Here is a 144,179-nt window from a genome sequence, read left to right on the forward strand (position 1 = left end):
ATGTTTGAATTAAGAAAATATAAAATACAATGGAACTGGATATTATTTTGCCCTTCCAATTTTTAAAAAATCTAAATATTAGTTTTAGGTTCTAAAAAGAAGTTGTTTTCCTTTTTCTTTGGAACTTCTACTTACTTACTTAAGGTTAAGTAAATCTGGGGTGGACCTGGGCCTCAACCAACATGCCTCCCGAGCCAGCTTGGTCACTAGCTATCTCCAGTTTCGCACGCCAAGTTGGTTGAGGTCCTCTCCCACCTGCGTGCGCCACCTGAGTCGCGGTCTTCCTCTACTGCGCCGTCCCTCGGAATTGGATTCGAAGACCTTCTGGGCTGGAGCGTTCCATCGCTCTACATGACCTAGAAATCTAAGCCGTTGGACTTTAATTCTATTAACTAGGTCAGTGCAGCTGTACAGCCCATACAGTTCCTCGTTATATCTTCTCCTCCATTCTCCATCTATGCATACGGGCCCAAAAATCACAAAAAGAATTTTTCTCTCGAAGCATCCTAAGACCGTCTCATCTTTCTTTGAAAGGACCAGGCCTCAGTGCCATAAATGAGAACCGGGATAATGAGTGTCTTATAGATGGTGATTTTAGAAGCTCAAGAGAGGACTTTACTACTCAATTGCCTTCTAAGTCCAAAGAAGCAGCGATTTGCAAGAGTTATTATTCGTTCGTTTTAAGCGCTGGTGTCGTTGTCTGTGTCCATAGCGGTCCTTAACTACCTCAATGTTATAGCTGTCCATGGTGATGCTTTGTCCAAGACGTTCGTTGTTCAATGTTCTTTTTTGATGAGAGCATATACTTCGTCTTGCCCTCATTGACCACTAAGCCAAGAAGATGGGTTTCCGTTGCAATGCTCAAAAACGCTCCACTGACATCACGCTTTGATGTGCCAATTATATCAATATCATCAACCAAGGGTTTAGCTGCTGTGGCCGTGTTAAATCTAGCAGTTTAGAAGCGGCATCTCTGATGGCTGTAATTCAATGTTGCTACTGGCTTTCAATGCTTAATTCAGGCAGCAAAGGACTCCTTAAGAGATTATTAGAGACTCGATCGGAAAAGGACATGGGAGTCTCTTGCGATTGTAGCCGTCTAACGTAGAATCTTCTCACAGTACTTCCTTGTTTTGGATGCGATCGGGATATCCGTAGCCGTACCTTGGCTACAACGAGGTAGTGGTCCGAGTCAATGTTGCCCCCTCCGATTGTTCGGATATCCTGTATACTGGAGAAGTGTCGTGCGTCGATCGCAATGTGGTCAATCTGGTTGACGGTTGATTGATCAGAAGATTTAAATGTCCCCTTGTGGATATAGAGATCTGTGAACTGCGTACTTGCTAGCAAGTTGCTACCAGAACGTCTTGCCCCGCAGCGAAATCGATCAGCCTGAATCCGTTGGTGGAGGTGGTGTCGTGCAGGCTGTATCTCCCGATAATGCCACCAAAGATGTCTTCTCTTCCTAGTTTGGCATTAAAATCTCCTAAGATAATTTTAATATCATAGCCAGGGCACTGCTCATAAGTCTTGTCCAAGAGCTCGATGAATATGTCTTTGGTGTCTTTATCTTTCTCCTCTGTTTTGGTATGCGCGCATATTAGGCTTATGTCAGCGAATTTAGTCTTGATGCGGATTTGTGTGATGCACTCGCTCACACTGTTGAAACTCAAGACTTTTTGCTTGAGTCTAGTTCCAACAACAAATCCACGCCCAAATAGACGATGTCTTTGTTCTCGGTAGCAGTCGCCGTAGTATACATCGCAGTCTTTTAGTTTGCGTTTGCCCGGTCCATACCATCGGACTACTTAGATGGCGGTAATATCTGCCTTGCAGGAGTTTAGGGCTTCCGCTAATTGGTCGGCTACATGGGGTCGAACTTTTATTGATTAATATTATATTTCTTTGATTAGTCGCTCTGCCTCAAATTTAGATCACACAAGTCCAAATTCTATTTATTGAAAAGCTTACAATACATTATTATTCCTTAGGTAATTGAGAAACAGCTCCCTACCAGAATGAACTCAATCAAAAAGTTTATGCAGAAATATTAAAAATATTTATGTATAATTGCGGAAATTAACAGCTTATATCACGCACTGTAATTTGATGTTCACTGCATTATATGTACACGTTTTAAGTTTTATATCTATAAAGGGTATTATTTTAATATGTATGGTTTTCAATGAGGTAATATTTTTTCAAAGTTAATCTTTTTGACAGCTGTTACTTGATTCATGCTCAGTTTGGTTTCCCATTTCAAGATCGTTCGAATTAACACTGCTGGACTATTTTTGGCAAGGTTAAATTAAAACCCTTGTCTTAAACCTGGTAAACCTGAGACGATTGATGCTTTGGAAAAGAATATTCGGCGCGTTACTGCGTACGTACAGTTCTAATTTGGGTAAGGTTACTTTCTGCTTAATCTCACTACCTGATCCGATTTTCGACTACTGAGCTTTCCTGTGAGCGTGTATTCAAAGACTTTCCCGGCCGGATCATTGGTTTCCATGCACTCTACGTGACATAGCCGTATCAGTCGTTGGACTTTTATCCTTCTGGCTAAGTCTACGTGCGTCGATGTACAATTCATCCACTCACCTTCTTTGAATACGGGACCGTTGATTACGAGAAGAACTTTTCTCTCAAAACGGCCCAAGGTGATTTCATCCTCTTTTGTCATAGTCCATGCTTCTGGTTTTGTTTTCTGGATCCTAGGTAGACAAACTTAAACTTTTTTACTACCTCAAAGTTACGTCTGTCGATGGTGACGGTTAGACCAAGACGCGGTATTGTAGGCACTTTCTTGATGACAGCATGTACTTTGTGTCTCATTAACCGCTAAACCCATTTTTTCCTACTCTGTATCAATATTTACAAAAGATCCATTCACATCACGCAGAGTTCTTGCGGGTATGTCAATGTCATCAGCAGTGACAGTAATTGGACAGACTGTAGAAAGATTGGGCCTTTAGTGTTAACGTTGCACTATTATTTCAAGAACGATGTTAAAGATATGGCTGGACAGTGCACCACCTTGTCTAAAGCCTTTTTTGATATCGAAATATTCGGTCAAGTTGTTTTAAACATTTATGGAGCAGCGTGAATGGCTCTATTCAGTTTGTCCCTGTAGATGCTGTCATATGCGGGCTTGAAATCGATGAAGGTATGGTGGGTGTCGATTTGATATTCTTCGTTTTTTTTCCACGATCCGTCGTAATGTGAATATTTGATAGACAGTGAACATGCCTGGTATAAAAACATCTTGATAAGGACCTATAATGTTGTAGACGATGGGTGTTAAACGTAGACGTATTACGGCAGAGTAGATTTTTAAGCTATGTTAAGGAGAATGATTCCTCTATGCCTTCACATGCCTTCACTAAACTATTTTCACCTGCTTTGAAGAACTCGGCATTCAAGTGATTTACTCCAGCCGAAAATTGGGCCTTCCGGCTAGAATTTTTTCAAACCAGCCGCGGCGACACGCGGCCACTCGCCCGAAATCATTTTTAAAACAAACCCTTATCTTTACAATAGAGCCAAATCGATCATAGAATTGATTATAAGCGTTTTATTTCTTCTTGAAAACAAAACGTCTACAAAAACACCCTTTAGAAACAAAGCTATGACTATTAAAAAATGTTGTTATTTTTTTATCGTCGTAAAGATTTTTTAATTTTTGATTTCTCTTTTAAGGTTCTTTATCTTGTTACACAATTAATTTTATTGTACAAACAAATGCAATTGCAATGCAATTGTTTATAATTTCCCCTCCGAATTATTTAACCTTTAGAAAGTTTCGATACGCTCTAAATTGATTCTGGAATTCTAGCTTACAATACATTACATTGTTTGAAATGTGTTATAATGTCACTGTTTCTCTCTAATAGGACCTCACATCCGTATACCCTAAATCACAATATTTTGTACGCTTAATTCCATTTCAAAAAACTAAAAGTATGACAATAAGCCCCTTAAATGTTAACCCTTTCAATTTGAAGTACCTTTAGTTTAATATAAAAAATCACTGTGTAAAATGTAAAACAAATTTAAATCATCAATATTCGTTCAGCACTATGTACGTATGCACATTTTACTTTACTTAACATATCGTATGTTTATGTGGTTTTCAAAAATTATTGCGCACCTCCAACATTAATTTTTGTATTTTAATTTCTTTCTATTTATTTTAAGGTTCAATTTTGGAAGAATTTAATCCCAAATCAACACAATTTAAAAATGTTTATATACAAAAATCTTAAGTACCTAAAGATGGATACTGATGAGCTCAAATACACTACAAAATGAATTAAAATAAAAGATTACAAAGGTATTAAGAATTATTGATGCACAATAATTGTAAAAAACAAAAACAAATTTTGAAACCAACAAATTTTAAATAAAAAACATTTTTGAAAATGTTGTTATGTTTTTATTCGCGTATTCGACATCATCAGCAGTAAGTAAAATCAGAAATGGAAATTAAAATGTTCAATTATTTTGGACATTAAACTTTTTTATTAGCATTCAATTGTTTTAAAAAAAAAATTATTTATTTTTATCTTTACCGAAAGTTAACAATATTAAAAAAAAATTAGTTTAGTGTCAATGATTTTATATATATATTAAAGATATTCAAGTCAAACATTAAATGTTAAGTAGAATTTTCTATTTTTTTAAATTTTTAAGTGTTCTAAAAATTATAACAATTTTTAAAACGATATTATTCGTTACATAAATTATTCTAGAGTAATAATTATTTTTTGTTCGTGGAATTTTATAGGCGAAAAATATTTTCAGAATATTTTGGTCTTGATTCTGCTGGTTCTAAATATATGGCCGACGAAAAAATGGTATCCTGAACGAACAATAGCAATTCAAAAAAAGGTGAAATTGTTGGTTTTGGTTTTGGAAAACAATCCAACTACAGTTTTTTTATAAATCAAAAAAACTGAAACAAAAATATTTGTCACATCGAAAATTTTACGAAAACAAAATTATTTCTTCTCCAAAATAACTTTGTGCAATAAAAAATATCATTTTTAACATCTGTTCAAATTTTGATAAAAATCGAATTGACAGTTTTTTTTATAAAAAATAAAAACCTAAATAAAAAAAAATAATAAAAGTTGGTAAAAGTTGATTTTCGTCTCAAATATCTTTTCAATATTTAGAAATATTGACTTTAATTTATTTTCATTTCACAATAAATACTGTTTTCGACATTTAGTAACTTTTGTATAGATCCAACAGTCAGTTTTTTCATAAAAAAAAATCTACAAAAAATACTAGGTACACAAAATTGGTAAAAATTGATGAATAATAGAAAACACTGAATTCAGATTTATTTCATTCATCCAACTTGTGTTTGTTAGAGATTCAAATTTTAAGAAATGATATTAAAATTAATGAACATTGCTTTTCGACTAAAAAATTCGTTTTAATCATATGCAAAATATTGTTGGAATTTTTTTTTTAAATATTTCAACTGAAACCTTTTTTAATGAAACATGAAAACCTACAGACCTTTTAAGCAAGACAAATCGACACGCGATGGGAAGTTATCCGTGTGTGTCGCATTCCAGCCTCTTTTATTATTATTAAATAATTACTACCTTTTTATAGCATTTTGTTTACGTTAAGAGTTAAAGCAAAATGTCTGTATTCATTAATATTATAATTTTTCCTCACATAAATTAATAATTGCAAAATATCATTTCTGTAGACACTTAACCTAAATTAAAGACACTTAGAAGACTTCGATAATAACTCAAATTAACAGACATTTTTCACCCATTTTATGCAATAAAAAAGGTCTACTTCACATGAAAATTTATTTCAAGCCACAAAAACATATCAAATAAAATAAACTCATCAGGTTTCAAATAAGGTTCTGCATTTATTATGGGAATTAAAAATAATCTTTTTTAACTGCTTTTCTTGTAAAATTAAATTAAATATTATATCTTCGATTATATGAACAGACCAGACGACGAAGAAGCATTAAAATTATTTATATTTGGGTTGGTTTTCCAACAGTATTAATGAAGCTTAAAGTTCCCTCCTTCATTGGATAGATAATAATAATATTTCTGTTAAATAATTGCTCTTACAACTTATTCCAAGAATTTGTATCCAAAATTGAACGATTTAATTCAATATTTCGTTTGAAATTAATCTTGTTTATGGTCAAAACTTGACCACACAAAACCACAAAAAAGACATAACCGTTTTTGGTCGTAAAAGCTATATTTATTCATTAGGGTGAATTTATAATAAATATGTAATGAAAATAAAAATAAAGTGCACGAACTTGCTCCTGTATTTAAAGGCTCTGTTTACAACAAAAAACTTATATTTTACAATTTAAAAATCTACCAATAAAATAAATTAATCTTCCTTTTAATTAATCGAAAAAACCTTCACTTTAAAAGGTAAGTAAAACTTGGAAAAAGGTTGACTGAAGAAGAAAACTCATTACCTAATAAACATGAATCTAGAAATAAAAAAGGCGAGAGACTCATCAAGTGGCTATTAGAAATGAATTTTAAATTTGGGAACTCATTCTTCAAAAAGAAAAATAACAGAATATGGACTTGGATCTCAACGAATGAAAAGAATTAAAAACGAAATAGACACCATTCTCACAAACAAAATTGAAACTATCTTCGACATAATTAATAATACAGCGATCACCATGAAAGCATAGTACAAATGGATATTAAGGCTAACTATAAAACATTAAGAAAAAGTTGACAAACTTATGTTATCCTTACAAAATTTGCTGTGAAAAAATAATAATCCATAATGAAAATACAAAGACAAAGATCAATAGGCTTTCGAGCTTTCAAAATGCATATGACAATATAGAAAATATTATAAAGACTACAGCTAAAATTTCAATAATGAACGCTGACTTTCAAAGAAAAAATATTCGACGAAACCAAAGCTTTAATTTTTAGAAAGAGATAGATAAGAACAAAACCACAACTACTTAACCAAGAAAAAATAAAGCTAAGCGAACTCAAGAAAACTATAAGTTATAAAAAACGAAAGATATTCGTGAATTTAATGAAAACATTATAAAGGACAAAATCAGACAAACAAAACCAATTAAAGAAGGAAAACATATCTAAATAATGAACAAAAATGTTTTACAAGTATGAAGGACCAAAACACAGCTGTTATAAAAAATTACAAATATCACAGAAAAAGATACAACAGACAACATAGATTCAAGACCAACACACAACCCTATGTTCAGCAAAGAAACTATCAAAAATAACACACACGATATGAAGAAAGACAAATGCACCAAAAATTACGGAATATCATCGGAAATGTTAATAACATATATGGAAAAGAAATTCCTTTTCCAACATTACAAAATAGTGCAAACAAAACAAATGGAAAAAAAACAGGCTGGGATGCGACCCACACTGTTAACTTCCCATCCCGTCTGTCGATTAGTCTTGCTTAAAAGTTTGTCTATATGCACTCGTATCAATGTTTACCAAATTTATGTACTTCTTTTTGTAAATTTTATTTTTTATGAAAAAACGGACTGTTGGATTTTTATATAAAAATTACTTAATATCGAAAACAATATTTTCTGTGAAATAAAGTTTGAAGCCTATAATTTTAATTTTTGAAAAGCTATTTGAGTCGAAAATCAATTTTTACCAACTTTTGTTAAATTTATTTAGGTTTTTAATTTTTTGTACAAAAACATTTATTCGATTTTTTTTAAAATTTTACTGAATGTTAACAAGAATATTTTTTTGAGAGATAAAAGTAGTTCAAAGCCAATATCTACAATTTTTGAAAAGATATTTGAGTCGGAAATCAATTTTTACCAACTTCTATACATTTTTTTGTAAAAAAACTGTCAATTCGATGTTTCTCAAAATTTGTCCTAATGTTGAAAACAATATTTCTTATAAGTAAAATTTAGTAAGAAGCTTTTATCTCAAATTTTTGAAAAGATATTTGAGATGAAAATCATTTTTTTACCAACTTTTGTTAATTTTTTTCGGTTTTTAATTTTTTGTAAAAAAACTGTCGATTCGATTTTTCTCAACATTTTTCAGAATGTTGAAAACAATATTTCTTATAAGATAAAATAAAATTGAAGTCTAAATTGCAAGTTTTTGAAAGGATATTTGAATCGATATTCAATTTTTACCAACTTTGAGTAATGTTTTTTTTAGATTTTTATTTTTTATAAAAAAAAACTGTCAATTCGATTTTTCTTTAAATTTTATCAGATGTCAAAAACATTATTTTTCGTTGAACAAAATTGTTTTGGAGATGAAATCATATTTTAGTCGTAAAATTTTAGGGGTGCTACATTTTTTTTTAGTTTTTATTTATTTTTTATAAAAAAAATCTTTGAATGGATTTTTTTCAAAAAATATACTTCATTGATATCACGTTACAATATATAATATAAAATTTAATTCACGTCTCTAGAGTTTTTGGTTCGTAAGATATTTAGGGTTAACCCAAATTTTTATCTTTTTTTCAAACTGCTATGGTAAAAAAAACCACCCACGTAATTGTCTTGACAGCCCTTTCTGCATCAATTTATTTAAAATCGATATCTCTTCTGGTTCTTGAGCTATGGACAACAAAAAAACGTCGCCGCGAACGTACGGACGTACGAACGTATGAACGTACGTACAATACACACGCACAGACATCTTTCTAAAAATCTTTTATTTCGACTCTAGGGACCTTGAAACGTCGAGAAATGTCAAAATTTTCAATTTGGTAAATCAGACCCATTTCAATAACTTCCTATGGGAAGTTAACAATAAGGCACATGAAGTAAAAAAAAGAAAATACAACAAGTTACTAACCCATGCAATAAAATGTCTGAATATGATTCATGCTAGTTCGATCAAACTGGGACGTAGCGGTACGTCCCAGTCGATTGAAAAATGGTCATTTGACTGTTGACAACGTTGAACTAGAAATGATATGGTTCTCCTTGAAAACTCAAAACATAAGGCCAAATATAGTAGAAACGATTAAAAATATATACAAAAAGTGGCTGGGATGCGACCCTTACTGATAACTTCCCCTCCCGTCTGTCGATTTGTCTGGCTTTAAAGTTTGCAGGTTTTCGTGTTGGGTCAAAAAATTTGTCATTTGATTTATTCTTAAAAAAGTTAAAATTACCAACAATATTTTTCATATAAAGAAATAGTTTAGTTTGAAAATCTAGTTTTGTTAACTTTTTTAGTCGAACAAAATTTGTACCGATCTTACGAGTAGTAGCATTTCTTAAATTTTTACAAATTGGATGAATGAAATTAATTTGAAGGATATCAAGAACCGATCATCAATTTTTAACAAATTTGCGTACTATATCTTTTGGATTTTATTTTTCGTATGAATATACGGACTGTTAGATTCTTATAAAAACAAAACTACTGAATATCAAAAACAATATCTTATATCTATCTATGAAATAAAACAAGACAATATTTTTAATTTTTGAAAAGCTTTATGATTCGAAAGTAAATTTTTACCAGTCTTAGTATAGTTTTTTTTAGGTTTTTATTTATTGTAAAAAACTGTCCATTAGATGTTCTCAAAGTGTTACTATATGTTGACAACAACATTTTTTAAATGATAAAAGTAAATTAAAGCCAATATCTCAAAGTTTTGAAAAGATATTTGAGTCAAAAATCAATTTTCACCAACTTTTGTTAAATTTTGTTTAGGTTTTAAGTTTTTTGTAAGAAAACTTTTAATACTATTTTTTCAAATTTTGACTGAATGTTGACAACAATATTTTAAAAGATATAAAAATAAATTATAGCCAATATTTCAAGGTTACGAAAAGATATTCGAGTCCAAAATCAATTTTTACCAACTTGTATTAGTTCTTGTCGGTTTGTACTTTTTGTAAAAAAAACTGTTAATTAGATTTTTCTCAAAATTTGTCGGAATATTGAAAATAATATTTCTTATAAGTAAAAATTAGTTTGAAACCCTAATCTTAAAATTTTTGGAAAGATATTTGAGTCGAAAATCTGTTTTTACCAACTTTTGTTAGTTTTTTTTTTCAAGTATTTTATTTTTTGTAAAAAAACACTGTCAATAACATTTTCCTCAACATTTTCCTAAATAGCGTTTTTGGTTCGTAAGGTATTTAGGGTTAACCAAAATGTTCACCTTTTTTTTGAACTGCTATTGTAAAAAAACCACCAACGTAATTGTCTTGAGCGCTTTCTGCATCTTTCTGCCTTATTATTTATTTAACAAAATTTATTTGAAGTCGATGCCTCGACGTTGCGGAAGTACGGACGTACGAACTTACGTATATACGCACGCACAGACATCTTTCTAAAAATCTTCTATTTCGACTCTAGGGACCTTGAAACGCCGAGAAATGTCATAATTTTCAATTTGAAAAATCGTACCCATTACAATAATATCTTCTGGGAACTTAAACATTTAAAATAAAAAGATAAAAAATATTTGTATAATAGTTTATCGTGGATATAAGTTTTTAACAGTATATACATAATAACGTTGGTGATTATATGTAAAGAGAAGTTCTTCACTTAGAAAACCTAAATTTTTAATGAAATATTCCATTAAATTATAAGAGACACAATTTTTAATTGTGTTTTCTATTCTCTTCTAACATAATAACGTAAAGATTTTACTCAAAGTCTAATAAACATTAAGGTGCAACATTTTACTGAAGTCAATATTATCTCAAGGAATATACATTTTACGCTCTCTCGGGCACTTAAAATATCAAAAACCCCATGAGATAATTTACTTTATAACTTCATCTTTATGGTTATTCGTATATATCGAAACCACTTATGCGTAAGCTTTTAAACCTCAACTTTCAATAAATCTGCTTAGGACATAGACACCATATAGAAAGTTATAACCCACAAATTTCGGTCAGTGGTCAGTTATAACCTAAAGATTCTAAACACACTATTCACTACACACAATTAATGACATATAAATAAAATATAGGTAATAATTGACTTAAGAGGATATTACTTTAAGTGCACTTTCTATGATCAAGTTTTGAAGATACCGATACTATGGATGGAGAATGATTTATGGACTTTATGAAGTCCATATTATTGTTCAAAATTCGATCGACTGTAAAATTATATATTTTAAAGTAATTTAAAAATATTTTCCACTTTTTTAAATGAGTATACACGTTTTGGAAAATGTAAAAGGTTAGAAGATGAGAACAATAACCAGGTTAGGAATAAATAAAAGTTAGAATGAAAAGATAGTAATCGTCTCGAATACCATAAAGATTAATTGAAAAATATCAAAGCTGCTGTAATGTTAAGAATCAATTGAAAATCCTCCAAGAGTAATTCTTGTCATAAAATGTGTTAAATCAAAATAGCCTTTCGGATTTGGCAGACAAAACTGTAGATCCCTTCATCCGCGAAATTACTTACAAACAGGAGTGGTTGACAGTTGTAATCCCTGGTTCTCTACGAGCTATTTGTCACCTCATTTATTCTTTAATATGGTAAAAATCGTCTAGACATTTTTTGAAAGAAGTTCGTACGTCCTTTCTTTGAGGATACCATTTTTCAAACAATAAAAAGTAATTCTAAAAGGATTGAATATAAAAACACATTCAGAAATCTTCGTTGATTATAGCAATTGTATATCTAAGCGCAACTTTTCAAAATTTGTAAGGTTTCCTTCTAATTTCTCTGAAAATGCGGCATTTTCAAAAGAAGTAAACAGTGTCCTCTCTTTCGGTAAGGTTATACAAATTACACAATAGCAGTGGATCAGACAAGTGTGGAATGTAATTTGAATCGTAGTCTGCACATAATAGAAATCACATGGACATTGATGGAGATCTGAAAATAGTTGTTCTCTGCAAGGTTATGATTTAATCTAATGTAAGTTGTTCTGAACAAGAAATTAGACTCTTCAACAATATATTCAGCTCTACATTTGTCGTCAACCTTTGAAATGACTAACAAGATGTTTTAGCGGCTTATAAATCCTCGAAAATTAATTTGTTAGTCCTCAGCAAGATCGTAACACACTCGGTACCAACTATTTTGATCTTGTATCGCTTTTATGGCCACTCTCTCCAAGACCCGTGAATCACACATTTTAAAAAAGTTTCCTGCATGATAACGTAGTTTGGCGTATTTTGCAGCAAATGAAATATTCTTTTTATAAAGTGCGTCAGGAATTTTTCAACCGAAATGTACATCCCCTCCCCATACCTGCGATCCATATAAAAGAATGCTTCTTAGCTACTGCTTCAAAGACTTTAAACTTGGCTACTATACGCTATACATGGAGCATTGTTTTCATGTCATATTCATAGCAGTTTACGCCCTAACTTATTTCTTCTGCAAGTGTTTTTGTTACAGTAATGCCAAGATATTAGTGCCCGTGGAGTGACAACGGACTGCCTAATTAAATAATTAATGCCAAGGTATTTGTAGTCACAAACATTAATTATTAATACCCTTAACATGTTTAAAGTTTAAACACAGTGCGAGCTTTAGGAAAATAGGGAAGGATGAATGAGGAGATACCGATGCACATTGGTCTTAAAGTTTTAAGTGTTAAAATGATAAGAAAAAATAGAGTTGTGTAAAGCATTCCACATTTTCGATGTGCGGTTACAAAACAAATCTCTATACTTGGCAGTTCGTCTGAAACTGAGCTCAAGGGTAAACTGATGAGCATTTATAGAAGTACGAGTATTACGGCTGGAATGTTTGAGGGGGGAAATGCAACTGGATATTTCGATAGAAGACTGTTTATAAAAATATCGGTAGAAAAACAAAAGGCATGAAACATTGCGGCGGTGTTCGAGTGACGTAATTGTTTCGGTTATACCTCTATCGCCTATCCTTTTCAAAGGTCGTTTTTGGATAATGCCCAAAATACTTAAACTTGCCCAAATATGAGAGTTATTTTCGAGTTTTGGACAAATGAAGGCTTTGTAAATTACAGCCTGATCAGAAGGGGTACAAAATTTCTTGCACCGTCGGAGAAATCCTAAGCATCTAGCAGTATTTTTGGCAATATCGAATATGTGATAATTCCATAAGAGGTGATCTGTGATACACATACCAAGTACTGAAAGTTGATTACGCTTTAACGACAGGAGACGACATTGAGTTTTTGAATCATTAAATTCTACACGGTTTATATTTCCCCATTGGACAATGCTGTCAACGTTGCCGTTGAAGTTCCACATCCGAAGGACAAGAATGTGAATCTAGAAACGAATATTAAAAGCTGAGTGTACTGTCGTCGGAGAAACAGTTTAATGGATTAGAAGTGGAAGACAAAAGATCATTTATGAATAAGGAAGAGAGTTGGAGACAAAACGGCATTTATTTTATGAATTTGAGAATTGAAACCATCCAATACAACTTGTATTGAACGGTTAGAAAGGTAATTTCTAATCCAACGAAGAAGAGATTCATGCGTGGTTTCAGTATTACCACGCATTTTCGATAAGAGAGCTTGGTGCCAAACTTTATCAAATGCCTTTGAAATATTAAGTGCAATAATTTTACTTTCTCCAAAACGATGTAAAGATTTGTTCCACTGTTCGGTGAGATAAACCATGAGATCGCCAGTAGACCTATTGCTGTGAAAGCCATACTGCCGGTCATTAAGAAGCTTCAGTTCTTCAAAATATTTCTTAAGCTGATAATTAATCAGCGTTTCCACGACCTTGGAAAGAAGGGACGTGAGTGCTATTGGACGATAGTTAGAGGGAGGAGAATTCGCCTTTTTTAGGGACAGGCTGTACAAATGCTGTTTTACATCTGCTAGGAAAGTGACCTGTAGAGTAGGAAAGATGGAAAAGCTTACGCAGTGGTTTTGCAAGCGTTGAAGAACACCTCTTCAGAGATACTATCCGAGCCAGAAAATTTGTGTTTGTCAAGGTCTTTCAATACTCTTGGAACTGCACGAGTGCGAAAGAAGATTCGTCACATAGAATCATTGTCGCTCTCAAGAACAGGAGGAGTCATGACACTTTCCGGTCGCTTCGAATTAACAGCTAACTATGCTGCAAGTACATTGCTTTTATCGATCGAGCTCACATAGGAAGTATAATTGTGGACGAGCGTTGGAACCGAGGATGACTTGGTGTTCATTAACGAAATTTGGGAATCGGAGTATTTTTTACCTTAATTTCTGATCATACAAAAATTTGGTTCGTCGAATATGACCATTACAGGTCTTTCTAGCTTGTTTGAACTTATTCCGGTTTTCCTTAGCGGTGTTGGCTTCATAAATCCGGAAACTTACATATCTGAACCTAATAACCTCTTTACAGCTCGAATCAAACCATGAGTTCTCTTTAGGTTTGATTAATGTTCCCCTATTCGGGATATAATTTGTCATTCCATATCTGCCCTGGAATCCACGTCACTATCGAGGAAGCATAGTGACCAGTTAAAGTTTCTGAAGAATTAGTTGAGGTCGGTTCTCATAGGAGTTTTTTCTTTAACTGGGTTTTTTAGACATGAGAATTTTGCGATATGATACATTGGTCTGATGTGCCTACAGCCGATAATACACTGATTGTATATTTATTAGGGTCAGAGATAAGAAACAAGTCAAGGATGTTGGCGGATTGACCTGCACCGTCAGTGATTCGATTTGGCTCATCAACAAGCTTAGTTAATTGACAAAGCAAAGTCCTCAACATACCTTCCTTCGTGTGTTAACTGGCCAGAATAACGAAGCCAAGAAGAATTGAGTACATTGAAATCGTCCGCAATGAAGATTTCAGTGTGAGAAGAATGGGCAACATCTCTTTGGATGGAGTCGGAAAGAGTATCAAATTCGTTGGAAGTTGAATTTCTGTCCAGGTTTGGACTTCGATATAGAAAGCATGTGTGGATGATGTGTTTATTTACCGTAAATTTAAACCACATGAAGTTAAAGTTTGTGATAGAGCACAAACTATATTGTGGCTGAAGTTGATATAAAACACCTATCTGAGTTTCACTTAATTCCAAAACAATTGGCCTGTTTGTTGCAGTGTTAACATATGTGGCACAGAAGTTCTTTGTAAAACCACGAATGTTGCTAAAATCAACTCTGAATTCACCCAGCATTATAACATTCAAATACTAATAAAAACACAATTCGGACAATTAACTATGATGAGTAATCTGACGAGCTTCCAATTGAATTTTTCAATAACAGACTTGCGCTAGTGATATGCCTAAGTGCAAATCTATATATTCGGAACACATAAGCTTAATCGTTGCTATAATAGAACCGTACACATTGCCTGCAACGACTAAGCTAATATGGTTTGTGTCAGGTGGAGGGGAAAGAGAGGAGGTTACCCATTGCACAGTGTTTTTTTTTTTAAATCCTGATGAATTTTATGAAATTTGTTGTTTTAAATAGTGGTAGGTATTTCTATTTTTTTTATGTCCACACAAAACTGCACAATGCACATTTAATATTTTCGCGATTAATGCTCCATTCTTCGTTTGAATACATTATGCGTATAACCACTTTTAATAACGAGTTATCGATATCAACTATTAAATTACATTCCTGTCAATACTGATAAACTCTGTTAATCATGAGCAGCAGAGTTTCCGGAGAATGCGCAAACGTTACTTTATTATGCGTGAATAGCAGTGCTTTAATCCACTCCAGCCGGCAGGCAGTCTAAAAAGTCGTCTATGAATAATGCAAACAAAGAAGGGCTTAATGTGGTTACGAACCAGTCAGAGAGTTCTTCACCTGTCCGTACTGCCGCCCTAGCTTTCAAGAACGCTAACAAACAATGATTACAAAAAACTATGATAAAAATACTCCTTTGTTTCAAGAAATACAAAAATTCCACTGTAATACGATTCGCACCGGCTTCTTTTTCATCTTTAAGCGACTCAAGGTGTTTATAAATTGTTTAACGGTTCTGTCAATTCAAATTGTGTTGTTTCACATCGAAACCAAACCTTTTAAAATAAAGAGCTTTTTATCTGAAGGCTATGAGAAGATGATTTCAAAATTTAAGACGGAAAACAACAACAACAGATTATTAAACAAAAATAGGTCAGTAGCCAATAAAAAACGACAGAGCTTCGGATTGTGAATTTTAGGAGGCAGTAAGGTGTGCTGCTAGTAATAATATTAAGGCTGTGCTTCTTTCTTGATATTTATTTTATATTGTGCTTTGTCCGTTTGACTTACTTGTTATTTTTGTATTAATTTATAACAAATACTTTTAATCATTTTTTTGTCTGACAGGAGGAAATCTTCAAAAGACACTTGGTAGTATTCGACACCAAGTAGTGTGGGACTCTTAACCACTAAAACCACCTCTTCATCAGGACCAATCTTGAAGGATCGACTTCCGATTTTTCTTTTTTAACTTTGTACAATCACTTTAGGGAAAGTTTAAACTTTTAATACTTTCCCATGTTTTTGTTTAGACCATAAGCTCATGAGGCTTGGTTCTTCTTAATCTCCGAACATGGTTTCTTCAAGACGGATTCCATTTCAGAATTAGTATGACTTTTCAGTCTCTGGTTGTGCGATACAGCGTATTCCATAGGTCCAAACAGGCTTTAGTACTTGATTATACAGTATTATTTTGTTTTGGATTGATAAATCAGAGTTGATACCAAGCAACCCGTACATTTTTCTATATTTCAAGTTTAGTTTTTCTCTTTTCTTTTTGATGTACCCTTTCCACTTAAGCTTTGCAACCAAAGTCATTCCCAAGGTCTTCAATTCCGAGTATTCTTGATCGTACCTTACTCTAAACAATCGGTCTGAGATTTACGATTTTAATATTTCTAAGTACTGCCTGGGAAGATCCCTTTGCAGTTTGTACTCAAGTCCCTCATGCCAAACCTTGTCAAAAGCTTGAGCAACATCTAAGAAAATAGCTGAACATACTTGTTTTTCTTCTAATGCTTTTTCTATTACGTTCGATATCCTATGAACTTTGTCTATCGTGGAATATTTATTTCTATGGCCAAACTGATGGTTCGGGATTAAATTTCTTTCTTCTATGATTTTGCTGAGTCTCTTCAGAAGCAGTTTTTTTAAAACTGCGAAAAATCGGTTGATAAATTCCTTAGGAATGTACTGAGTGAATCATTTTCTTCGAGCTCTTCCTTTCTCTATTATCAATTTCCTTATCTCTAAAGGATATTTATTTCATTTTGTCTTCTATTAGAAAATGTTGGAGTACTTTCTTCAGCGGCCTGTTGCACATCAGCATTAAATTGTTCCACTTCATGGTCAATTTGCTCGATTGTATACATGGGAGATCTTAAATTTATAAAACTTAAAAGCCTTTCTCTAAATACAATTGCGAATTCTATTCCAATCAAATTTTGAAGGAAAATGGAGAACAGAGTTTCACCACTAGTTTTTTCTTTTCATTTTTTTTGAATAGTTCCGAGAGAATTAACAATAATTGGATATTCTTTTTAGAAAACTATGCAGAAATTATATTTCGACAGAATTATGATAATAGATGTTCTAAATGCAAGTAAAAACACGCTTCATTTCCAAAAAGTTAAAAATGAATCTAAATTAATTCGTTGTTTTGATAAAAATAATATTGAATTTTTTCGAAAGATAAAGAAAACATCAATCATTTGTTTTAAAAATCAATACGTGCCTAAGATAATAGACATTTTCCCTAAAATTAGAAGTAAAAATCTTTTTCTGTATTAACCAACTTCAAACTCATATATCTTAAAAACCCCACCAAAAATGGTTTTGTAAATATTTTTCAAACTTAAAATGCTAAGACTCGCCTTTTATTTGATACCACTTTCATTAGTGAACACACTGGGCCCCAAAGTGGGCCTACACTTTCAAGCAGAACTTAATAAGATTTTTCTAATGACATTGGTTATACACACTTAAAATTCCTTCAAGCTTAATTTATAGCATCTATGAACCAACTAATTCAGACGATGCCAAACGACAAGACAAGGTGACGGTGGCGAGGCGGCGCGCGGGCTCCGATTTGTGCCCAATCTGCACTCAATTTAACACTGCACTACAAAATGCAGACTTTGTAAATAATCATATTAATTTCATATACATATATATCTTAACTACCTCTGCTTTTGCACCTTTATGCAGGTATAAATAATTGAATTTAATGCAAAATTCATTAAACACAACCTCAGCTAAAATCAAAGCACACATTTATCGCTTTCAAAACCATAGAGGAAGCATCAACTTATTTGCATTAATCTAATCACATTGTGAACGTTTAAACAGCAGGAAGATACGAAGCCAAGCCACTCAGTCAATTTTGTGCCATCATCACCTGGTCTGGTCTGGACTTTTCCTCCTCCTAAGACCCCACTTTAACATACCTACCTACATATATGTAGATATTTCTGGAATGTGATAGGTACGAAGTTATGAGCTAAGTATAACGGTCAATTTATGGTTCATGCTGTTTACCTGAGTCTATATTTACCTTTTCTGTCCTGCTCTGCATAGGGATACTCTTGATATCAGCCTTAGAGCCACTACATAAATGATATTATTTTTGATGACCATGTGCATGAGTATCTTATGGATATGGATATTGCATAATTTGTCTAGGTGTATCTAACCGATAGAGATATAAAAGATATACCTAGGATGTCTGTCAATAAGGATTCAAGACAATCTTTTTCTATCCGCAAGGGACCTAGATATGATATGGTAATTCCATGTTGAGTTTTTCACACAAAGCAATATTTGTTTTCTTAATGCTTCACAGACACGTCCGTCGTCCATATTATTCCAAAAGATACTTCAACCTTTCGAACTCAGTTTTCTAATTTATGATGGAAAAAATTCAATTTAAGTTCTTTTTAGCAATTTGTCCGCATAGCGTGTTGTTCATTACTTTAAGGCACACGATTTGGCATTTTTTGTTTTATAAATTTTATTAAATTTACGTAGAAATTTAATTAGACTTATTTCTGGTTATTTTAGGTATATGCACCTTCAAAAAAAAAGAAGCAGAGATTCTGATAAGGAGTTTTCCAATAAAAGGTTTCATTTTGAAATTAAAAATAATTTCAATTTCTTCAACTTTGAGGAGAAAAGTAGAAATGATAGAAAATATTTTTGTAGATTCAGTATTTTCGCAGTACAATGATTTCTATACCATAAAGCAAATCTTAAGTCCGTTTTCAAGAACAAAATTTAAAATTCTGAAATGTACCCGAAGACAAGCCGTTAACGAATCCACAGTATGTGCATTGAAGTTGACTTTTTGGTGGATTTTACAATTACTTAAGGTGGCTCTACAGTCCTGCGTGAATTAGGGCCTCACGCAATTAAATTCTTCATATAGCTCAACCTCTATCCAGTTGGGCACTCCTAGTTGAGTCAGGTCACTTTCCACTTGTGAGCGCCACGGAAGCGAAAGATATATATATAGGGTCTTAGCCCAAAGAAACAGCGGTTAGCAAGAGTTATAGTTCGTTTGATCTTAGCGCTGCGCTGGTGTTGTTTTCTGTATTCTTATCAAAGCCTATATGTAGACAAAGTCCTTTACTATCTGAAAGTTACGTATGTCGATGGTGGCGTTTTTACCACGACGTAAATAAGAACATTTTGTAAAAACAATTTGGTTGCTACGAACTGTCAAACTGTATTCGCGTTCCAAGTACCATCCACACTGCCTTGTTTTTTTTTGTGTGAAAGAACACGACTGAGAAAAATATGAAGAAAAGGGCAATTCAATTCGTCGCTGTCTTCGAATAGAAATAAAGCCCATGTGAAAGAAAAGTCAAAACATGCGAACATCCACAGTTCGCAGTTCGTTGTCCGTAGCTCATGTGCAAGATGCTTAACCTATTCACATGAGCACGACCAACGAATGAACGAATATTCGTCGATTTTGACATTTCTTTCACATGAGACTTTTTAATTCGTCGAGAATGAAGTTTGACAAGGAGCCACAGCCAAACACCATTCACCACTGAAATAAAAACAAGAATTATTTTTTTAGGTTAAGTACGCGCGATTATTTTATTTGTTGCAAATGTTGATAATGTCGAACGCGAATAAAGTTTGACAGTTCGTATCAACTACAATTTTGTTCCTGACGAATATATTTGTTTTCTTAAATTTATTAATATATGATCTTGAAAGGTAAAAGTATGTATCATAAATCAAATCGAAACTATATTGCTATCGTTTTGTTAAGAATTTGTGTAGAAATATGTCTTCAAACGTATTAATGTAAATTCACATTTTGTTATTCATTCGTAGTTTGTTGGTCGCGCTCATATGAATACTGCTTTATGGAACATGAACTTTTCGTTGATTGATGGTTGACAGGGGCGGCGTCGGAGTATTGTCAATTTGTTGCGGAGACTGCAGAAGTTATGGCTGAATCACAAGCACGCTTCAGCTTCGGCTTCACCTGACGTTTACGAGTTCAGCCATACTAATTCAATGCATGCTATCACAATTAAGCTGCGACCTCACGTTTCGTTTGACAATCGTAAGGAAAAGAACTTAATGTAACGTAAAGTGACTCCAAAAGGAAGCTCAAGTTGAATTATCTGACATTTGCTTTGTTTGACAGCTCAACAGCTGTAAAAAAATGTCAACAAACAAAATATTTGCTCCTTGGAGGGATGAAATAATATAAATGTCATTCAAAGCAACCTCGAAGCGGGCCTAACGTAACGGAGACGAAGCCGAAGTTGAAGCGTGTATGTGTTTCAGCCATTAAGCTGCGACCTCACGTTTCGTTTGACAATCGTAAGGAAAAGAACTTAATGTAACGTAAAGTGACTCCAAAAGGAAGCTCTAGTTCAATTATCTGACATTTGCTTTGTTTGACAGCTCAACAGCTGTAAAAAAAAAGGCAACAAACAAAATATTTGCTCTATGGAGGGATGAAATAATAGAAATGTCATTCAAAGCAACCTCGAAGCAGGCCCACCGTAACGTAGACGAAGCCGAAGCTGAAGCGTGTTTGTGATTTAGCCATTAAATCTTTGTATATGGATTGGAAATAGCATGACAGCTCATCACCGTGTCAAAAATTTTGTTGACATCGAAAGGATTGTTTAAGTTGTCAGTGTAGATGCTGTCATATTGCGCTTAGATATCGATGAAGAGATGGTGGATGTCGATTTGGTGTCACTGGGTTTTTCCAGACTCTACCGTAATGTTAATATTTGATCGACTATGAACTTTCGAGATCTAGAGCCACTCTTATAAGGACCTATCAGGTTGTTGACGATGAGCATTAGAGATTCACATATTATAGCAGAGAAGATTTTTTATTTTGTTAGTGATGTTGTAGACGCATGCCTCTATAGTTAGTGAAGTTTAGAGGGTCTCCTTTCAGTACCGAGAAAACAACACTGATGTTACTTTCATTTCTTCAGACCATATTTTACAAACAAATTGGTGCACGCTCCTAAATAAATTATCTCAAGCTGTTTTGTAAAGCTCTGCATCCAAACCATCTGATCCAGCGGTTTTGTTTGACTTTAGCTTAGATATGGCAATCTTTACTTCGTCTAAGTCGGGAAGACGTTGTTATTGGCTTTTGTCGTCTATATTAAATGGATCATCCTGCCTGACAGCGGAATTCGGTTTGTCGGCGCTCTTATTTAGTCTGCAAAAGTGGTCCTTCCATATCCTCAGCATTGCCTGCGGTTCACAATGATAGTTCCACTTTCGTCTTTGCAACCTTCAGTGCGAATTTTATGTTCTTGTGAATTTCGTTTTATCTGCTCATATACATAACTCTAGTACTTCATTTCTCCCTCTGAACCTCTCAACATCTTCGATTGCACGCTTCTCATTCTCTCTCTTTTTCTTTTTAAGAAGTCAGTGTTCCTCTCTCTTTTTCTGCTCATAGAGCTTGTGAGAAGCTCTAGTCCTTCCTTGCATTTGCCTGCCGACATTTCTCGTCAAAATAGGGGTTTATCGAGGCGGCTTCTTTGATAACATCTTGGCAATGTTGTTGTTGTAGGTTCTATATATTCGTTATGTTGGCGGCAGAGAACTTCGAAAGAGGATACTTGTGAGTCACAAAACGAGTTTGGCAATTTCTTGCTATTGTAACCGTTATCAGATCAGAGTGATCAGAGTCAATATTATTTGTATTTTAATTAATATTTTGCTCCTTTGAAATTTCGAATTTCCCTGATTCTGAAGCGTTTCTAGCGCCGACCACAATATGGTCAATCTAGTTTGACGGTAGATCGATCTGGAGAACTCCAAGTTTGTGGAGGTTGAACTGTGGACATCATAGCAGGTACCTGACATTTTACCCCGTGGCAAAATCGATGAGACTGAATCCGTTATCGGAATTGTCGTCGTGTAGGCTGTTTTTCCCGATTATTCCACAAAGATGTCTTCTCTTCCCAACTTGGCTTTAAAATCGCCCAGGACAATTTTAATGTCGTAGCTAGCAAACTGCTACGGTCTTACTCATCGCATTTCCTGGATGGCGGTGATATCTGCTTTATAGCAGACTAGGGCCTTCGCTAATTCTTTGGATGTACTTATTCATATCCGTAGTTCGTTGTCCTTAAATTGTTTGCGTGGGTTGTCAACATTAAATCTCTCCGTATCCGAGGCTTGTTGGTGCTTCGCAACTGGTATTTTCTTAACGTTTACCTTATTATTATTTAAAGTTATCAACTTTTTTTTAAACAAAAACACCCTATATCAGTTATGTATGTTATGCAACGTATATTTTCTTTTAAGGGTCATGTGTAATTTCAGCTCAACCTGAATCTACTTTTTCTATCCAAGTATATTCCTTTTATGATTATGTATATAATATATTTAATATACCATAAACTAATGCACAGCTCTTTGCTTGACCAAAAGTGCTCAGGAAAATCTTTTGCTTTCCATAAAGTTATAGATCATATCTTAGTCCCTGCTGGGTTTTGTCACACAAATCATAGTTTTTTTTTTTGTGTTATAAACTGCATTAGCAAGCACTTCCATCATCTGAATGGTTAGTTGAAGCTTTCAGACTCAGTTTTCTTACTTACGATAAAAGAAAATTCAATTTAAGTTTTAAGAATTCTAGAATGGACAGGTGGCTTTTTCTTGTACAACATTTTAAACCCGAAACAAATGAAGTTCCATTGAATTGAAAATAATTCATAAATAAAGTTTTTAAGCTTGTCCAAGTCCAAGACATTACATAATTTACTTTTGGAATTTTGATACAATTCTATAGTTCGACTTATAATCAAAATATATTTATACGTAGGTGATGGTCATATTTTGCTTTTTTATTAAAAAAAAAAAATGGAAACTATGGGCCCTTAACACAGGACCCAGGATCCATATCTACAGGTACATATATCACATATCTATTAACTCTGCTTGAAAAGAAAAATCTTCTCAAGGAATTTTGCTCCAACCTAATCAGGTGCGTTCCCTTAGAATCAGATACAGTTGCTTGCTAAGAATAATAAAATATGAAAATTACAAAAAATGTGGAAAACTTCAGCAATGAATGGAATTTTAGTTAATTTCTTATACAAAGAAATAAGATACGAGTATCTATACCTATGTTTCCTACAATGTATGGAAGAAAAACGAGAAAACGGATATTTCATTAAATTCCAAAAATATATTCTTATTAATTTGGCTTAGGAAGTTTAATTTTTTTTTTTACTTTTTGCTGAGGTAATAAATAATAATAGAAAAAGCAATATTCTATTAATTTTAATTTTTGTCACGTTTGCTATCATTGAAAAATATTTATATACTCGTACAATATCTACCAGAAATAAAATAAAATAAAAACACAAGAAAATATGAACGGAAATACACAAAGTTTTGTTTCCATGCATTTCTGAATAAAGAAAATGATTTTATGTTCTTGTCGATGTCGATTCTGGGAATTGATTTTGATTAGGTTGACGAATTTATCTGTTAGAAGAAATAGGAATGTGTTAAAATTGTTAAACATGCTATGAATGTGAATGGAATGTTATTAGGTATTTGGTGATTTTTGTATAAGGCTAAACTTTTTTAAGATAAGAGCAAAAATATTTTCGAATACGTTGTTGTTGATTCTCTAACTTTATAATAAACAAAAATTGGCTATGTTGGAAATACACGTTTCAAAATGATTTTTTACATCTCCTATGACATGACCTATATCCTATGACCTCTGCAACTTGTATTCTAAAAATTGGTTGGAAAGGGAATTAAATGTCAATGACACTCCATTTGTTAGGTCTTTGGAGAAAGCTAATCTCTTTGCTAGGCAGTTCGCCGCCAATTCATCGCTGCCAGAGAGTGTTATGACTCCGCCTGTACTAGAGCGAGTTAGTGATTCTATTGGACCAATCTTTTTTCGCACTCGTACTCTGGCAAGAGTTCTTAAAGATCTCAACATTAATAAATCCCCTGTTCCGGATGGTATCGCCGCTATTGTTCTGAAGAGGTGTTCTTCAACGCTAGCAAAACCACTGCGTAAGCTTTTTGATCTGTCCTACTTCTCAGGTCTCGTTCCGAGCGGATGGAAAACCGCATTTGTCGAGCCTATTCCCAAAAAAGGCGAATCTTCTTCACCGTCTAATTACCGACCGATTGCACTTACATCCCTCCTTTCCAAGGTCATGGACACAGGAATGATTTTTTATATAATATAAAGATTAAAATTTGCCATTATGTTTCAAAATGATTTCGAAAAAGTGGCAACTGCGGTTGGCTCGAATAGTTTTCTATGTTTTCTGCCGCTTTTTCAGCTGTATGTCAGCAATACAGTGCCATATATTCTTTTCCAAGGTGTCAAACGTCTTCAGCTAATTTTTATAGGTTAGCGAGCCAACATGACTCCACACAAATAGTTCAACGGTACGCCACGCCCAATAATCCCACGACATTAAAAGTTCCCTTCAATAAATTAACCTTTATTAACTTCCCATAAGAAGTTATTGTAATCGGTCTGATTTGTCGAATTGAATATTATGACTTAAAACTAAAAATAAAAAACAACTTGAAATTAATTTCATCTTATAAAAAAAAATTGTTTCCAACGTTCAGTAACATTTTGAGAAAAATTTAATTGATATTTTTTGACAATAAATAAGAACAAAAAAAATTACCAAAACTTGGTAAACAGTTATTTTTTATTCAAATGTCTTTTTTAAAATATTGGCTTCAAGCTTTTTTTATCTTATAAAAAATATTGTTTTAGACATTCAGTACAATTTTTTAAAAATCCAGTTTAGTCTTTTCATAAAAATTAAAATCTATAAATAATAGAAAGCAAAATTTGTCAACATTGATATTCGATTCTCAATATCTCGTGAATAAATGTAGGTGCTAACTTCAAAATGATTTCATTCTTTACTTAATTTTTTTTTACAAAAATCCAATTTTTTTATATAAGAAATAAAAAGGCTTATTCCGACAGGCGTTTTTTTTTAAACGCCAGTGTCGTTTGTCGTGGCGTCTCGTTTTTTCTTTGGTATTCCGTAACTCAAACGCCGGACTTTCTTTCGCTCTTACATTCCACATACGATCCACTACAACAGCTGACATTTCAAACTTCAAAATTGTTTTTAAATTGAAAAATTTCTTTTCTAAAATTTAATTTTTAAAATTTGTTTAAATTTCTTGTAAATACAAAAAGAAACGGAAAAATGTATAGTGTAGCAAGTTATTTTTCGTGGATTCGTAGTGACGACGAAGAGGAAGAAAAGAAAAAAGCAAGATTTGATAGTGCATAGAAGATATATTCGATCTAAAGCAAATCCTTTTGATTTGCCCGATTCAAAGTATGTGATTAATTAAAACAAATAAATATATGTATTATTGCACAATGATTTTATCGTAATCGTTAACAGATTCAAAATGTATTTTCGTCTGGACAAAGAGGCCTTCAAGTATCTTTTTTGTTTGATCGAAGACAGTTTTCCTCAGCAACGTTCTGTGGCAATTCCAACGATTTTGAAACTAGCTGCTACCCTTAGATTTTTCGCCGGAGGAAGCTACCAAAAAGGGGTTGGAAACGACTTCAATTTGGGATTAGCGCAGCCTACTCTTAGCAAAATTCTTAAGGAAATGTTAAACATTCTCGAGGAAAAAGTTTGCCCCGTTTGGATTAGGATGAATCTCTCAGATGAAGAAAAATCGGAAGCAAAAATACATTTTTTTCAACAAGCTGGAATTCCAGGTGTTATTGGGTGCGTCGATGGAACACATGTTAAAATTTTCGCGCCTAAATTGTCTACACAAGAACATATATAAATGAACAATTTTAAATTATAAAAACTAAAATAAATTAAAAAATACTTACATTTTTACTTCTGGCGTCAACAAATTTTCCGACGATAACTTTTGACGTTTTTTATTGTTTTTTTTTTAAGATAAACGCCTACCGGAATAACCAAAAAAGAAATGTGAATGCGTTCCACAAGAGAGAGTCGATAAATTGACTTTTAATTGGCGTTGAACGCCTTACGTAATACCAAGTTCACACTGTGGTTTTTTTTTTGGCGTTCAACGCCTTACGGAATAAGCCTGAAAGACTTTCAAGAAATGCTACTAAAATTGGTTTTCAACTTAAAATCTCTTTAACAAAATAAGATTTTGAAATCAAGCTTTTTCATCATATGCAAAATAATGTGTTTAATACAAAAAATCACTATAATGTTTTTAACGAAACACGAAAAAATTAAATTAAAAAAAAAAACTGATCACAAATGGTTTTCGACTCAAATGTTTGGACAGCAAAGAAAGATGATGACTTCAAATTATTTATCTCACACAAAATATCAAAATATTGTTATGAATATTTTGTTAAGATTCTAAGTAAAACAAAGCGACTGATTGGATTTTTTTTTTAATAAACACACACACAAGGGGAGATGTCGATGCACATTGGTTTTAAATTCCTGAATATTGCAATGACTAGGAAAGACAGAGTGTGGTAAGGCATTCCACATTCGCGTAGTACGGCTAAAGAACGAATCTCTGTATTTGACAGTACGACCGAAGTTGGGCTCGAGGTTATAGTGATGAGCATTCCTAGAAGCTCGAGTATTACGGTTGAACTGTTTAAGGAGAGGAATGCAACTGGCTAGAGCATAAGTCGTTAAAATAACGGTTAAAAAGGGTCAGACAAGAGACCTTACGACGATGTTCAAGCGAAGTAAATTGACTTATCATCTGTCAATTTAAATGCTCTACGTTCAATACTATCCGAGAGGCTTAAGTAAGTTGCAGGAGCACCAGCCCAGAGATGAGAATTATACTCAAGCTTTGTTTCCGAAAAGGACTTTGTGGATTATCCTTAAATTTTGTGCAAAGGGAAGGAATTAATATATTGGAGGTCACGTATAACGGTTCGAAAGTGTATATCACTCATATATATCTAAATTGTAATCACTGGCAGAGAGATTTCGACAAACTATGCGACGGACTTTCATCCTTAAACTCCGGGGATCTATTACTTGTCGGTGACTTTAACGCCAGGATTGGCTGCTCACAGAATAGCTTTTTAAGCGGATCAGCTGGAGTTATTTTTAATTCAATTCGTCAGTCAAAAGATGAAGTATGCGATGGTAAAGGTACTAAAATATTGGATTTAGCGGACTCTTTAGATGCTAGAGTTTTGAATGGGAGTTGTGCAGGAGATGTTAAGGGTGAATACACATTTAGCCGAGGAACGGGGTGCTCAGTCATCGACTATGGGATAGTTTCTGGAAGGTGGAATGATCTTTTGAGAAGTTTTAGTGTTGGGCAGAAAACTTTTTCGGAGCATATGCCTTTAGAAATCACATGCAATTCAAGGCCGGCAGATGAATTATCTTGTTCCAAGTCGCTTGAGCTCCTTCCAAAGCTACATTGGAGTAATAGTTCAAATTTTGTACGGGCTTACCAAACTAATTTAAATGAGGAACTGAGAAAACATAGCTCAGAGGGTGATAATTTAAACATGACCAGACTTACTGACATAATGAAAACTGCAGTCCCAGTAACCAATAACTGGAAGCAGAAGAATGATTTTAAACAAGAATGGTTTGACTTGGAATGCTTTAAAGCAAGAAAAAAATCATTTACTTTACTAAAGCTTCTGAGAAAATATAACTTGCATGTCTTAAAGACTATGTATGCGTCTGCGAACAAAGAGTACAAACACATCTGACTTGCCAAGCGTAAGCAAAACTATGAACAATCCATACAACGCTTAAACTCAGCGATGTCTTCGGCAGAATTCTGGAAAGCGGCTAAAGCAATTAACGGACGGCCTAGAAAGATTGGATCTTCACTGCACGCAACCGAGCTTCGGGATTACTTTAAAAGTTTACTCAACACTGCGCAGTTTTCACCCCTGCCTCAATATGCTGCTCCAGTTTTCTTAGACGATATCCTTGATTTACCGTTTACCAGATCTGGTAAAGCCCCAGGAGATGACAGGATTCCTTCAGTATTCCTTATAAACTGTACGTCCGAGTACCTGTTTTCACTCACCAAAGAATTCAATACAATTTTCGAAACCGCAGAGGTGCCAGCCTGCTTTAAAAAAGCAATTATCTATCCGCTGCATAAGGAAGGTGCGTACGATAATCCCGAGAATTACAGGGGCATTTCTTTTTTGAATTCTTCAGTGAAGTTATTCAGTGCACTTATTTTTAAAAGGCTAACAGAGTGGGTTAACGACAGAAACATACTCAACATGTTCCAAGCTGGTTTTAGGAAAAACCACTCGACTGTAGATCAGATTTTCACCTTATTTCACATTGCCGATTACTTTAAAAGCAAAAAGAAGAAGCTATATGCTTTCTTCGTAGATTTCAGAGCTGCTTTTGACTCCATTGCCCGTGCAGCGTTATTCTATAAGCTCTATACCTTGGGTATCTCAAGTAAAGTTGTGAATCTGCTGAAAGCAATGTATGAAAACAATGTGTCTTATGTTTGGGACGGACAATTTACATCAGAGGACTTTGAAGCTGAAATGGGAGTAAGGCAAGGATGTGTGTTGAGTACTTTGCTGTTCATTTTGTTTACAAATGACATTGTCGAGGAAATGGGAGGGGGTATTGAGTTCGGAAGTTTACGAATACCGTGCCTCATTTTCGCTGACGACATAGTTTTTCTGGCGGAATCAGTTGACGGAATGCAGCTCATGATCAACCGTCTGAAGCGCTGCTGTGATCTTTGGAACCTGACTGTTAACCTTGGAAAGTCTAAAATGATGATCTCCAGGGAAGGAGGTGGAAGATACTGGAGAAACGAAAGGAAACGATCTGTGCTAACCTTAACTTTAAAAAACATTTCGAAACTAAATTAGCTGAGGCAAAGAGAGCTATTTCTTCAATCTGGGGACGTTGTATAGAGAGTAGGTTTGTGGACCATAGCACCTTGCGGTATTTTTGGCGACATCGCGTATGTGATCATTACACAAGAGGTGGTTGGTGACACACATACCGAGAATATCGAGGTGTTTAGTATCATTGATGCAAGTGCTATCCATGGATAATGGCAATGGGGGTATATCTTGCTTTAACGATACAAGACAGCATTGCATTTTCGAAGAATTAAATTCCACGCGGTTTTTTAATACCGATTGAACAACGCTGTTAAGGTCGGAATTTGATGAGCTTATCATATTTTGTTGTTGCAGTTCCACATCCTAAGAAGAGGGATGTGAGTCTGAAAACTAATATGAAAAGCTAAGAGTACTTTCGTCAGCGAAACAATGCAGACAGGAGATCATTAATAAAAATGAGAAACAGTGTTGGAAATAGAACAGAGCCCTGCGACACACCACTATTTATTTTATGGTTTTCAGACTTGAATCCATCCAATACTACTTGTATTAAACGATCCCAAAGGTAATTACTAATCCAATTAAGCAGGGATTCATGCAAACCGAAAGCACGCATTTTCGATAAGAAAGCCTGATGCCTCTGTTAAGAAAGTTCATCGCGCACTTCTTTCAGCGAGTGACGAAGCTCATTTTTGGCTCAATGGGTGCGTACATAAGCAAAATTGTCAATTTTGGAGTGAATATGAGTCACAGTGTGGTGTGGTTTAGGGGTTGTGGCATCATTGGATCGTACTTATCCAAAAGTGATGTGCATCGTAACGTAACTATGAATGGTGAGCGCTACCGTGCAATGACATCCAACTTTTTTTGCCCAAAATGTAAGAGCTTGACATGTGGTTTCAACGAGACGGTAGCACATGCCACACAGCACGCCCAACAATGGACTTATTGAGAGGCGAGTTCGGGACCGGTCAATTGGCCGCCTAGATCGTGCGATTCAACGCATTTAGACAATTTTTTGTGGGGCTATGTTAAAGCTTATGTCTAAACAAACAAGCCCTCTTCAATTGACGCATTGGAAGACAACATTGAAGCTTTTATTCGTGAGAAACCGGGCGAAATCTTTTAAAGAGTATGACAAAATTGGACTAAGCGGATGGACCGTTTGAGGCGCAGTCAAGGCGAACATTTGCATGAAATAATCTTCAAACATTAAATCATATGGACCATTCTATCGATTCAAGTAAAGATTTCATGCAATTTTCTGAATTGTATGTTTTTTTTTTTTGAAAAAAAATTCCTATAGCTCACCCTTTACAATGTGTAATTGATAAAATTTAATCAAAGCACTTTAATAAATTGCACTTCCCATACTTACTTATGTCCCATTTACCTTCATTTTTATTGATTTATTTACAAATGCATTCTCGATCTTAGCAAATAAAAGAGCTGAGCTACGAACTATATTTCATTCAAAATATTCAACTGAAATAGATCCAAAAATTAAAAACAAATTTATACATTTATTTTTGTTTTCATTTTTATTTTATTTTTTGACTTTTCACATACATAAATTAATCTCTACGTTGAGTATAAAAGTTACAAAAATGTTTTCTTGTATATTTATATAGAAAAATATTATAATTGTTTATCATATGTATGTGGTAAAATTATTGCTTAATACATATTCAAAAATTCATCTGAAAGTATTTTTTTTTTTGTTTTTAGTTATTATAGTTTTTTTCTACTTAATATTTTTTTTTTGATATTCTGCCTTATCACAAGTCCCGTCCGAAAACATTCGTACTAATAATGGCATACAAAAAAGTGTCAGATCATGTAATTTAAAGGTCTTTAAAATCGTTATCACTAGTCTCCAATTCGGTGACTCAAGCTTTCAAGCCTTTTATTTTGAATTCGTGGTACGTTTTGTATCGAACGGGGTCTGTGATGGGTCTCATTAATGGCGTCTTTTTGAATATTTTGTATAACAAGTTATTGCAATACACATTCACAATTTGTGCGTTTTATTATAAAAATTACTAAATGTTGTGCTATAATTTTGTACGAAAATTTTGTTATGAATTGTTGTTTTGAAAATAGCACCATTTTACATTGTTTTTTATATTTGAATATAGTACATTATGTTAATGTAATATTGCAAATGCACAGTTTTTTTTTGAATATTTTAAGCTTAAAAACCGGACGAATTTTAATTCTTTTTGTCAGTCTAATTGTATTTCTTATTAATTTTGATACATAGGCCAATATTATACAGTTTTTCAGGGTGAGCCAGCTAGCTTTTAACTCAAAGCTTAAATGACCTCTCACTGAAAAATCGTGTTTTTTTATTTACTTTTTGTTTTTGTTCACATATAAATCACTAATTGACTTCTATATTAATTTTATTTTAAATTGATTTAAATTATATCTACTAAATAAAAATATAAAATGTAATAAAAAAGAAGAATGATTTTGATATATTTGGTCTCTAAAAAATAAGGTAAAGTATATTTAAATTTTTAAAATAAAAGGAAGACACAATTAAAAATTTCAAACATTTTAACAAAATTGTAATTAAGCTGTAAGCATCAAAAGAAAAAACTTGGGCCTTTTTATATTGTAGAATAAGTTGTATATAAACGAGGTATAGAATACAGTTCACAACATCAATATTACGGGAAAATAGCATCAAACTTGAAACAAAAACACTAACACACATTACTAATTCAATGTTTCACCTCATGAACCTAATTCGAATAGCTTTGTTAAAGGCGATACATAAAACCTATTTTATATGATATTGATAACATTAAATTTAAGTTTATGTCTTTTAGAATATGTTTTGTTAAATGCATCGTGTTTTGCCCGATGGAAAAGGACTTTCAAAAAGGCAGTGGATTGAAAATAATTGGTTATTATTTTATTTTATCCAACGAGCTAGAGGTATAGGGAAAAGATCTATGTCTTGATTTGCGCTTGAACCTACTTAACTATTAATTTAGACATATTTTGTTATTTTATTATATCGTAAACTTAGATTCAAACAAATGAAATGTAACTAATAAGTTAAAAAAATATCAAAATTAATTGTGACGTTTTAAGTTACATTGTGACTTTTTGTGTTGAAGATGGCAATCACATAACATATTTGAAGAAAAAAATATTGATTCAAAAATTTGATTTGATTGTACAGTATTTTTTTTTTAATTGAGTATATTAAAATGCCTAAATTTTACATTGCGAACTTAGGGCTTATTTGCTCATAGTGGGTTAAGTTAGTAGCAAACATTTAAGTTGACCTGAATATCCTCATAATTTTTCTATCACATCAGATTTTGTTGAAAACAACCAAAAACGGTGTTTTAAAGCTAAAACACAATAAAGTTTTTAACAATAAATTCAATGATGGTTTTGGAAAGAACATTTTTTATAATTAGTTTCTAATAAATTCTCATCAGTGATAATTTGTATTTTAAGAAACTTTAAATGTAATACTTCCAGTTTCAAAAAATACGTTTTGGAGTTAATTTTGAATGCTTATTTTGTGAAATACAATAAATATTTAAACTGAATATTAGAAAAGCTTAATTTAGATTTGGAAAACTATTACGAAAATAATTATAAATAAAAACAAAATTACTAACGTAGATAGATTTTCTTGCAGTTTAAAAAAGTAATATCTCAAAAACCTGGGTTGGAATCGGCTTAGGTGATTGTTGACAGTCAAAATAATCGAATTTGATCTATTCAAGGTGATAGTCAAATTGATACCTAAACAGCTGTCACTAGAAAAATTTGATAGTCATTTTCCTATAAATATGTCGTTTCTGAACTGAGTTATCAGACGCTTACAAAAACCGAATGGAAGTTTTTTTCAGTTACCCTTTTTAGGTACAAAACCACATTCTTTTGGCCGAAAAAGCTTACATAATTCGAAAAAACATAAGAAAAGTAAGAATGTTATTTAAACACAGCCAATTTGATACTTTTGTTTAGATATTTTATAGAAATCATTTTAAAATTTCACCATAACAACAATGAATTGTGACAATAATATTCTGAAATTGTTCAATCGAATTGAATTGAATCAGCTACACAGGCGGGAAAGTCGGTGATAGTCAACTATTACCTTAGACGATTCCACCCCTGATGTAAAAGAGTGATTTTTGGAGTCGGATTGAAATCATGGCCACCAAAACCCATCGGAAAATAAAATTTTGATTGCCGAGACAAAACCTTTTCGAGCAGTGTAATTAACGGCTCAAACTTTGCAGTATACATGGATTGAAGATAACCCACAACCCTTAGAACATTATTTGCATACACAACCCTGGATGTGCTTAAAAATAGGCTAATTTTGAAAAAAGCCTAATTTTTAAAGAATCTTTGAAAAAATACGTTTATTAATTTAAGTAATTTTATTTTTGACATGGATTTTTTTCGCACTTTAATTTAATACCAATTGTAATACTTTTGTTTAGTAACGAATTTAAAAAAATATGTTTAGATAAATTTAACAATTAAACTATATTTTTTAATATTTTAAATTCAAAAAGAAAAGATTCGTTTAGCTTAATAGTTATTCGTTATTTTATGAGAACATAAAATATTAAATTTGTTAAGGGAATGATTTGGAACTTAATTCAAAAATATATATGTATTTTTTTTGTCTTAATAATACTTTAATAATACAAGTACACTATGTGATATATTTTATATACAATAGAAAAAATGTATAAGGATTATAAAAAAAAATTAACTAATTACTTTTGATCGCAATAGGCGATATTAACATAAAACATATAAATGACTATATAATAAACTATTCTCCATATAGAGTTTTCCTTGAGTGGGTGAAAACAAGAAGAAAGACGACGATAGCGACTACGACTACGACGACGTCGATAGCGACGTCAAATAATAACCTCATCGTCCCCTTCCAACAGGCCATTGCCGTTTCCATTGCCATTGTTGACGCCATTACTATTAATCTTTCGACTTATATCGTGCACACACAAATGATAATACACACCTTCATTGTCTATGGTGTTAAACTGAGTAAAATCTTCGTTGGCATAGAAAATTTCTGCTTTGTTACCAACAAATTTGATACATGACAGCAATTCTGGTTTTTCCATTGAACCACGCTTATTCGACCATGGGTTACGAAGTGTATAAGTTTCACCATTTTCAGTAGGATTAAGTTGAGCAATGGCATTAGTGACTTCCTCCACTGGACTATGAGACGACGTAAAACGTGAACTACGACGCTTTTGTTTGGTACCCGAATCAAAAGGATTATTAAGGATATATGAAACATGCCAGAAGCACAATTGTTCCGAACAGCTAACAAGTACATCATTACATGGTGAAAATTTTAGATCGTATATCTGAGATGTGTGCGACAATAAACGATAGATAAATTTTATCGATTTATTTTCCATTTGATATATCTTTAAAAAGAAACAACAAAAATTATTACAGCTGGCACTAGAATTTAACCGAAGGAAAATAGTGGTGTTATGAAATTACCTCAATTGTTCCTGTTTTCAAACCCACAGCAAATAGGGAGGCATCGGATGAGCTTGTCAGGCAAGTTACCTCGTCAGTCTCTTCGAAATTATTGTTATTCGAATAATTCGTGTAAGGTATGATTTCTAGGACATCATCGTTTGAGTTGATTTTGTAGACCTACGAAATGTTTATTTATGAGATATTTTTTAATTAGATTGAAAAACAATACAAATGAATTTAGATATTTTGGTGGTGACAAACTGTGTTGCAGATTTATGAATGTGAGACGTGAGTTAATTAAACACAATGAGCAATTAAGTGGTATTGCTTTTTTTAATTTACAAAAAAATCCGATTTTTGTCATGGCATAACATTTTATTAAGATGGAAATTGTTAAACAAAATTAATGTGTTGTTCATGTTGATTTTATTTAAAAAATATATATTATTTGACGGAGAATATGTTAAATTATTGCATGATGGCTTTCTTCGTAAAATTGATCGCTTTCTTTAATGGATGCGTTTCTGAGCTAAAATATTTTTAAGTGCTCTATCTTTAAATGTTGTCCGTCGAAAAAGCTAAATAACATCAAATACAATTTTGACCATAATAAAAGGAGCATGTTTTATAACTGAAAACTTGTGCTCACTTCTTAATGAATTCAAGGTAGGAACAAAGACATATTCTGACCACATGCCTCTTGAAGTTACGTTTTACTTGCACGAAAACCCACTAATTAGCAGCATAACACAGTTGAGCCTCCTACCGAAACTACTATGGAAATATAGTTTTCGAAGATCTTATCAAATAAACCTTAACAAAGAAATCGTAGATCTGACAAATATTAAAGCGCCACCGAATATTGAAAGCCTTACAGAAATACTGAAAAAAGCCGAATCTAAAATAACACCATTAAATAAAAATGGTTTGATTTAGACTGAAAACGAGCTAGATATGCATCTTTTGCATTTCTCAAGCTTGTTAGAAAGAACAACACCAATACGTTAAAAACACTTTATGCAGAAGCAAAGCAGCGTTTCAAAAACGTATGCCTTTCCAAAAAACAAGCGTTTAACGAGCAAAACATTGCCCTTTTAAACAAAGCAAAATGACCAGCACAGTTTTGGAAAGCTGTTAAGAATGTCAATGGTAGAAAAAACAATATCGCAATATCTTGCAAGCGGAACAACTTAAAGATCACTTTAAAAACTTGATCAACACAACACAAATCACCATTTCAATATACAGCACCCTGGATTGTTGATGAATTCCTAGATTCACCGATAACTCTAGATGAGATTCAGAATGTAGTCTTTAACTCTAAAAATAACAAAGCCCCAGGAGACGACCGCATTTCATTTGAATTTTATAAGAACACTAAATAAATACTTCAACCAAGCTTTATGTTGTAGTGCTTTTTAAAAGACTTATTCAATAGATAAGGAGAAAATCATTCATGAATTTCAAGCGGGCTTCAGGAAGAACTAATGCACAATCGACCAAATATTGACGCTAACTAACATGGTTGAAACCTACAAGAGGAACCACAAAAAGCTTTACGCATTTTTTATAGATTTTCGAGCAGTATTTGACTCTGTTACTAGAGAGGCGCTTTTCCATAAGCTAAATGGATATGGAATATCGACAAAAGTACTGAACGTTTTCATCAGTTTGGGATGGAAAATTCTTGTCCGAAGGTTTTGAGACTACAATGGGTGTGAGCAATGTAAACAAATAATGTAGCATCCGTTTGAGATGGAAACTTCTAGTCCGAAGAGACTACAATGGGTGTGAAGCAAAGCTGTGTATTGAGCACATTACTCATTATACTGTATATAAACGACATAATGAAGATCGTAAGAGGTGGGATTGAGATAGACCGAACTTAACAGAACCTTTTGATGTCAAAAAAGGCTTTAGACAAGGTGATGCGCTGTCATGCGATTTTTTTAACATCGTGCTTGAAAGAATAGTGCAGAGCTCACACGTCAACACTAGAGGCACTATCTTTCAAAAGTCTGTCCAATTACTGGCATATGCTGATGACATTGACATAATCGGAAGAACTCAGCGTGATGTCAATGGGGCTTTTGTGAGTATTGAGGCAGAAGCGGCAAAAATGGGTTTAACGGTTAATGAGGGCAAAACAAAGTACATGCTGTCGTCTAGAAAGGACATACAACACCGACGTTTTGGTCAAAACGTCACAATCGACAGACGTAACTTTGAGGTAGTCAAGGACTTCGTCTACCTAGGCTCCGCTGTAAACGCAGAAAACAACACCAGCGCTGAGATCAAACGCAGAATAACTCTTGCGAACCGCTGTTTCTTTGGACTAAGAAAGCAATTGAGTGGTAAAGTCCTCTTTTGAGGGACCAAAGTGTTGCTATATAAGACCCTTATCATCCCCGTCCTGCTATACGGTGCAGAAGCATGGACCATGACAAAAGCGGATGAAAGCACCTTGGGTCGCTTCGAGAGAAAAGTTCTTCGTGTGATCTACGGTCCCGTATGCATCGAAAGGGAGTGGAGGAGAAGATGGAACGACGAACTGTACGGGCTGCACAGCGACGTAGACTTAGCCAGAAGAGTAAAAGTCCAACGACTAAGATGGCTTTGTCACGTAGAGCGCATGGAAACCAATGCTCCGGCCCGGAAAGTCTTTGAATCCGCACCCACAGGACAGCGCAGTAGAGGAAGACCGCGGATCAGGGACGGGTACTGCAACACTTGGGATCTCTTTGTAAACCTAACAAAATCCAAAATAATGATATTTAGAAATGGTGGCGGAAAATACAGTCGAAATGAAAAGCCGACTTTGCAAGATAAACCCATTGAAATTGTTCGAGAATACAAGTACCTTGGAGTTCTTATCACCCCTAATGTTATCTTAAACAAACATCTTAAAAGGAAGTTATCTGAAGCTAAACGCGCGATTTGTTCAGTTTGTGGCAAATGCATAAGTAATAGACATGTAAGTCACAGTGCTAAGCAACAGCTATTCCAATCGACAGCATCCACAATTTTTGTATAGGCAGCCCAAGTGTGGGGATACTGTTCATTTGAAGCAGCAGAAGCAGACAAATTTCTGCGCTACTTTCTTAAGCGAATATTTAGATTACCAAGTAGTACCCCCAATTACATGCTACATTTAGAAACGGGAACGGCTTCTATGTTTTTGAACGCATTAAAAATGCATTTCAATTACATGGTAAAAGTGATTGCGATGGAGGAAGAGAGGTTACCTAAAAAAGTCCTTAAGCATATTATAAGAACAAAAGGAAATCTAATGCAAGAAGGGAAGCGCCTAGCTTCAGAATGTAGAGTAGCCCTTGACATTACACCAGATCTTAATTCTGAATCTCTAAAAAGACAGTTTGATAACCTATTAGAAAAAACTAGCAACACTGTATATCAAAAATATTTCAATGAAGCCCAAGCTTCCCAGTACAAACATATCTTTTAAACTGCTATATAACTGATAAAATAAGCACTATTTTTAAAATGAGAGGAGAATTAGTTAATTTAAATTACATTCCACACCGACCAGAACTACCTATATTATGCAACATATGGAATATGAAAGTAAGGGAAGACGTTTTACACTTTCTAGCAATATGTTCAATTTTACAGGTAATTCAAAAACAATTTCGGTTCTTATGTTCTGAATGACGTTGCTGCCATCGATTTATTAAACGGAGAACAAGGCTGGGACCTATTGTACAACTACACCGTAAGCGCACTTCACTATAGAAAACGCATAATCGAGTGTGACTTCTAATCCACCCGTATAAATTAAAATAATATAAATATAAATCATAGACTTAACATTTTATTTTAATCAATGCCAATCTGGTAGACGGCCTTGGGCCAAACCAAAATAGACTTAGAAAACTAAAATTGCTTATAACTTTTATAATGAAATAAAGTCAATATTACTACTACTACTACTTTTAAGTTTTTTTTTTTACTTAAGTGAAGCTAAGATGTGAGGTTAATATGCTTCCAAACTTTAAGATTAAGAGTGTTATGAGTAAACAATCAATATGTGCCATGCAGAGCAAATAGTTGAGTTTAGGTAATCAAAATAATAGGAACACTAGAAGAAACATTTAAAATAGTTTTTTTTTGGTTAAAAATTCGAATTTGTATATAATTAATCTGGAACTAATTTTGAAATTATGTCCAAGTTTTCTTTTAATATGCCGCATAGCATCTGATTCCTTCAATCTAGTGCTTGAGGTGATATCCAGCATACCCAGCTATTGAGAGAAAAATTCTTTGGCGGATTGGACTGCATATTGAAGTCATTTCAGTATTGTAGGTGAGAAAATAGGCAGAAGTGTTATAAGAATATTACTTAATGTAATGCAAGAGAGTTTGACATACAAGTCAGCTATAGAGACTGACCTTAACGCCCAATGTCTATAGAAGGTGACATTTTGTAAAAATATAGTACATAAACAATTAGTTCAGTTCAATTTTTGTTATGGAATGTGGCATACAATTCCCAAGAAAGAGGTCAGTGGCTCTATGAAAATATAATTAATTTCAATTAATTAATAGGAATATTTTTCAGCTAAATATCGAATATTTTTTAGATTAGATAAATTTGTATTGCTCGTCTTAAAAAATTTACATTTTTTACAAAAATCAAAAAAAGCATTGCATTCTGCCGTCTGCCTAGTTGACAAAACATAAATTGGAAACTTATTTTTATGAAATATATGAAATAAATAAACGAATTAGGTACATGATTTAAAATGTTTTTTTTTTCTTGAACGGTTTACTATTGAAATTAAATATTATCTTCAGAAACTCTCATTAACAATTCTCCCCCTATAATTAAGAGCCAGTTTGCAGTACATACACATTTTTTAACGTCGACTTCATTCAACAATGATACAATTTCATTTTCGTTCGTGTGTCTTTAAGAATTGGACATTTATAAATACATCTTCTCTCACTTATAGATTACATAAGGAGCATAATCGCTAAATCCTCCCTATGTGGAATGAAGTTAAGAGGTACGAGTTGACCACGCAGCTTTACCATCATCGAAATCTCATATACACTATGTTCATTACGGAATTATTTTTTCGCCTCCAAATTGTGAGTGAGTAGACTGTAAATTGCTCTGTGCAGAGACCCATTTGTTTCATTAAGGCATTTTTTCCATAACATATCATCCACTTTTGCAATTAGGTGGTACAGTGATTTTTTCCATTTTACCATTCCGACCTCTCTCGAATAGTTTGAAATACCACCATCTTCGGTAACCGGTAATTATCCATATTCTTGATTTTGCACACATAATCAATCTGTATTCGAAGTGTGCGTACAAAGAGTGGCTGCAGTCCCGTTTCCAACATAACTATATAGTTTTGGGTATTTGGTGGCAGCCGGAAGATCCTTTTAACGTTGAAGCCTAACAATTTTTCCAGATTTTCTTCATATTGCTTCGCTCCCCACACTTGATCTGCATAGAATAAGATTGATTCTGCTAGTCCCTTAAAAACAGTGTACTTACTGTGTGCGATATTTTTGTTTGAGAAACACCTACTCCAAGATACGCTGATGGCGACTTTTGCACTTGTAAGCTTTTCTCTCAGATGCGTTTCCATATTTAAATTTTTTGTCAACCTCACTCCAAGGTATTTGAACTCTTTGACAATCTCTATATTTTCACCATTGTAGTTTCTTTTTCATTAAGGCAGTTTCTACCTCATCCGTTCTTGGTATCATGATCTTGGAGTTTTCCATGTTTACTATTAGGTTCTATATTTTACAGTACTCAAAAATCCGGTTTATCGGATGTAGTGATTCTGGAGATGACGCGAGAACCACAATATCATCCGCAAACAAGAGTGCTCGATACCAGCAGGTAAGAAATCGACTAAGTCTTCGATAAATAGAGCGATTAGGCTTGGAATCATCGTGCAACCTTGTCTAACTCCTGATTTAGTTCTAAACCAATACGACCTTTTTGTACAATTCCAAACTGCTGCATTAGTATCCATAAACAGGCTTTGCAGGACTCTTCCAAATTTTAACGACATTCCCATACCAAAGAGCTTGCCTATTCACCGTGTCAAATGCAGACTTAAAATCCACGAAAAACGAGTATAACTTCTTCCTTCTTCTTATAAATGAATTCGAAATGCTTTTCAGAACAAAGATATGATCGATTGTTGAGTAACCGGATCTAAAGCCTGCCTGAGATTCTTTCAAAAGCTTATTTTCTTCAATCCATTAATTAAATTGTGTTTGCAGAACATATTTTATAACACGCATTTAAAAAGGATATTCCTCGATAGTTCGACATCTCAGACCAGCATTCTTTTTTGTGGATCGAAAAAATATTGATTCCCTAAATTCTTGAGGAATCATACCCGTTTCCAACACCTCGTTGTAAACTTCAGTAAGCTTACTTATTAACTCAACGGTTCTATACTTAAAAAATCCACTGGTGATCCATTGGAGCCTGCCGCTTTTCCATCCTTGATGTGCAAAATGAAAGTTATTTCCTTTATGAATTGGGTTTAGGAAATGGTCTACCAAAAGCAAGAGGATCAACTTGGAATTGATTTTAAAGGTTTTAACATTCAAATTGTTTACCAACTTTCAAAAGTCCTTCGTGTTGATACAATTTAATAACCGTCTAGCTTCTGTCTCAAAGTACTTTTTTTTCTTTTGGACACACAAGGTCTTGTAATAGGTGTTTGCTTGAAGATATTGTCTTTTAAAGTGCTCATGGCTTGAGCGACGATAAGCTCTTAACCATCCAAATGTTAATTTTCTGGCCTTTTTACACTCTAGATCAAACCAGGGCGTTATAAAGCTATCGTGTGCTTTCCTTATACTGCACAACGTTCTCGGATATGATGCTTTCATGACCTGTTTTAACTGATCCAGGTTATATTGCTGATAAATTTGCAGGGAAGTGTTAAGATTTATTTGGTATTGAACTCTATTTTTTTGGTATATTCATATTAAATATAAACAAATAAATTTGATTGAGAGTTTTTCGGTTTAAAATCAAGTGTTCTTATTTTTTGGCCATCCTTTTATAAAGCAGCAATTGGACTCTAAAATCTCGACAGCTTCATAAAAATTATAAACGAACAATTTTAAGAGTTGATATATCACACATGATATATCACGAGCATAATTGGCCATAAATAAATGCTTCTATAAAAATCTTACAAACCAGAATTATTATTAAGAGCATCATTTAAATATCGTTCTTACTTCCTAAAAGGTCCTCTTATTTTTAACCGTACCAAACAATTTTTGTATACATTTCAAAATGTAGTTTATTTAATCTAAAAATGTAAATAAATCATATTTTTGCTGGAGAATCTTTTTCATTGTCTGGATTAATAATTTTTGTAAAACCGCGAACAAAATATATTTGTTTAATAACTTTCAGGATATTTATTTTTCACAAAATTATCTAAAAACAACCTACACGCAATAGCTATAAACCGCTTTAAACTAAATAAGGTCCAACGTTCATCTAACCTATGTATATGCGGATCGCTTTGCACGACCCTATCTGCGTCACTGGATACCCTGCTCTACCAAACACATCTTGATTTACTTAGCAAACAAATAACTGCAAGATCAACTATTCGCCTCAAAGCTACATTGCAGTGGGTTGAAAATAACATTAGCTACTCCATAAGTCTTAAGTTTTTAAAATCAATTCGAAAGCATACAGACTACACCATCCCTCAACCGCAATTCGACAGAAACTTCCAGATTTCTATAATTTCCAAATCTTTCTGGAAAAGGATTCAGTCCACTTTTACACAAATGGATCAAAAAGAAATGAAGGGGTTGGTAAATTTTTGTACTCTGAACGACTGAAATAAAGTCTCTCATTCAGCCTTCCCAATCATTGTAGCCTATTCCAGACGAATTCTTAAGAGAAGTCTTGTCCTGGCTTAAAGAAAGTGTAATATCAAAATCGATATCCGTATTTTCTCAGATAGTAAGGTCGCTATTAAATCTCTGGACTCTGTTACCTCAAACTCTATTACAGTCCATAACTGTCGATCATCTCTAGTGGATATTGCACAACAGTTTAAAATTCACCTTTGATGGGTGCCGGGACAAAGACATAAAGGAATTTTAAATCAGAAACAGTACAGTACAACCCATTCTACCACGTTTACTTAATGCTGGCATACCAATCGCTACCTATAAACTATTGCTAATTCAACACGCTATGAAGAAGGCAAACATCAGGTGGAATAAAATCACCACATGTCATGTCACGAAAAACAACTGGCCTGCACTAAATTCTTGCTTGCTTGCTATTTCTAAGTAGGTCGCATATAAGCTCGATTATATCTAATAGGAAGGCACGCCACTTGGCTAAGCGTGTTCTACTCCAGTCACGGACAGCCACATTAACCTTACCTTTAAGACATTTAAAATTACCCCTATATCAATAATATCTTACAAAAGTATAGTCAATCGAATAAAACCAAGTTTTGTTTCTATTATTTTGGCCATGGCTGTACTTGCTGTATGTATATAGGAACACAAGTAAAAAGAAACGTAAACGAGTATGAAATGAACTTAAAGACAGACTTTTAAAATTTTGTATGGATGTTCTTGAGACTAGAATCATGTGAATGTGAATCACACTGAAAGGCGAAAGGACACACAAGATTTGGTTTTTGCTTATTTACAAACTTTAACAACCCAAAGTAAAGTTAATTTATGTGAACTCGAGGGAAATTATATGACGAATATTATAATTATTTTGATTAGAAGAGTGCAGCAACGAAAACACAAAAACATATTCCAATAAACATTCAATGTTTTAGTATAATTTCTTTCTTTACAACAACTTTGAAAAAATGCTTTTTTATTTTTCTTTCCCTTTTTTTAAACATTACCTTGTTTGATAATAAGAATTCTCACGTTTAGACCTAGATGCAGGAAAATATTCTTTCTTGATTTTGTTGTCACTTTTCTTGCTTCTTGTTTTCTTTAAAAAAATATAACTCTTTTTTTATACTTACAAAAACTTTGAAATGAATCGTAGCCAGGATTAAATAATTATTTTTCAAATCACAACCACCCAAACGGCCCTCACGATCTGAAACAATCAGTTTTGGAACATCTCTAAAAGTGTTCAACAATTTTAGTCCATTGTCAGTTCCTATAACCTGCAGACGAATTTTGAAATTTAGGAATTAAAAATCAAAGCTCAATCTTTTGATGGTTTTACTCACCATAAATTCTCCAAGAGGATTCATCAGAATTAAATACGATTCCCTGATCGTAAAACACTTGTAAACATCAATATTGAACACTTGGTCAATAACTTCATCAACACCAGCGTTTTTAAGTCGAACAATGCTCTTATTGGCAGCCTTTGCAGAAGCAACCAAAATACTTTCATTTATCAATTGCAAGAATGTTATTCTTTCAGTCGTGAAACTCGGTTCGAAAACTTCTTTTGTGATATTGAAAATCTCTCCATTTTCGTATGCGCAATAAGACATCTGATTGAAAGCAGTGATTGCTGTTATCTTCTTGGGAGTTTCTGGCGGCAATGAAATGGACCAATTTTTTGTGTTGGTAGTACAGAGCTGATGGATCTATAATGAAAACATTCCATAAGAGGTTCAAAATTTGAAAACTCATACCACAAGACTTACCCGATTCTTAGAATCGACTGCAAACAATAAAACCGAATCTGAGTAATTTAAATCGAATAGTTTGTTCCCCTGCAACCAAACATCGGGTTCAAGTTGAGGCTTATTTGTTTCTTGAATGCATGAAGAGCGATGGGACCATACGATTGTGTTGTTGTCCAAAAGTCTCAGGGCAAATAAATTCAAAACTTTTGAATTTTCCGATCCACATACAACGATGTACTTGAAGACGTTATCATCCAAAGGAAATATGTCCACACAAGTAATACATTCACTTATGTTGCCCCTCAAGACTTCGGATTTTTGATCGGTATTGAAAACGATTAGACCTCGCTTCGTGCCGAGAACCAAATAACAGCCATCGGGCGAGAGTCGGGCGCATGTAAAAGCATTACCGGAATCGTTTTCGTTCAAACTGTAGACAGTTTCTAGCTTCCCATTAAGAAACTCAAATTTCTGCTGAGGGAAACTCAGACTCAAAACCTTGTTGCGACAGACAATTATTACGTAAGATATTAAATTCTTAACGTATTCTCCCACGTACACCAAAGGCTGCAACTGTGGCCAGTCAAAAGAATGCGCTGTTTGGGAACCATCGCGCAAGTTGTAAATATGCAATTTCCCAGAGTTACTCAACACAAAATAGTACTTGTCAAGTATCTTAGAAACGTAACAGATTTTCATCACCTTGGTTGGTAGAAATGGCAACATTTTCAGCTCAAATTGTTTCTGCTCAGAATTCCACGAGTAAATGCATATATCGCCATTTGCGAATGCCAAATGCAAGTCTATTATACCAGCAAAATGAGTTTCCACGTGGAATGCTAAAATAGCACCACGATTCTTAGTTTCTATTAACTGTTTGCATTTTCTCTTCATCATTTCTGGACTCTGGATTAGATTGAGAGGATTGACTTTCTTTCTGCTGTTTCGTCGGCGATTTGCACTGCGACGACGATCATCAGCTATAGACCAGAGTTTTAGATTTCCCTGAACGTCCAGCGTTATGATATAATCGCCATGCAGAATGAGTTCCATTTGGATGATTTGATGCTGATTATCGGTTAGGTAAACTGGTACACTGTTATAATCCAACGATAAGTCAACCAAGAGTATGTCATTGTTGTCGAGAGCTATGGCACAAGTGTCCGGTTCGGGAAGTTTGATTAACTTGGGTTTATGTGGTAGGCAAATAATTTGACGCCGCTGATGGAAATGACCCCTGAAAATGTAAAGTAATGAGAAATATGTTTTACTCAATTTGAAAGTTATTTTATAGATGAAATATTTTTTGGCTTCATTAGAACTTTTGGGTAGTTTTTGTCTATAGTTTGATAGTTGAGACTTTTTTAGGTTTGGCAATTCATAATGAATTTTCCATCGCCTGAATAACGTTTCCAAATCGTGGAATTTTACCTTAAAAAAGCGATATGTCAATGATTTATGTCCAAAAGCCAAAACAACCATTTGGAACAAGTTGTTCCAAATTAATGATGAAATGATGTTTACAAATAAATTGAAAGTTCTGAAGGTCTTTAAAAACACCCCCCGATACTTACTTTTCGGTGAACCATACTTTGTCAGGGAACTTTGTTGCTTGTTTAACCGCTTCTTCATAAACCAATCCATCAGCCATGAGGGCATATTGTAGAAGACATGTGTCCTTTGAACGGAAGAGCATTTCTTCAATGCTGGGTAGAAATTTTAATAGTTCATTGACAAGCTTGTCTTTAGATGAATCATTGTCTGGAAATTAAAAACAATTGATAAATGCTGTTCAAATTGAAAAAAGGATTTTTTTTTAAAAAACCAAAATCTAAATTTGTTTAAGAATTAGTTCTTTGGTTTTGAAGTACCTGTTTGCTTCATTTTGCTTAATTATTTTAAAATATACAACTTGTAATTAAAGGAACAAATCTATTTTTAATTTAGTGCAAGAAAATAAATAGTTACTTTGAAAAAAATCCGAAAATGCGATTTGTGTGGAGATTGGTGCTAACAACTTATTTGCATACTTGACGATATCTATGATATGGTACTTTCTTTAAATATCCTTAAGAGAACTACAAAATGGATAATGAACATGATCTCTTTGAATATTCAGCTTCGTGGGAATTTTTTAAAGAAGGTAAGATGAACAATTGGTTTCCAAGTGTTTGGAGTTTTTATGGTGCTGGCCTCATAAAAGACTGGCCAACAAAATATGAAAAATGTATTTAAACTTTAAAATAAATATATTTTAACAAAAAATGTATGTTAACTTGGATTAAATGGATTTTCCTTCATAGATTATATTTATTACCTATTTAAAAAATCATAGAACTATTTAATATAATTCTGTTCATATTTCAGATTCTTAAGGCTGGAAACACCAAAATCGAATTTTGAATATGGAAATTCTAGTGATGCTGAAATTTTAGGCTTTGCTAATATAGTGCTTTTTAATATAGTGCTTTTGCTAATATGGTGCTTTTGTAGTACCCGTGGCATGATGGTTAGTGCGTTGGACTGTCATGCAAGGGGTCTTGGGTTCAATCCCTGCCTGTGCCACCTTAATTTAAAAAAAAAAAAAATTTGCACGGGTACTGCCTCTTGCGAGGAATTGACAAATCCTTCAAGAGTAATTCTTGTCATGAAAAAGTGCTTTCTCAAACTAAAATTGGCCTAAAATTGTAGGTCCCTTCTATTCCTGACAACAGTACTCGCACACAGGAATGGTTGCGAGTTGTAAGTCACTAGGCCCTGGTTCACAACGGACTGTTGCGCCACCCCATTTGATTTGAATATAGTGCTTGGTTTAAAAATCCCTTCCCCTTCAAACTTGTGGTGATCGCAGCTTAAGGTCAAGCTATAAACTTCTGTACGCGACACCTTATCGTCAATTTTTATGCATCTTATCTGACATTTCTCAATCTTAACAATGGGTAGGTTCAGACAACATAAGGGACCTGAAAGTAGGGCAAGTTTCTAGCATCTGATTGGCCAGCTGCCAAATAGTTGGGCAGGTTCAGGCGAAATAAGAGACCTGAAAGCAAGGCAAGTTTCTAGTATCTGATTGGCCAGTTGACTGGAAAGTTAGTTAAGAAAAATCTCCGATTGATGACATTTTTTAATTCAACAGAAAGCTGAACTTTATTACTCCATGAATTGTGTATTTTTTGAACAATTCAATTTAATCTTTTGTGTAAAAGATGAGTGTTTTGTAGACAATGTTTTTGATAGTTTTTGTACAATGAACTAAAGGTAGAGGTTAGTGAAGTAAAGTTCCAAGTTTAAAGATTATGACAGTCGAAAAACTAACTAGTTTCCTTGGTCAAAGTGTAAGTTCAGAGATTCCAGTTGACTGCTAATGTTGTCTGAACCTGCCCATTACCTTTCAATTTAGGCAACTTTAATGGAAAGTTGACTGAAAATTTAGTCAAGATAAACCTCCCTTACTATCAAGTCAAGTCTACTTTTGTCAAAATGACAATTAATCATGTCTTTTCATTCAACTGAAAGCTGAACTTTATTACTATATGAGTTATTTATTTTCTGCACAACTTTATTTGATGTTTTCTGTAACAAGGTTCCTTGTCAATTTGGAAAATAAATAAGTTTTATTTCTTTACAGTAAAAAATACAAATCGTGATGACTTTTAGCTTGCCTGAGGAGTGTTTTGTAGACAATAATGTTTTTGGTAGTTTTTGTACTATGAACTTAAAGTATAGGTTTGTGAAGTAATGTTTCGAGTTTAAAGTTTATGACACTTGCAAAACTAATTAGCTGCCTTGGTCTTAATTTAACTTTAATGAACGCACTTGACTGCAAATGAAGTCCCTTTTGTTGTTTGAACCTGCCCAATCCAGCAACGCGTTAAAGATATTCAGGCTTATTATGAAAATGGGCACTCAAATCAAAATGCATATCGTGCAATTCGTGTTTTTTGGGACAATTTAATCGTCGAAATGTGCCTACAATCGAAAAAATTTGAGCAAACCGGGTATGTAAGAGATGTGAAAACACCAGTGCATTCTCCTACAGATCATACTGCAGAAAATATTGCACCGCAATTCGTCATAACGCTGATCGTTAATGAACTTTATGCATAAAGACTTGCATTTTCACGCTAACAAGGTACAATCGACTCAAGAACTATAGCCTGTTAACCATTTCAAACGTGCGTCGTCTATGGTTATATTGCCATACGGCTAAGAAAACAATGGCTCTTTTCCGTGACAAATTCAATGGATGTGTTATTCCACTTGGTGGCAATATCATTGGCCGCCAAGATGATGTCATTTAACACCGTTGGGCTTTTTCTTTTGAAGTTATTTGAAAGAAAAGATATACAGCGATAAGCCAGCAACAATTCATGAGCTAAGGGATGAGATAATTCGGCACACTAACGTCACATAACCTCAAATATGCTTCAGCGTCATCGAAACTTTGGACAATCGGATGGATGTGGCATTTGTCAGATATTTGATTCCATACATAATTGAACCATACATTATTATCATAACAAGAAGAAATGACAACAATATTTTGAACAATTTGTGTTTTATTTAAAATCACCATCGGCCCTTAAAATTAACCACATCTAACCACGCTTTAGTTTATTTTTTAATCCGCTTCCTGGTACGTCTGCAATTTCAACCTTCGGTGGACATTGTGCTTTAAGGTTAGCTTCTTGCATAATAAAAAGAACCATTAAAAAGCTGACTTGCTTGATGCTGCTTAGTTTATTGCTGTTTAGTTTAGTTTATTTCATCAAATATAATTATTAATTTAAATACAAGTATTTGTACAAAAATAATAATAGTAGCAATAGATACGTCTTAATTACAAAACAGATTGCGATAACAGAGCAGACATAATTTTTTTTTAAAAACATCTCTTGAAATATTAGAAAAAATATCTATAACCTCAACAACAGAAGTAGTTTCTCTTTTGCAACGTGCAAACGGTTCGTTTCTACTATAATTTCTTCTATGAAAAGTCTCTCGCAAATGAAAATTAGAGCGGAGTAGAGTAGAAAAGTATTCGTTCTAACAAAAAAGAACATTTGATACAATTGCTTATTAAATCTTTTACAAACATTATTGAAAAATATTTGTTCCTTATTTCAAGCGTTTGAATGTCAATAAGCGGGCATCTAGATAGATAAGCTGGTACTTCCATATTTCAATTTAATCTATAGAAAGCATACCTATGTAATCGATGTGCTTATTAAACGAACACTTTTCATCCAATAGAACTCTCAAATCCTTTTTTGCCGTAACCCTATCTAAATTCGTATTGTTGATAGTATGATCAAATATGATAGGTACGGCTCTGACATTTGGCAACATTAATGAACAAGTTGTTAGATTCACACCATTCGGCCAGTTGTTGGATATCCTCTTGTAGATACAGACAGTATGTAGAAGATTTTATGAACCGGAAAATCTTGACATCATCGACATACATAAGATACTTCGAATATTTAAAATTTACCGGAATTTCATTTATAAAAAAGATAAATAACAAAGGGCCAATATGACTTCCTTGCCGAACACCTGAAGTTACATCAATACTTTTGGATTTAAACTTTCCCAATTTTACAAATTGAACCCGATTTTTTAAATAGGAAGAAATCCATTTTATGAAATTAGAATGGAAACCAAGTTTTGAAAGCTTAAAAATTAGTATATCATGATTAACTCTATCTAAAGCTCTTGCAAAATCTGTAAAGATAATTCAGTCTGTAAACTATTTTCGAACCAACAAAGTACAAAATAACATAGCAATGAAAGGTTTGTAGCAGTAGATCTTCCTGAACCAAAACCATGTTGGTATTCGGATATTAAATCCTTAACAACAAAAAATATTTTTTTACGGACCAGCATTTCGAACATTTTTGGGATCACTGATAATTTGCAGATAGGCATATAATTTTTCACATTTTGTTTCGAGCCAGACTTAAATATTGGAGTTATATAATAGATCTTTCAATAGTCCAAAAACTTGTAACTTTTTAAACACTGATTGAAAATCAAGCTGAGCGGTAATGATAAAGAAACAGCGTAGTTTTTTAGTGCAACAGGGGCTATGTTAACTGGACGAACACTTTTATTTACATCAAGACTGGCTAGAGCTTCAAAAACAACAGAAACTGCTTAGTCCATACTTCCAATATCAATAGCATAAGATGGCGAATAATCAGAGGGTTCACAAGGAGCAGAAGGCAAATAAACAGATTTAAAATAATCGGCAAATAAATCGCATATAACGTTAATATCACTATATACACAATTGGAGTACTTCATACAGTTTGGAATCCCTAAAGACTTTCTTTTAATATTAATAAATTTCCAGAAAAGATTCGAATCTTTACTAATTTTTGATTCAGCAGAGAATACAATTATTAAAAAGAAAGCTATAAGTCATATATGGTGAATTGAGTTTTTTATAGCAGGAAAATCAGTCTTATCGATATATGCTTTACTCTTTATCCACAAAAGTTTATCAAAATGTCATTGCAGACATTTTCATGTCATAGAGATTAGCTTTAGATTTTCTTATTAAAGTTTCTCTGTGTCTTGAATTCATTTAAAAGGAATATATTAAGTTTTCTTTGAATTTTTTAACTTGTGTGACATTAAGGTAACATTCTTGCAGAACTTCATGCATTAGTGATTTTACTAAACGATATTGCTCTAATATGCAAAACCTACTTTTTGTGTAGTTTTCCACTGCACCAATTAATGTGTAGCAATTATAGATTGAAGATCCTTCCAACATTTAACCAAAAAAAGGACGAATGCATTCGATTTTTCTTGAAGTGTTCCTTATATTTTGACGATCTAAACTTTAAGTCTCTGTAAATATTACTAAATTCACTGCATGCCACATATCGTCTAGCTTTACTTAAGTGCAACAAAACAATAAAACTCAAAAATGAAAGTGTTTATATTATTTTAACCATAACTGTATGGCTGTATATGAAGATTTGTTTCTTAACAAAATAATGTGTGCCCTTATTAAAATGGAAGTTTAAACAAAAAATATCTTTTTACTTACTTGTTATTTCCGTTCTGAAATAATTTAGATCACCGATAGTATTGGCAAATCCATCTGAGCGTAACTTTTCTCCCAGAAATCCGAAATCCAAAAACAGTTCCGGAAACAACTCCAATTGTCCAGACTCTCGAAGATGATATCCAATGCAATGATAAAAATAATAATCATTGTTGAAGGAAAACAAATCAAGATCTTTTCTGTTTTCCAATACTTCAACAATTCTGAAAATATTTCAACGTCATTTTTTTCGAATTCAATAAACTTGGATCTGATAAATTAGAAAATTAAAACATACTTATAGTAGGATATGACACTTTTGTGTAAGGCTTGCCGATCTATGTCTTGAATGGTTTTCAAATACGAACTATAAACGTATGGCAAAACACAGGCAAGACTTTCATCAGGCAAGTATTGGCGATTTATCACAGAGTATTTATCGAATTTGGCAATCATATCCATCGTTTCACGTTCTGTCTTATACCACAAAGCAGCAAGTAGCTGAAAATAAATGTTTGATTTATAGAAACACAAATTAAATAATATCAAAAATATAACTATTTACTTTTGAGGGAATTTTAATTGAATGTGGAAAAACAGCTAGCGTTTTATATAATTCCATTTCTTTTGGCTGCAATACATTCAGCGATAATTCAACTACTCTTGTGAACTTATTATCAGTTATCCTGTCGATAAATTGAGATTAGAACAAAATAATTCTTTTTATTTTGAATATCAAACTCACTGTAAGTTTTGCAAATTTTTTATCCATTCAACCCAATTGCGTTTCTTGTCAAGTTTCAAATTATTGGCAATGATACTCAATAAATACGGATGCCCATTGCTTTGAAGAAATATATCTGAAGCATCTTTTGGGAAAGTTTTACGCTTACGCTGTAATATTTTTTCAAATAGCTGATAACATTGCGCCGTCGTGAGTCCCCGATCAACGGAAACGTGTGCAGTTGTTGATTCCGACAGAGAGTTGGTAATTTGTCTGTTTTTTGTTATGATAAGCGTCTTACAGCCTAAATTAAAGGTCTTCAAAGTTTTTGAGTTCACGACATTCGATAGAATTAAGAGAGAATCCTTAAACTTGTCATGCTGCAAACGATCTCGAATATATTGTTGCAAGTGAAGAATTTTATTTTCAACCCCATCTAGCTCATTTGATGGATGCCACGTTGTTGTGGAATCATCTTCACCTATCAGCAATCGAAATTGCTGCAGCGATCTGAAGTCCTCCTCACGACTATTGCAATTTCGAACATCAAGCCAAAATATATTCAGACCCATTGCTTGCATGATGCTGTACTCCGAGCAGACATCCACAACAATCCATTTTTTGCCACAACCTATTTCACCACTGACAACAACATAGTTGAAAGGTTTTAGTTTCTTCAAAGCCAAACGAATAGGCCAATACTGTTGAGATGGAAAAATAGATTTTAAATTAAAATGAATGTTTGATAAAAAATAAAAATAAAAAGAAAAACTTACATATTCCATTCGATGGACATTGAAGTCGGAGTGTTTTTGTAAATCACTTCGAAGCACTCGTACGGCATTTAAATACTTTTCGGTTTTCTTTGAAACGCACATACGCTCATTGAAGACCTTATCACTTAACCACCAATACCATTGTTTGATGCATTTTAAAAATTTCTCCGCATAGACTTCATTTTCGTACAGAATCCAAAACAATTGTAAATTTTGTTTCTTTTCAATTGACTAGAATGGTAAAAATATATTTTTTTCAGTTAGTGTCTTGAGTTTGGTTTGATTTTGAATAATTTAAATTAATTACCTCATCCGCAAGTAAAAGACGCATTTCATCCTCACTGAATATGTAGCGCACGAAATCTTTAACATCGTAAAGGGAGAACTCGGCCATGAAATCAGCCAAGAATACTGGAAGAACATCTCGAAGAGTTGTGGTCTCTATTTCACTAGAACTGCGGCTGTGGAAACTCATGGTGGAACTGTTGAATTAAAAAAAAAAGTTCTTTCAGTAAGTAAAATCAAACAACTTCATTGTTTATTAAACTTTAGTTTGAGAAATTGGCATAAAAGAACTATCCTCTTACTTTTATGCAGAGTTCAAGGACAAAATTAAATAAAAGAGCTCCTGAACTTATTCTTTATCAGTGTTTTTTTTTTGTTTGTCCAAACGAAAATGCAACCCGAACCACAAAACTGTTGTGGAACAAGTAATTTTGTATTTTCTAAATTTAATGGTGAAATTGTTTGTAACCTTGATTCTTGTGCATAAGTTTCTGTAATCTTATCAAATGCATTTATTTTGTTTATTAATTTGTGATATAGGTAAATTATCTAATCAGGAATCATTGCGATACTAATTTTTATTTTGAATTTGATTATTTAATTTCTTGATAGGTTTTTGAAAAAAAGTACCCCTACGCCCACCTAAAAGGTCATTTACCTCTAGGTGATTAATTTAATTTGATGACAAATAAATATGATTAATTCTTTTAAATTTGAACTTACGTACGTTCGGGATCCCTTTTTTCGTTGCTCATATATCAAGAACCAGCAAAGATATCGAATTCAATTAAATTTAAATACTAAACATTGTGACGTCATACCAAATTGGTATGAATAAACCCCTATGATACACCCCTATAGGTTCCAGCTAAAAATGTACAAATGGTATGCAATCAAAAATTAAAAATCTCGGCGGCGGCGGCGGTGACAAATGTGTTGTTTTAGTTGTGTTGATTTATAAAATAAAACTGTCAGTTAAATATCCCTGCAGGTCTTGAGATATGGCAGAGAAAAAAGGATGTACGGAAGTACGGTAAGCATCGGGAGCATGCCACCGCCTTCGAAGTGGACATTCTATCCCAACTTCCCACTTCTTAGCCTACCCTTGTGTGGTGATATTTATACCAGACTCTTGAATAATGCATATTATCGAGTTCATTGGAAGACCGCTGTGGTTCATTCTCTCCCCAAAAAGAGAAAGGACAACTCCAACCCGTCAAATCTTCGGTTGATAAGTCTTCTTACGAGCATTAGCAGAAGATCATCAATATTGCTCTGACAAACTATGATTAGTGAGATTATTCAATCCCATTCAAATGATCTTCGATCATGGTTGATCTTAGCCACATTTTGATTATTCTCAAAATGGTAAAAGTTCTTTTAACCGAGCTGGTGGTGAACGTTTAAGAAATGGCAATATGAAAAGCAAGTTTCTTTCTCGTTTAAAAATCCATTGCTTCTTGAACGACATCGCAAAAAGTCCAGTCTTTTGGAGATCTTTTTTGAGATATTTTTTAACTTTCTAAAGATTGTACCACAACTCGGCCTCCTCAACAAAATTTTGTAATCGGGAATAAAACTCGACAAAAAATTGTGTTTGTATGTATCTCATGATCGCTGAGCTGATAAAATGTATTATCGTTTTAAAATATACCAGTAAGAACATAGTAATAGTAGTAATAAACCATTTTGTTTCTTATTATAATGGGCTTTGAGAAAGCCATTGCCTTAATAATTAACTAAATATCTTAAAACTTGGCAAAAATCCATGTGCCTCAATGTTTAATCTGCTCAAAAAAAATCCTTAAAGTTTAAAACACTTATGTAAGTCGTCCAACAACGCTTAAAACCCTATGCCGACTACCCAGTATCAAGTGCAGATTCAAGTTTTGTGCAATGTCGTCCCGATTGTAAGAGAGTCGCTCTTTTCACGGTTATTCGTCCGACGTGGTAGATAAGCGGAACTGACAATTTATCCTGTATCAGACTGCATCTATCTTAACTGAGGAATGAAACCGCTCAAGAATGCACTTTCACAATATACGTTGTTAGGATAGAACGCCCGAAAATAAAATTGTTGGTCGAGGACATAGCTCTCCCAAAGTGAACTCCAACGAGTTTTATCACGAAATTGTCAATTCTGTTGATTCGAGACCCGTTGGATTAGTAATAAACGTAAGAAGATTCGGCGGTTCCTTACAGCGTCGTTAATACTGCCGCTCGAACACCCAAAACTTTTCCATCTGGGAAATGGAAACTTAGAACCACACAGGACATGTAGCAAACTACCTTCACTCTGAGTTAAAACAGCCATTTCGTCAGACCGAAGCCTCCTCTGGCTCTGATTTAACTAATTACCGAGGTACTTCACTACACTCGTTAATCGTTGTCCGTTAAGATCAACGATGGTCATATTGCGAAAGAGCCCGGAACAAAATGTTCTCTTTCTCCAGTCGCGGCACTCACACTCAGTATCAATCTATTTCTCCTTCTGGTTAGTAACTTTTGTAGGGTTATTCGTGGAAGGGCAAGATAGTTTAATAATGTCTTCAATATATGCTATAGTATTTTGGCACTTTTAACGTAGGTTCCGTTCTAAGTTTTCAGCTTTGTTCACTTTCCACCTTATTTTAAGGAAGTTTTAAGACTGTTGAATCCGCTTGGTCTAAGTGTTTAAACTCAAATTCGACTACTATTGGAATATGGTCAGAATAAGGAACTCTAACGACCTGCTTAAATAGAAATCAAACTTCCTTTCACCAAGCAATAATCGACTATTGGATGTCCTTGCTGACCCCCAAATTTAAACATTTATCCGATTCAAAATTTAAGCAATACAAATCTACAAACGGGATGAAAATTTATCGTATTGTACTTCCTGATGTAAAGAGCATTTAAGACGTTGTAGATTCCTTAAGCGAACATGTGCATTCAAGAGGACACAAGCGTCCACAGGTTATTCGGAGCACAGGCCTATAAGGAGCGGTTTATCCGGCTTCCCGTCCTTGGAGTTATACTAAGGATCTGGCACTCCAGGTGGGGGGTTGTGCCGTCGGGGTGACTGCCTGACCACGTAAAAAATTCCTTAGTTGCGAAGCACCAACAAGCCTCGAATACAGACAGATTCACTGTTGTTAACCGAACCAAACGAAATAAAGACAACGAACTTCGGATCTGTAAGTGTAATTTAAGGTCCCTTAACAGACCACGTATTAGCGGAAGCCCTAAACTGTTGCAAGGCAGATATTACCGCATTCCAAGAAATGCGATGGGATGGACCGTGCAAACGCAAACTAAAAGACTGCGATATATACTACGGCGACTGCTACCCAGAACAAAGGCAGCGTCTATTTGGGTGTGGATTTGTTGTTGGAACTAGACTCAGGCAAAAAGTCTTAAGTTTCAACAGTGTGAGCGAGCGCATCACAAAAATCCGCATCAAGGCTAAATTCGCTAACATAAGCCTAATATGCGCGCATGCCCCAACAGAGGAGAAATATAAAGACACCAAAGACATATTCTTCGAGGTCTTGGACAAGACATATGAGCACTGCCCTGGCTATGACATTAAAATTGTCTTAGGAGATTATAACGCCAAGCTAGTAAGAGAAGTCATCCTTGGTGGCACAATCGGGAGATACAGCTTACATGTCCTTTTCCGATCGAGTCTCTAATAAACTCTTAAGGAGTCCTATGCTGCCTGCATTAAGCATTGAAAACCAGTGGCAACATTGCCTTGCAGCCATCAGAGATGCCGCTTCCGTTTCACACGCTAGGTTTCACACGGCCACCACAGCAAAACCCCTGAATTGACGACGAATGCCGGCAAGCGCACGCAGCGAAACAGCAGGCATACAAAACGGCGCGCGGCGCTGCACAGGAGGACCAGAGCTGCTCGCAAGCTCCACGAGCAGGAGAGGAGAGAGGAACACCGGCTTCTTAGATGGAAAATAAAGAGAGCATGAGAAGCACGCAATCGAGGAGATAGAAGGATGTCACAACAGAAATGAGGTACGTAAATTTTAAAAAAAGGTTAAAAAAACCTCCCAAGAGTACCAGCCACCGAAGGCTTTAAGGACGATCAGGGGAACATCGTAGTAGAACCGCAGTCTATGTTGAGAATATGGAAAGATAACTTCTCCAAATTATATAACGGAGATGACGAACCGAGTTCCGCTGTAAGGGAGATAGAACCACTCGGCGACGATCAACAATTCCGCCTACCCGACTTCGACGAAGTGAAAATATCTATATCTAAACTGAAGTCAAACAAAGCTGCTGATGGGGCTGACGGCATCGCTGCCGAACTATTCAAAGCTCAAACTCATCTGCAAAATATGTTCGGAAGAAAGGATGACCGATGAGTTGAAACTCAGCATAGTTTGCCCGATACATAAGAAAGGAGACCCTCTAAATTGCACCAACTACAGAGGCATCAGTCTCCTTAACATTGTATATAAGATCCTCTCTGCCGTATTATGTGAAGGTCTGAAGCCGTTCGCCAACAACCTGATAGGTCCTTATTAGTGTGGCTTCAGAAAAGGAAAGACCACTATCGACCAAATATTCACAGTACGACAGATCTTGGAAAAAACCCAGGAGCTTCAAATCGATACCCACCATCTCTTTATCGATTTTAAATCCCCGTATGACAGCATCCACAGGAAAGAGCTCTACAGAGCTGTCAAACTTATCCGTTTGTGCAGAATGGCGATGGAGAATGCACGCTGCTCTATCAAGTTCCGAAAAGATCTTACCGATGGCTATGATGTCAACAAAGGTTTTGGACAAGGCGATGCACTGTCATGCGACTTCTTCAACATCGTTTTGGAAAGAATTGTGCAAAAATCAACCGTCAACACTAGAGGCACAATCTTCCAAAGGTGCATCCAATTACTCGGATATGCAGATGATATTGACATAATTGGAAGATCAAAGCGTGATGTCAGTGGAGCGTTTTTAAGCATTGCGACGGGAAGCAAAGAAGATGGGTTTAGTGTTCAATGAGGGCAAGACCAAGTATACGCTGTCATCAAAAAAGGACATTGAAAAACGACGTCTTGGACGAAACGTCACTATGGACAGCTATAACTTTGAGTTAGCTAAGGACTTTGTCTACCTAGACAATGACACCAGCGCTGAAATCAAAAGAAAGAATAACTCTTGCAAATCGCTCCTTCTTTGGACTTAGAAGGCAATTGAGAAGTAAGGTCCTCTCTCGAGCATCTAAAATTACCATCTATAAGACACACATCATCCCGGTTCTTAGTGATGGCGCTGAGGCCTGGACCCTGTCAAAGAAAGATGAGAGCGTCTTAGGATGCTTCAAGAGAAAAATTCTTCGGGTGATTTTCGGTCCCGTACGCATAGATGGGAATGGAGGAGAAGATATAACAACGAACTGTACGGGCTGAATTAAATTCCAACGGCTTAGATGGCTGGGTCATCCAGAGCGAATGGACATCAACGATCCAGCTCGGAAGGTCTTCAAATCCAATCCCGAGGGACGGTGCAGTAGAGGAAGACCACGACTCAGATGGCGCACGCAGGTGGGTGAAGACCTCAACCAACTTGGCGTGCGAATCTGGAGACAGCTAGGTAGGGACCGAGCCGGCTGGATACGCATGTTGGTTGAGGCCCAGATCCGCCCCGGCCGACTTAAGTAATTAAGTAAGATTCTTTAAGCATGTCAAAAACTGACAACGTCGGTATGAAAGTTCATAAATGATAAGGTACTCGTAGTTATAGTAATCGACAAAATTAACATCCGGAGATTTACATAATTAAGTTTTACAATCAATGCGAAAGGACAGTCGATCGAGTTGACTCACCGGTAGTAAAATTCTTACTTACTTACTTAATCGACAAGATAGTGTTAAAAATTATCTTTTTAGTTAGTAGCTGCGCAATTTAATTTCATTTTATTTAGTTTCTTTTTCAAACGAAATTTAAATTCCAATGCTAACCAAATTTTAAATAACTTATTACCTCAATTAATTGAGATAGTGACGCAAATGTGTTAACCTTGATGCATTTTTACATGATAAGGAATTGAAAATATTTTAAACTTAAAGTTCGAACCCTTTTAGTTTTATAACACCATAAAACTGTATTACAAGTTGCTTTTTGTCAGAAGAAAAATTATGCTTATAGAGTAAACGTAACTTTTACTAAATTATTGACTACTTTTATTTATTATTGTTTGAATGAATCAATTATACTCATTGTTCGTGAAGTCAATTGGATATTTTGAAAGACTTCATAGTCGGCTCTTTGTCTGGAGGAGCTAGCAGCTAGCTACCTTAATAAGGAAAACAAAAAGCTTAAAATGCTAAAGCTAGATTGTGAATCATATTGTTTACCTATGTGTACAATTATTGTAGGCACATGTCTATCTAAAACTGCAGTCATTTTGAAGTATTATATTTCAAATAGTTTAACTATGAGGGTTTGAGCTGCCTCTCTACCTATTTCTAAAGTTTTGTTTGTTTTGTTTGTATTTGTATTTATTGGAGCACGTGCTATAGAACAAGTTCGCAAACCTATCGCACTCATTTACTTGTTGTCTACTCGTATATAAAATGTTAATTTTTGTTTTTGTTTAGTATCGTAATGACTATTAAGCTTACATTTATTGCTCAGGCACCTCCACTTCCATTTCCACTTCCATCTTGTTTATTTATAGACTTGAATATACAATTTTCAATCGCGTTAATGCGTTCAAGTAATTAGAGCTAATAAATGCAATAACTGTGATGGTCGTTTGTTGTAAGTTAATATGGTATTGACAACCGGCAAATTAGCAACCTTATCTTATTTTATAATAAAACAATGGATTTTGATGACATTTCGATGTGAGTTGATGGATTTTTTTAGTCAAATATTTAACAAGGCGATGATACATTATGGAATTATTCAATTCAACTCTAAATATACTTTAATACGAGTATATGGTTCGTTTAAATAAAAGAACACTTTAAAACTGCTTAGAACTGATCTACATTTTCGACTACACAGATCCCAATTCGACGAACCAGGGCAATTGCAATAATTTCCCCTTTTTATTTCTCAAATATGTTAACTTACAAGTTTCACGAAAAATTATCGACTACACATTTGAAAATGCAACACAAAATGGTTGCAGTCGAAAATTTACCTCTTTTCCGATTTGATGTTTTGGAAACTTTTTTTTTTTAATATGAAAAATAACTTTTTTAACACTGATTTTAGTATTTGATAAGACACGTCTTAACGGTTGGAAATATTCACCAGAACTGCAATGGTTTCTAAGAACGCTTGGTCAATTTATTTAAAAAGACAATATATTCGCAAAGGGCCGCCGCAACGGCGACGACTTTATTAAACCCTACCTTATCTTAAGTTTTTTGTTAAATTTTTACGATGGAAGTTATATTTTACTATTTATCTATCAGTAGTTAAATTTGTATCAATTAATTTTTTATTTGCTATTAGAAGAACAGATAAGAAATTAAAATCAGATAGAAATTATTGAGTTGTGTCGTTTTTGAAAAATTCATTTGAGATTTACACCAAGTGCTTTGGTTTCTAATAAAACACTAAATATTTGAACGTATATGGGCAATATAATTGCATTTAGTGTTTTATTGGAAAGCAAAGCATTTGGTGTCGATATTAAATGAATTTTTTTAGGAACGTAATGGCTCCCGCCATTTTATCGAAAGCGACATTTTCAACAAAAAATACAACTGAATCATAAAAATTTACTAGTAAATTATTGAGCCTTGAAGACTATTTTCATGCTTTGAATGACCATGAAGAAATTGATGATAACGTCCAATTATTGAAAGACGTGAACATATTGCCAAATGAACTAGCCGGTGAATTAATGCTGGGATGCATATAAGACGATCTACAATGTGAGCCAAATGATTCAGAAAATACATCAACATCATGAAATATTGCATCAACTTCTAAAAAGGAATCGACGTCTTTTTAATATAAATTGGCTTTTCAAATACTCCAAAAGACGTATCATGTGAAAAGAATAAAGCAATCTATTACAAAATAGGTAAGTTTAAAATAAAAATCACTCAGAACTTCCTAAGTTGAATCCAATCCGTTTTTCTTGTAGGCAGTTTCAATCCTCTTCAAATATTCGAATTCTTTCTTGATAATGAGATTATCAATTTCATTGTTAAAAGCATCAATACAGTTCCACAGTTGGATTTATATTTGTGCAATCAACCAATCTTTAGCTGCAATATAATAAAAGAATCGATGAGCCGAAACCGCTTTAAACTTATCAAATCGTTCTTACATGCCTGTGATAACAGTACAATTGATCCCAGCGACAAGTTTGCTAAAGTCCCAACTCTAAACAACATGCTCATAAGAATTTTATGCAGTTCGGAGTATTTTCCCATCACCTTTCAATAGACGAACAAATAATACCCTACTATGGACGTCATTCTGCAAAAATGTTCATAAGAGGAAAGCCAATTAGTTTTGGATACAAATATTGGGATCTGTGTTCTCACAATGGATATGGCTTAGAAGAAAATGTTGTTCTGAGACTTCTTTCTAATATCAATGTTCCAGACCAACACACAGTTACTTTCTCTTTCTCAGAATTGGGTTACTTCGCAACAGGTAATTTTAACTTACCATTTATTTATACTAAAAAATGAATTTCTTTTATACCAAACTACAGCACTGTTAGTGAAAATAGAACTGGTAAAGCAAAGTTGACAGAACCCAAACAAATGAAGAAACAAATAAGAAGAACTATGGATTTTGCATTCGACAAAGAAAATGGAATTGCCGCTGTTCGTTGGAACGATAACTCTATTGTAACAGTTCTTTCAAATCATTTTATGGACCAACCAATCAATCAAGCAAAACGGTTTGATCGAAAAAAAAGGAAACAAGTCAACATTCTCATGCCCAATGCAATCCATGAATATAATTCCACGATGGGAGGAGTGGACTTGTTTGATAATGCTATCAGCAATTACCGGATACCGATTCGAGGAAAGAAGTGGTACTGGCCACTTTTATCAAATGCATTGGATGCAGGATTGGTAAATGCATGGAAAGTTCATGGCATTTGCAAAAAGTTTGCAAAGGAAACACCAATGTGACAACTTGAATTTAGGACATATTTTGTAGGCTAATTACTGCGATCATCAAATATTTCGCCAACACATCAAAGGGAAGGAAATCCGTTCGACACAAAACATACAATAATAAAAATGGAAAAGCGTCTTCGATGTCAAAATTGTTCGAGTCAAACAATTTTTTGTTGCAAAAAGTGTAAGATCCCAATTCATCCGAAATGTTTTGATCCATGCCACACAAGGACCCATTCTTCATAATAATATGTATCATCATGAATTTTATAGCACACAACCACTAATAATATTTTATACGTGTTTACCTTTCCAAAAACAATATTCAAAATAAAGCTTATACCTAAATTTTACAACAAAAAACGCGAAATTTGGTATTAATTCAGCTACCCCTTTCGTTCCCAAAACTCAATACTAATTTTTTCGGAAAACTTTTTAAACGTTTTTTTTCAGATTTCACTATGCTCATTTGGAACCAGTAGCTGCTGAAAATGGGTTAAGTTGACGGGAAGGTCTGGATATATTTAGTGTTTTATTAGAAAGCAAAAAACTGGGTGTCGATCTCAAATGAATTTTTCAAGAACGCCAAAACTCCATTTCAAGAAAACTCACATTAGCCCACAATGATATATTCAGCTCAGGAGAATTTTTAAAAACGGAGATTGAAATGATCCTGCAAAACTACCGCGGAACTGAAATTTCGAGATGTCATTTCACCATATGGATCAAAGTTAACTATCTTCTTACGAATTCCAAATCGGTTTTAGAAAGGGTTACTCCACATTAGACCATATTATTAGTTTGACCAATATTCTAGAGACATATGAATGTATCTACATAGACGGAAAAAAACTTCTTTTTTCATAGACTTTTGAGCTGCTTTTCATTCCGTAGATCGTAAGGCGCATGGAATTGAAGATGTTTGATGATAAATACATATTACATAACGTTACATACTCATTACGATGTGTATATAAATACATATATTTTTTTAATTATTCCTTTTTTTGTGCCACTATCCCTATTCTACTTAAAACTAAACCCTTAAACTATAAAACAAGTATGTAAGCCGGGCAAGGCTTAAAACACCATCCCGACTACCAACTATCAATGGCCGATTGATGCCACCAAAAACTGGTTCTTCTGCTTCACCCTATCAGTTCGGCCCCGTTCGAACACAGCCCTACTGACCGCCTTGTGTCATGACGTCCCGATTGTACAGGAGTCGCCTATCCACGGTTCGTCGTCTGACGTGGTAGATTAGCCGTTAATCTAAGCTATGTATCTAAAAATAGGAATGCCTCTGTTGTTGAAGCCGCTCAAGCGGTTACTCTCAAAATACTCGTCGTTCGGATAGATCGCCCCGAAATGTAATTGTTGGTCAAAGACATAGCTTTTGCAATATCACCTCGAACGAGTCTTATCACGAAATTGTAAATTCTGTTGATTCGAGCCCCGTTGTACAGGACCTCGTTGGAATAGCTATGCACATAAGAAGATTCGGCTGTTCTATATAAGCCGTTACAGCGCCGTAAACACTTCCGCTCGAACACCCAAAACTTCTCCACATGGAAAGGGACAATGTTGAGCCACAAAGGACAGCCGTAAACGATCATCGGCCGTATGCGGGCCATGTAGCAAATAACCTTTACTCTAGGGTCAAGCCAATTGCTGTAAAACATCCGTTTCGTCAGTGTGAAGGCTCGTCTGGCCCTGGTCAGAGCAGCATTTGTACAAAAATTTTAGAACTAGGGCCTAGTGACTGAGAACTCTCAACCATTCCTCTCTGCGAGTACTATTGTCAGGGATGTTACGAACCTACAGTTTTAAGCCGAATCCGAACGGCAAATTTGAAAAAGCACTTTTAATGACAAGAATTACTTTTGGAGAATTTGTTAATTCCTCGCAAGATGCAGTACCCTGCATAGGCAGGGATTGAACCCAAGACCTTTTGCATGACAGTCCAACGCACTAACCCTCATGTCTGTCGAAATATAAATACTGATATATACAGATACCGAGGTACTTCACTACACTTTTGCTCGCTAATTGTTGCCCGTGATGATCAACGATGACCATCTTGAGCCAATTCTTGCACGTATCCCTCGTGGCCCCAACCAACGGAGTCCGGAACAGAATTTTTCCCGACTTCTGGACATTTATTTTCAGTTTCCATTCGTCGCAATATCGCTGAATCTTGTCGAAATCACGCTGCAAGAGAATTCTAATAACCTCAACCTTTCGAGCCGTTCTGTACGCAATTAGATCTTCGGCGTACGCAATTGCCTTGGTAAGACTACCTATCAGATCGCTGGTGGAAATGCTGAAGAGAGTCGGCGAATTCACCGCTCCATGTTGAAGACCATTTTTAATTGAGAATGTTGTGGTAAAAGTTAAATTGCCACTTTTGACAACAATATTTCTACCGTTAAGCATATTATAAAGCATTTACAACAATGGTTTGCTTTTGGCAAGCCTGTTCAGTTTTAGGTAAAAACCCCCTGACCATACGGTGTCAAAGGCTTTCCAAATCAACCAGAACAGCACCTGTGCATCGTTGTTTTGATTTATTCCATTAGATATCAGAAACGAGTTTAGACGCAGCATGAATTGTGTCATGACCCGCCTTAAACCCGAACTCTTTATCCGGAATTATTTTGTTGTCCACAGCCCACTTAGTCAGAGCCTTATTGATGATCTTTTCGAAAACTTTCGACCGAAGATTTAAGGGGTTGAAGTTGTCCTTTCCCTTTTTCGAAAGGGGATGAACCATAGCGGTCTTCCAATCCACTGGATAGTATGCATTATTCAGTGCATTATTAAACAGTGTGGTGGAAGTGTCAATAGTCTCCATCGATAGATGTATTAGTACACCTGCTGACTTTTTATTTTTTATTGAGTTGAAGATGAGCTGGAGTTCAACCTTTGTCACCAACAAGGGACTTGATCCCGTTTGCTCGGCCATTAATGCATTTGCCAAGGAAAACAGTTCCCACCACCTCCAGTTTTTCCTTCGGATCTTCAATTATAAAAAATTCATCGTCAAAGATGGCTTCTTCTAGATCTATTTGCGCTGTCCTGAGTACGTCTCTGTTCTCTTCAGTTCTTTGGAATTTCAGACTCGGAAGGTCATTGTCGTTCTTTTTCCTGAATATCTTGTTGATTTTAGGGAACATATTAGGGTCACTCGAAATAACTGACCGTATCTTGCGGTCCCAGTACTTACTAATTGATAGCCTGTAGTTCTCCTTAATCAACAGATTGACATTTTTTATTGATGACTTCAGTGTCCTAACCTCCAAGTCGTGTGGGTCTGTAAGTCGTCTGTACAAGTTTTTGAGTCTTGTCAGTAAGCCACTCTTGTGCCTACGTAGTGCGTCAATAGTCGCGTTTCTGTATGCATCCATTTGGTCCCGTTCTTTGTACTTTGGAATTGTCCGTTCCATCGTTCGTTTTATTGTTCCGTCCATCTGTTGTAAATGTTGGTCAATTTCTGTATTTGTCAGGTTTCTGTTGTTTGGTGGGGCTATGTCACTCGAACGAAGTTCTCTTGCTAGTATGTTGGTGAAACGGAGCCAGCGCATCTTACTGTGATTCTAAGAATGCGTTGCAACGTATTCCTCAAACTCCATGCGTACGTTCGGAATCTGCATTACAACAGCCAGTCCGCAGTGATCACTGTCGTAATAGACTGTCTGCAAGCAGTTTCGAGGGTGGTTATCCACTGATGAAATAGTTTTCTTTAAGTTTAATTTAGTTCCCTAAAAAGAATCTCGAGTTTTAAACGTAAGTAACCTGCGAAGCTCCATTCAATTTGTTTCGCTACCCATAAACCATCGGGACTGAAGTCTTTCAACAATTGAAACATGTTTGCTCTTCGTTCAATCCTAATCAGTGAATTTACATTCACAGCTAGGACCTTTAAGCCCGTCTAGTATTTCTACAGAATCCTGGGGCTGGTGTTAATTTGAAAGTGCCGAAAAACTCCTGAGGTACTTCTGAAAACGTCTATTTCAGCTGCTAAAAACTACATGCTCCTTATTGAAACTGGGTTTTTACCACTGTACCTTTAATCTTTAAAACTTCATTTTATATATTGTTAAACTCATGTTTAGCCACACTGAAAATAACTAGGATTGCAGTTTCGATAGTAAAACCTTAAACTTCGTGGTTTGAAGAATGAAGTTAGCTGAAATGTGTGAGCTTCGTTTCAAACTTACTTTGTAAAACCGGGCAGAATTTAAATCATTTTTTTTCCTTAAAAAGTTGGATTTGAAGCTTAGAACCGATTATGTGGACCAAGTAAGAAACTCACTCTTTAGAAAGACATTTAAATCTTCTGTATGATCTAGGCGAACTCATTTACTTCAATGATAGTTTCAAAAAGGATACAATATCTATGATTTTCTGAGCAAGAGGAGAACTATTGCCCCTAAATTGCATACCGCATCGTAACGACTTGGAGCTGTATTGCTTTTTATGCAACATTAGATAACTAATCCACCACGAGTAAAAAATTCAAAGACGCGGTGCTCGAAAACATCAGGTGAAGAAGCATCAACAACGAAGAAAAAATAGAAATAAAACACTTAAGTTTCCGTATAAGGAGAACTTTCATATTTCTGCATTTTTAGTTAACTCTTAGAAAAATGACAGTTATGTATTGTTTACGGGCGAGCAAATTTAATTTTAAAGGTTTAGATGGAAAAATGCATGTACGGCGAAAAAAAAATTACGAATTTTCTCATAACCATATTTGAGCTACTGTCAAGCATAGCTGTGGGTTGATAATGGCTTGAAGATGTGATGGAAGTTCTGGCGTTCGGAACTAACGTTAGGTAAAATGTATCAAATGGCTAACATTTGGGTTCCAGTGTCAGTGAACTCGGAATACAAGACAATTTCATCTGCTCATGAGCTTATGAGTGGGACCGCAGTCAATGCTGAGGATATGAAAGGACCACTTCTGCAGACTGTATAACGGCGACGACGAACCGAATTCCGCTGTCAGGCAGGATTATCCATTCAACATAGACGACGTTCAACAATAGCGTCCTCCCGACTTAGACGAAGTAAAGATTGCCATATCTAAGCCGAAGTCTAATAAAGCCGCTGGAGCGGTTGGCTTGAATGCCGTGCTCTTTAAAGCATTAGGAGATAAGTTGATTACGAGCATGCACCAACTTATCTGTAAGATATGGTCGGAAGAAAACATGCCCGATGAATGGAACCTCAGTATTGTTTGCCCGATCCTGAAAGGGGAGACCCTCTAAACTGCACCAACTATAGAGGAATCAGTCTGCTAAACATCGCCTATAAAATCTTCTCCGCCGTAATATGTGAACTTCTAAAGCCCATCGTCAACAATCGATAGGTCCTTATCAGTGTGGTTTTAGACCAGGAAAGTCCACAGTCGATCAAATATTGATATTACGGCAGATTCTGGAAAAATTGGGTTCCAACCCCAGTGGAAAGTTGTTGGGGGCAGCAAACGAGAGAGGTGGGGAGAGGTGTTTCCACTAAGGCACCTCTCCTTATCCAGACGGCAGCGGAGGAATTCCCGAGATGGAATCAACGGTGGCGTCTACAGTTCCAGTAAGGTTGAACTACTTAGTGAACACCTTATATGGCTTCTTCGGCTTATTCGAAGCCCAGGCCTGTAAGGAGCGGTTTATCCGGCTCCCCGTCCTTGGAGTTATACTATACCTGGCCCTCCAGGTTGGGGGTTGTGCCGTCGGGGTGACTTCCTGACCACATGAAAAGTACATTAGTTGCGAAGCACCAACAAGCTTCGGATACGGACGGATTTACTGTTGACAACCAACGCAAACGAATAAAGGACAACGAACTTCGGATATGCACGTGGAATGTTAGGTCCCTTAACAGACCACGTGCGGCCGAAGAATTAGCGGAGACCCTAGAACGATATAAAGCAGATATCACCGCCATCCAGGAAATACGATGGGATGGGCCGGGCAAAAAGAGGATGAAAAACTGTGATATCTACTATGGTGACTTCTACCACGAAAACCAACAGCGCTTATTTGAATGCGGATTCGTCATCGGAGCCAGACTTAGGAAAGAAGTCTTGAGCTATAGGTGCATCAATGAGCGCCTCATGGCCATACGCATCAAGGCTAAATTCGGCAACATTAGCCTGATATGCGCGCAAGCCCCCACAGAAGAGAAAGACGACAACACCAAAGATATGTTTTTCGAGCTCTTAGACAAAACATATGAGCAGTGCCCTAGCTACGATATTAAAATAGTCCTGGGCGATTTTAATGCCAAGCTAGGAAGGGAAGACATCTTTGGTGGAATAATCGGCCTGCACGACATGACCTCCGACAACGGATTCAGGCTCATAGATTTTGCTGCGGGGCGAAACGTCATGGTAGCCAGTACGCGTTTCCAAACCTCAACATCCACAAAGGAACTTGGACTTCTCCAGATCAATCTACCGTCAACCAGATTGACCATATTGCGATCGACGCCAGACACGCTTCCAGCATTATGGATGTACGAACTTTCCGAGGAGCTAACATCGACTCGACCACTACCTCGTTGTAGCCAAGGTAGCACTTCGGATTTCCAGACCCAAGGCAAGACAGGGAGGTGTTAGTAGAAGGTAGTAGAAGGGCATGTGAAGCGTGCGGTCGAAGATGTTGAGAGATATAAAAGCAGGAATGAGGTTCGAAAGTTTTATGAACAGGTGAAACGAAATTCACAGGTACATAAACCTAGAACCGAAGGCTGCATAGACGAAAGTGGAAACATTATAGTGGAACCGCAGTCAATGCTGAGGATATGGAAGGACCACTTCTGCAGACTGTATAACGGCGATGAAGAACTGAATTCCGCTGTCAGGCAGGATGACCTATTCGATATAGACGACGAAAGCCAACAATCCCGTCCTCCCGACTTAGACGAAGTAAAGATTGCCATATCTAAGTTGAAGTCGAATAAAGCCGCTGGAGCAGATGGCTTGAATGCCGAGCTCTTTAAAGCAGCTGGGGATAAGCTGGTTAGGAGCATGCACCAACTTATCTGTAAGATATAGTCGGAAGAAAACATGCCCGATGAATGGAACCTCAGTATTGTTTGCCCGATCCTGAAAAAAGGACACCCTCTAAACTGCACCAACTATAGAGGAATAAGTCTACTTAACATCGCCTATAAAATCTTCTCTGCCGTAATATGTGAACGTCTAAAGCCTATCGTCAACAACCTGATAGGTCCTTATCAGTGTGGTTTTAGACCAGGAAAGTCCACAGTTGATCAAATATTCACATTACGACAGATCCCACCATCTTTTCATCGATTTCAAGGCCGCATATGACAGCATCTACAGGGACGAGCTGTATAGAGCCATGTCTAGTTTTGGCATCCCTGCCAAACTCATCCGTTTGTGCAGCATGACCATGGAGAATTCACGCTGCTCCATAAAGGTTGGAAACAACTTAACAGAACCTTTTGATGTCAAAAAAGGCTTTAGACAAGGTGATGCGCTGTCATGCGATTTTTTTAACATCGTGCTTGAAAGAATAGTGCAGAGCTCACACGTCAACACTAGAGGCACTATCTTTCAAAAGTCTGTCCAATTACTGGCATATACTGATGACATTGACATAATTGGAAGAACTCAGCGTGATGTCAATGGGGCTTTTGTGAGTATTGAGGCAGAAGCGGCAAAAATGTCTAGAAAGGACATACAACACCGACGTCTTGGTCAAAACGTCACCATCGACAGACGTAACTTTGAGGTAGTCAAGGACTTCGTCTACCTAGGCTCCGCTGTAAACGCAGAAAACAACACCAGCGCTGAGATCAAACGCAGAATAACTCTTGCTAACCGCTGTTTCTTTGGACTAAGAAAGCAATTGAGTGGTAAAGTCCTCTCTCGAGGGACCAAAGTGTTGCTATATAAGACCCTTATCATCCCCGTCCTGCTATATGGTGCAGAAGCATGGACCATGACAAAAGCGGATGAAAGCACCTTGGGTCGCTTCGAGAGAAAAGTTCTTCGTGTTATCTACGGTCCCGTATGCATCGAAGGGGAGTGGAGGAGAAGATGGAACGACGAACTGTACGGGCTGTACAGCGACGTAGACTTAGCCAGAAGAGTAAAAGTTCAACGACTAAGATGGCTGGGTCACGTAGAGCGCATGGAAACCAATGCTCCGGCCCGGAAAGTCTTCGAATCCGCACCCACAGAAAGCGAAACTGGAGACATCTAGCTAGGGACTAGATGGAGAAGTTTGTTGGGTGAGGCTCTAGTTCACACAGGACTGTAGCGCCACCTTAAGTAAGTAAGTTTATAAAGTTTTACATTCACCATACATTTTCTTGGACAAAATGTGTATTTCATGTGTCCGATTAGTTTTGGGAATCACGGCACAATTTTCAATGATAGTTACATACAGCATGTCCCTAAAGCTTTGATTTACGTTGATAATTAAATAATTGTATTGTTTAATATTGGCAGTTAAGAAATGTCAAAGTTTATTAAGTTCAAAAACTACGATCTTAAGCTCAAAAAAATACCATTTTAAACATCATATTTTAGTCAGTTGAATTTTTATTTTATTCAAAATTACAAAATTTATAAACAATTCATTAAAATAAAAAGTTCCATTAGCTCTAAACTTTCACTGATATTGAAATTCTGATAAAAGCATAAATGCTCTTGGTTTTGCGAAGCCTCTCAAACCAATCACTTTTCCTTTTTTCAAGATATAGATATAGCTAATTTCAATCTCGACAGTCTTTTTATTTTCCTAATTGATTTACATTATCCTCACATAAAGCTTGTCTCCAAACCTTGCTAAGATACCTTTCCTAAGAAATGTTCTTGAAAAATAATAAATACAAACAAAAATCTAGAAGTTATGCGCAACTACAATCACCTTGTTAAAGATCCACACCACAGACGTCAACAACAACACAAAAAAATACACAACTCTCAAGCACAAGGCGGGGCTCGCCATAAATCCTAACTTTTTATAAAGCTCACATAGAAATCACATCATAGAAACAATCAATAAAATTCCAAAAATCAAATCAAATTCAATTTTAAAGTGTAGAGATAGGAGTTACCTACTCATAGAAAGAAATTCGTTTATGCTCACCTGTTTGCCGTGCAGTTGATGTTGAATAAATTGATGCTGAGGCCTGAAACACAAACAGAAGCAGAAGCAGGTGTCTTTTGTGCGTTAGGTAGAGGTATCGTATATATAAATTATAAACGTGTTTGACCGTGTTAGGAAATTGTGCAATGTTTAATGCACAAGCAAGGAAAATATAAACAGTGCAGAGAAGAGGAGGAGGAGGGGGGGATTGGAGAGATCAAGAAGATGTCCTTCGCCAGTCAAAAGATGATAAATGTTGATTATTTGTAGACTCGAGAAACAATAATCCAAATTTTCGACGATGACGAAGACTTCACCCGAACATTTTCTCAGAATCGCGAAAAAACAGTCAATGAACTTTCACACACTTGTTTTTAGTAATTCTCAAGGCCAAGAAACAACTTTTTTTTGGGAAATTTGGTCACGGCAAGATGAATGTGAATAAATTTATTAAGCTAAAAGATTTGCCGACGACTAGGTATGGCTCACAACTTAAGTTCAATGTACTCTGTCTGAAGCAGGGGGGCGGGCGGCGCGATGACGACGACGGCGGTGGCGGCGGTAAGTTACTATAACTATATTTAAATGCATCTATCGCTTACAGCAAGTTGAAGTTGCGTAGGTCCGAACAGAGCACCGACAACACTTGAACACTCCGCTCAACAAAACAGCATAGCAAATAATTAGCACAAAGTGTATTTAAAATAATCACAGTCCGAGGTACAGATAAGCTAACTTACAGAAACAGTGCCAGTGCCAGATCCAGAACAAAAATCGTTTCTTTTGTTTGTTTGTTAAAAAAGTTTAACGAAAAGAAATGCGGGAACACAGAGAAAAATCATGAGATGGGTAAATTTGAGTTGATTTTTATTCGTTATTTTCTTTAATAGGATCACTTTTTAACACAAATTTGGGACACTTATTGGGTTGGGCACATTTTTGGGAATATATTGATTTGTATTTTGTTTTATTTTAATTGTTTTTTGTTACCAAAACACAGGAGGGTCTTGGCATCCACCCAAAAACCGACTTGAATTTTTATTTAGACTGATAGAAAATTGAACTGCAGAAATTTGCATTTTTCTTTCTTTTTTCGTCTTTTGTTTCTTCTGTTCAAAATAAAACGTCAAAATTAATATAGTTGTTTCTTTTTGTTTAGTGGTTGTTGATATAGATTTTAATATAGTTGTCTTTGTTGCTTGGAAGCAAAAACAAATCTACTACCTTTATTTTGCTGAATGGTGCTTAAGGCCCTTAACACACATGTATCACTTTTCTTTACAAAAATAAAATGAATATGGGTTTACAACGAGAAGTTTCCAAAATAAGTTTGCTATTTTTTTAAACGATGTATGTAAATTGTTTTTGTTATATTTATAGAAAAAATGGAAAAATTCTTTTGAAAATTTATGACAATAACAATTGTTACATTTCAATTTTTATCAATTAAAATCTGTCGCTCTTTTTCTTTGACAAATAATGATTTATTTTGCATTAAACTGAAAAAATATTAAATTTTACAGAAAAGTCAATGAAATTGAAAAATTTTAATGAAATCTTATTTTGCGAATTGTAAATATTATTTTAAAAATTTGATAACCCAAAAACATAATAGTTTTCCAATAACGGAGCAGCTGTCACTTTTGAAGTTGTTTTCTTTTCACATTTGATAAGAAGATAATATGCCGTTACTAAAATGCTGCAGTCACAATTCGAAACACTAAAGCACTTTTGAAACGTCATGATAAGCATTGACGGCCAGAAATATTAAAACTAGTGAAAAATGTATGATGTTGGGACAAAGTGTTGATGAGATCAACTGAACACTAAAAATATTGTGGCTAGTGTTAGCAGCTTTGACGATCAACTTTAAGTAAGGTTATCCTTTGAAGATCTTTGTAATTAGGCATTCCACATACGACATAAAAACGTATTTTGTAGGACTGATCACCAATAATATCATATTTTTGTTAATTGGAACCTTAAAATTTGTCAAAACAATAAGGATTGCGATTTAAATCGACATTTTTCAGAATGTCGATGTCGATGAGGTTCAGAAAATTAAAAAAATACTTTCCTTTTTTTTAACGTATCATTGTTTGCTGGAGTTTTTGGACTCTACTTATAAGAAAACAAATATTACTTAAATCTCTCTAGACCACGTTTATTTTCAACAAAAGGATGCTAAGTGCAAAAACAAAAGTGTTTGGTGTGGTTTTTGGACTCTATTTATTCGAAAACGATGCTAGCGTAACTTTTCCGGAAGATGGGTTACACCATCCACCTATAATTAATGATTTTTTTAACGAAATTGAAAGATAAGTCACTACGTGCAATAAAACAATCGTAAATTAGTGACTTGAAAAAGTAGCCAAATAAATTGGCTCATTTGGGTATAGCCTTCTTAACAAATTGTATTTGGACCTCTTTCTCTTTTGTTTCAAAACGGACCTCACAAATTATGTGCTAAAAGATTATGTCAGTAATAAACCCTCAAGAAATGGGCCTAGTGACTTACAACCCTCAGCCATTCCTGTGTGCGAGTACTGTTGTAAGGAATGGAAGGGACCTACAATTTTAGGCCGAATCCGAACGGCTAATTTGAGAAAGCACTTTTTCATGACAAGAATTACTGTTGAAGGATTTGTGAATTCCTCAAAAGAGGCAGTACCCGCGAAAATTATTTTTTTTACATTAAGAAGGCGCAGGCAGGGATTGAACCCAAGACCCCTTGCATGACAGTCAAACGCACTAACCATCATGCCACGGGTACTACTTAAGGTCTTAAATTATCTAAATACTACAATTTCTTAATTAGCTGAACTCAATATTCATACAATATTCAATCGATTGAAATAAAATTTTTAATTTATCCTGGAAAATGCATTCTCTGTGGAAGTTCTTCGGATTTCTTTTAATGTTTCATAGTGCATTTGTTATCAACAATTTTTTGACTATTTTTAATGCAAGCTCTTCACTTTCTACTTCAAAAGTGTGGTCATTTTGCAAAAATTCTCCACTTCAATAGCAATAATTGTATATAAATAAAAACAATGATTCGGTCATATTAATTAAAAAATTACTTTCTGAAAGGAAATGTCATCGCAAAATCCCTTCCCACATCCCATCTTTAAATAAATCACTTAAAGAAATTATTCTGCGTAGTCAGTGGTATGTACACTAATATTCTGTTTCTGAAATCTCAATTAACTTTTTAGTATTCCTGAAAAAATCCCAAAAAGCAATTTTTTTAGGCCTTAAGTAAATTTCAACTTGTGTTTCAGTTGCCAAACACACCCAGTTTTCCTTGAACAAATCCACTTTGCAACTTCTCCACTGAATGCATTCATTTTTCCAAAATATATTTGGCAGTTGCTGTCACACATCTGTCAATTGTTTACAAAGAGAAAAAAGAAAACAAGAAAATTCCAATTTCGCATCAAAATGGATTTTCTATTTAAAAATATTTATTAAAAACCAAAAAATTGTTAATAAAAACATTCTACATTTCTTAGACGTACCTCATATATTATACAAAATGAGGGTTACAAAATATTTCGAAACATTTATGCGTAAAAACAAGAACGCCGACGAACATTGGTGCACTTATATGTTCTTCGTCGTTCTTCGATTAGTTTTGGTTTTCATTCCACAACTTGGTTACGTTCATCCCGATGAGTTTTTTCAGTCGACAGAAATATTTATTGGTAAAAGTTAAATTCTTAAATCTGCCTAACACAATAACAAGTAGTTTTGGTGTATTTCTAGGCGAGCATTTCCAACTGGAGCACATCCGCAGCTGGGAATTCAACAGCACATTCCCTCTACGCAGCGTTGCTGTCTCCCTGATTACCCTAAAAATCCCTCTAAATCTCCTCGAGATAATTGCCGTCAATTTGCGAGGATTCTTTGGAATTGACATTATTTGTAGTTACACTTATTTGGTGTTTCCTCGGCTGGTTATGTGCATTCTTTCGTTTGTGAACGATTGGAGTTTGTACAAAGTCTGCCAGTTGTACTCCCTGCGCTATGAAATCCGCCTGTTGGCTCTGGGTAGCTCTCATGTCATGTTGATCTTCGGCACTCGGACATTCTCGAATTCCATAGAAATGGCCATATCCTCCGTCCTGTTGTATCTGGTGGCCGAATGCATGATTCATTCGAATACCGTGATCTACAAAAAAGAGTTCCTCGAGGAGCGCTACGAGAAAGCCGATTCGATAGGGGAGCGAGTGAAGATTTGGAAATTGAAAAACGCCCTCCCGCCGCACAACTACAACCGCCTTCTGCTAATGTCAACTCTCTGCGTAGCTGGCGTCTTCAATCGTCCGACCTTTCTGCTATTCGGAGCCCCTATGGTCTTCTATTGGATGCTCAGGGGGATGGGTACTAAATCTGTAAGTTTCAAGCACTTCAACTTGCGAATGGCTCTATTTTGTCTGTCCGCTGTTCCTGCGACATTGCTCTTCACAATTATCGACTCTTTCTACTACAAGTACCTAACCATGGGCGAGCTGCACATGGTCCAAATTGGAATCAATAATTTCGTCTTCACTCCATGGAACTTCATCAAGTACAACATCGATCCGACCAAGACCGCCCAACACGGGCTGCATCCACGGTACATCCATCTTTTGGTCAACATTCCGCTGCTCTACAACATTCTGGGAGTAATCGCCCTGGTTGCCTTCGGCCAGCAGATGCTGCGCTTCTTCAAGGCAGAGTACCAAGGTCTCCCTAGAGCCCAATCGATCGTGGGCCTGATGTCGGCGGCAATCTTTGCTCCTGTGTTCTTTATGTCACTGATCAATCATCAGGAGGCGCGCTTTCTCATTCCATTCACATTCCCCATTGTTCTGCTGCATTCCCCCAAACTTGTCACAGGCTTCTGCACGTCCTATCCCTTCAAGGAGGAACACCCGTTCCTACGATTCGTGTACGAGAAATTCCTATGCAGTCGGGCGAGTGCCAGATACCTCCTGAAGACCTGGTACACCCTCAACATCGCCTTAGTGATCTTCTTCGGATTCATCCATCAGTCTGGGGTCTTCCCTCTGGCACAGCACTTTGAGACGTCCATGCAGACTAAGGCGCCGAACGAAAACCTCCACCTGATCACCTCCCATGTGTATAGCTTCCCACTTAGCTTCGTCAACATTCCCAGTTCCGGATTGGTTCGAGTGAATCGACACACCGGACAGAAGTACCGCCACAGAAAAGATTTCTATCTCTACGAATACGGCAGCACAGACCTCTCCAAGTTGATTCTCAAGCTCAAAATCATCCTCAATCACTGCGAAACCAAACAACAAACGCAGAAGCTAAAGTATCGCCTATATCTGGCGATTCCCGCCAGTTTGACTGACCAACTGCATGAAGTTGCATACAAGTCCAACATGACTTCGATCGATTATGAATTGATCAAGGTGTTCTATCCTCATCTGTCGACAGAGGCTTTGCCAAATCCATTCGGTCGACATCCCTGCGATTTGAATACACCAATAGATGATCTCAAAGGAACTTGTCAGGTGCCAGCCTCCTTCCAGGCAAAGGACGATTTCCTGTCGATGGCTTATTTGAGTAGACAATTTTCGGCGTTTGCTCATCAATTCGGATTGGCCTTATATAAGTTTGAAATTAAACATAATAAAAGAATTTATTAATTGAAATCAAACTGACGCACACACTTCAAAAATAAAATGGTGCGGAAAGTGAAGAAGAAAAATAATTCAAAAACGAAGCATTGAAATTTAAAACAAATCTAGTCTGTAAATTTTAAGGAAATAAGAAACGTATTTTAAAGGTTTTTGCACTTTAATGACTTTTCTTTTTTAAATATAAAATAACATACATATATTGAGTTTGCTTTTTATATTTATTCACAGTTACAAATAAAATTTACAAAATTTTAATTTTTTATTACCAAAGATAAAAAGATATTGTTTTTTTTTCTTTTTCAGAAAACTTTGTTATTGTCTTTATCGTCCAGCCCAAAATATCTAGGAGTCATTTTAGATCCCAAACTAAACTGAAAAGTTAACATTGAAGAGCGGGTTAAGAAGGCTGCATTGCCTTTACGCCAATAGGTAAAGAGTGGTACCTATGTTCAATTAAAAATGATTTTGTGGACGCACACAGAAGTTGTACGTCCTATTTTGTCTTATGAATCGTTTGTGTGGTGGCCTGCATTTAACAAGAAATACAATACTAATCGAAAAACCAATGAAGGTTTAAAGAATAGCTAGTGTCGACAATACAGGGGCCCATAGATCCTACCCAACAGATGTCTTAAATGTTATTCTGCACCTACTACCAGTAGATTTAAACATTATTTTATTTTGTATCATGCAGAACGCTAAGGCTTAAATAATCAAACTGTTGGTTTGACAGACCCTATGGGCATGGCAACACTAACAATCTAATGATTCCAGCGGATATTTTTGCCACAGACAACCAGTCACGATGCACTCCTGCCTTTAACAGCAGTAAAGATTTTAAAGTCATCTTTTCTGAAAGAAAGGATTAGGAAAGGATACGGTGTACTTCGATACCACTATCTTTACTGACGGATCAAAGATGAAGTATGGAGTTCGGTCGGTAATCTTCTCTGAGTCCTTAAATATCTCTAAGTCTTATTGGATAACTGATTGTGTCAGTGTATTTCAAGCGGAATAGCTAGCAATCAAAAAAGCATTCAAAATACACAAATCAAACCAATATAGAAACACGGCTATCTGCATCGACAGCCAGGCGGCTGTTATGGCTATCAATTCGACCACAAGCTTCAGTATACTGGTCCTACAATGTTGGGTGAACTATCCATCCTCAACATCACCCTACGTGTCACTCTTATTTGGGTTCCATGTCATAGTGACATTGATAGAAATTAATAGGATGATGAGTTGGCCCTAAACGGATTGGCACATCTTTATTGTAAATAAAATCCAGCTATAGAAAGAGCTTTTAGAGAAAACCGTTTGATAATACGCAAAAGCCTATTGGTCCCGTCTCCATAGTTTTTTGGATCTTTAACTGGTTGCTATGTTTCCGCGGTAGTGACGTTGACTTCAGAGCGGATATGATTACTAAATTTTTTGTTTTGAATGGAAACATTTAACCCGAATATGATAAAAAGTATCACACCCAAAGCTATATCAGGGGTGGAATCGGCTAAGGTGATAGTTCACTATCATTTTATTGATAATCAAATTTTATATCATTTTCATTCCGTCTGTGTAAGATGGCCCAACTCAATTCAATTCGATTGAACAATTTCAGATTCGAATTGTCGAAATTCGGTATTGCCTTCTTACTTTTCTTACTTGTTTCGAATGGCGTAAGCTTTATCGGCCACAGGAATGTGTTTTTAAACGAAACAAAGCTAACTAAGAAAATTTTCAAGTCGTTTTTGAAAGCGTCTGGTAGCTCTATTCGGAATAAACATATTTGTTTGAAAATGACTATCACATTTTTTCATGACAGCTTTTTAGGTATTAATTTGATTATCACCTTATGAAGATCAAATTCGGTCATTATAATTGTCATTTATCAAAAATCGCCTTAGCCGATTCCACTCAGGGGTCCACTTGAGCTGAAATTAGGCTAACAAGAAATAAACGTTGTTTGAGAGCCAACCCAACTGATGAAAAATGTAAAAGATTGAAAAAAGCTATGGAGCTTTGTAACGCCCATATTCGACGGATTCAATTTGTACATAACCAAAATAAAGCCAGAGGCAGTAACACTTTTTGGCCACTTGCATTAAACATGAGAATTGTATCCTTTTCTTGGGTCTCTAAGTCTCTTTTTTTTTGAAACATTTAGAACATCTTGCTGGTAAGTGGCCCTGCTTCCCCAGTTTTTGAGCTCGTTGCGATTCTATAGGAACTATATTTATTCGTATTAGTACTTTGGCGAGAGTCCTAAGAGATCTTAACGGGAGTAGTATCGCTGATGTTTTTCATATTCCTTTAAGATTCACAACCCGGCTCTGCGGATGTGGATCTTCATCGGAAATGAATGACAAGCTCATTAAATTTTGAACCTGATGTTACTGTTAAATAGGGAATCAAAAATTGAGTTGAATTTAATGCTGCTACCATGCGTGGTTTAAACAAAATTTAACACCTTTATAACTAAACATGGCTGTCAATTGCATCAAAAGGACTAAAAACCCCGAGATTTTCGATATCTGTTTCAAAGCACCTCTCGTGGAGGGAAGATGTTTGCATCTTCTAAAACAATGACATCAATTTTTCCCACCTTCTGATCTAGCTACGATCTATAAAATTTACACCGTCTAACTCCCACCTCTGGGCTGGTGCTGCAGTAACGTATGCTTAAGGCTCTTGGACAGTGCAAAACGTAGACCATTAAAATTGATTAGTGATAATATCATCTTTGAATCATGAACAGCGTCATATATTTTCTTCTTCTCAGCTTTTTTAATGGTATATATTTTATAAAAATTGTCGGTTGCATTCCTCCCCTGAAGCAATTCAACCGAAATAAATGTTCATCAGTATGCCTTCGAGCCCAACTTCGGTCGTACTTACAGAGACAGAGATTCGTTCCTTAGCCGCAACAGACGAATGTGGAATACTTTACCGCAATCTATATTTGCGCGATTCATGATTTCCAAACCAATGTGTACCTACACTTCCCTTCAAAACCCGTGCTTTTATGATTACCAAAAATTGTAACCAATCTTTTAAATAAGTTTAAATTTATGTTTTATTTAACTACTTCTTTACCTAATAACTTAAGGTGGCGGTACAATCCTGTGTGAACTAGGGCCTCACGCACCAAACTTTTCCATATAGCTTGGTCCCTAACTAGATGTATCCAGTAGCGCACTCCAAGTTGGATGAGGTCACTTTCCACTTGTGCACGCGAACTGATTCGCGGTCATCCTCCACTGCGCTGTCTTGTGAGTGTGGATTCCAAAGACTTTCCGGGCCGGAGAATTAGTTTTTGGTTTCCATGAGTTCTACGTGACCCTGCTATCTTAGTCGTTGGATTTTTATCCTTCTTGCTAAGTCTGCGTAGCTGTACAGACCGTAGATCATACAAATAACTTTTTTCTCGAAACGACCAAAGGCGCCCGCTTTTGGTGATGAGGGTCTTATATAGCTACACTTTGGTCCCTTGAGAGAGGTCTTTGCTACTTAATTGCTTTCTTAGCCCAACGAAACAGCAGTTAACAAAATTATTCTTCGTTTGATCTTGGCGTTTTATTCTGCGTATATAGCCTAGGTAAACGAAGTCCTTTACTACCTCAAAGTTGCGTCTATCAATGTTGACGTTTTGACCGAGACGTCGCTGTTGTAATTCCTTTCATGACGGCGGTATTTAATTTGTTTTGCCCTCATAAACTGTTGAACCCATTTTTGCCTCCTCTTCCTCAATACTCACTAAAGCCCCATTGATATCACGTTAAGTTCTTCCGATAATGTCAATGCCATCGGCATATGTCAGATAGTGCTCTGCACTATTCTTTCAACGACGATGTTAAAGAAAAACCCATGACAGTACATCACCTTCAGTTAAGTTTTTTTCCAATCTGTATGAAGAATTCGGCAGGGATGCCAAAATGAGACATGGCACAATACAGCTCATTCTTGTACATACATGTTCTCATATGTGGCCTTTATGTGGCCTTGAAATTGGTGAAGAGATGGTGGGTGTCCATTTGATGTTCTTGGGTTTTTTTTTCTGGATCTACCGTAATGTGAATATTTGATCGATTGTGGACTTTCCTCTTCTAAAACCACACTGATAAGGACTTAGGAGTTTGTTGACTGCTTCCTCTATAGTTTGTGCAGTTTATAGGACCTATTTTTTTCAGTATTCAGGTGCAAACCATTCTGAGGTTCCATTCATCGGGCATGCTTTCTTCCGACCATATTTTACAGATAAGTTGGTGCATGATCCTAACCAAATTATCTCGAGCTGTTAAGTCGGGAAGACGGGATTGTTGGCTTTCGTCATCTATGTTGGAATGAATCATCCTGCCGGACAGCTGAATTCGGTTCATCTTTGACGTTATACAGTCAGCAGAAGTGGTAATTTCATTATTCTCAGGATTGACTGTGGTTTTACTATGATATTTCCAATTTCGTCTTTTCAGCCTTCGGTTCGAAGTTTATATACTTCTGAATTTCGTTTCACCTGCTCATAAAATTTCGAACTTCATTTTTGCTTTTGATTTTGATGGCTGAATCACAAATACGCTTTAGCTTCGTCTGCCTTACGGTGGGCCTGCTTCGAGGTTACTTTGAATGACATTTCTATTATTTCATCCCTCCAAGGAGCAAATATTTTGTTTGTTGACATTTTTTTACAGCTGTTTAGCTGTCAGACAAAGCAAATGTTCAGATAATTGAACTAGAGCTTCCGTTTGGAGTCACATTATGTTTTTTTCCTTACGATTGTCAAACGAAACGTGAAGTCGAAGCTCCATTGTGATAACATGCATTGAATTCCTATGACTGAACTCGTAAACGTCAGGTGAAGCCGAAGCTGAAGCGTGTTTGTCATTCAGCCATAAACCTCTCAAAATCTTCGACGGCACTCTTCTCAAGTTCTCTCTTTTTCATTCTGAGAAGTCGGTGTTCCTTTCGCCTTTTTCTCATAAAGCTTGTGAGAAGTTTTCGCCCTTTTATGCAGAACCGTTTTGGGTGCCTGTTGTTTGGCTATATTTGCCTGAATATATTTCTCATCAAACCAGGTTCTTTCTGTTGGTGGCTGTTTAAAACCCAGCTCGTGAGGACGGCTTCTCTGATTGCGTCTTAGCAATATTTCCACTAGTTCTCGATACATCGTGTTGGCGGCAGAGAACTTTGAAAGAGTTTGCTTGTGATTCAGTCGGATAAGGATTTGTTCCTTTCTGTTTTGCCTTACGTCTGGAAACACGGTAGGGGTCCGGTCTATGTTAGTTCCTCGGAAAGTTCCATGTTGCTGGAAGCTTGTCTAGCCTCGATTGCAATATAGTCAGTCTTGTTGATGGTAGATTGATCTAAAGAACTCCAAATTCCTTTGTGGATATGTTGAGGTGTTGAAAATGCGTACTGCCTACCATAACGATTCACCCACAGCAAAATTCCACTAAAGATGTCTTCCCTTCCTAACATAGCAATTACACCACTTCTTTGACAATTATGAATTTATCAAACTAAAGGCTTTTTGCATCAATTGGGTCCAAAACCGCAAAACTAGGCGCAGAAGTAACAACATAACAGAGATTTTAAATCTTAACGACCTTTAACTTAGTAAAATTATTAATCAGATAAATTGTGTTGGGATCAAATCGATTATATAATTCCTAAACTTCCTGAACCTAGATACTCAAACTTTGAAGTAATTATCTTGATAAGAAGTTAGAACTACACTCCCATTAAAATATCAATTTTCCCAACAATAAAACAGAGAAAATAAAAAGAAGAAAGTACATTACATTAACTATCGATTGCAATGAGTGTTTTCGTCTTTAAATCAACAACATAACATCGTTGCCAAATATTCTCAGCTTCCAGAGTATTGGAGGGATTCCAAATCTTATGGATTTTCTGTTATTTTGAACAGATACACTCCATGTCAACTTAAAATGTTCATATTTATTAACATTTCATTTCCGGTTCGTTTGAAGTGTTCACATACATTTGAAAATCAGTCAAGAAGAACGATTAATACAAGAATCATTTTTAAAACTAATGTTTTATTAATGTTTGGACCTATTCAAGTCATATGGAGTGTAGATTCTATTTTCCTTTTCCATTTAAACTATAAAGTAACATAGATTTTAGGAGAAACAAAACTCTTAAGAAAATTAAAGAAAATGCATCTATAAAATTGGCAACGCCGATTTACTATCACTCGAAGTGTAAACTATTGCTTAACTGACATAATATTGAAAATCCTATGTCTCGAGTAATGTTGTCACTAGGTTTTGCCTTATTCGGAAAAGCTTAAAGACTAAAGACCATAGCTTGTCGCGCGAACTTTAATAAGAACATGCGGGTTCACTTGTAAGGCTATATTTTGACTTTCTGGACTTTCAGGAAATGAACAGCTTATATTCATATTATTTACAACAAAATCAAACACCATCATATATTTATGTTGGCCCATTTTTATGATATGATGGGGACAATTGTACGAGGCGGTTTATATATGTAAAATGAGCTTATAAGACTTGAGGTAGCATGACATATCTATTGAAGCTTATGATTTTTTTTTATTCTGAAGATATTGTATTTCATGCTCATACTTAGGGCGAAATTATTTTTGTCTTCTCTTTTTCTTTTTCTAATAATACAAAAATTAAATATCAAATGGTAACAAATTGAGTTGTTTGGATTTATAAATATGTAGCCATAGAGGTAGGTAGGTGCTTTGAGTATTAAAGCCTACAGTTTGTTTATATTCATTATTAGTGTTTTCATATTTATTTTTATGGAATTATGAAAAGATACTTATGTATATGGTCTTGACCTGACGCAACTTCATAAACATTGAATGAGGAAATATACAATTTGTGTATTTTTAACTTATTGTTAGGATTACATGCTGGAACTATTTCTAGAAATGTATAGAAACCGTTTAATAATTAATGACAAAGAAATGACTGGAAGTTCAGATGAAATAGAAAGTTTTGAAGCGAACATACCTTTTTTCGAGATAATTACTTTCATGTTCTTTTTAAAGACGAAGAGACGAAAGCCACGTTTGTAAACATAACGCGCTATTTTATGATTGCCAAGCGCTTTCAATCTTATGTTTGATCCCGTATTCCAAATGTAAGCCTCTATTTATTTATTTATTGAATTCGTTAAACAAACTAACGTTAGAACTTAAGACTAATATTACATTTATTCTTAGATTAATAGATTTACAATGCTTTAAGCAATTTGCAAAAAAAAGCTAAACTGAAGTGTTGAAAAAATTTAATTTAAATGTTTTTTAAATGTAAGACTTCTTGTAAACTGAAATCAATCGGTTGAGGGGACTGTTTTTACCATAGTTCGATCTGCTTGATGTAGGACGTAAAGGAACTTGTCTTCTAATACTTGAACGACTATAAATAAAGTTTAATTGTTCCAAAATTAATGGTGATATGACTGACCCATTGATTAATTTTATAATAAAACACAGCTGAATGTACTCTCTGTGTTTAGAAAGCGATGGAAGATTTATGAGCGTGATCCTACGATTGTACAGTGGAAGTTCGAGCCTATTCGACCATGGGAAGAAACGGAGACAAAAGTGCATGAATCTTCTTTGTACTCCTTCTATTCTGTTTATATGGACTGAATCAAAGGGAGCCCATATTATGCAAAATAAACAGTAAAGGTCCTATGTGGCTACCTTGTGGTACGCCAGAGTTGGTATAAAAATATAATGACCGCTAATTCCTAAAAACTACGCTGTATGATCTATTATATAAGTACGACGAAACCCAACTAACCAATTTATCGTTAAAGCCTTGGAATTGAAGTTTGGAAGTTAATGTTTTATGGCACAATTTATCAAAGGACTTACTGAAGTCTGTGAAGACACAGTCAAATTGTTTCCGTTTTTAAAAAGAATCTAAACAAAATGAACTGAAATGAAAGAGGTTAGTAACTGTTGACTTATTTTGAACAAAACCATGTTGACTGTTACAAATTATAGACTTACAATTAAATGATATGACTTTACAAATAATGGACTCAAATAACTTAGGGATGACGGACAGTTTTGCAACGGGACGATAATTTTGTATTTCATTTTTACTAACCTTTTTATGTATTGAGTTTTATGAACGAAGTTTTCAGGAAAATATTTAAACCATTCATTAAAAAGAATATGAAGAGGATAGGATAAATAGGATGCGTATTTTTTTAAAATATACGAAGGTACACCATCTGGACAAGGGCTATAACAAACGTCAAGTTCTGAAGCTTTGCAAACGATTTCATCTTCAGAGATCCAAAGATTAATTGAATTCAAATGAGGGAAATTTTGTGAGACTCAGGTGTTTAACAGGAGTTCGCTACTTTGAAAGCATCTTTGAAAAAATTTGCAAACACATGTTAATTTTTTTTAGAGCCATGGCTAAGTTCGTTGTTGAAAAACATGCAGTTTGGATACCAGTTAGTATTAACAAAGCTCCAAGAGTTTTTTTGGGTTATTTCAGTATTTAAAATAAAGTCGTTATAAAGAATATCTGAGTAGTCAATAAACTATTTCTTAGCTCATTGTATATTACCAAGTCATTATCAGCTTTTGTTTTATTGTATTTAATCCAGTCCTAGTTTCATTTATTTTGTAAGTTTTTTTAGCAAGAGTCAAACCATGGAGGAGATTTAGAAATATTGCACAGTTTTCGCAATGGTGTGGTTTCATAAAAAATGTTAAAGAAAACACAGTAGAATTTATAGCAGATAGCATTAATGTCACAGTTCTCAATTCATTTAAATTAAAAGATAGGTCTAATGCTGGTTGATGTCGGTCTTCTTCAGCAAGTAGGGTATTGGCTGAATTTACATAATAATATATAAGGTCCAATATTTTGTTGAAGTTTTTGGCAATCCCATTAAATTGGCTTAGTCCACATGAGGAAAGACCGCCAATTGTCAAGAATTCATTGGTAGAGGACATGTCAATAGAAGATAGATAGTTCTCATGCGTCTATTTAGTCTGCAGATTTGTTTGGAAGATTGAAATCTGAAATGTATAGCAGTCCTGTCACAGTTTTAACTTTTATGCAAATTATTTCTTTTTAAATTTAAAGGCATTTAAAAGAAGGCAAAACAAACTTAAGCCAAATCAATCAAGGAAATGAAAAAACAAACGTATGTTTTAAGATTTGTCAGTTCATTGTGGAAAAATATGTAAAATAGTGTTCAAAAATTTCCCATTATTACTCGCTTTATTGATCTTAAAAAAGGAACTAACAAACAATAAATTTATTAATAATCAAAGTAAATTTTTCTAACTTGTAAGCACTGAAATTGGCAGCACTATTGACTTCATATAATATAACAAAATGACAGCTAACTTTTATTTGTTTTCTGTCATCGTCATTTGCAATTTCAGTTTTGAACGTTGCGACGTGACGTGTGTTAGTGGAACAAATTGAGATACATATTTTATCTACCACTTAATTGAACTACCCGGATTGAAAATTAGGTGGCGCAATAGTTCGTTGCATAGAGACTTACAACTCTCAACCATTCCTGTGCGCGAGTACTGTTGTCAGGAATGTAGGGGACCTAAAGTTTTTTTGAGAAAGCACTTTTCATGACAAGAATAACTCTTGAAAGATTTTTCAATTAATCGCAAGAAACAGTACCCGTGAAAAAAACTAGATGCCACAGGTAGGGATCGAACCCAAGACCTCTTTCATAACAGTCCAACGCGCTAACCATCATACCACCGGGACTACCATCCAGGTAACTGACCGAAAAATCTGAAAAATGGCCAGTATTCTGTTGATCGAGAATCGTTAAATGATTCTATGGATTGAATTTTCCTTCGCACTCGTACACTTGCTAGAGTACTTAAATATCTCGAAATTTACAAATCGGCTGTTCCGAATGATATCCTCACTATTATTCTCAAGAGACATTCTTCAATGCTGGTAAACAGGTGTCTGTCCGAGTGGATGGAAACAACATTTTTAAAGCCTGTCCCTAAAAAAGGCGAATGTTCTCCTTTTTTAACTATACAATTTCACTTACTTCTCTTTTTATAAGGTCAAAGAAATGTTGGTCAATTTTCATTTTGTAAAATATCTTGAAGAACAAAAGCTTCTTAATAACTGGCAGTACGGTTTTCGAAGCAATAGGTCCACTTGTGATCGCATGGTTTATCTCAACGAACAGTTTAACAAATCTTAACATAATCTTATCAAAAATACATGCGTTTGGTATTGATGAATCTGTTCTTTTTTTGATTAGAAACTGCCTTGTGGACCGTTTAACTCAAAGAGTAAGCTAGTTTGCCCCAGGGCACCGTTTTTTCTCCTACACACTTCCTTATTTTTTATAAATGATCTTTTGGGTGAATATTCTAAGCCAGTAAATTGTTTGGCTGATGACAATACCCTTAACTTTTCATTTTCGTTTTTAAATTATCATTTTTTTTTCTTCGCATGTGGACTACCAACGCCAGTGTTTTTGACAGCACTCCAATGGGGATTCGAAAACCGTCTACAATTGAATGTTACGAAAATTCAATGCTTATTATTGTCGCAAAAGTGTAACCCTTCCCCAATTCCACTATCCATGGGGGGTACTTGCATCGGGATAAATTAACGGATTTCAGTTCTAGGTATGTGCTTAATCGTTTCTAGTCATTATAAAAGTTGTCATAACCCCTTGAGTACCTTCACACACAAAAATTACGATGATGCATCAGGCCTTGGGTTGTCAACAGTGAATCCGTCCGTATCCGAGGCATGTTGTGTTGGTGCTTCGCAACTAATGCATTTTTTACGTGGTCAGGCAGTCAAACCAAAGGCACAACCCCCCACTTGGAGGGCCAGATCCTTAGTATAACTCCAAGGACGGGGAGCTGGATAAACCGCTCCTTATAAACCTGGGCTCCGAATAACTCGTAGAAGCCCTATAGGGTGTTCACTAAGTAGTTTAACCTTACTGGAACTGTAGACGCCACCGTTGATCCATCTTGATAATTCGTCCGCTGCCGTCTGGATAAGGAGAGGTGCATTAGTGGAAACACCTCTCCCACCTCTCTCGTTTGCTACCCCCACCAACTTTCCTATGGTTTTTAGAAACCAATCGAAAGTTGAGTTACTAGCCATACGATATTCACTGCGGGAAGGTGAGAGTAGTTGTTGATAGTCACAGGTGGGTTTTGATAAAAACCTGTGGACGCCTTTGTCCTCTTGAATCTACATGTCTACCATTTGAACATCAGGAAAGTCCACTATCGACCAAATATTCACACTACGGCAAATCTTGGAAAAAACCCAGAAGCTTCAAATCGATACCCACCATCTCTTTATCGATTTTAAAACCGCGTACGACAGCATCCACAGGGAAGTGCTCTTTAGAGCAATGTCTAGTTTAGCATCCCTGTCAAACTTATCCGTTGTCTCTATCAAGGTTGGAAAAGTTTTCACCGATGCATTTGATGTCAAAAAAGGTTTTAGACAAGGCGATGCACTGTCATGCGACTTCTTCAATATCGTCCTGGAAAGAATTGTGCAAAACTCAACCGTCAACACTAGAGGTACAATCTTCCAAAGGTGCGTCCAATTACTCGGATACGCAGATGATATTGACATAATTGGAAGATCAAAGCGTGATGGCAGCGGAGCGTTTTTGATCACTGTGAAGGAAGCGAAGAAGATAAGTTTAGTAGTCAATGAGGGCAAGTACATATGTAGATGCTGTCATCAAAAAAGGACATTGTACAACGACGTCTTGAACAAAATGTCACCATGGAAAGCTATAACTTTGAGGTAGTTAAATACTTTGTCTACCTAGGCACCTATAAAAACACTGCTTCTTTGGACTTAGAAGACAATTAAGAAAAAAACTCCTCTCTCGAGCATCTAAAATCACCATCTATAAGACACTCATCATCCCGGTTCTCAATTATGGCGCTGAGGCCTGGACCTTTCAAAGAAAAATGAGACCATCTTAGGATGCTTCGAGAGAAAAATTCTTCGGTTGATTTTTGGTCCCGTACGCATAGATGGAGAATGGAGGAGATGATATAACGACGAACTATACGGGCTGTACAGCGACACTGATCTTGTTAGCAGAATTAAAGTCCAACGGCATAGATGGCTAGGTCATGTAGAGCGGATGAACATCAACGTTCCAGCCCGGAAGTTCTTCGAATCCAATCCCGAGGGACGGCGCAGTAGAGGAAGACCGCGACTCAGGTGGCGCACTCAGGTGGGTGAAGACATCAACCAACTTGGCGCGTGAAGCTAGAGACAGCTAGCTAGAGACCGAGCTGGCTGGAGACGCATGTTGGTTGAGGCCCAGGTCCGCCCGGACTGTAGCGCCACCTTAAGTAAGAAAGTATCAGGCCTTACGACACTATAATGTGGGTTCCATTCCCTTCAAATTTCTACACAGTTTTACTGATTGCTTTACTTTATCCATTATAGTAAATAGTAATTAATTGTATTGCACTTAAAATGGCAGGTGAGTTTAAGAGGTGTTAACTGCCAGTGCTACCAATTTCAAACTCCTAAATTAATAACCCTTTTACACAATCGATTCTAATGGGAGTTTCTACGATTGAAATATATCAATTTATTCTTGATCTAGATCTATCAAAACACAAATTTTCCCTTTGTTTGCATTCCATAGGGAAAAATAAATTAATTTTATTTTGATTTAAAATCAAATCTGCAGATCTAAATTTTCGGCAAAATTAACTCTCTTTGCACTTAAAAAAAAATGTAATTAAATTTGACAGCTCTACCACACTCGTTACACGTAACCAAAGTTACATTAATACATTTAAAAAGAAAAAACAATTCAATTCGTGTTCCATGCGCCACAAAAAATCAATTTTTCGAGAAGACATTAATTTACCATTAAAAATCACCAAAACTCTTTGGCTTACATACAAAATTAAACAACAATTAATTAATTTTTGAATGATAACAATGTTGATAAAGATGTTTTTCTGTTATATATTTGATATAAGAAGAAAAGAATTTAAAATAAAGAAACGTCAAAATGAGTCAGTCAAAAGATTCTAATGGGCAGTGTATATGTTTGAAAGTTTTGAAGCAATTTATTGTGATTTTTTTCTCATTCAATCTCCCACGCACTGATAGTGATCGTTATAGAAAGAGATATTAAAGTGAGGTACACATTTATACAAACAAAAATGGGGGAGCGTTTCAAAATGTCAAACTAAAAGTTAATACCGTTTATGACAATGACCCGATAAAAATTCAATTTCCAGATCGAAATCTAAAAAGCTAAATTTAAAACGTCAGTCAGTAGTAGTATCAAGAGTATTTTCTTAAATAATTCGTTGCAAACGTCAAACTCGATTATGGTTAGTACGTGAGGTATGTTTTATTTTTATTTTAAAGTCCCCTGCACTTTATATTGCTAAATGAAGAACATAAAAACACTTTTGAAAAAGTATTTTCTTTCCTAAGTTTTTGTTTGAATTTTTGAATAGTACCTTACAAAGTTTTCATCAATTCGAATCTCAACAATAAGAATTCCAAGGAAGGAGTGCTTATATACCCTCAACAAGGACAACAACAATAACCAAACAAGCACAATAAAAGCCATTAAACCATTTAACTTCTTAAACTTTAAACAGGATGAAGACCAGTTGCTTGTAAGGATATTTCTTTTTTCGTACAACAACTGCTGTTGATGCTGAGTGAATTAATTTCAATGTGAATTACATGCACACACATCCATATATCCATATGAAAGGACCTCTCTACCACATATTTACACATTATCCTCATCGCTCGTGTGGAGGGCAGAGTTGCCATATCATCGAGTATTCAAAGGGCTGAATTTAAAAATATTTGTAGCCCATAATTGGATCCGAAAAAGTAGCCCAAAAAATAGACCAATATTCATGCAACAATTATGAAAACTTTTAACTAAATAAGCTTAAAGTAGTACGTTCCAAAAATGTTGTACGTTTTTACGTCAGTTTTTTGTTTTAATATAATTATGATTTATTTGTACTATCGAAAAATCGCACACGATAAAAATTTGGGCTACGATTATTATATTCAATCATATTAAAATTATTCTCAGACATTTTGGAAAAAATTTCTCAACTTTTGACAGACAGCCCAATGGCAAGCCTGCTGCAGTGTATTTTCCGCTGCTGCTGTTGTTGTAAAATCTCCACATATATGCGCACTACACAACAGACACTTCAAAACTAAGGCCAACAGATTGAATAAGAGCCTCTTATTTCTGACACTCAAGCTCGTTTAAAAACGTGTTTACAAATTACAATCCATTTATAGGATAGGAACAATGAAATATGAGTTTTTGAAAAATGTATGACTTTAGGGCAAATTTATGGAGGCATAGACGTGTACTTACATAATGTAGGTAAAAATAGGTACTTTTATTAAAATGTTCATGTAAGACACCTTAAGTGCGGTGTCATTGTTTTAGGTAATTCCAGCATTTTCATTTCTGGGTTAGTTTAAAACAATTTCAAAATTCATTCTCTATGTCAAAACCACTTTAAGGTGAGTAACTTTTAGAGTGGATACTTTATAATGTAGCTTTAAACTCTGTAAAAATTTATTTTTGTGAGTGACGAAGTTTAAAGCAGAAATTTAATGTCACCTTAACCTTTTACATGGGACTTAAAAACATAATCTTAGGAGTTAAAAAAGTATTTACAAGTGCATTTTCGATTGGTTAGTTTGAAATTTCGATCGGAAATTGATTCCTTAATAAATATCGTTTTCCTTTTTTGTCTTTGATAAATAACTAAATCTAGTCAAATTGACAGCTTTCAATTATTTGGATGTGCAGCGTAGTTTATTAAAAATGTCAAGGATGCTTGGCACATAATAAACATCATAAATGAGTCATTTCGAGTTTTCAAATGTAGGTGTCTCTCACCTTTTTCATAATCAAATTCGGTATTTTGACAGATCCAAATTGGAGTCATTTTTCAAATTGCGAACAAGCATCTTCGGTGTAAAGCGCTACAATTTATAACTAAAATAGCAATGAATGACAAGTCAGAATTGTGTTTATCTGTCAAATTCATATGAAAAATAGCGAGGTTGTTCAAAGTTCAAATAAGATATATAGATGGCGTACCCTGCATATAGTCCAACATTATATCCTGTATCTATCTTCCCTTTATGGTTATAGACAGTAATATGTTCTCTTCGACAGTCAATGCAATGCTATACCATCGTAATTTTATAGAAACTTTCGTAATATGCCCACAATTACGGTTATCCTGAATCATAAATGCTGCGCGTGCCTATCTCTTAAAGTGTATAGTACAAGTTTCGGCGTTGTTTCAAGTGAATTTTTGATGATGGATGGATGAGTAGGTATTTCTGGGGCGCACCATATGTTCTTAACAAAACGCATAATCCTTACTGGAATAGTTATTACACATTATACGCTGCCGTCGCTTGTCATGTGTATACCGTTTGCCGCAGTAAAAAGCACTCCTGGATCCTGGTGTACTTTATAGAAATTTCTTGCTACAACAAGAATTTATTCGAAGCGCATGGTTTTAAATGAGTAATTTTATGTCTAGCTATAGTTACACAAGGAGGAGAATAATATTCATTGTTTAGTAAGGTAGGAATATTTTGCCAGAAGGATATTCGGAAATGTAAAGAGTAAAAAGTAGAATTAGACACGACTGCAGACTACAAAGGGAAAACTTTTGGTTTGCTTCTAAAGCGAGCTCATATCATAACGCAGGATTATTGGTTTTAAAGTAATATTGCGATTATAGTTATAGCTACCATACTTTTTATACCTTTAATTAGTTTTGTTTAAAGAACAAAAGTGACAGAAGCTATCATGGGGTAAAATATGGTGTCTATTAAATTGTCATATGTTTTTAAGTCTTTTCATAACTAAGTTTTCCCTGGTAGTTATTATTTCATTTTAACTTAAGATCAAGCTCGGAAATTAAGATTTTACTAAGAGACAAATACGATTTTCATCTGTCACTTCATTAGTTATTAAAATTATGGTACACATTTTTAAGAAATAATTTAGTTTCATAATTTTTCTGCAATTATAAATAATATTAGAGCGGGAAAGGAGTATGCCAAAAATTATAGCACTTCCTATAATCCGCGTTTATGAACATAGTCTACTGTCTCTTTCCAAATAATGTGATTTAATTATTTTGCATCCTCTTTTTGCGCAGATTTTGAAGAGCATTCGTATTCATTGAATATTTTGAACCCATTCATTTTGACGTTTCATCATTTCTTTTCAATGTGAACTTAGCTCAATGAGAACAAAAATCAAGACAAACTTCGTTTGAATTGATTTCCATTCAACTAAATGTACCGTTGGAAAACTACACCATACATAATCTTTTACCACTTTTTTGGAGTTCAATGCTTACAAAAATTGAAAGAAGTCCTAGAAAATTTGAAAATCATATCTTATTTCTGTGAAAGTTCAAAGCAATATCTAACACAGCATTATTTTCAATAAACTAAAAAATCGTATCAAATCTAATCCAGGCGTTAATATAAAATTCAATTTCTTCGCGATTTGTATTCTTATATCTATTTAGTATTCAATTCAAAGTAGCGATTATATGTTTCTGATTGAATTTCACAAAGCTTTTTGTAACTCTCATTCAACTATGGAATAAGAAAATGACGCCTTTGAAACTTCTTACATAGAAAAGTAAACTTGAAAATTTATTTTCACATATGGATCAACGGAAATAAAAGAAATATGACGTACAAAATAAATAAATAGAAAAAGGCACGCGGTGCAATAATGAATGAATGACTGGTTTGATTAGCGCTTTTCATTATATGATATATAAGTAAATTTTGTAAAACATACAGTATCCATAAAAGAAACTAGGCGGCGCATGATATACGAAAAAATCAGAGCAAAAAAATGAGTTATAATGATTGTTTTAATCAAGTTTTTATTTAAGTGGATATTAAAACGAAAATTCTTAATAAACTTAATTTAAAGAACCAAATAATACATTATTTACCCTACAAATGATCTTGTATTCCAATCTACTACATTCTTCAAATTTGACACTTCAGTTGTCATTTCTAGCTGTCACTTTCAAATTTCAAACAAAAAAGAAAACAACCGCCATAAAAAGACGCTAAAATTTTTAATTCCAAATAAATTTTTCTTAAATTTCTCGAAAATCAATTAAAAAACTATAAATTTTTAAACAATGAGTGCTGAATTTCAAATAGAAGGAGCTGAAAAACTATTTGTTTTTGAAAAACATCGATTGGAAAGCTTCAAATCGTGGCCATTTGCTGATGATCAAGCATGCAGCATTAAAAATGTATGCATTTCAATAACTTATTGTTTTTATCTTTGATAAAATTGATTTAAATTCAATTGTTTTAGATGGCTGAAGCAGGATTCTATTGGTGTGGCAATGAACGAGAAAATGACACAGCCGCTTGTTTCGTTTGTGATAAGATCCTCGATGGATGGGAAGCAACAGATGACCCATGGAAGGAACACGCCAAACACGCTCCCCAGTGTCAATTTGTTAAGTTTAAGAAACCCGAACGTGAATTTACAGTGAGTCTGAGTGTCTCTTATTTATAATTCCATGAATTCTATTCACTCTTCGTTTTATTGTTCACTGCAGGTTGAAGAATTTCTAGATCTCTTTGGAAGCGTCATCAAAGGTCATCTCAACAAAATTGGAATCTCTTTAAAGAAACGCATTCGCCAGAGTTATGAAAAAAATATGAATAAGTTTTTAAGCTCTTGTACTTAGTCCTAAGTAAGTTAAATTATAACCCTCGTCATTTAATTATCATTAAATAAAAACTTAAAAATTAGTTGAAAAACAAAAAATTAACCCTCCTAGGGAACACATTCATTTTCTATGCGCTATGTAAGTTTCAGTTGTTTTTCCTCGGCAGCAGCTTCCTTGCTTGATATTCCAAACAGCCATACAGTAAAACCACAATTTACATATTATTAAAATATAACTCACTAAAACTCAAATGCCTAACTACTTTGAAGCTAACAAGGTGCAAGTAATTAATTGCAAGATTCTTTTTTTCTTCTTCTTAATAAGATGCCGCACGTCGCTCGTGTCGTTAGGTACGTACTACTCTCGTCTTATGTGGCGTCGTTATCGTCTCGTTGAGGTTGGGAAAAAACATGAACATTTTGTTAAGAGTTTTTCACATTCTTGAGCCCTTAGCTGAAAGTACATAACTTTGCCTGAGCTAATAGTTAAAAAAAATTCATTCTGTAAGCTTCTCATGCAGTTGTAAATTGCAACGAAGGAGAAATACAAACTCTGTTTCTTGGTACTATGAACATAAATCATGTAGTATGCGTCAGTGTCCTTTCCTTAACCCTTATTACTGTCGAAGTAGCTAGGTAGGTAGGTGGAGATGGCAGTCACAAGGAGCCCTTGCTGCGCGCCTTAATTAGCGCTGGAAAGCACCGTTCTAGCACCATACAAAAAAGATATATTATAACAGGTTTATATTGACAAAATTAGCGATTCTAGAGCCGTTTCGTCGCATTCAGAAAGGAAATATGGTATTTGATTATCATCTCGGAAAGTTCATCGAGATCTTTAAGGAATGCCCTTTTGAAGCTTAACATTCTAGAACTGGACAGGGCAGGACATTTACAGAGCGAGTGAAACGCACTTTCCCTTTCATGTTGGACACCGCAGCTACGGCAGTGAATATTATGAGCGATACCCAGCTTTGCTGCATGCTATCGGCCAACGTCCGGTATAATATGCAGTGACCCTGTTATATCATGCCTGGGTCAGCGTAAAAGACATCGTACAGTTTTCGTTATAGTTAGGTCATATGTTAATGGATATGGTAGAGTTCGTTAGACTGTAGTTTCATCTGTTGGAGTCTATGAGAAAAATTCACAAAATGTCCTTTATAGCTCCAAGAGGAATATTTACCCTTTCCGCAATTTAGCCATGAAGGGTCGACCCTTGTCTGGCTTACTCATGAAACTATGATCTGGAACCCAAATAAGAGTGACACGTTGGCTGAAGATGAGGCTGTATAATTGATCCCGACATTGTTTGCACAGTATAGAGAATGTTGTGGCCGAATTTGTAGCCATAATAGCTGCCTGGCTGTCAGTGCAAATAGCTTTGTTAACTTCCCATAGGAAGTTTTTTTAATGGGTCCGATTTGTCAAATTGAACATTTTGACATTTCTCGAAAAATAAAAACCTAACAAAAAAACAATACTACAAAAATTTACTTTCGACTCAAATACCTTTTTTTATAATAAGCACACACTCAAGGAGATATTACTTCCCTTATTATGCAGAGGCACATTGTAAGCACTAGGAAGAGGATGTCGGTGGTTTTGAACTCCTGAACATTGCAATGACTAAAAAAGACAGAGTGTGGTAAGGTTAAAGAACAAATCTCTGTATTTGACAGTACGGCCAAAGTTAGACTTGAGAGTAAACTGATGAGCAATCTTAAAAGTATTACGGTTGAAATGTTTAAGGGAAGGAATGCAGCTGGCTATTTCATTATAGCATAAACCGTTAAAATGACGGTAAAAAAGGGTGAGACAAGAAACATTAGGACGATGTTCAAGCGAAGTAAATGAACTTATGATGATATTATCACCTGTCAATTTAAATGCTCTACGTTCAATACTATCCAAGAGGCTTAAGTAAGTTGCAGGAGCACCAGCGCAGAGATGGGAGTTATACTCAAGCTTCGGACGTATATAAGTCTTGTAGATAACAGCCAGATTAGAAGGTGTGAAGCATTTCTTGCATCGCCTAAGGAAACCTAAACACCTTCCCGCATTTTTGGCGACATCGCGTATGTGATCGTTCCACAAGAGGTGGTTGGTTATACACATACCGAGAATACCGAGATGTTCAGTCTACTCGATGCAAGTGCCATCCATGGATAATGGCAAAGAGGGTATATCTCGCTTTAACGATACAAGACAGCATTGGGTTTTCCAAGCATTAAATTCCACGCGGTTTTTTAATCCCCATTGACCAATACTATTTAGGTCGGAATTTAATGAGCTTATATATATCCGAAGAAGAGGGATGTGAATCTGAAAACGAATATGAAAAGCTAAGAGTACTATCGTCAGCGAAACAATGTATTGGATTAGATGTTGCAGACAGGAGATCATTAATAAAAATGAGAAAGAGCGTTGGAGATAAAACAGAGCCCTGGGGCACACCAGCATTTATTTTATTGTTTTCAGAATTGAATCCATCCAATACTACTTGTATTGAACGATCCGAAAGGTAATTACTAATCCAATGAAGCATGAAAACCGAATGCACGCATTTTCGATAAGAGAGCCTGATGCCAAACCCTATCAAATGCTTTTGAAATATCTAGTGCAATTATCTTACTTTCTCCAAAGCGATGTAAAGATTTGCCCAGGAGAATTAAACTTGTGATCATATCAGCGCTGGCGTCAACGCCACTATCGAGGAAGCATAGTGACCAGTTAAAGATCCGAAAATAGTTATTGAGACCGTCCCAGTTGGCTTTGTCGTATTGCCAAACGGTTCTCTTAGGAGCTCTTTCTTTAACTGGAGAGTTTTTACACGAGACATTTGCTAATTTGACACAATGGTCAGATGTGCCTAGAGGAGATAGACAACTAACAGTGTATTTACCAGAGGTAAGAAACAAGCCAAGAGTGTTTTCTGCTTGACCTACACGTCCGATATTCGAGTGGGCTCGTTGGCCTGAGCTGAGTTAGGTGGTTTAACTCAGCGAAGATCTCAGCACACACTCCTTCTGGTGTTGTCTGGCCCGAATGTTGAATCCATGAAGAATTGTGTACATTGAAATCGCCCGTAACAACGATTTCAGTGCGAGGATAGGGCGAAACAATACTTAGGATGGAATCAAATTCACAAGAAGTTTACACTCTGTCTAGATTCGGGCTTCGATAAAAGAAGCAATAGTGAATGATTTGCTTATTCACGGAAAATTTAAACCACATATAATTGAAAAAGGTATTGGTGGAGAGACCATATTGTGGCAAAAACTGATAAGGAACATCATTCCTAAGGTATGTGGCGAGACCATGGTGGGGAAAGAATTAAGGCACCAAGCTATACCCATGAATAAAAAATTCAGGAGGATAGGAATCCTCTTCTACTTGGATTTCACTTAGTGTCAAAACAGGTCTGTATGAAACAGTATGGAGGTATTCCAACAAAAAATTAGCCCTTAGCCCACGAATATTACAATAATCTACTCTGAATTGTCGGGGTCATTCCGTAAAACGATTATCGTTAGACGATATCGTTTCGACGATAGTCTCACTTCACGTAAGACGATAATCGTTAAAGCGATATCGTCAAAACGATAGCGTTTGCACGATAGCTAAATAAGTATCGTCTGTCATTAATTTCCAAATTGAACTAAACAAATTGAAGTCAACATGTTTCGACGTAATTTACTTTTGTTACAAAGTGGAAATGAAAACTAAAAAAAAAACAATTAATACGTTTACGAAGACAATTAAGAGATGAATCAGACCCTCTTTCTGTTCCAATCATATGTAAGCATTTTATTTTGTATACAAACGAAAATATGTACATATTACTTATTGTAAAATAATTTAACAAAATTGTAGTTTTGTTCAACGTTTTCGAATTTCAAAAGAGGCCTTTATAATGATACTGGAAACAATAAATTTGCCAGACGGTAGTCGTACTACATACATACCTTCAATATTAAGATTTGCTATAACTATTCAGACTTTGGGTGGCGGAGGGTACCAATGGTTGACAGGCAACGATTTTGGACTCGCTCTTGCACAAAGCTCATTATCCAAAATAGTTTCGGAAACAACAAACATTATGGAAGCCAAGCTATGTCCCCTGTGGATAAAATGAAGTCTATCTAGGGAAAACGAAAAGTCCGAAATAAAGCAATGGTTTTATCAAAAATTTTCAATACCAGGAGGTTAAGTATAGAACAAATATTGACAAAAAACATAAATTGCAAATAGTTATTCATTGAAGATGTACTTATAGTTGTAGGGTGCATGCATAGATGGCACACATTTTTATTTACAAAGACCACGGGAAGACGAACAAATATTCTTTAACAGGAAGAGAAAACATAGCGTAAATGCAATAGTTGTAAGTAATACTGAAACAACGATATGAAAATCTATTAATCGATTTTGTTTTAAGATTTGTGATCATAAAATGAGAATAATGGCAATTAATGCTAGATACGGTGGATCTGCACACGACTCATTCGTATGGAAACATTCAAATGAAAGACAATTCTTTGAAAATACTTTTAATGTACGAGAACATAACTATGGGCTTTTGGGTAAAAAACAACACTTCATACGTTATAAATAACTCATTATAACCAAAATTTTGTAGGTGATAGTGGATATCCATTAGAACCTTTGTTGCTTTCACCATATAGAAGCTCATCCGACGAAACGAAAAGTCATTTTAATAATGTTCATGCAAAAGCTAGAAATGTAATTGAACGTTATATCGGTATTTTAAAAGGTAAGGAATATGGGAAATAACAAATTAACTTATTTCAAGACTTCAATACACATTTTTGGAATCCTCAGGTCGATGGAGAATTCTCTTGGAAGAAAGAAAGAGTTTCTACGAACCGATAAAAATTGCTACCTTTGTAAATGTTTGTGCTGCTCTACATAACATATGTATACATATATTATAATGGTAACAATTTAATAGAGGACGAAAACTTCCCTAGCTATGGATTGAGCGAATCGCAAATATCAAGTGAAAACAATGCAATGAAGCAATTAGCAATTGATATAAGAGATGATATAAAAAATTCGTTTTTGACAGGATTATTTATTATTATTTAAATATATTTATACTAGGTATATTTCTAAAAAAAAAACATTAACACATAAAAACAACTGCATAAATTAACATAACTAGAAACTTAACACAAAAATTCTATAGTTTAAGCAAAAAAAAAAATGAATTCAAATACAAAATTAATCACAATACACTTACACAACTTGAAAATATCCTTTTTGTAATTGCTTTTCTGCAATGTCGTTGCGTCTTTCCAGTTGTTCAATGACTCTGGGGACTCTGGCTTGGAACATTGCATCTTGCTCATTTCGCTCTCTCAAAATGTTTGATAATTTATCCTGACAAATTGAATCATTTTTAATTTGAGCATTCAGTAACTCATTTGTATCCTTCTGTATTTAGCGTTTAGGGGTACTGGCTGCCACAAAGGGGGTTGAAAATAAATATCTATATTTCATAGGAAGAACAATATGTAACCAACCTTTTCCTATTTTGTACAGGCTCATTTCCTGGGGAATGCTGTGGACTTTTAAATATTTTTGAATCCGAGGAAGATGGGGCTGTCGATGGTGCTGCTGCTGCTAACGCCGTCAACTCAATTATTTTTTCATCATCCTCCGTAATTTTTACTTCTTCGAATGGCCCACCTCCGGTTTTTTGCATGGACAACAAATTTTGGCTCAGTTTTTTTGTTAGCTCGATATTTGTAATCAGTCCACACCTATGTATGTACATAACATATTTATAAAACAAGTTATTTACACAATCAACATCATATTTACCTTCCTCCAACTAGCAATGTTTTTCATAGGTTGGCCATTCGAATTTAAAATCTCAGCCAATTCGGCCCACAACTTTCTTAGGTCCGCCTTCCCTTGTAAAGAATTAGGTTTATACCCATGGGCCAAGGAAGGATGCTCATCCATAAATTTGATACACATTTGGAACTGATTTTGTGTTACTGACCTGTGTATTTACAAAATTATATATTTAGATTTATCAATTTAAAAACATATCATACAAAGAAAAACTTAAACTAGAGTTTTATCATCAGCGGCAGCAACAAATAAAAACACTAAAAGTAACAGTAACAATAAATTTCACAAAGTAATTAGCATGTTTGGTAACATGACATTTTTTACAAATTTTCAAAATTTCTCATAGAGAAAAACCAAGTTTAATAACATTTTCAAGTTATCGAACAAGCATTATCTTTCGTTGAGTTCATTTTGACATTTCAGTCATACTGAACGATCTTATACCGAAAACGATTGATGAGACGATAGCGATAAAGTTACGTGAAGCAAATTATTGACGATATCGTAATGATAATCGTTTTGACGATTATCGTTTCGAAAATTACAGAATGACTCCCCAGTCATTGCAAAGTAAAAAAAATAAGTAAAACCAAAACAGATAAAATGGAGAATAATATTCACTGAATAGAAACACAGAATAGTTATCCATACCCTTCACTGCTAGTGTTATGCCTTAGCAGTGACGAGACCGATGCGACCCTGTGATGCAAAACAGTAAATATATTTCAAATAATCTGCTGAAGCACAAACTAGAATATGCATTAATTCCAATTGTAATAAAAACTTAATACATAAACTAGGCTGCACAACTGTGGAAGAAGGGGAAAGTAAGGAATGGGATGGTACTCACTGTGATGTGCTGTGCTGGTGTTTTTTTGCTCTTGTTCTTGGGTGGTGTGATTTCTGGCTTATATTGTTGTTTTATTTGAGAGTTGAATATTGTTTGTTTTTGTTGTTTTTAAGACCACAACTTCGATAGTTCACTTAAGTTTAAGAATTGCGTCTTTGGGGTTAACTTTGACAAAGTCAACAAGAAAAACTGTAAAGTGTATGTGAAGGTCTAGCCAACTCAAATGCCTTTCAATTAAAAGGGAACTCGATCAGTAGAAATAATAGAATTAATCCATCCTGACCCTTGCGGTTCTGCCAAAAGAAACATATTTTGCGATAACCAACTCTAGGTGGCACAATTTAGCAACATGCGCAGCGACAAAACTCATATGGCCTTCACTGGACCTAAAGCGCTCTAAGGACTTGTTATCTCAAAGCAGACTTCATATTACCTCCCTAATAGGTGTCCTTACGGGACACTGTCTCATATGCATACAAGCAATACGACTTGGTGTAGCCTCAAATGACTTCTACAGGAGCTGTATGGACGAGGAATAAGAGAAAACAATCTCTCACCTTCTTTGCACTTGCCCTGCTCTTTCACTTATACCAAACTTCATCTGGGAGACTACTCTTTTGATAATCCCAGTGAACTAGCTAAAAAAGATATCATATATGTATCTTCTTCGCTTTATAAAAAGCTCAAAATGTTTCGACTAGTAAAAAGTAATTCTCTAGATTCATGTAGTACCACAATGGGCCTTTCTTTTGGGCAAGTGTGTGAATTGGCGGTCTAATGTCTCTCACTAGCAAGGTTGGTCACATCCCTTAAATTGTGTACACTCAATACAATGTAAGAATATTTCAGTGCCAAAATATGTCTCATTGTCTGTCATTCTAGAGGAGGACCTTATCCAGCCCCTCATGAACCCGCAACCCTGACTCTCGTAAATGCATACACGGGCCTCTGTCTCTGCCCAGCATTAGTCTGTTGTCTGTCCCTAACATGGGAAATCTGCAAATCTGCTCGAAGGACCACACAGTGTCTAATTATCAAATTAATAAAATAGTGTCGAGACGCCAACGTGACCGTATAAAAAAAAAAAAAAAAAAAAAAAAAAAAAAAAAAAAAAAAATTCTGAATCTGCAGCCACTGAACCTAACCTAACCAACGCATATCATGGAAGAACCAATCTCTTGGATTTTAAACATCACTTTTTACAAAAACAAATTGACGAAAGAAACATTATTTTAAAAGACGTCAGCCCTTAAGAAATGACAGCTGAATTGTTGACTTAGGTCTTAGGCCCTTCCTAGCCGCTTCACTTCTACTACTCTAAGCTTTGTTGTTATCTAATTCAGTGAGGGTGTTAAAATAAACCTGCTTATCATTTTTTCTTTTAATTGAAGACAAATGGCAGGCCTGCACTTTCAATTCAAAATTTGTATAGTATTTTATACGAAGTCCATATTATTATTAAGATTGAATAAACCAATTTGTCTAATCCAGCATTTCATTGGGTTTGAGGCCAAGTTAATTCCATTTGATTATATGTTCTTCGCAAAAACTTTTACTTCCCAGACTTAAACATTATTTTAAATTACCAGCAATCAGTTGAACCATTAAAAGTTTTATTTAACTTCTTAGCTAGAATCACAAGAATCAGTCTTTCGTTCATCGTTCTATCCTTCCATTTTAAAGAAGACTTAAATTTATCGATTACATCCCGAAAAGTACACACAAGTGGTACATGAGTAAACAAAGTAGCAAATACACAAACTTGTGGCCTGTTTTTTTTTTTATGGTGAAAAGTTTTTGTACTTAAGAACATTCAAGTTAGATCTTCAAAAGTGTTTTTGAGTTTTATTTTTGAAGCAAAAGCAGAGTCAGAGGCAAAGCCGAAGAAATGCATTTCGTTCGTTTGGGAATCCACTTTACCATACATGGCGCGGGTAGGTGGATACCACTCGTGTGGCATTGCCTGTGGCAAAATGACTTCCAGAGTGTTTTATTTTTCAAACTTCTTGTTAGGCTCATTAGCGTCGGAGTTGTGTTTTTTTGGAATTTGAATGTACTCACATGTTCCTAACACATGCTTCAAAAACATTTGGGAGAAAAAAAAAGAAATATAGAACCTTATCATTTTTCCTGTTTTTCAAACCAAATTGTCCTCTTGATCTTGAAGGAGACATTTTGTGTGACCTAATTTATTACTTACCGCATAAATCTTCAAGCTTAGATATTCTTTTGGTAATTTTGTTCATTTTTATGCCAGCCAACTGCAAAAATATATTTACAAACGAAATGACAGTAAGTTTATGGGAATGGAGTGGAGCAGCAAAGGAAGGACTTTCAATATTTATATGCTTCTGAATTTAACAAAGAAATCGAGGAGTTTCGGTCATGAATTATGAGACAACATAAATAAGCTTATCTTTGGCAAAAGTTTTGCTAGCTACAAACATAGTCATAGTTTGTTTTATGAAAATTGAAATCAAATCTAAGGTATATTTATAGAAGTTATAGAAACAGAATAAACATACAGTTTCTTTGTCGTGCAGTTGAACTTCCAAAGAATGTTTATTGTTAAAATGCAGGAATAAAGGATCAAGGAGAGAAGCGGACTTGCTTGCCTAATGAATTATTGATGTTATTTATGATTTTGTGTGTAAATAATGTAGTTGGTCCTTCGGAGAACTCTATAATAATTTTTGTGAAATTAATGAGAAAGAAAAGTCTTTGTTGTTGCTGTGGGTAGTTAACCGAGGAAGTAAATCTTTTTAAAACTTTTAAATCATGATATTTGTATCGAATTTTATCGACATTTTTCTTTTTTCGATATGAAAATCAATAATTCAAAATCAGCTGAGAAAGTGAATTTTAAGGACAAACAATGAAATATAGAATTTTTTTCTTTTAGGATTTCCCTCGTCATCAAAAATGAATGAGGTGATATTCGATAGGCAAAATCCGGTTGACGAGGGTTAAACATTCAAAATATTTAAATATGGCTTTTTTCTCAAATATAAAGGGGTTTCCAATAAAGAGTACTTCTTTAGAAAGTTATTGTTATCGGTTCGATTTGTCGAATTGAAAATGTTGGAATTTCTCGAAGTTCAAGGTATCTAGAATCTAAATAAATGATTTTTAGAGAAATGTCTGTGTAAGCGTGCGTTCAAAATTCCATGTAAAAAGAGAAGAGCAGGAATGGTCAGCTACGATGTCAATGGGTACCGCTTATCGGATCTCTTCTCACGAAAAAATGTAGTTGCACGAAATGTACAATTCGCAGAAAAAGTTTTTTTTTGAAAGAAGAAAACGTTAGCGATGGCGATAAAGACTTTTTTAAAACTCTATCCGAGGAGCTAACCGGGACTGTGAAAGGGGACTCCTTTAAAACCCAAAGGCCAGCGCAAGATGCAGAGGAGGGTGCTGAAAAGACGTCACTTGATGATGAGGAAGTTTTTGAATCAATTTCACAAAGGCATGAGGAAAGAAATGAGCGGGTTGATTCCTTGGTTGAAATGGAGAGCCTAAAGAGATTTGAGTCTGAATTTTGAGTAGAAACACCAACAGCCCAAATATGTGAAAACGACATTTCTTAACGGGGCCTTAAGAATGGAAGTTTTCATGTTCGATGCTGAAGGAATGTCACTTACAAAAATGCTCATCAGTAAACCCTCTCGAGTCCAACTGTCAATTAAAAATATTTGTTCTTTAGCCGTACCCTGCGAATATTGAGTACCTAACAGGGGCGTCTTTAGACTTTTGGGGGCCCTGAGCCCAATAGGATATAGACTAAGATATAGGATTTTTGTTTAAAAAATTTTCCTTTTCTTTAAATATATTTACCTTCAATAGTTGAACGTTTTTCTTTATAGCTGATTTTTAATAATTTGTATTGTTTTTTTTGGCTAATTTCTAATATGTTTATAAATATTTTTTATCAAATTCAATTTCCTGTAGTTATTAATTTTAAATTGATAAAATTGACAAGCGTTTAGTCTACCTTGTAGCATTGTGCTAAGAAGTTCTTTTTTATCTGGTTCAATTTCGAAAATGAACGCTCTCCACTGCAGTTTGAAACCATAAAAGATACAAAAATTCTACTGGCAGTTTCTATGTTTGGAAATGTGTTCTCAATTTCAACAACTGTAATTAAACTGTACACTTTTGATATTCTAATAAGATATTTATTGAATTCTTTTAAATACCGTACGAGGTGCAGGCATTCTTCCTCAACTTTTCTCTGTTCTCAAGAACTTTGCAAACTCCACTGAAGCCAAATATTTCAATCGACAAAAAAGCGAAACAATGCATTCATTTCTTGATAGCAATTGGATCGTATTTTTAATTGCAAAGTAATAGTTAAAATAATTGTAAAAAAAACTGTTCTTTCCCAATTAGCTGGACGGATGGTGCAGGACCATCAAAATATGTGGCACACGAACTTCGTACTATTTTTCGTTGCATTGGCACACGCTTCAAATTTATCAAAATTGTCAATTAGATCATTTATAAGTAGTATAAATAGGTAACTCCCACACCACAAACTTGGCACGGCACGGCACGGCACGGCACATCCCAATTGGGATGGATTACCAAGGTTCGAGTTTGATTCTAATTGGGAATGAGTGTGAGTGGTTGGATTTCTAGCAGCATTTGTATTTTCATTTGAATATTGGTTGTGGGATTGGATTTTCAGTGATAAATTGGTTGTGGGATATACTTTTCTAGTCGGATTCCTAGTTCAAAATTTGTTTTTTGTTGGAATATTGCTTTTTTGGTTGGGTAGCTGCTACTCAACCCAATTCAAAATCTATGTCACTCCTACTCCACCCAATTCAAAATCAATGTCACTCCTACTCCACCCAATACAAAATTGATGTGTGCACCAAACTTGGCACGGCACCGCACGTCCCAATTGGGATGCATCCCAAGTTTCCAGTTTGATTCTAATTGGGAATAAGTGTGAGTGGTTGGAATTCTAGCACCATTTGTATTTTCATTTGAACATTGGTTGTGGGATTGGATTTTCACTGTATTTCTAGTCCAAAAATTAAATTTTTGTTGGAATATTGCTTTTTTGGTTGGGTAGCTGCTACTCCACCCAATTCAAAATCTATGTCACTCCCACACCACAAACTTGGCACGGCACGGCACATCCCAATTGGGATGGATTACCAAGTTTCGAGTTTGATTCTAATTGGGAATAAGTGTGAGTGGTTGGATTTCTAGCAGCATTTGTATTTTCATTTGAATATTGGTTGTGGGATTGGATTTTTAGTGATAAATTGGTTGTGGGATATACTTTTCTAGTCCGATTTCTAGTTCAAAAATTTGTTTTTGTTGGAATATTGCTGTTTTGGTTGGGTAGCTGCTACTCCACCCAATACAAAATTGATGTGTACACCGATTTCTGGCACAACATTTGTGCTAACCTGCACGGCATGCAATATAAAATTGATGTGTGCATTGGCTAAACATATTCTTAATAGGTTGTTCATATGCTTATGAAACTAGCATTCCAAAATACTTACCTCTGTTGTACAATACAAGAGAATGTCAGGAAAGAAAGAAACCATTAAGAAAAAAAAATACAAAGTTTTTCTTTTTTTTTATATATTAAAAATATATTTGCTTTCCATATATCAGGTTTACAATTATTTCGTTATGAATGAATAAAAATACTTTATTTTATTCCTAAACTATTCTGGTAACAACTTGTTCAAGCGGATTATAGTCAATAATTCTATCATGAAGCATAAGGCAGTAAGCGGAAGTATTTGCAGGAATTTGCTTTGATGTTCTCATTTCCAAACGTATATCGATGGGTCCTGTTTTCATAGTTTCATTTTGGTGTCTGCAGTCTACCACAAAAACTGGAGCATGTGATTTGAATAATTCCCAGGAAAGAAGCGGTTCAGTGATGTTTTTATTATAGTAAGATTTTTGAAAGTCTGTGTACATTTTGTAAAACAGGCTATATCTGTTTTTTTCAAAAGAAACATTGAAATCTTCATGTGGGTAAACATCAGAGTTTAGATAAACTTTTAAGTCTGTTAGATTACAATGATCAAACGTTGTAGGATCAGCAGCCAGATTTTTATTTTTCCCAGTTTGTAAAGCAAAAACAATGTATCGAGGTTTTTCTATTTGTGTTGTTGTCTTGACATTCCAGATATGATGATCAGAATTTGGTAGCATGGGATATTCATAAAGATCCCAGTTTCGGAAAGCAATTTTCATAGAGCTGCTTTTACTTATAGATTTATATAAGCTTAATTTCATGGAATCTGATAAGGTTACGTGGGAAACTTTCCATTGTATTTTTTGAATGTTAATTTGTACTTTTTCATTGTTTGGAGAGATCAATGCGTTTTCATCCACTCTTGAACGAGTTATAATAAGATCATGTCGAGCATTTGGAATGATTTTTTTATAATCTTCAGCGAATCCTAAAAGTTTGTTCAGTGGAATACAATAATTAAAATGAAATGGTTTCAAATTAATAGGTGAGTCAGGAGACCAGGATGCATTTAATAGCATATCACTTTCATTTTTAGTTAAAGATAAATAATTTTTGATTGTTGATGTTATTCCGACATTTCTATTGTAGTCGATTTCCTTGCCATTGAGTTCATAACGTATTTCATCAAATAGAAAAGCCATGGCATTGTTCACAAGTTTTGTATTGGCTATTTCTTTTACATCTGCTGTCGATAATGATCCTTCAATATATAAAAAACTTTCCGAAGGGAGAACATTAAGATTTTGATGTTGTATACAAATCTGAATGATGTCATTTCGTTCAAAATTGTTTTGATATGGTGAATAAGTATGGTACTCATATTTAGAAATACTTTCACTTATTTCAGGATCTTGGAAAATGTTCAACATTATTTATTACTTCTTTTTTTTAATTGAAGACCTATTGACAACAAAAAGTCCTGATTATGTTTGCTAAGGCAATGTGTTACCGCAGCTGCGTTGGAAGCTTGATTGAAGACTAGATTATTCTTAACAATGTTTTTATAATAAATTGAGTTGTTGTCTATGCTTTCATACACAATCATTTTTCTGGTTGTAAATGTAACCGAACCGTTATGTTTTCTCCTCTAAAATTAATATCTTTACCGTCTTGGTCGCAGAGCTTAAGGCACAATGATGTTATTCGTTTGACGTTCACAGGTAAATAAATAACATTGCTTGGAACTTCTATGATTTTATAGCCAGGACTTACTTTAACAGAGAATTCATGTAAAATATGCGCCGATTGGTTATTAATGTACGTTCCATCTATGATATTACATTCAATGCGGATTGTATTAACTCTATTTATGTTAACATACAGATCTGATTCATGTAGCAAGTTTGATTTCAACAATTTCTCACTAAATCCTAAAAGCGAACCAATAGAATTTGGTTTTGAAAAGTCGATATCATCTGAACTGAAAATTTCACATTTCAGAGTGTTGTTGTTTGCTTTGATTTTAATTTCAATTTTCCTTTGGTTTTTCTTTTTTTTATTTATATCATTAATTTTTTTTTGTATTAAATTATTAATATCTTCAATTTCATATGAACCAATAGGAAAAGAAATAACACTTTCACCGATACATAACATGTTATTACTCTCATCCACATTCGGAATTGAATTATATGTTTGAAAATCTATAAGTCCACATACATAATTCGAATTAAGGACGATTGGTGGAAAATACTGAGCATTAAGAGTTGACTCATTTCCACTTAAAGCAAGTGTTAACGACATGTTGATTAAAAGACAAATGACACATTTTTCATTTCTACACAACATTTTATTCATATTTGATTACATTATTATATTAAAATAAATAAATAAATAAATAAATAAATAATTTTACATTACATTATTATATTAAAATAAATAAATAAATAAATTTTTTATATTCTAAGTCTATTACATTACATTATTATATTATATTATCAAACAATCTTTTTTCAATTTTTTTTATAGATATACATATATACTACAGGTTTTTTTCAAAGTAAGGGATCATTGTCATTTGGAATATTTTTATGTCCCCAGGCAAGTGTGCTGATGTTATCTGCACATATGTATCTTTTTGTATCCTTAAAACTTAATGCCAATTTATTTAAATTTTGGGTGTAAATTGTATGTAATTTACTCCTAAAAGTTAACATATTTTCATATTTTTCAATTTTGTTAAATAGACAACTTTTATAGTCATCTATACGTAATCTTTTGGTGACAGATCTTTTGACTCCTTTAGCTTTCTGGACAGATTTATCATTTTGTACGGTGAAAGAGTACATTTTAGCTCTCAAACCAACAAATTCCAACATTTTTTTCCCACAGGTCTCGTCTTTAAACATACCTAAAGATTTGTTATTCATCCTAGGAATATTATGTTGGTTATTGGGATCAAAGTCATATGTATCAAACCTTAATGGTATATCATCCAAAATATCCGAATAAAAGTCTTCACATTTTATATTATAAATAAAGGAATCAGTATCCATATAGTTGAGAAGAGCATGTTCATGATATTTTGGTTTGATATAGTCATAGTTGAATTCATACATAAGAATTTTTGAGAGCTCAAGTACTATGAAACCTAGATAAATCGGTTTGTTGAGTGTAACATTACATTTACTCATCTGTATAGCCAACAATGGGTTAGATACTCGATCATCTTCATGGGCAAATTGTAAGGAACTATGGAAGTTTGGTCTCGCAATCCAACCTCTAGCACCCAGTGATTTTCTTTTATTTTCCCATCGCGTAACAATTTTAACATCAGTACGCTTCTCAATATTTTCCATTGTTTTTCCGTAAATAGAAAGATTCATTAGCTTGAAAAACCTTTTCTGAAAATCAGTTTTAGCTTTCTTTCTAAGTTCGGTATTAAGGGAAATATATTGTTCTAGCCATTTTGATTGTCTAAATTTAATCACACGATGGACTTTTTTTAAAATCAAACCATGTTTCAGAGCTTGCTTTAAACTCTCTAGGTGAATAACGTAGTTCACTTTTGGTAAAAAACTTGCCACCAATTTCTTGAATTTAGAGCCTGGTGTTGCTATATTTTCTGGGCAAAAAGGCAAATCATTATGAATATCATGAAGATGTTCGGGATATTCTAAATCAACTTCTAAAACATATCCAACATTTATATCATTTAGACTTTCTATATGTGTCAGAGAAAAATCTTGTGGATTCTGCCATTCAAAACCTCCACAAGGAAGATTCTGAGACATTGCCCATCCATATAAATTATTGGCATCTAAATAAACCAAGTATGAAGATGGTTTTTCAGAGTCATAGGACTCAACAAATTTATTATTGGCTCTGGAATATCTATGACTGCATTGGGTTAGACCACCTCTTATCCCTTTTTGAAAGAAATTGTACATTTCAATGTCAGTCAAGAGTTCCAGTTCCACTTTTGTCACTTTCAACATAGCATCCCAAGATAAACCAGGAGCTGTATAGTAGTGACAAGGATCTAGAGAGTATCTATGTTTGCAGACTTTTCTGAAATTTTCAAAAATGTCAGCTAACAACACAACATCACTTTTTAAGTATATTTCCATATAATTTTTTAGATTATTACATTTAAAATGTGTCCATATATTTATGGCCAACTGATAATCCTCCAATGAACATTCCTCATTCGTGAGTTTGTTGAAAAACTTCACTCTTTCAGGAAGACATGGCTCAGACATTTTTTGCCAAGAATCCATAAAATCATATGGAAATACACCTTTTCTTTTAACTAATTCCAGACTTTGCTCTGTTTCAAAGCATTTTCGGGTTATTGTAAAGTCTGAAGAAACTAAGTTCCTAGCTAAACTATCTATGCTATCACCCAAAAAGCGAAAAGAGTCTAAGAATCTAAGTTCTATTGAATGCTTTTCATCAATAGAAATTTTCTTAGAAAAAGAAATATATTTTTCCTTATTAAGTGGTATCACTTTAATTTCACCATCGATTTCTCGAAGCGATTTGAAAAATAAATGTGCATCATAACCAGATAAATTATGAAACAAAATTGGGAAAAATGTTGGCATCTTATACTTAAGGTTACAAAGATTATGGGCTGCCCCCCTATATTCACCTGTTAAGTGACAATGATCCCTTACCTTAATTTCTCCTAGTAGCATGTTGATCTTGTTGCGGCATATTATGCAGATTGTTGCCTTCTCAAAGCAAGATGCCTGCATCGCTGAGAGAGGTTTCATCGGTGTCACGGTTTTAATATGTTTATTATATTGATGCATTGTATCTCCAACTAAACTGTGAATGAACTCACTAGCACAGTTTTCCCCTATAAAGAAAAAAGAAATACAAAAATATAAGAATTTAGTTCATAAAAAAAAGTTATTATTAAATATTACCTATGAAAGTCCGCATTAAGTCTTCGGTTTCATCAAATGAGCATTTCATGTAGTATGAAAATGCACAGGGAACGTGTTCTTGGAGGTTGGATGTTGACGACGTTGACGGGTCCGGTATACATGTATCAATCGGTTTTAAGATGCATTCAAAATCAGCGTATGTTACAAATGGAACCATCATTTGTTTATCATAGCTTGAAAATTTGATCATCTTGTTATCATTTGCTGGCATTTTTGTTACAATTTGTTTGCACTCGCTCTTGTGTTTATCAAATGAGCGGTCATTGTAAAAATGCTGCAAGCAAGTATTACAGAACAATAATCTTCTTCTTGAACTTTCTAATACTTCACTTGTGATCAACCGACTGATATGTTTTATCCACATAAAGTGCGTAACTTCACCGCTCATGTGGAGTAAAAGATTAACATGATTGTGTTTCTCTTCCATTGTCATGTAATATGGACCCTCAATTTGTGATTTTTCCCCCTCAGAAATTCCAAAAACGTTGATACTTATGTTGTTCTTAGTTTCAAACGTTTTTATTTCTGGTAGGTCAAGGGGAAATGAAAGCCCTGTGAAATCCAGAATGATATTGTCCAGGGCAATTATATCTCTGGATATATCAGATACTTGATAGTAGGAAGATGTTCTCTCTACATGCGACTCAAGCTCTGGATGAAAAGCAGATATAATCGCCCATTTAAAACAATATTCATCATTGTTCTGTACATTTACAATGGCTTTCTTGGCCGCGATATTTTTTGGCAAAGATAAATATCTTGAACCACTCAATGGCTGGTATTTGTTGATATTGATTTCAACTGATTTTATTCTTATCAGTGCCCATCCACTATCCCTTTCTTGGAATTCATCCATTTTGGTTAGGATAGTCTTGAACATTTCCTCAAGAATTGGATTTATTTCTATTTCCAGGAAAACTGCTTTCATTTCCGCAGCCATTGATTTCAGTTCTATTACCATTTCCTCACCACTTATTTTTGCGTACTCTGCAAATAGTTCCAAATTGAATTTTATTGATTGGTGTTCACTAATTTTTTGTTGTAGGATTTCATGCATCATTGCTTTATTATTATTGAGGAAAACCATCGCATCCAGTTCATGTTCATTTTTATTTTGAACAGAAAGGGATATTACTCGATTCTTAAATGAATTCCTTATTTCATTCACGTTTTCCTTATAAAGTATTTGCACTTTGGTTTTGTGAACATTTTTGCGTATATGTTGTACCCATTTGCTTTTGGGTATTTGTTCTTCGCAAAATGTACAAGTAACCGTGCTTGTATTCTTTATCTTTGGTGCAATTCCCGCTGCAGAAGTTGATGGTTGGTCGTCAATTATTTTCGAAGCTGCTGATGAGATTGATGGTCGTTCTTGTTGCTGTTCCTTATGTTGTTGTTGAAGTTCGCGTATTTGTAATTGAAGTTTTTCAATTAATTTCTGATGTTGTTGAATTTGCTGTTGTTGTTGTTCTGGTAGTTGTTGTTGTGGTTTTTGTAGTTGGTTCAATGGATGTCCTTGTCCATTTCGATTCTTTGCGCATTGAATTAAATGCGACTTTTGATCTGTTTGAGATCGAAACGTCTCCCCACAAAGAAGACAAGATCCCGACAAGTTTAAATGCTTCGTTTTAATGTGACGATTTAACACACCGACACTTGAAAACATTTTCTTGCAAAACGCACAAGATTTTGTATTATTCATCTTTATTTTTTTTTGTTTAGTAGTTTACAAACAAAAAAGGTAATAACTTTCAAAACAGTTTTTTTAATTAATCTTTGTATGAAAACAATATTTCAAATATTTAATTTTATTTTATTTTTATTTTTTTTTCTCCACACTTTTCACTTGTATTAAACAAATTTTTATGAAAAATAACTTTTAATATTTGTTTTTTTTTTCCAAACTTTTCACTTGTATTCAATGAACAAAACTTTATGAAAAATAATTTTAGTATTTGACAAATTAAAATTTTTAAATAAACACTTTGCACAGGACTTCCTTTTGATTTGAAAACTAATTTCAAACTGAATTTAAAAAAGGAAAGTCTTACGTATTTAACCTCGTTATGTAGCTATGTACTCCTATTTTGGGTAACGTAAATTTATGTTCTTAACCTGGTTCACAACGTGGTTTGGGTTTTTTATATAAGGTTCCAAACCTCGTTGATAACGTGTATTGGGTTTTTATATAAGGTTCCAAACCTCGTTGATAACGTGTATTGGGTTTTTCTTTCAAGGGTAATAAAAAAACAAACATCAAAGAAAATTCTTCATGGGATCAACAAGTATCACATTTTTTTTAGCTTAATCACCCTAATACCTGAAAACCACTCAGACTTGTAACAAAAGGCAACTCCTTATCACGATTATCTAATGGGTAAAGAAAATTGATCGTGGACCACTCACACTGAACAATCACACAAATGGAAAATACAGGATTCAACATGTTTCAATTCGTTTTCTTTTTTGTTTAAATGTATCACCTTCATTCAATGGTAATAAAATTCTCCAAGGTAATATACTTAAAATGCAACGTGTATTGGGTTTTTATATAAGGTTCCAAACCTCGTTGATAACGTGTATTGGGTTTTTCTTCTAAGGGTAATAAAAAACAAACATCAAAGAAAATTCTTCATGGGATCAACAAGTATCACATTTTTTTTTAACTTAATCACCTTAATACCTGAAAACCACTCAGACTTGTAACAAAAGGCAACTCCTTATCACGATTATCTAATGGGTAAAGAAAATTGATCGTGGACCCCTCACACTGAACAATCACACTAATGGAAAATACAGGATTCAACATGTTTCAGTTAATTTTCTTTTTTGTTTAAATGTATCACCTTCATAGGTCTGTGTATTACTACTACTGTGATTTAATTTTATTTTCCTGATTGAACATGAAAATATTTCAGAAAAAAATGTTTATGCATGTTTAATATTAATATTAAGTGGGGATCTGATGGGTATTCTTCTACACTTCTACTAAAATACAAAGATTTTTGAATGTGAAGACTTCTATAAAAGGAAATTTCGTTGTTACCGACGAGCACAGTTTATTACGAGAAGCCAACATGTATTTTGAAGAAGAATATTCCATATTCACTCTTGATGATTTTGCGGTTAGAGAAGCAAACTCGCTTAACGAAATAAGCAATTTTAAACCATCAAAAAAAATATCGGAGCTGGATGCAAACAATAAATACAACATTTTGGCTCTAAGAAAAGTTAAAACGCGATGGGGAGATCGCATTGTCGCAGATCTTGGAGAATTCACAGTAAGTAAAAAGAATTAAATAAATATAAACATTTTTTGTTGTACTCTATTTAAAGCAATTTGTAATTATTTATTCCTACAGACTTTTCTACCTCAGAGATATTCCCAACTTTCGGTTAGCACCATGACTACTATTGGCGGAGGTGGCTATGCCTTAGAGATTCTAAGACAAATCGGTTCAACCTATGAAATAAAATTTATGAAAATGAAATAATAATCCATTTTCATTCCTTAAATAAAAAATTATATTTGTAAATATACAAAAAAAAAAATATACGGTTTCAAACAAAAAGAACTTTATTTTATTTGTTTTTTTTTTATTTCTTTACATTTTTTTTTTTTTTCACTGACGTATCCATCTTTTAATTTGTACATGTGTGTTGCTTTATATAGCCACTTTTTTCTTTTTTTATGAGGGTAGAAAATTTAAAAAACTGATTAGATTCGTGATGCATACACAATACAAGTTATTGTTTTTCTTTGGTTGGTATATGCGTACAAAGAGTAGGTATATAGATATAAACCGATATAAGGGTTCGATACTTAGAAATGGTTAGTTAGTAAACAAAATAAAAAATAAACATGCAGTTGAAAAAAAAATATATTTTATTTCTTTTGTTTTTATTTTTACAATTCTTATATTTTATAGTAATTCGTTTTTATTAATCCAGGAGTTATGTTCTGATGGAAAACCCAACCACTTAACAAAAACCTTATTTCCTCTGCTTTGTAAAACCTTTTCCACAAGAAAAATATCTCCACATTTAGTTTTCAAAAGTTCTGGTTCATAGAAACTACCTTGAACAGGTTTTCCTTGATAGTCTTCAAGAAGATATGTATTTGGTTTTGTAACTTTGATTTTTCTTATTTTAAAAACCTCTGTTGTCCAGTTAGGTGTATAACCCTTTTCAAATGCATGTTTATACTTGCTGATTCTTACTTTGTCACCGATCTTAAATTTTCGTTTACTTGTTCCTTCTTTATCACTTTTAAAAAATGGTAACAATAACTTTGAATTTTTCTTCGTTACATCTGCAGGAAAACATTTAATGGTTCTATGAAAAGAGTGATTGTAATCATTAAGTAATTTCTCGAAAATGTTGATCCACTTATAGTTTCCATTGAAACTAAATTCCTTCCACATCTTTTCTTTAAAAGTTCTATTAAATCTTTCCACAATGGAAGCCTTTAATGAACTGAATGTTGAGTAATGATTAATTCTGTACTTTTCCATTATGAGTTTGAAGTTTTTATTGAAAAATTCTTTTCCATCATCTGTTTGTATATTCTTTGGAATTCTAGAAGAAGATATAAATATTTGTTCCATTCCTTTCGTAATAGTAATACCCTTTTTGTTTTTCATTGGGATGACCCATGCAAATTTCGAAAATGTATCGATAACTGTCAGTAAATAATTAAATCCTCTGTTCTGTTCACTATATGGTATCATTTCAACCAGGTCAGCTTGCCATAAGTCATCGTAGCCTTTGATGATAACATGACGACGTTTGAAGTTCTTACGTGCAGCTTTATGCAACTCCTCAACAACCTCACGCTTACTCATATTTACAAGAAGTGAATTCAACAAAATCAAAGAAAAGACTTTTATATTTTTTTTTTGTTTTCTTTTATTGCAATCTATTATACAATAACATAAGTTTCTTAATTTTAATTAACCTTTTTTCCATGATGTAACAGCTGCAAGTATCTGGACCTTCTTCACATAGGTTAGATGACCAACAACAATTAGAATAATGATGTCCATGCGATGATTCCATGTATGTAGTATTTTTAAATTTACTAACCATTGAAATACAGTTAGTAAATTCTCGATAGTGTTCATCTAATATTGATTCCCCATTTGTTTTTAGAAAATCAAAAATATCTTTAATTATTTTCACTGAGTCCATTTTCGAAGATACTTGTTGTTGAAGTGTTGAATGCTAACTAACAAACTTTATTTTATTTTATGAAAAATGAAAAAATCTTTCTTCATTTTTACTTATATGTAGTATATACAAAATACATATACATAAAATTAATACAAATATAACAACATTTTTTTTACTTATTTTCATGTAAGGATGTAAAGGCCACATTAGGGAACAGCGTTTTCATAAAATGTTCAACTTTATTTTTTATTTTCTCGTCAACATACTTTTCTTCTGTGTTTAGTTTTTGGGAAATTAATTGTGATGCCATGTTTTCTTGTTCCATACTTTTTATTGTTTCCTTTATAGAAGAGTCTATATGGTTTTTTAGCATATGAATTTCCTTATTAAAAGTGGATAAAACTTCCATTAAAGAAGAATTTATGTGGTTTATAATACTTGTTTCTTTAAGACCTATTTGATCATCAACATATCCTTTGCAAACGGCTTGGTGGGGATATTCAGGATTAATTCCAACATTGTTTAAATATTTACTTTCTAAATCAAAATCACCAGACGGTAGAAGTTTAAAACCTATTCCTGGAGGTCCTACAAGACCTTTGTTTTTTGAAAGGGGCTTAAAGTTCCTACCGAACTTGTCGACGTTCATTGTTAATATGCAATGTTAATAGTTTGAAACGAAGTTAATATATAATATTTGACTCTTTTAGCTCTTCAATTATAGAATTTATTTCATTCTGATGGTTATTATTACCAGCATTTTTAGATGCTATCAGAAGTCTTAGCCTATTTACAAGTTCATTAGGATCGTTCCAATACGTATATTCAATATTTTTATTTGTATACTCCATTTCAGTTATGTCAGAATACGATTTTCCAGTTATTTCTGATTTATTTTTAAATCCTGCAGCAAGTTGTTTAATTATTTTTGTATATTTTGCACCTCTATTTGACTTGATTCTACTGGAACTATCATGATTAGTTTTATGTGCATTAGTTTTGTGTAAAATTTTTCCATATTCTTCTAAGTCATCACTAGTATATATTTGTTGGCGTGGATTTTTCTTTAGAAGTAATTCAATGAGACCAGGAGTCAGAGTGAAAGTTTCATCATCAATAACAATATCATGTTCATTCATTATAAATCGACATTTTCCTATTTTAATAGAATTTGTATTTGCATCAAAATATGGACCATATGTTGTATCACGGTTCGAATCTGACAATATTTTTTTAACGAAAGAAGATGATTTGTTTAGGGATGAATTATTTTTTGGTGTACTGAATAAAATGGAATCATCTGTAGTATCCATTTCTGGAATGTATCTTGTTTTGTTATGTTCTTCTTCCTTTTCATTTTCATCAAAAGATTTGAAATGTAGCTTACGAGGTTTGATTGTTTTTATGTCATCATGCAGCAGTTTTGTTTCTTTTGTAACCTTTCCAACCAATTTGTTCAATGGTTCCACAATTGGTTTGAAAGTCTCTTCTAAATCAGTTTCTCTAGTCATTTTCCCAGTTTTTAGTTGGAAATATTTATTTCTTAGCACATTTTTTGTTTTTATTAAATCTCTTAACACGTTCTCATCCATTTCTATGGTTTGGATACAAATATTTTTTTTTTTTAGAATGAAAATTAAGGACTAGTTTTCCCAAACAGTGTTGTTGTCACAATGTTTTGATTTTAAATGAAATATGTATATTTATAGTATAGCAATTTTATTGAAACTGTTTTTGTAGCGACCTTTTTCAATACTGTTCTCCTTGTCTATTACTAGGAATCCAAAATTGGCAGTCCAACAATGGGAGCATAACTCTTTGAATTGATTAAATGTCATATCAGAGTTAATATGATCTTTGTAAACATGCTTCAAGTTCAATTCGTCTTGTTTGAAAAGAATAATGAAATTAGCGTTGTCTCTAATAAGATGTTTTGGTATGTGAGTATAGGACTGACATAAGTAAAAACTATCAACTCCATTGTGACGACCCATACAAAAATAGTCCCTTATATTATTTTGTTTCTGGCAAGCGACATCATCGAATAAAAATATTGAATTGTTTTTAGCGTCTGAAGGAGGCATTATTTCACAATTGTTTGAAAATTCGTTGTATTCCATTCCTTTGATAGATGTAATAAGTTTTTTAAGATATTGATATTTTGGTTGGTGTAAGGATTTGGAATAAATGTAAATATTTTCAAACTTTAAACCATTTGGATCAAGAAGAATGCTTAACATTACATTTGTTTTTCCGCAGTTTGATGGTCCAACGATAATTCCTCGAATACTGTTTGGAAATAAATTTCCATGTTTTTTCTTAATTTTTACATTGGAATCAAAATTCCTTACTTTTATGACATCTGACTGCTTTACAAAACGCATAATGACGACTAAGATCTTTTTTAATAAAACATTTTGTTTTTATACACTTGTAATCATAAATGTCGTACCCGTGGCATGATGGTTAGTGCGTTGGACTGTCATGCAAGGGGTCTTGGGTTCAATCCCTGCCTGTGCCACCTTAATTTAAAAAAAAAAAAAAAAAAAAATAATTTTCGCGGGTACTGCCTCTTGCGAGGAATTGACAAATCCTTCAAGAGTAATTCTTGTCATGAAAAAGTGCTTTCTCAAACTAGCCGTTCGGATTCGGCATAAAATTGTAGGTCCCCTCCATTCCTGACAACATTACTCGCACACAGGAATGGTTGAGAGTTGTAAGTCACTAGGCCCTGGTTCACAACGGACTGTTGCGCCACCCCATTTGATTTTTTTGAATCATAAATGTTTCAACCTTCAACTAAGAAGGTGTGTTAATCATACTATGATTGAATATAACACTCAGAATAAGTGCAAAAAAAAAAGAAAATCATTTAAAGGAGAAGGGATTTTGAATAAAGCTATAGACAAACTTCCATTTGAACTACATATTCCTTCATATAATTATTGTGGACCTGGGACAAAATTAGAGGAACGCCTACGTAGAGGGGATAAAGGAATTAATCAACTGGATGATGCTTGTCGTTTACATGATATTGCATACTCAAAAAGTAGTTCTCTCTCAGACCGACACATTGCTGATAAAATTCTAACCGACCAAGCGTGGAAAAGATTTAAAGCAAACGACTCATCAACCTCTGAAAAATTAAGTGGCCTCCTTGTAACCAACATGATGAAAGCTAAAACTAAATTTGGAATGGGTAACTGCAAGACTAAAAAGAACGCAACTAAAAGAACTAAGAAGACAAAATCAAAAAAGGTTTGCAAACAGAATATGTTTAAAAAGGCAATAAGCGAAGCCAGAAATGCTATTAAAAACAATATAAATTGTTGCAGTACAACATCTATTGCTAATATTGCTGTGAAGGCAGCAAAAAATGTTATTCAAAATAAGAAAAAACAAATTCAAACACCGAGAGTAATACCACTTCCAAAAAGTGGTGGTTTTCTACCACTTCTAGCTCCTATTCTAGCTGGTTTATCTGCTGTGGGATCACTAACAGGTGGAGCAGCTGGAGTTGTAAAAGCGCTCAATGATGTACGATCTGCTAAAAGACAGTTTGAAGAAAATAAGCGTCATAATAAGACTATGGAGTCAGTTGCTATCCAAGGAAATGGACTTTTCTTAAAACCATATAAAAATGGTCTTGGACTTTTTTTGAACTCAACAATTACAAAAAACTAATTGAAATGCTACCTAACAATCCTTTAACCAATTTTGATATTCAACATTTTGGAAGGAAACACTTGAAGCATTTTAGAGGAGTTTTTATGCGAAACTCTTTACCAAAAGTACCAACATCAAAAGAGTGTGGTGTTATAAATCTGGATAATGAAATTGGCTTGGGTACCCATTGGGTAGCATATATAAGAAATAAAAAACAAAATATTGTTAAATATTTTGATAGTTTTGGAAATTTAAGACCACCCTCAGAAGTAATAAGCTATCTTGGTAAAAAAATAAACTATAATTATATACAAGAACAAGATTTTGATACATTTATTTGTGGTCATTTATGTTTAAGGTTTTTATTAGAACAATGTAATAAAGTTTTCAAGATCTAAAATTAAATATAAATGAATATCGTAAAAAAAATGTGTCTTTTAATCAAACTCTTCAAATTCTCTTGCATTTTACATAATCCTATCCAGCACAACCAACAGAGGTAAGTATTTTGGAATGCTAGTTTCATAAGCATATGAACAACCTATTAAGAATATGTTTAGCCAATGCACACATCAATTTTATATTGCATGCCGTGCAGGTTAGCACAAATGTTGTGCCAGAAATCGGTGTACACATCAATTTTGTATTGGGTGGAGTAGCAGCTACCCAACCAAAACAGCAATATTCCAACAAAAACAAATTTTTGAACTAGAAATCGGACTAGAAAAGTATATCCCACAACCAATTTATCACTAAAAATCCAATCCCACAACCAATATTCAAATGAAAATACAAATGCTGCTAGAAATCCAACCACTCACACTTATTCCCAATTAGAATCAAACTCGAAACTTGGTAATCCATCCCAATTGGGATGTGCCGTGCCGTGCCAAGTTTGTGGTGTGGGAGTGACATAGATTTTGAATTGGGTGGAGTAGCAGCTACCCAACCAAAAAAGCAATATTCCAACAAAAATTTAATTTTTGGACTAGAAATACAGTGAAAATCCAATCCCACAACCAATGTTCAAATGAAAATACAAATGGTGCTAGAATTCCAACCACTCACACTTATTCCCAATTAGAATCAAACTGGAAACTTGGGATGCATCCCAATTGGGACGTGCGGTGCCGTGCCAAGTTTGGTGCACACATCAATTTTGTATTGGGTGGAGTAGGAGTGACATTGATTTTGAATTGGGTGGAGTAGGAGTGACATAGATTTTGAATTGGGTTGAGTAGCAGCTACCCAACCAAAAAAGCAATATTCCAACAAAAAACAAATTTTGAACTAGGAATCCGACTAGAAAAGTATATCCCACAACCAATTTATCACTGAAAATCCAATCCCACAACCAATATTCAAATGAAAATACAAATGCTGCTAGAAATCCAACCACTCACACTCATTCCCAATTAGAATCAAACTCGAACCTTGGTAATCCATCCCAATTGGGATGTGCCGTGCCGTGCCGTGCCGTGCCAAGTTTGTGGTGTGGGAGTTACCTATTTATACTACTAACGAAGAAGAGATTCATCAGTACCAAAAGCACGCTTTTTCGATAAGAGAGCTTGATGCCAAACTGTGTCAAATGCTTTTGAAATATCAAGAGCAATAATCTTAATTTTTAAAAAACGATTTAAAGATCTCACTGTTCGGTGAGATGAACCATGAGATCACCAGTGTCATTAAGAAGCTTTCGTTCTTCAAGATATTTCTTAAGCTGATAATTAATCAGCGTTTTCATGAGCTTGAAAAGAAGGGACGTTAGTGCTATTGCACGAGAGTAAGAGGGAGAGGAGAATTCTCCTTTTTTAGGGACAGGCTGGGCAAATGCTATTTTTCATCCACTCAAAAAAAGACCTGTAGAGTAGGAAAGATGGAAAATTGTACGCAGTGGTTTTTCCAGGTGGAAGAACACCTCTTCAGAAGAATAGGGGAGGTTCTATCGGGGCCAGCGGATTTGTGTATGTCAAGGTGTTTTATTACTCTTGCAACTGCACGAGTGCTAAAGAAGATTAGTACTTCTTCCTTTACACTCTCAAGAACAGGATGACTCATGACACTCTCCGGTAGCATCGAATGAACAGCAAACTGGTTGCAAGCAAATCGAGCTTACATAGGGAGTGTCATTGTGGACAAGCGTTGGAACCGAGGATGACGTGGTGTTTCGTACATGTTTTACAAATGACCAGAAGTTTCTACTACCTTTGGGACATTGTAGTATTTCTTGCCTTAATTTCTCATAATGCAAATATTTGGTTAGTCGATTATGACCATTATATAGATATTAACAGGTATAATACTATAGTCAGATGTTCCTTGATGTGTCAATACACTGATTCATGAGGGACAGTGCTACGAAACAATTCAAGACGTCCGATTTTTCAACAAGCTGAGTAAGATGATCAAACTCAGTAAAAATCTAAAGACACATTCCTTCGTTTATTATCGGACCCGAAGGGAGAAGCCAAGAAGACTTTTGTACATTGTGAATCGCTCGTAATTGGTGAGTATTCAATACTCTGAATGATGTGCTTATTCAAACGGGAAGTTTCATCAATATGTTGTTGAAAAAAGGTGGTGGAGTTAATTCAAAAAAGTTAAACAGTTTGCAGTCAAAAGTCTGTATCCATAAATGTATTTTTTAGAAAAAAACCAGAAATAGATTGTTGCGTTACAATGTCTTACAATTTATTTAAAAAAGCTTTTTACAAGTAAAACAGAAAAAAACACGATGTTTAAGAAAAGCCATAGAGAGTAGATTTTGCTTCATTATAAATTCTTTTAATAACTCTTTTTAAAATTTATTAAAATCCTTATACAAAGCTTTTGAAGACTTATTTGAACCAAAATTATTTCTAGACTGGTTTTTTGAAACACACACTGTAATGTCCTATGTACTTATCTGTTGGACAAAACTCAAACGGAAAAAAATCCTATATTCCTTTTCACCAACCGACTTTGAACACTAAATCGCCTTTCCAAAATGTTCGAAATAAACTCGGGTTTAGACAAATCATCTCAATTTACCCGGGAGCCATTTATACACAGATGTATGCATACGTTTATATATTTCTGGCCTATACACAGTACTGACATTATATCATTCACATCCTTGTTATGCATTTTTGGCAATTGCATACTGCAAACGGGAACACACATAAAACATCCACCCCACCATGAGATGCACACAATCACAAAACAAAATGCATCCCTAAAATAGAGCATAAATCTAATTGAGATTCAGTCAGTGCAAGTGCAAGGGGCTGTGCCACAACAACCAGTTTCGGTTAGGATTTTTGTACTTCTAACCATATCGCCAGCGGATAGTATGTAGATATGGTTGTAGGAGGAGAAGTGGGGGCTTGAGTGTTGGATTGGAGTGCTACTGATAGTGTATAGTGGCCCCACGGTTGTTGATTTGAATACCACTGTTGCATAGAGAATCCTTTACATTATAAAATTGATGTTGTTGTTGTATTTGGTAGTTTTTTTGTTTTGAGTTTCATGTCCCGTCTTCTGTTTCTGTTGTTGTTTTGTTTCATTATTGTCGTCCTCGTCATCATCATCCTTGTCCGGTCTCTGATGCTTAGAAATAGTGCACTGAACAACACCCCGTTCTCTTGATGTTGGTGCATGCACCACATGAGTCAGAACCAGAGCAACTAAATTAAATGGGCCTGTGGGCATTTGTGGAATTGTGTGTGCACAATTCATATGCGGATGAAGCTTTGTTCTAGTCTTAACACAGAAATTGGCCTAAAGTTCTGCTCTTGATATAACCATATCGACAACGAGGACGATGACGACGACGACGAGCGGTGGCATTGGCGACTATACATATAAATGGTGGCAGCATCAGTGGTGATGGTAACTATGCTATGGGACAGAGGCATTAGTGCGAAAGTACAACTTGTTCAGCTAATGGTTTCCATTAGTCCAAACCAACGAATGTGTAGGATTATTTTTGGTATGTGTGTAGAGACAAAACCGAAATTAGAAACAAAAAGCAGGATCAGGATTCATATTGGTACATCTTTTGTCCTGGTGATTATGATGAAAGGAAACACAACGATTTGCCTTTAAACGATTCATTTGTTTTGTCAAAATATAACACAACATATAATTTTAGTTTTTTGAAACACAATTGTAGCCTAAAATCAAATAAGAGGAATTGAAGAAATATCCTTTATCACACTAAAATGTATAATACTAGAGAAATGCAATTATATGTCCTCAGGCAACAAAATTTAACATACAAGGGTATAAGATAACTTAAAAATGAATCTGTTCTAAACTTAGGTAAACTTGAATACTGTTAAATATTCCAAAAATATAAAAAGTTTCTGTTAATTTAACAGTTTTCGAAGCTTTTCATTTTTATGAAAAATTTATAGCAACAATTTTTAAAAATATACCCAAACCATAAAACGACCTTGTTCTGACTTTAGTTTGAAGAAAATACATTTTACTTTAGTATTTTCCTTCCGTTAAAAAGCTTTCCGTATAAAAGCTTTTCAGGAAGTTTGTTTTTCAATAAATGGGAATAAAGCTTTGAAAGTTTTGGTTTAAGCGAATGCACACCCCTAGACTGTATTCTCTTCCAGAAACATTGGTCCTAAAAAGCATTCGGGAATCATTTTTCGAATCTAGAATATTTTCGGATTGGTCTCAAAACATGTAACGCAATCATTCTAAAAAGCATTAATTCCTTTGTATATGGAAACCATAGTATTTTTATGGTGTAGGTCGAATAGGGTGGCATCTAGATATTTTTTGTGGAATGTCTAGTGAAGACATTCATGGAGAATCAAATTGAAGTCGGGAGACTTACAAGTTACAAGTGTTGTAATTTGAAATAGAGAAAGATTATGGCCACAGATAATAAATATTGTCTGTGCTATGGCTTTGTATACGAAAACATATACAAAGTTAATTCTAAGTCCTCAAAGTTTTTTGAAGATAGCTACGAAAAATCGCTTTCATTTCAAAAACACCAAACTGATGTTCAAGTTTAATAGTTGGAACTTTTATCTTTCTATATATGGTTTTTATATACATACAAAGTTTTTATCATTGTGTACAAAAAGCTTTTATTCATGTCCTTATTGTTTTTGGATGTGCTAGAAGAAGGTTTGTGAGGAGACTAATTGACTTTTGTGGTTGTTGTCTATGATTTATGACATTGTATAAATTATTTCTGAACTAAAAAGCTCTAAAAAAATAATAATATTGAAAGCTATGTGGCGCTACTATCAATTCATTGTTGAGAATTTCACAATGGAGGTTGTTTGATTTCTTTTTTATATCAATTTTTTTAAGAAATTTTTCTATGGAATACGTTTTTCAAAAATTAGTAAAATATATTTAAAAAATGCCCTCATTTTACCCCACATATTTCTATTTTCTCATAATATATTGTGCATTATTGTAAAAACTTCGAAAAACTTGAAGATCCTTAATTTGTATTGAATTTTGAATTAAATTTAAGATCGTAAGCATTAAAAAAAACCTAAACAATATTTAAATATTGTATTGCAGTAAATGTAAATAAGACACATATAAAATATTTTTTTTTATGATATTTCCTCTTTAATACAAAGTTTGAAAATTGACTTTACGTGTGTAACTCGGAATTATTTAAATGACCACAACAAGCATCAATTCTTAAGAGATAATTTTCGACCACTTTTCGAGACATACTTGCCGGTTTACGGCCGTAACTTGACGAATATTGGTTTTTAGGTGCTCAATATCTGAACGCTTATCTGCGTAAACATGGTCTTTTGCGTAGCCCCCAGAAAAAATAGACTGGCGGTGTTAAAACGCATGATCTTCGTGGTCAGTTGATATTGTCACGATGGGAAATTACGCGGCCAGGAAATGTCTCATGTTGTTGTGTGAGCTGGGCTTTAAATGGATGTAGGTGTAGTTCCTAATTCAAAATACGCCATTATGTGTCGTAAGACAGTCCTAATTCCTGAGAACGACGGACGAGGAATAGACACATTTGGGTCTTCGGCAACACTTTCATTTACAGCAGTCATATTTTCAGTGGTACGAGCTAAACGATTATGCACAGGCCTCAAAATATCTGTAACCGATACAATATCCTAAAATTTCTTCACCATTTTGAAAATTGCTTGCGTAGTTATACGATTTTCAAACCGTAATCTCTTCTTATAGCACGATTTAAGGCTGCGATCCATTTTCGTAAATGTCAGACTTTTAACAGGCAACAAAAAAAACTAAGTTGTAAAAACTAAGTTTGAAAGGTGTCGAATTCCAGCCCTATACTTTTGAAACCGCGAAATGTTATTATTTTTATTGAAATCTAACCTATAACAAAAAGAAATTGTGAGATTTAAATTGACACAATATTTAAGACGTAATCGATTTTAACTCCTGCTTAACTCCTACACTAAAAAATAAGCCCAAAAAAGGACCCTGATCAAAAAACCGACGCAAACACGCAATCCAAACATTTATCTTAAAACCATGGAAATACTAAAATGTTTTTTATTGAAAAATCAGCCTTTGTATGTACGTACGCTTGCCACAGCGCACATTGGTTTGCGTCTCTTTCTTGTTCATGTAGTACGAGGATTATAGCTCATTTTTGTCTTCCCTCTATTCAGAAGTTATTCGAACCATTAACTGTTTGCCCAGGATTCTTTTGAAATCTTAGGTATTATTGTCTCCTTCTTTCCGACCGATTATTCTGTCAGCACCTGAAATGAAAACATTTTTCATAGCATTGTAATGTTGTTCGATGTCGTCATGATCTGCTGATTGTTCTTATTTCGGAGACCAGTGGTCCCTGAATTTTTGACGCATTGTTGCAGGGATGTTTAATTTGGTGGCTCGTATTATTCCGTTGGATCTTCGAACTATTGATGTACGCAATCTTAGGGTAGCTATCATTAAGTGGTGGTCAAGGTCAAGTCCCATGTCGGCGCCTCTTCTGCTTCGGACTTCCAAGAGACTGCTTCTAAAGAAACAACTAATCAGGAAGTGGTCAATTTGGTTGGAAGACGCTTGCCTGTCCGTCGACACCCAGATAATTGTATGACACATTATGTGTTCAAACATGCGCCACCAATCACAAGGTCGTTGTTGTTGCAGAATTCAATGAACCTTCCACCATTGTCATTACAACTGCCTACTCCATGAACACCCATCACATGCCTTAGCCCATCGTTGTTACTGCCAACCTTAGCATTGAAGTCTCCCATAACCAAAATAATATTTCGGCGGGGTGTGTTGTTGTAAGTGGATCCTAGTTGATTGTGAAAGTATTCTTTCTCTTCATTAAATGTGGGATCCGTCGGAGCAGTACTCTTCTCTGAAACCTTGCTTTGATAAGCCTTTTCACAAAGGGCTCACACGAAATGAGGCTCCTTATTGCTGTTTTTGTAAGAAGTAACCCAACCCCAGCTTCTCGAGCGGTTCCAGGAGCGTTATTAGAGTAGAGGAGGACAGTGTAACGCTTCAGTTTTTGCCCGATCCCAACCATCGCACTTCGCTTAACCTAAGATATCAACCGCATATGATCTCTCTCTAATTGGAGGACTCTGGAGTTGTGCGGACCTTCACTCCCTGTGGCCAGAAGCGTCCTCTTATTACAGAAACAAATTTTTGTACAACAACCAAAAGTCGTCAAGTCGTCTTAATGACCGAAAGTATGGCTTTCGTAGCAACAGGTCCACTGGTGATCTCATGGTTCATCTCACCGAACAGTGGAACAAATCTTTACATCGTTTTGGAGAAAGTAAGATTATTGCACTTGATATTTCAAAAGTTATGATAGAGTTTGGCACCAAGCTCTCTTATCGAAAATGCGCGCTTTTGGTATTGATGATTATCTTCTTCGTTGGATTAGAAATTACCTTTCTAACCGTTCAATACAAGTTGTATTGGATGGTTTCAAGTCTGAAATTCATAAAATAAATACTGATGTGCCCCACTGTTTCGCCAACGAAAGTACCTTCAGATTTTCATATTCGTTTCTAGATTCACATCCTTGTCCTTCGGATGTGGAATTTAAACCGCAGCGTATGATAAGCTCATTTAATTCTGATCTTGACAGCATTGTGCAATGGGGAATCAAAACCGTGTAGAATTTAATGCTTCGAAAACTCAATGCTGTCTCCTGTCGTCAAAGCGTAACCCACCCCCGATGCCGCTATCCATGAGCGGCACTTGCATCCAGGAAGCTAATCAACTTTCAATACTCGGTATGAATATCACAGATCACCTCTTATGGAATGATCACATATTCGATATCGCAAAAAATGCTGCCAGGTGCTTAGGATTTCTCCGAAGATGCAAGAAAATTTTCACCCCTTCTGATCTGGCTATAATCTAAAAAGCTTTTATCCGTCCAAAGCTTGAATATAATTCGCATATCTGGGCAGGTGCCACCAAAAGAAGTTTAAATCTCTTGGATAGAATTCAAAAAAGGGCTTTAAAAATGATAGGCGACAGAACTATAATCGAAACATTTACATCGCTAGAACACCGTAGCAATGTTTCATGTCTTTCGTTATTTTTTCAAACAATGTTCTGTCGAATTAGCCAGTTGCATTCCGTCCCTTAAGCAATTCAACCGTAATACTCGCACTTCTAGGAATGCTCATCAGTTTACCCTTGAGCTCAATTTCGGGCGTACTGTTGATGTGGAATGCTTTGGCCAACTCTGTTTTTCCCTCCCATTTTGATGTTCAGAACTTTAAGACCAATGTGCACCGGTATCTCCTTTTAAATTCTTCCCTTTTTTCCTAACGCTCTCACTGTGTTTAAATATAAACATATAAAGGGTAGTAATAACCCCTTTAGTGCTTGTGAAAATAAACAAAAAAAAAAAAACAAGTTATCATTAACTATCCGAGGCGTAGTTTCGGTTGATAGTTAATAGCTGGATGGAGTTCAGTTAAGAGTGCTAGTTTCCGTTACTTAACCTGAAGAGTCATTAAACTTCGCGTTTCCATTTTTAGCTAACTTATGTATGAAGGGGTTCACAAATTATTACTCACGGGCCACCACGAGAAGGTAAAGCAAGAACTTCGACATGGCAAGTAAATTGCATTGCTGGCCTAAATCATGTTTTAGGCAATCTCCAACTAACTGATCTGCGATGCCGAAGGCCCTCGACATATATTCTAATAACACAAATGTTTAAACCATAGACTTATACAGTATATGGCTACAAAGATTGCAACTAGAGTAAGAATCCATTGTGTGCCATTAAATAAAAGCATTGGTCACATTTGATGAACTGAAAAGACTTCAAAATTATTGAACTTATGTACCATTGACGAATAATAACAAACACAATTATGGTTTGTTTATTCATACCAATAGCTAAGAAACGGAAAAATGTATTTCTTGATTATATATTTATATATAATAATAAACACTAGCTGACCCCGTGAACTTCGTATCACTTAAATGAATTTTCTTACAACTTCAAAAAATGATGGTGACTGGTTTCACTGTGTATGTTTGATATAAAAATTGTAATTGTTGTGCTGAGTTCATCTTCTTCTTTTTCGCTGTTAGTGGTTATGGGCTCTACATAGAAAGATAATAAATCCTGTAATTATCATATGTAAAAATTGTTTTGAAAGCACACTTGAACTTTGATTTTATTGTAAAAGTACATGTTTATTAATTGTCTTTACATGTTGCAACAAATTAGTCCATTTCAAAAACGAATTTAGTGTAATGGCTGATAAAATTCAACAAAAATGTTTTGGTTATCACAAAGATCTTTCAAAGTTCTATCTATAGCCGCTCTATTTATGTTTTGTGTACCGTAGTAAATTTGTCATAAATAATAAGCCTGTAATATTTTGCCATTGTGCTTTTTTTTAGTGATGTTACAAATTGGTGTCTCATTGTACCGTAGTAAATTTGTCATAAATAATAAGCCTGTAATATTTTGCCATTGTGCTTTTTTTTAGTGATGTTACAAATTGGTGTCTCATTGACTTACAAGGTAAAATTCAACGCAGAATGTAAGATTCTTCCCAACTCTAACAAAGATTCTGCTATTCAAGATGAACCCAAAGCTGTAGGGCAATGTCATTCTTCTATCGGATCCGCGCCAAAGGCAGTGATATTAAAAAAGTGTTTTAGTTTTTTCGCAAGAATCATACCCATCTATTTCTATGTTTCTATCATAATGAATGCATCATTGTTAATTTCTTCAAATTTGTTTTTCTAAATCATCGTTGAACTAAAGCGAACAAAACAAAACTGACTTTATAAAAATTGGTCGAGACGATTCTGAGTTAAAACGAGACTAATGCAAAGTAATTCATTTTTATGTACAAGTATATAGCTTTGCTCAAACGGTAAATGATCTCAATTCGTATTATGTAGCCTAGTTTATAAATGTTTTAAAACAAAACAGTTATGACCTTTTGTAAAATAGCTTAAATTCAATTCGTAGGGTCTTCCAAAAGGTAAAACAACTTAAGTAGAAAATGATTCGCCTTATGTATCAATTTATTTTATCAGTAAGGTGAAGGTAGAAAAATGTTTATCTTAAGTTGTTTTGATGTTCGATATTAATTAAACAAGTGAAATCGCTTATGTCAACTTAAGATATTTTACTACAATACTTTTCTTGCATTTAATTTTCTGATATTGAAAACTTAACTTTGATTATAAATAAATAAATTGGGTGGCGCAACAGTCCGTTGTGAACCAGGGCCTAGTGACTTACAACTCTCAACCATTCCTGTGTGCGAGTACTGTTGTCAGGAATGGAAGGGACCTCCAATTTTAGGCCGAATCCGAACGGCTAGTTTGAGAAAGCACTTTTTCATGACAAGAATTACTCTTGAAGGATTTGTCAATTCCTCGCAAGAGGCAGTACCCGCGAAAACTATTTTTTTTTTTTTTTTTTTTTAAATTAAGGTGTCACAGACAGGGATTGAACCAAAGACCCCTTGCATGACAGTCCATCGCACAAACCATCATGCCACGGGTAACTTTGATTGGTAAATTAAAAAAAAGAATACAAATTAAAACACAATAACCGTTTAACTTACCTAAGAACATACTTAGTAATTGAAAAACTGTAAAGTTTTGTAGTAAAAGAAAAAAATTAAAAAATGTATATATAATACCCCACTTTTCAAAATTTTAGTTTTCTATTTATAAAAATGTACTACAGAAGTAAAATATTCTGAAAACTGTGTACTCATATCGCTCTCAATTGTTTGAGAAACAAAGATTGCAAGTTTAAAATACTCATTCTCAAAAACTATAAAAATAGACATAAGAGCTTTTACCTTTTGGAAACATACATTAATCATTTATCTGTTTATTCGAATTTGCAACGTGTTTCTCTTAGTTTTTGGTTGATCATTTAAGTCAAATCACATTATTCAGAAGATACAAAAAACCCTAACTTTTGTAGTTTATAGTTCCTCATCACTTTTATAAGTCTCGTTACTGGGTACTAAGTAGACAAAACCGCATATATTTTGAATGTTATCTTTTTCTTACAGTTTTGAATTTTGTTTTGAAAACTATATTTTCTCTAAAAATATGTAAAAGATATGTAAAAATATTTACAAATAAGGCTAAAAACGGAATTGTTGAGGATCCCTATTTTTAGTCTTTTTTCTCATAGGCTATTTTTTTTAAATTTGTTTCCTTTCTGAATAAATATAATCAGATAAATTAAAAACAAAATTAATAAATCTTTTCACACAAAAATAATATTATTGTATCACTACATTTTTCCGCTCCCTGGAAAACAAACAAGCCGATTCTCTGACTTGCACATTCGATGTAGCTTCAATTTATTAAGAGGCAAATACAGCAAATCCATATTCAGTTTTCATAGAGGAAAATTAATATATAATTTAATATTTCCATCATTTTGACATATTCATTATCTGCAGTTATTTTATTCCATAAAGATATAAGCCTTGTGTTGAGCATAATATATAGAAATTCTTAAATAATTATCCTTTTCCATCACTAATTAAATATTTCCTGTTTTTCTTATCAAAAAATTGGTCAAAAATCAATCAATTTTAAACATTTCAAAAATAAAAAAACAACAACAATAAAAACATACAATTTTCCCATCACAACGGACTTATGACATAACTCATCCATACACACAACACCCACTTTATCTCTGCTACTGTTGCTGCTGCCCCTGCATATCTACAAGGCTGAATGCCATAAAAGCTCCTCCGCCATTCGACAAGTGCACAGGAATACTGCACAGTGCAAAGCACATATAGTAATTCACAAAAACCCACCCCCACAAAATATTGTCTGAAGTCACAGAACTCGATGTTCCGTTCTATTTACAAGCAACCTGTTGACACAGATTCTCTTCATAGCATGTACAAGAACTCCTTGTGTACTGGAACTTAAAAAGAGGAGAGTCCTTGCGCCTACACAACACACTCAAAATGGAAAGTTGCACATTTCCATTTTCCACGAAGGAGGGTGGTTTTTTGCCCCAACTGGAAACGGGCATCACTCTGACTCTACGTGCCCTATCATCATCATTATCATCGTCATCATCATAATACCATCATTCTGTGACACTAACATTATTATCGGTCGGTGTTTCAGTTTCTCCTTCGGTAATTTTATCGTGTCCTTGCACATTTATAGTTGTCCGTTGGTGCAATACCGTTGCACTGTAATTCACCAACTAACCAAACTCACACATAAGCTACTGCTAGTAGGTATATCGTGGAAACTATAATTTTTCTTACCCCAAGCCAAAACTAAATCGTTCCGGCTTCCCAATCCGAAAATTCATTGCAGAGTTTTTGGCTAGTTGCCAAACCGCGCCCTACAAACAACCCATTTTGGCATACAAAGTCCTAGTCGAGGTTATAGGATTGTTAGGTTGTTGAAAATCTTCAAATGCATTGGCCCAGCGCCGGCACATGCTTTCTTTAGGCCTAGCACTTGAATTGGTCTTTCTATTTTTTTTTATTTTCTTCTATTTTTTATATTTTGGTTCTCCTAAAGGAAAAAGGGTTCTTATACTCGTAGCTATATGAGCTGAGAATATTACAAAACCGCTCCTTTTTCGGGGCCAATGTCCTTTTTCTGATGCGCGATGCTTCGTGTGTTATTTTCCTTTACTTATTCCCTGACTATGGTATGCTGCATTGGCGACATTGCATTTTGCAAGGATTTTACTTTTTTGGGTGAGTTAAAACTTATAGTTCGTTTTGCTGTTCGCTATGATGCTCTTCTATATGTATGCAAGTCAAAGGATGAGGATGAGATAATATGAATGAATACAAAAGATGACGACAAATAGAAGACGAAAAAAACCCCCACCGACAAAACCAAAAATGAGAGAGCCAAAGATAGTTTCAAAAAAGGTTTTTGTGTTGCAGAGAAGTTAGAAACTAAAATGAAATTAAATTAACTTTAGCGAAGAACGAACGACGAACGAGGAACGACGAAGGACGACAACCAACACGAAAAAATCGATTGGTTTTTGGTGTTTTGGTTTCTTAAATCTTTTTTACTTTAAAAGTTTAAGAATAATAATTTTCAGGATTTATTATAACGTAGATAGTGGGAGAAGCAATATAGATGCGAGTATCCTTGAGGAAAATGTGAAGGTTATTTAAATGATTGGAAATAATTTTCATCTTAAAAAAACACACAAATAGTTTTAAGAAAGAAGTCGAAGCAAGAAAGTTGGAAAAATTTGAATTTTTATTTTGAATAAATGAAATGAACCGAAAACGCTAATGTATTTTTCTTCTCTGTAAAATATGAAGACTTCTGAATTTTGTTCTGTGCAGAACTATAATAATTTCTTAGTAATGTTTCCGGTTAGAAAACTATAAAGTCATGGATAACGATAAATTGACCATGCAGATGTATGAAATGATAAGAAAGATATTTAAAAATTTTAAAATGGATTGTTAAAAAATATTGAAGTCAATGTTTTATTTTTTTGGAAACTATATAACTTAAAATAAACAAAAGAAAGATAGAAAATTGAAATTGTGAATTAAATTATGAAGATACAAATTTGTTCTTTAACTTTAACCAAAAAATTATTGATGGTATAATTATCCGGAAGAAAAGCTTTGTCATTGACATCGTCAGGAATTGCTGCAACTCTTTTTGATGATGTGAAAACGGCTCACTCTACATTTAAATCACCGTCGTCTCTTTCTTTAGATCAAGAGTCCGTAAAAATAGTCCACAGGGAAAGCTCTTACAGGACACGTCGCTGATAATTTGGGATGAGTGCACCATGAGCCATAGAGCTCATGTAGAAGCAGTGGACCGCGCATTAAAAGTTATACATAAGAAACTCATGCAATATGATGGGTAGCGTAACTTTTGTTTTCGCTGGAGACTTTCGTCAAACTCTACCAGTTGTAACAAAAGGTACACGTGCCGACGTTATTAAAGCGTGCCTCAAATCATTACCTTTGTGGCTATCAATAAAAACTCTCAATTTGCGCTTGATACTTAAAAACAACATCGAAGATACAGTGCACTACCCACAGGAATTTTTAAATTCCCTCAATCCTGCTGGTTTGCCGCCTCATGAACTAAAATTAAAAATAGGTAAGCCTGTTATGCTTTTAATAAATTTGAGCCCTCCCAATATGTGTAAAGGTACAAGAATATATTGACCAAAGAATTAAGAGATAATGTCATTGTAGCAACTATCATTACGGGTCCCGCTGCCAGTCAGCTCGCACATGTTCCGCGGATCCCGATGATATCAACTGATTTGCCATATCTTTTCAAAGATTACAGTTCCCTTTAAAAATATCCTTTGCCCTAACAATAAATAAATCCAGGGGACAAATTTTTTTCATAGTTGGTATATACTTAAGAAAAGAGTGCTTTTCCCACGGGCAGTTGTATGTGGCATCTTATCGAGTAGGATCCCCTGAAAATAAACACGTTTTGTTGCCACCAACAAATACCACATTCAACGTAGTGAACATTTAGGCTTTAAGATAAGCATACATTTTTTTCTAATTTATTGATTCATTGTTGTTTTAATTCTTCTCGTGCGAAGCCGGGACGGGCTGCTAGAAGTTTTATAAAAAAAAATTGCTGCTCTATTATATGAAATGTATTTTCAAAATGTAATAGTTTAAGAAATCGAGTATACACCTGAGTGAACGCCTTGGGTATTGTCATAGTAAAGGAAAATACATGTTTATTATAATTTTAATAAAATTGGTTCATATTTAAAAAATTAGAAAATCTTGGTAGAAAATTTAATTTCAGTAAATATTTTTTAAAGATTATGAAGTTGATAGAATTTTTAAAACGTATAGGTAGTGACGTAGGCTTCATTGCATATATGAATTCAAGTATTCTTCATTTGGGAATGAAAACTAAACCCAATTTTAATTAAGGTTCGATTTGAGTTGCAAAGAGGTTATAAAGGAGAAAGAGGTGAGCTTCCGGTGTCTTATAGCAACCCAGCTAAGGAAAACCGGACAAGATTAAAGCAAGCCAGTAATGCATGCAACGCCCATATTCGGAGTACCAAATTTTTGCATGACCAAAATTACGGCAAAAACTGCAGTAAAAAGTATCGGACATTCGTAAAAAGCATAAAGAATTCTTCCTCAACACTTGTTGTTAATGAAACTCCTATAGTTAGCTCTATTGAAAAAGGTAACATTATTTCCAAGGCAGTTCGCTGAAAATTCCACCTCATCAAATAGTATTATGGCTCCCCTAGTTCTTAAACGCGTGAATGATTCTATATAGGACCAACCTTTTTTTGTACTCTAAAAGATCTCAACATTCATAAGACCACTGGTTTTGAAGAGGTGTTCTTCCACGCTAGCCCCTGCGTAAGCTGTTGCATCTATACTATTATTCTAGGCCCGTTCCAAATAGTTGGAAAACAAAAAATTTGTCAGCCAATCCCAAAAAGGCGAATCTTCTTCTCCCGCAAATAATCGATCGATAGCACTAACGTACTTTTTTTCTATAATCTTGGAAACGCTGATTAATTAAGAAAGCTTCTTAATGACTGGAAGTACGGCTTTCGAAGCAAAAGATCCACTGATGATCTAATGGTTCATCTGACCGAACAGTGAAACAAAATATTTACATCAATTTGATATTTCAAAAGCATTTGATAAGGTCTGGTATCTTGATCTTTTTTCGAAAATGCGTGCTTTTAGTATTGACGAATCTCTTGTTTGTTGGATTAAAAATGTTCTTTCGAACCGGTAATTACAAGGTGTTTTTTACAGATTTAATTTTAAAATCCATATTATACGTGTTGGTATGCCCCAAGGCTTAGTTTTGTCTCCGACCTTTTTCCTCATTATATAAATTATATACATATTCTCCTATCTGCGCTTTCTAATCCAATTAGTTTCGCTGACAGTAGCAATCTTAGCCTTTCTTATTCGTTTCAAGACTTACAACCCTCTTTTTCAGATATAGAACTAAAATAAATGAATTGGGTGGCGCAGTCTGTTGAGAACTAGGGCCTAGTGACTTAGAACTCTCAACCATTCGTATATGCTAGTACTGCTAGTACTAAAGAGGACCTACAGTTTTATACCAGAACGGCTAAATTGAGAAAACACTTTTCCTGATAAGAGTTATTACTTTTAGAGAATTTGTCACTTTTCCTGATAAGAGTTATTACTTTTGGAGAATTTGTCAATTCCTCGCAAGAAGCAGTACCCGTGAAAAAAACTTTAGATGGCACAAGCAGGGATTGAACCTAAGACCTCTGTCATGACAGTTCAATACACTAATCATTATTCTACGGGAACTACCGGATATAGAACTGCAGTGACAAAAAATCACATTACATACAACTCAGGACATAAATCTACAGAGTAGAGAACACTGTACCTTGAGCGACTAAACTATGTTAGGTGATAACAACATAAGACATTAATACAAGACTGAACGACAGAAGAGAAAGAACAACAGACAGAAAGAACACATGACAATAGCACGTGATAGGTTTCGAGGCCGTCCACCATCTGTCTACTAACCACACTCACTGATGCTTGATTTCGGTGATCGATGGGAACTGAAGCTTTATGAGTGACTAGGCCGTTGCCAGTGACAAAATATAATAAACGTATTAGATTCCACAACACACAGCATAGTACAATTAGGAATATGAAACCTATCAGTTTACCCTTGGGCCTAACTTCAACCAAACTATGAAGTAAGGGGATTTATTTCTTAGCCGTACTACACGAATGTGGAATGCCTAGCCACAACTTTCAGTGCAATATTCAGGAATTCAAAATAAATGTACTTCATCGATACTTCCTTTCCAATCTATTCCTCTTTTTCTAATACTCACACTGTGTATTAAGCATACTTAAGGTATACAAAACCCTAATTTAAAAAAAAAATATTTGTTTGCTAAATTCTTTTTGATGGTAAAATATCTTGAAAGGAGACAAAACTACTAATAAACTAATTTTGTATAAATTCATTAACATTCTGATTAATAAAACTTGTCAATTTTTTTAACAATTAAATAGAAATTTGATGTTAAAGATGATAAATACCATGAAAACTGATAACTTAACATTGGTTTCTCCCAAACTTCACACTTGACGACTTTTTGTAATAAGAAAAATTATGTCATTTAAACAAAAATTATATATTAATATTATATTACGAAAATTTCAAAATTTGAAATGTTTTCTTTGGAGCTGTTATAAAACATTTAACCATTTTTAGAGCAAATAGTCTTCGCTGCTAGGCTCGTTAATTTTAAGACTACCATGTAATTTAATTTACCTGTTAATAAAAGATAATATTAATAATAACATTTAACCACTTAGGAATATTTCATTAATTTTGCTTATTTCTTGGAAAAAATTGATTTTGATCGAAATTCTTGAATAAGCAGTTTATAAAATATCTATATATATATAAAAATTGCTGTTCGTTAGTCTCACTAAAACTCGAGACCGGCTGGATGGATTTATCTTATCTAAGTCTCGAAATGTTCGTTGAGGTCTACAGTAGGCTTAAAAGGCGAGAAACAAACGAATAATTACCGGGAAAACCCTAAAACAGCCCTTTTCTATTTCCTATAAAAACGTTTTCTAGAGTCAATTTGAAGCTTATTACTTTCAATAAAGTGCATATTAAATTATAATCACTCACTGTTTTCTAAGCAATTTAGGTGTGTTCCAAACCTAAAAGAGTCAATTTGCAATTTATTACCGCTGCATAAAGTTAAAATTCAATCATATGAATGAAAATAGTCTTCGCGTGCGCTTTGGAGGATCTAATGTCGCGTTCCGAAAATAAACAAAAGTGAATCGCGAACACGACAAAAAATTTAATAAAGTGTTAGTAGTACTGATTTCCAATAAATTTGGTCTGCTTCGCTAAACTTAATTGTAGCTAACTTCAGTTTTAACTGTATCAAATTATTTTTTAAGTTTGATAAATCTTAAGTTTTATCACAAATTTGTGAACACAATCATAATATTTGACATTAGATTTGACAACCAACTAATATGTCAATCATTCTGTCGTACTTCCGGAGGAACCGGAAAAACGTTGTTAATTTCATTGCTTTTGGTGAGGATCAGATCGCGAAATGATGTTGCTCTAGCGTTGGCTTCATCTGGAATAGCTGCGACTCTGCTAGAAGGCGGACGAACTGCGCATTCTGGCTTGAAATTAACATTTAACATGCAAACCACCGAAACACCAATTAGCAACATCGCCAAAAATAGCGCAATGGCCAAGATCCTACAGGTATGCAAATTAATTGTTTGGGATGAATGCACAATGGCCCATAAGAGGTCACTGGATGCGCTAGACAGGACATTAAAAGATCTTCGTGACAACCAAAATATTTTTGGTGGGGCCATGATTCTATTGTAAGGTGATTTTCGTCAGACTTATTCCCCGATCAACTGTTGCTGATAACCTAAATGCATGCCTAAAATCATCGAATTTGTGGCAATACGTAAAGACACTCCAATTAACAACTACTATGCGCGTATTTTTGCAACATGATGAAAGTGCAAATGTTTGCGAAGCAGTTGTTAGATATTGGAAATAAAAAAGTTGCAATATACACTTTTACCGGATTCATCATATTACCCTCAGATTTCTGTGACATCAGAGATTCAAAAGAGCAGCAAAAAATAAATATGTCGAGGATCTCAATGCGACCATTTAGAATTTTCTTCTAGGACAGTTGATTTTCTTCAAATCAGTCTACACCGTTATGAACCAGGATAACGTAGTCAACTATCCCACGGAGTTTTTAAATTAACTGGATTATCACCTCAAAATTTCTAGTTAAAAGTAAGATCAGTTGTCATCATGCTGCGTAACATTAATCAACCTTGACTATGCAATGGATAATGAATAACGTCATTGAGGCAACAATCGTAAAAGGAAAATACAAAGGAAAGGATGTATTGATCTTGCGAATACAGATGATTCCAACGGATTTACAATTCGATTCTTTGTTTATATAGTTTATGAAAAAGCTTTAAATTGATTAAAAAACTGTATCATAACAGTGTGTGTCTGGTAATACAAATTTAAACCTTATAAATAGCCAGTATTTCACGAAAACTCTGTTTTTTAAAGGAAGCAACATGATGTGTCGAAAATAATAATAAAACTTTATGCTTCATGCTTTTTTATTCAATACGTTTTGTTTGTTTTGAAATTAATTTATACAAAAGTTTAGGTCTTTTATTTATCGATTGAGTCATTACGAAGTCTGGCGGGTCAGCTAGTTTAAAATAAAATTCACTTATGGTCAATATTATTGTGTTGTCTCAAGACATTCGATTCGAAAAAAAAAAAAATTAAATTTGTTTGGAATTTTGTGTAGTCTTTTATCGGTGTAGAAAGAATCTTGACTAAATCGCATCTAAAAACTTGACCAAAGGTCCACAAAAATAATGATTGTGTCATAAAATAATGTTGAAGTCAATATATTCATCTTTTTTAACCTTTTACCATATTTTTAGAGTTATTAAAGTAGTTTTATTAAAAATATGTCATATGTTAAAAACGCCCATATTTGTAGTTTAAAATTATTCTCATATTTAAATCGATTTTTTTAATCCAAATTGTTATTATTTTTTCGTAAGATATCTCGGTCCAAATAGAGTTACTACAAATATTGTCTGTACACAGCATTAATGCAATTAAAATTATAAAAATTATTTTTAAAACTAATATATTTGTAACAATATCAATAATCAATTTTTCCAATTTTTCTATTTTCAGGTAAGTGATATAACACATTTAAATTGTTGGTGAGATTTAATTTTTAATAATTATAAGTTCAAATATGAAGAAGTTTTAAACTTTTAAGATATTTTATATAATGTCCTTCTATCTGCTATCAAGTTTTTTTTCATTTTCTCTATTTTTTAAAAATCATTCTCCACTCCCCCATCCCGGTATATGCCCTTATTTTACTCATATTTATTATTTCAAACACCCGTAAGGCAATTTTACTTCCGGAATATGATCCGGTTCTGATGAGTGATGATGATACACAACAAAATCTAGTAAACTTCTTCAAAATATTATTTTATACATTACACATCCATAGAAAAATTCAGGCATAAGGACTTTCTGTCGTCCTAGTCGTCCTCATAGTCCTTGTCTTTCGTTGGTCGGTACAAGTTCTTAGACTGCATGCTATACACTCTACTCTTACTTGTAATATAGACTTTCATGATTCATCATCATTGCTTGTTCTAGTATATCATATCTCTCCTTCAGTTTTCTGGCTCGGCATATTCTTCATCTTTATGTGTCATGTTTGAGTTTTACGTCGAGTCGTTGTCGTCGTCATTGTAGTCGTACTCATCGTCGCTTCGGTTGTCAGTTGTCGGCCGACATTAATTTCTAAGGAGTGCGCATTACTAATAAAATAAACTTTTACAATATTTATTTGAGGGTTTGTTTTAATAACATCGGAAATCCGTAAGGAAGATGAAAAACTGCCTCAAGGAAATCATTTTCTTCTTCTCAGACAGATTACGTATACGCCACAGTGTGCTGGTCATTTATTTTTTTGTTCGTTTTGTTTTATTTGTTTTATACTTTTAAATGTTCCCATACCCGAATGAGGAGAAAGATAATAATACTTATATCATGAAATTACAGGGTGTTTCATTTGTCCATTAGTTTTATAGTTTTATGAAAAGAGTTGAAAACGTTTGAAGTAAAGTAAAGTATCCTCATATGACAGGAACTAAAAATGTTAGGAATTCATTCATAACCAACCAGAGTCATATAAGTAATCTTGACATTTCTCAGACTCTTCTATAAAAATCTTTTGAGTATAGAAGATTATTTCAAAACCAAATTTCTGTTATAATATATTTCTAAGAAATCAAACTTTATTTAAAAGTGTAATTTAAAAAAAACTTGAAATTAACTCTTTGATTTTCAAAAACTCTCTTAAAATCTAACCTTCTCGAGACACCCTGTGAATTGCAGTAACATTATCCTTATCTTGAGGACTGTTTTACCATGCTAGCCTTGTCTAGTGGAAATGATGGTGTTAGAGGCAGATGAGTGCGGCGAAGGTATTGAAGAACGTGGTTGCACTACTCCCTTATCCTAGAATATCCTTGTTTCTTTTTACTACAAACTATACAAGTACCAGGATCGATCTCCTTTTCGGATAAACGACTATTTAATGTAATGTACGTGTATAATCATCTTCTTTCTGTCTTCAATAGTAAACATAGACTTACGTATAGCCGAGCAAGAGTCGATTATGCACAGAGTCTCTCGATAGGATTCATCGTATTAAGAAGAAAGTTTTTGGATGTTATTCTGGCCTGGGGCTAGTTTTTGTAATAACATGTGTGTCATATGGTCCTGAGACTATCCCTATCTCTCTCTCTCCTTTAGCTTTGAGTACATGGATGATGATAGTGGCACTAGAACTAGCTCTAAATATACTCCACATATATATAAAATAAAGAAGTCTTTTTCTTCTTCCATCCGTTTCCCGTTTCTTCTAGTGGAAAATATTTTAACTTTATTTTTCGGTTCACTGTACGTTACGTACGTACTCAACTCAGAGGTATAAGTACAGTGGTCTCAATTTCTCGTTTCTCTGTACTTTTTTTCCTGCTATGTGATATTATCCTTAAGCGGATATGTTCAAAAAGGAACCGTGTTGCTTGCCAGAGGACGAGGAGATCCTTAAGCTATGTCTCTCCGATGCACAGATATTTATCTAGCAGAATGGGAGGAGTAGAAGGAGTGTTACTGGTGGTAGTGTATTTTCAACAACCACCCTGTATTTATTCAATGTCAATAGACTTATTTACACAAGAACAGAGTAATTAGGAAAAGAGGATTATTGATTCCCTGAACGTACGTTCGTTCCTCTGTCTTTATGTGTGTGCTTTTGTTAAATTTCTATACGTATCTATGTACCTATGTCCATTTGGTTGTATATGAGTGTACCTAATATTTTGTTTGCTATATTAAGGATCCTTAAAGAATATTCTTCGGTCTCTTCCAAAAACACAAAAAAATAGAACTCACAGGATGAACAAAATGTACATATCTTACGTCATGGTTATGAGATGATAAAATTCCAATATAATTCCCCCAAAGGTTCCCTTTATTTTATATATTTTAATATTAATATCTCGCTCTCCCTATATATGTATATGGACTTTATATCATGGGCTGCTTCCTTACGGCAGGATATATACTTGCAGTATAGCTTTAAGCTAGCATATCATACTTTATCTCTGGTGCTATATGTGCTATAGTATATTGTAAATAAAAACAAAAAATGTTTATTTTTATGATTTTTGGTCGAAGTGGGTGTGTTAAAACAATAAACACGTGCAAATGCCAAAATATAGAAGAAATCAACTGGTATAGTATTAAATGTACGTGTGTATGTGTATGTGTATAATGTTGGACATAAAATGCCCTAAAACATGGTTTATTTGTCTTGGGAAGTAATTATTCTCTAATTAAATGTCAATAACAATGAAATGTCTTTTCGAAGTAAAAAAACACACACACATTTTCCAAATTGAATTAACTTTTAGTCCATCGTCATATAGTATATTGTTTATAAAAGAAGAGATACATAATTTTTGATATTGTTTTTGGAACGAGTGTTTTTCGAAGAAAAAAAAATTATCAGATTAAATTAAACTTATATGAAATGTGGCA

At 34.5% G+C, this 144,179-nt stretch overlaps 3 protein-coding genes across 5 annotated transcripts; 2 read left to right on the forward strand and 1 right to left on the reverse strand.

The window, feature by feature from the left end:
• Positions 1-30,835: 30,835 nt before the first annotated feature.
• On the reverse strand, positions 30,836-72,654 carry LOC129938776 (uncharacterized). Of its 3 annotated transcripts, XR_008780481.1 has the most exons (14): positions 71,550-72,654; positions 53,334-53,508; positions 53,027-53,257; positions 52,272-52,951; positions 52,092-52,212; positions 51,825-52,027; positions 51,530-51,750; positions 46,044-46,230; positions 44,488-45,706; positions 44,059-44,427; positions 43,846-43,992; positions 43,720-43,775; positions 34,826-34,984; positions 34,608-34,746 (listed from the first exon to the last, which is right to left on the reverse strand). XR_008780481.1 is itself a non-coding variant. In XM_056046516.1 (13 exons), the coding sequence occupies exons 2-13, from the start codon at positions 53,499-53,501 to the stop codon at positions 34,207-34,209; spliced, it is 4,245 nt and encodes a 1,414-aa protein (XP_055902491.1). In that variant the 5' UTR covers positions 53,502-53,508; positions 71,550-72,654; the 3' UTR covers positions 30,836-34,206. The 3 variants fall into 3 exon arrangements, 2 of the variants coding, with proteins under 2 accessions (XP_055902491.1, XP_055902492.1); XM_056046516.1 differs by lacking the exon at positions 43,720-43,775 and having other exon boundaries at positions 30,836-34,746; XM_056046517.1 differs by lacking the exon at positions 34,608-34,746 and having other exon boundaries at positions 34,880-34,984; positions 43,720-43,752.
• Positions 72,655-74,957: 2,303 nt separating this feature from the next.
• LOC129940935 (GPI mannosyltransferase 4) lies at positions 74,958-77,361 on the forward strand. The gene is made up of 2 exons (XM_056049461.1): positions 74,958-75,256; positions 75,318-77,361. The coding sequence occupies exons 1-2, from the start codon at positions 75,088-75,090 to the stop codon at positions 77,210-77,212; spliced, it is 2,064 nt and encodes a 687-aa protein (XP_055905436.1). The 5' UTR covers positions 74,958-75,087; the 3' UTR covers positions 77,213-77,361.
• A 16,979-nt stretch (positions 77,362-94,340) lies between these two features.
• On the forward strand, positions 94,341-95,034 carry LOC129941800 (baculoviral IAP repeat-containing protein 5). The gene is made up of 3 exons (XM_056050524.1): positions 94,341-94,565; positions 94,631-94,810; positions 94,881-95,034. The coding sequence occupies exons 1-3, from the start codon at positions 94,449-94,451 to the stop codon at positions 95,010-95,012; spliced, it is 429 nt and encodes a 142-aa protein (XP_055906499.1). The 5' UTR covers positions 94,341-94,448; the 3' UTR covers positions 95,013-95,034.
• Positions 95,035-144,179: the final 49,145 nt, after the last annotated feature.

Source organism: Eupeodes corollae, chromosome 1, assembly GCF_945859685.1.
Source record: "Eupeodes corollae chromosome 1, idEupCoro1.1, whole genome shotgun sequence".
In the NCBI taxonomy this organism is placed as follows: Eukaryota; Metazoa; Arthropoda; class Insecta; order Diptera; family Syrphidae; genus Eupeodes; species Eupeodes corollae.

Excerpts from the sequence above, each read along its gene's own strand:
- LOC129940935 (XM_056049461.1), top strand. The coding sequence starts at position 75,088 with ATGAGGGTTACAAAATATTTCGAAACATTTATGCGTAAAAACAAGAAC. Across the intron at positions 75,257-75,317 it reads GTCGACAGAAATATTTATTG|GCGAGCATTTCCAACTGGAG; the intron begins GTAAAAGTTAAA and ends GTGTATTTCTAG.
- LOC129938776 (XM_056046516.1), bottom strand. The coding sequence starts at position 53,501 with ATGAGTTTCCACAGCCGCAGTTCTAGTGAAATAGAGACCACAACTCTT. Across the intron at positions 52,952-53,026 it reads ATGTCCATCGAATGGAATAT|TATTGGCCTATTCGTTTGGC; the intron begins GTAAGTTTTTCT and ends CCATCTCAACAG. Across the intron at positions 34,985-43,845 it reads CGATTCATTTCAAAGTTTTT|GTCTACAAAATCAACTCAAA; the intron begins GTAAGTATAAAA and ends AACATTTCGTAG.
- LOC129941800 (XM_056050524.1), top strand. The coding sequence starts at position 94,449 with ATGAGTGCTGAATTTCAAATAGAAGGAGCTGAAAAACTATTTGTTTTT. Across the intron at positions 94,566-94,630 it reads AAGCATGCAGCATTAAAAAT|ATGGCTGAAGCAGGATTCTA; the intron begins GTATGCATTTCA and ends CAATTGTTTTAG. Across the intron at positions 94,811-94,880 it reads AACCCGAACGTGAATTTACA|GTTGAAGAATTTCTAGATCT; the intron begins GTGAGTCTGAGT and ends TGTTCACTGCAG.